Raw genomic sequence first — 144179 nt, 5'->3', positions numbered from 1 at the left:
TCCTGCAACTAACTCGTCCACTCCTGAATATATCACAGTTACTGGCACCTTTAATCTTACTAATGTACACAACCCAACCCACCTTGCTGGTAAAACATTCATCACTCTATCTCCTCCACACATCCAATAACTGTCTGCAATGGGAGAGGTCTGGTTACCGAAAAAAAATAATGTTGGTAAAGTCATGGTTACATTAGCACAATCCTGTTCTAAAGTCTCTGAAGGGTTTTCGAACCACACTGGTGATGTAATTGATGTATTGCTTACATGTGGAAACCAGGATAGTACCCATGTAACACTACACTTTACAGTGGTGTTCCCTACTTCAACACCACCTTGGTCCCTGAAGACTCCGCTCGCGAAGCACTCATACTTAGCTTCTTGGTCTATGTTGTAATTTGTCGGGGGGGTGTTGTCTTCAACCGTCTGTGTCTTAAAATCTGCACATTTTACGTCGTATTTATTGTCTCCAAACCTCAAATATGAATGTATTCTCTGAGAGCCATATAATAATCTACATCCAAGACCACACACAGGTTGGCGGAAGAACATTGGTGCATGTTTATTCTTATTAAACTGTCCTCTTTTACAGACTTGTCTCTGATACTCTGCACACTCTCTAGAGTTATATTTTTCTGGGATTACCGTAGGTCTCGCTCCGGGACTTTTAGAACACACTAAACAGTCGTTTGTCGTCAGGTCTTTGGCCGTAGCCCACACACTCTTGTACCAATAGTTCTGTGCGGCTCGGGCCTCCAGCTCATCTTTAATCTCTCTATATTCTTTTGGCCGTACCCACTTAGGTTTAAATGTCCTCGGACCTGCCACAGGAAATGCTCTTGGACCGGCCATAGGGGTGTCTCCACTACAGGTCACGTCCACAAATACCTCTAGCCCACCTTGAGGATCGTTACATTCTACTTTAATTTTAGTTGCATTGTCTGTTCTATGCATTCTCTGTTCTACTATTTTTGTGGTCTTGCTTAGCCCTGTGGTCACTTGTTTTGGTTGTACTGTGGTGGTTGTCTGGGTTGGTGTACTGCTTGTAATGCTTTTATGTGTGGTCGTGGTTCTGGCTGGTGTTGTAGTACTTTTAGTTGTAGTAATAGTCTTAGTTGATGTTGTAATACTTTTAGATGTAGTAGTAGTCTTAGTTGGTATTGTAATACTTTTAGTTGTAGTAGAAGTCTTAGTTGGTACTGTAATACTTTTAGTTGTAGTAATAATCGTACTCACAGGTGTAGTCACTTCTTCTTCAAGCGCGGCGACCACATCCCTCGCCAGCCCTTCACACAGCACGTCCATCGTCGGCTTTGCATACCTTGCACTCCATCGTACTTTCACGTCCATCTGACCATCTATTTCTGCAGCGCTAACACTATTCAGTTCATATGTTTTACCAATATTAATTGCTGCATTATCTACTTCCATGATCCATCCACACAACGCCTCTCGCACTACCGGCATGCATTTCACTGCCCCCTTGTCCCACACTGATATTCCTAACTTATCTGACATCCACCCACATATTACTTGCCTACTTCCATCTTTGAGGATTTCTGAAATCGTCACCTCTCTTCTTTCTACCAAACCTGCTCGTTCTTGTGCTGGGAGGTGTAATCTTAATCTCCCTCCTGTTACCACCTCTGTCCTAAGTCCTTCGTTCCCTTCTAACTTCTCTGGTACCTCTGGTCTTGTAACTTGTTCTGGAAGTATTTCTTTATCTTCCCAAATCCATGTTGTTTGGCTCTGTCTTTTCTTTTGCATTTTTATGCTTTCCTGCGTTAGACGCTCGAATGGGTTTGTGAATTTATTTCTATCTGACAATGCTGGCAGGTGGCACAGAGTGTTTAGTTCTGCATCATACTCATCTGTTTTAGACTGGTGGATCCCCGTCTGGGGCTGGATCGCCTTTTCCTCGTCTCCGACTCCTCCTTTCTGTGGACTCTCGCTTGTTGGTACCTGGCTTGGCACGGTTCTGCTCTCCACTGTCATCATACTCTGAACACACAGGAATGTCAGAGTCAGTTTTACCACATTTCTCATCTCCCACTTCTGCCGTTGGGTTCCCTTCATCCTTGATTCGCGTTTTTGTGCACACACTATTTCACACTTTTTCTGGCCACTGTTCTTTTCCCTTTTTCCTTCTTTTTATTTTTTATCACAGCTGCTGACACAGTCCAATGTTTCAAATTCTTGTTATATTATAGCCAATTCTAAAGAATTACAGCAGCTTTCCTGCAGGAACATACAAGACAGCCAGAAACCTCCCAGCTGACTCAGCCTGTTCAACTTGGAATGCACCTCAAAAACGCTACCCTGAGTCGAGGCTGAGCCTCAACAGGCATACAACTGTGCGAGATAGGATAAAAGTTCCTACCTTTTTGGCGACTTCTGCACAGCCCCTGCAATGGTGAGCTCAGCCGTCGTCCCAACGAGCAGGTCCAAACCGATCGAACGTCCGGGGTCACCAATTTATGGTAGAACAATGTATTATAAAAATAGAAAGGTCTACAAGAAGGAGTCAGCAGAGAGGTCTCACAGCAATCAAGGAGAATTTATTGAATCAAGGTTTGATACACTCATCACAGAGTTCCGAGATTCACCATACCAAAATTACAAGTGTCTCTTAACAGAACTTCCCGTCTTATAACAAAGCTGACAACACCTACACGCCCTGTCGGATCTTCCCAATACACACTCAGTACATTTACAATCAGTGGCGCCTACTTGGTGTCCAGACGTCATCATGCCCAAATACAGTTCAATTGTTTTCTAAACAGAATGTGTGATTATCAGGCCTCTGTCTCCAGAACACGGTGACCTCGGCCTGTTATTCACTTTCTCAATCACATTTTCTTCCACACTATTCCAATTCAGTGTGAGACAAGGGAAGCATCACATGCTTCAATATCTAAAAACACAGCTAACGCTACAAACTATCCAATTCAATTTTATTCATGGTATCTAATCATAACAGAAGTAGTCTCAGGACACTTTTCATAAAGAGCAGGTCAAAAACACACTATAAGATATCAAATACCGTCAGATATGCTTTAAGGAACAACTTCCGAATTCTAATCCTGCAATGTAAATGTTCATTTTCAGGATATTTTATCCAAAATTGATAGATAGCAATGTGTTTATATATACGCAATAACAGCAGTCTCTGATCTAGTAGTACATAACCTTGTTCACCAGTGACTTAGGGCGCACTCACACTGTCCTTCCACACCGCGCCTCGGGCTTTAGGGTACTTGTCCCCCCTCCCTCTCCCCCCGCGCCCCAGGCCCGTTTGTACTCACACTGCCTGGGCCTCGCGCAAATGTGTCTTGCTGCCTATACGTCATCATGCCGTAACACGTCACACGCATTGATCGCGTGTGTGTGGCTTTGTTTACAAATCTTTCCACAGACCTCAGAGTTTTTGTGCGTCTTGTCGACTGTTTTTGAATATTTTCATCCGACCAAATCTGCAGTAAACACTCCACCTCCGCATCACATCAACGTGAACCTTTCACCGCCATTGTTGTTGTGCATGGTCCGTCCTTCTATTTACTATGTCCGAACAGGCGGACATAACGCTACTGCCGTAGGGCTCGTGCTCGTGCACGTGCGCACGCTCGTGCTCGTACATGTGCAAACGGCTCCGCTAAAGCCCACCTCTGGCTCCGCTAAAGCCCACCACTGTCCACCGCAGTTATGTGCGGAACGGGTGCACTCACACTGCTTGAAGGTACTAGGCTTTAGCTGAAAAAACGGTTTTGGCCCCGGCCAGAAGGACAGTGTGAGTACACCCTCACACTGTCCTTCCGTACCGGGCCAAAACAGGTTTTACGGGTAAGGCCTAGTTCGTTTGACCAGTGTGAGTGCAACCGCCCTGCGCCTAGCTGCGGCCAGCTGGCCGTCCACGGCCCGTTTGAGAGAGGTGGGCTTTTGTAAAGCGTGTTTGCACATATACGAGCACGAGCGTGCGCACATGTACGAGCACAGCCTACAGCGGCTCTGACGTCATTTTATGTGTGCCTGTTCGGACATAGACAAAAAAAAAAGACGGACCATGCGGGGACATTTAACAACAACAACAATGGTGTGAAAGGTTCACGTTGGTGTGATGCGGAGGAGGAGTGTTTACTGCAGATTTGGGCGGATGAAAATATTCAAAAACAGTTGGACAAGACGAACAAAAACTCTGAGGTCTATGGAAAGATTTGTAAACAAAGCGACGTATCCCGATGACGTCAATCAATGCGTGTGACGTGTTACAGCGTGATGACGTATGGACAGGCAAGAAGCCAAATGCGAACAGCCCTTAGGGCGCACTCACACTGTCCTTCCGCACCGCGACCCGGGCTGTCCGCAGTTATGCGCGGAACGGGTGCACTTACACTGCTTATACGTACTAGGCTTTAGCTGAAAAAACGGTTTTGGCCCGGGACAGAAGGACAGTGTGTGTGCGCCCTAAGAGCGTACTCACACTGTCCTTCCGGACCGCGACCCGGACTTTAGGGTACTTGTCCCCCCTCCCTCTCCCCCCGCGCCCCAGCCCTGTTTGAACTCACACTGCCAGGGCCGGCCAATGCTTCTTGCTGTCCATACGCCATCACGCCGTAACACGTCACACGCATTGATCGCGTGTGTGTGGCTTTGTTTACAAATCTTTCCATAGACCTCAGAGTTTTTGTGCGTCTTGTCGACTGTTTTATGAATCTTTTCATCCGACCAAATCTGCAGTAAACACTCCACCTCCGCATCACACCAACGTGAACCTTTCACCGCCATTGTTGTTGTTGTTAAATGTCCGCGCATGGTCCGTCCTTCTATTAACATGTCCCAACAGGCGGACATAACGCTACTGCCGTAGGACTCGTGCTCGTGCTCGTACACGTGCGCACGCTCGTGCTCGTACATGTGCAAACGGCTCCGCTAAAGCCCACCTCTTTCAAGCGGGCCGTGGACAGTGTGAGTAGGCTGTAAGAGTGCGGAGCAGAGTAAAAGGAGGCCAAGTACAGGATTAGCAGCGTGGTGAGAGAGGCTAAACGACTGTACTCGGAGAAACTCCAACACCAGTTCTTGTCCAACAACTCTGCCTCTGTCTGGAGAGGGCTCAGGCAGATCACCAACTAAATGCCAAGAGCTCTGCTAACGATCGTCGCCTTGCCAACAACCTGAACAACTTCTACTGCCGCTTTGAAGATAATGAGGTCAGTCCTCACACATTCCCCCACCCCACTTCCCAGCAACACCATGCCCTTACTTTTACTTCCCCGACTACAACAGAGGTAGAACAGCTCCCATCATCACAGCTGCCCTCCACCTCCCCTCATCCACCATTAACATCTCTGTCTGTACTTGAGTGAGACGTAAGACGTTAGACTGAGACTTAGACTTCTCTTTATAGATCGATTTGGGATGACTCCCATGAGGAAATTGAGTTTCCAGCAGCTTACAAAAACACAAGAGAGGTATAAAAAGTACAGTATAGGATTACCAATAAACTCTTAGCTAAATGAATACAGAAAGTATAAAAAACAATAAACAGTAAGCAATAAACTCTTAGGAAAATGAAATAAGATAAGTTAAATGTAGAGGAAATGCACAAGATAAAATATGTACGACTGTATATGACAGAAATGAGCAGTAAGATTAAATGATTGCACTTAAGTGGTGGATAAAGTTGCCCAAAGATAAGAAGAAGCAGGCTTCCAGGAGCAGCCTTCCACTGAACAAGCTCCTCTGGTTGCTGATGACAGCGTGCAGGGGATGGCTGGCATTGTCCATAATGTCCAGCAGTTCGTCCAGTCCCCTTCTCTCTTCCACCATCACCAGCGAGTCCAGTTGCATGCCGACCACAGAGCCAGCCCGCCTGATCATTTTATCCAGTCCGGAGGTGTCCTTCTTGTATATGCTGCCACCCCCCAGCACACCACAGTGTAGAAGAGGACACTGGTAAACACAGACTAATAAAACATCCACAGCAGTTTGCTACAGATGTTGAAGGACCACAGTCTCCTCAGGATGTACAACCTGCTTTGTGTCTTCCTGTACAGGTGGCTGGTGTGTATTGTCCAGTCCGGTTTATTGTCCAGCCACAGCCTGAGTCCTCAGCCTCCACCTTAGCTTCCTCTAGTAGAGCTGGTCGTGGTCTTGGTCTGAACTTCCAAAAATAAATGATCAGCTCCTTCGTCTTCGAGGTGTAGGTGGTTAGTGTGGCACCAGGGAGCAGAGTCCCCCACCAGACTCCCTTGTTGTGGTGTCGGGGGGAGGTGTGTAGAAGGAGAAGGAGAGATGGCTGCAGGGTGGGGGTGGGGGGGGGGACAAGGGCTGGTTAAACCTGTTGAAGAAGTCATTAAGCTCGTTCACCCTATCCATCCCCCCCCCCCCCCCCCCCGTAGCTCAGGTCTTTGTCTTGTGACCTGTGATGGTCCTCACACCTTCCCAGACATCTCTCATGTTGTTCTCCTTTAGCTTCTCCTCCACCTTTCTCCAATAGCTCTCCTTAGCTTCCCTAACACAATGTTTCACCTCCTGCTGTGCTGCCTTCATGGCCTCCCTGTCCCTGCTTCTGAGGGCAGCCTTCTTCTTGCTGAGGACAGCCTTAACTTCCCACGTTACCCATGGTTTGTTATTAGGGTAACAGCGGACAGTGTTGACAGGGGAGACCACACCCTCTCTATGTCCTCGCCATGCGGGTTGATCAGCACATCCAAGACTGTTGTGTTGTAAAAGTCTCTCAGGGCACTTTCCATTTCCGGGGACCACCTCCTGATGGTGCGAGTTGTCACTGCGCTGTTTTTGGACCACAACCTGGTTCTACTGGGGTATACAGTGGCTGTAGGTGAACCAGGTTGTGATCAGACTTCCCTAGTGGGGGGAGGGGAGTCGCTCTGTGTGCATCCCTTACATTAGATTCAAGATTCAAGATTCAAGAACCTTTATTTATCCCGAGGGAAATTATTGTGCAACAGTTTCAATACAAAGGTGGGAAAGGATCATAGTGACAATAAGCTAACATAATCAAATAAAAATAAGCTAACGTAAAATAAATCAAACAATAACTAAGTGTGACAGAGTGCAACAGACATTGTGGTTAAGTGTAGGTATATACAATATACAACAATACGCACTGTGCAGTTTAGCAGCATATTGAAATAAAATAAGTACAAACTAAATAAGTGAGAAGGAGCGATAGGTGATAACAGTGATAAAAATGTTGCAGAATTTTTTACTTAAGTAAGTTACAGTAAACCAGACTGAAGTGTAGCAGCATTTCTTACTGAAGTAAATTACAGTAAAGTACAGTAAAGTGTAGCAGCAGTAAGTTACTGTACCACTAAATAAAGTGATGTAGTGGTGATTTAAAGTGACAGTGAAGTGTAGCAGCCTTTCTTACTGAAGTAAGTTACAGTAAAGTACAGTAAAATGTAGCAGCATTTCTTACTGAAGTAAGTGACAGTAGAACTGAATAAAGTGATGCAGTGATGATATAAAGTGACAAAGTGACAAGGTGACGGCCTTGATGGCCACTGGAAGAAAAGACTTCCTCCGACGTTCAGTGTTACACCGGGGGAGAATGAGTCTATGACTGAAGGTGCTTCTGCTAGATGTCAGCAGCTGGTGGAGAGGGTGAGAGTTGTTGTCCAGGATGCTGTGCAGTTTAGACAGCATCCTCCTCTCTGACACCACCACCAAAGAGTCCAGTTTGACTCCCAGGACGGAGCCAGCCTTCCTGATGATCTTACTGATTCTCTTGGCGTCTGCTGCCCTCAGTCTGCTGCCCCAGCACACAACAGCAAAGAAGATGGCACTGGCTACCACCGACTGGTAGAACATCCTCAATATGGTGTTACATACATTGAATGACCGGAGCCTCCTCAGGAAATAGAGACGACTCTGGCCCTTCTTGTAAACAGCCTCAGTGTTCTTGGACCAGTCCAGTTCTTTATCCAGGTATACTCCAAGGTATTTGTAATCCTGGACAACGTCCACAGTTACAGCGTTGATCGAGATGGGTGTGGGGGCAGATTTACTCCTGCGGAAATCCACCACTAGCTCCTTAGTCTTGGTGACGTTTAGAATCAGGTGATTAGCTGCACACCAGTCGACGAAGGAGTCCACAACGCCCCTGTACTCCTCCTCTTTCCCCTCACTGACACAGCCAACAATTGCCGAATCGTCAGCAAACAGACGGAGACGCAGTCAACAAAAATAGTCCCAAGAAATAGACAAACGGCCAAATACATGTAAGAACGTTCACAAACATAGTTGGCTAAGGTTAGCATGATGACTTACAGGAAATAAGCTTCAATAAAAAGGCAGTAAATAAGATAAAATAGCTAAAAAGTGCGGAAAAGAGATAGAGCAACTGTTTTGCTGTTCAGCAAAAACTTGTCCATGCATTTGTCTTCAGCAGGCTCAACTACTCCAACAGTGTCTTTACAGGTCTCCCTAAAAAGTGCATCAGACAGATGCAGTTAATTCAGAACGCTGCTGCTCGAGTCCTCACTAAGACCAAAAGAGTCCACAACGCCCCTGTACTCCTCCTTCCCTTCACTGACACAGCCAACAATTGTAGAATCGTCAGCAAACTTCTGCAGGTGGCAGGACTCAGAGAGGAGCTGAAAGTCTGAGGTGTACAGGGTGAACATTAAGGGGGGAAGAACAGTTCCCCGTGGAGCTCCAGTGCTGCTGACCACAGTGTCAGACACTCCGTCCTGCAGTCTGACATACTGTGGTCGACCCGTCAAGTAATCCGTAATCCAGGAAACTAGGGGAGGGTCCACCTGCATCCCCGTCAGCTTACGTCCCAGCAGAGCAGGCCGGATGGTATTGAACGCACTGGAGAAGTCTATGAACAAGATTCTCACTGTGGTTCCCGGTCTGTCCAGGTGGGCGCCGGCACGGTTGAGCAGGAAGATTATAGCATCCTCCACACCTAGTCTCGGCTGGTAGGCAAACTGTAGAGGGTCCAGTGATGAGCTGACCAGGGGCCGAAGAAGTGAAAGGACCAGCCTCTCCAGGGACTTCATCAGGTGCGACGTCAGCGCCACGGGCCTGTACTCTTCGGAGGTGCTGGGACGCACCTTCTTTGGTACTGGCACCAGGCAGGATGTCTTCCACAGCACAGGGACCTTCTCAAGACTCAGGTTAAGGTTGAAGATGTACTGCAGGACTCCACACAGCTGGGTCGCACATGCTTTGAGGACCCTCGGGCTGACACCGTTGGGACCTGTTGCCTTGCCTGGGCGGAGTCTGCACAGCTCCTTCCTCACCTGCTCTGCAGTGAAGGTCTGTCTGCTGTGTGCGTTGGTGGGGGTGGAGAGAGGTGATGGCGGGGGGGAGGGGACAGGTAGGGCAAAATCAGGAAGGAATTGAGGGGGGGGGGTGTCAGCAGGGCTGGAGGTTTGGAGGTTGATGGTTGTGGAGGAGCCGTTGGGGGGGGGGGGGGGGGGGGGGTCCAGAGCCCTTTCATCAAATCTGTTGAAGAACGGATTCAGCTCATTGGCACGTTCAGTACCACCTCCTACTGTCTGGCTACCAGATGGTTTGTAGCCAGCGATGCTCCTCATGCCGCGCCACACGTCCTTTAAATTGTTCTGCTGGAGTTCATGCTCCAGCTTCCTCCTGTAGGTGTCTTTGCCCTGTTGAATCCTCTCCTTAAGCTCCCTCTGGACCTGCCTCATCCGCTCTCTGTCCCCATCTCTGAAGGCCCTCTTCTTCGCATTCAGCAGGACCTTGATGTCTCTGGTGACCCACGGCTTGTTATTGGGGAAACAGCGTACAGTCACTGTAGGAACAACGCTGTCCACACAGAAATTGATGTACCCTGTTATGCAGTCCGTGAGATCATCAAGGTCCTCTCCATGTGAATCACAGAGCAAATCCCAGTCTGTAAGTTCAAAGCAGCCCTGTAAAGCTTCATCAGTCTCCTCACAGTCCTGGTGGTCACAGGAAGCCGCTGGACTTGAGGCTTATACAGGGGCTGCAGGTGGATGAGGTTGTGGTCTGATCTTCCAAGAGGCGAAAAGGCTGTAAGCCTCCTTAACATTAGCATACAGCAGGTCCAGTGTCTTCTTTTCCCTGGTGGGACAGTCCACAAACTGCTTGAAAGTGGGCAGTGTTGCAGCCAGAGTAATGTGGTAGAAGTCCCCAGATATTGCAACGGATGCGTCTGGGTGCCGTGTCTGAAGGCCCGCGACATAATATTATTATTATTTTTTTTTAATTAATTTATTTATTTTTACTTTATTTTTTTAAATTTTTTATTTATTTTATTTTCTTTCTTTCTTTTTTTTTTATTCATTTATTTTTATTTTTTATTCATTATTATTGACTTATTTATCCCTTTTATGATCACCACCGGTCTCACTATAGTGACTTTCTATGGTTATCACGGTTTCAATAATGGGAAATGAGGCCACAGGTCATTTAATATACAGCTGTAGAGGTTCAATAATGGTTGAAAAAGGTATCCAACATCGCGGGTAGCATGCAAATGCAGGTTTGCAGTAGTTCAGAGTTCTCTGGGGGGGATAGCCTACGTAAGGCTTATTTATATGTTAAATGTATTTGGTTTAATGTGGTATATTTTTTTATATGTGGTTTGTGCACCTACCCGTTTTCTTTTTTTTCCATCTAAATGGGCTGGACGCAGATATCTTTGAATGGAGTGGTTCCAATGACACAGAGTATTTCAATGACACAGATGTAATCCACATCTTAGTCCCAGGTAAAGATGACATGAATATTATAAGCTGGAATGTGAAGGGTTTGAATCAGGCAATCAAATGAAAAAGGGTTCTCTCTCAATTACAATATCTTGGGGTTGGTATTGCCTTTTTACAGGAAACCCACCTTCGAAATCTAGACCAGTCTAAAATTCACAAAGAATGGGTGGGGCAAATGTTTCATTCGCAATTTAATTGCAGAGGTAGAGGAGGAGCTATACTTATTCATAAAAAAAATTCCTTTCATTGTATCACATACTGTCTCGGACCCAAATGGCAGGTACGTGATGGTTGTGGGAGAGCTGTTTCAACTTCGCCTAGTACTGGTCAATATTTACGGCCCAAACTATGACGATGATGCTTTTTTAAAAAAAATGCTGAGTTCCATCCCTAATCTGGATAGTTATCACTTGGTTATGTCTGGGGATTACAATATGGTGATGGATCCTGTCTGGGATCGCTCTTCTCAGTCTGTACTAAGACCGTCTAAATCTGGTCAAACAATCCAGTCGTTCATAGACTTACATGAATTTATAGACCCATGGAGATTTAAAAATCCCACCAAAAGGGATTATTTGTTTTTCTCTAATGTACACAAATCATTTTCCAGGATACATTTTTTCTTGGTTGACCCCTATTTGCTTAATGTTATTACAGATTGTAAATATGATCCAATCCTTATTTCTGGTCACGCCCCGGTTAGTATTAAGGTAACTCTTCCGACTCCAAAGACAAAACGGACATGGCAGCTTGACACACTTCTGCTGGCGGACTTAGACTTTGTGAAGTTCTTCACAGAGCAAATAGATTTCTTCCTGCAGGTAAATAGGACTGATGGCATCTCAGCCTCTACACTCTGGGGAGGCACTTAAAGCGTATCTCAGGGGACTGATTATTTCTCGCTCAGCTTATATTAGGAAAATGAAGTATAAGAATATTGAGGAGCTATCCTCAGAAATTAAGGCTCTGGATGGACTCATATCTGGTTCTCCGACCCCTGATCTGATTAGGAAGAAAGTAAGCTTACAAACTGGAATTGATCTCTTAACTACCACCCAAGCGGAGAGGCTCATCTCTAAGTCCCATAGTAGATTCTATGAAGAGGGGGATAAACCTTCGTAACTACTAGCTAGTCAACTCCGTCAAAAAGCTGCGTCCCGTCTCATTTCGCAGATAACGTTACCTGATGGCTCCTCAACAGAAGATCACCAGGCTATTAACAACTGCTTTAAAGAGTTCTATTCTAACCTATACTCTTCAGATTCAACACCAGATCACAACAAATTTGACGCTTTTTTTTCTAATCTAAACATTCCTACAATTGACTCTGACTCTAAAGAACGACTGGGACAAAATCTGACGCTGGAGGAAATTACCAATGCAATAATGTCTCTTCAGAGTGGAAAAGCCTCCGGCCGGATGGGTTTCCCACCGGTTTTTATAAAAAATGTACGGATAAACTTGCCCCTCTTCTTCTCTCAGTCTATGCAGAAGCGCTGGAGAATAACATTCTTCCGCCTACCGCCAGGCATATATTGCACTATTGTTAAAAAAGAATAAGGACCCTCGATTGCTCATCCTACAGACCGATCAGCTTAACAAACTGCGACGGTAAGGTGTTCTCAAAGGCCATAGCACTCCGGCTCGAGAAAATTCTTCATCATATAATTTCGGGGGACCAGACTGGGTTTATCCAGGGCAGACAATCCTATTTTAACCTGATTATTTAATATCATCTATACCGAATCTAGCACTCCATCCCCAGAAGCAGTAATATCGCTTGATGTCGAAAAGGCATTTGATCGGGTGGAGTGGGATTATCTTTTTCATACACTTGGCAGGTTTGGTTTTGGCCCTAATTTCACTCACCTTATCAAACTAATTTACACTGATCCAACCGCCTCAGTTTATACCAATGGTATCTCATCTGAATATTTTCCTCTTCACAGAGGGACAAAACAAGGGGATCCAGTGAGTCCATTGCTTTTTGTTTTAGCTGTAGAGACACTTGCCATAGCTCTTAGGCAATACTAGTATACAAGGTATCTCACGTGGTGGCCTAACTCACACGTCTCACTTTACGCAGATGACTTGTTACTTTACGTCACCAACCCCATCACAACTATCCCTGAAATCCTTAGAATCTTGCAGGAATTTGGAAACATATCTGGGTATAAACTAAATCTCGATAAAAGCGAATATTTCCCCGTTAGTAGCAATGCAAGAGAATATCCCAATCTGCCATTTAAGTTGTCCGCTGAGTCCTTTACATATCTAGGTGTAAAAGTCACCAAATCCTATTACAGTCTATTTAAAAGCAACCTCACTCCTCTGTTGGAACAGTGCAAACGAGATATTAAAAGATGGTCTATTTTGCCACTAACCCTCATCGGGAGAACAAATTCTGTAAAGATGAATATTGTACCAAAGTTTCTATATTTATTTCAGGCGTTGCCTGTTTATATACCACAATCTTTTTTCAAGGCATTTAATCGAATGATTTCTTCCTTTATATGGAATAATAAGTCGGCTCACATAAGAAAAGAATTTATGGAGAGACCAAAGGGTGTAGGTGGGCTTTCACTGCCAAATTTGCGCACATATTACTGGGCTGCAAACCTTAATGCCATCTCTCTGTGGTTAAAAAAATGGAATGATAGGATCCCTGAATGGCTCCAGATTGAAAAGAATAGAAGTAGCCCACATTCACTCCCAGCTTTACTCTGTGCACCCCTACCATCACTAATTAATAATATTAAGAACAACATAATTGTAACTCAATCACTACATGTTGTGAGCCAGTTTAAGAAATGTCTGGGTTTTCAGAGTATTTCTTTTCACTCACCAATAATACACAATCATCTTTTTCAACCCTCCTAAATGGACAATGGCTTCAAAATTTGGTATAACAAGGGCATTCACAGTATTGAAGACCTGTATGTTAATAGTACTTTTGCTAGCTTTGAACAACTGTCCAGAAAATTCGGTCTGACCAATAATCATTTTTTGAGATACTTGCAAGTTAGAGATTTTACTCGGAAAAGGTTTGCTAGTTTTCCTGCACTCCGGTCTCCTTCCTGTTTGGACTCTCTATTAAGGGTCAATGTGCTGGACAAGAGCAGAATATCATTTATTTACTTCCATATCATGAATAGTTGCAACCTCTCTATTTCACACATTCGGGAACAGTGGGAAAATGACTTGGGGGCTCAACTGTCTGATGAGGAATGGGATATGGCTCTTACTAGAGTCCACTCTTCTTCTATATGCTCCAGACATTCTTTAATACAGTTCAAAGTGTTACACAGATTGCACTTTTCAAAAACTAAATTAGCAAGGATATTTCCAAACGTAGACCCATTATGCGATAGATGTAAACAGACTCCAGCTACTTCCTATCATATGTTCTGGTCTTGTCCTAAACTTGTTCCTTTCTGGTCATCCTTTGAAGTTATCTCTAAGGCTTATTACATCTCACCTTCTCCATTAGTTGCAGTTTTTGGTTGTTTTCCTGATACAGTGGGATCTGTGCCCCCTGCTAATTTACAGAGGGTCATTGCCTTTGCCTCCCTATTAGCTTGATGCCTGATCTTATTTAAATGGAAGGCTACTACTCCTCCATCACACCACCACTGGATTAGAGACCTTACGCAGAATGTTAAGTTGATCAGATGTACCCTCAACGGATCCATCAGCAGATTCTACAAAACCTGGGACCCTCTGATATCTTTTGTGAACGATTTGCCGGGTCTGGAACTGGACCTCTGACTGTTTATACCTGTCCATGGTCGATCCTGTAAAAAAGGGAAAGTTAGGTGCACCTTCCATCTTTTAAAAAAAAAATATATATATTTATTTTTATTTTTTCTCCTCTCAATTTAACTTTTTTTTACTATTATTCTTTATATTATTTATTTATTTATCTTATTTTATGTCCGTCTGTTGTCTGTGACAAGTCTGTCAGGTTATTTTTGGGTTCGATCTGTCTTTGTCCTTTTCTTGCTGGGATTGTTTTTGTATGGTTATTTGTAAAACAGAAAATATGACTGCTTTATATGATTGTATTATTTCTATATTACAAATAAAGTGTTAAAAAAAAAGAAAGTTAACAAACATAGTTGGCTAAGGTTAGCACGACGACTTACAGGAAAAAAGCACTAATAAAAAAGACATTAAATAAGATAAAATAGCTAAAAAGTGTGTAAAGGAGAGAGAGCAACTGTTGCTAGCTGCCTCTTGACACAGCGCCGGAACCGAAAGGAAGCATACAGGAGCTCGATTGTCCTGTTGTTTCAATTCAATTCTATTCAATTAAAGTTTATTTATAGTGCCAAATCATAACAAAAGTTATCTCAGGACACTTTACAGACTAGGTATAGACCACACTCTATGACTTATTTATGATTTACATAGACCCAACAATTCCCGTGTAGAGTACGGTGGAAACGAAAATCATCCCTATAACAGGCAGGAACGTGGAACAGACTCAGCTCTGTGGAGGACGGACATCTGTCTTGACTTATTGGGGAGGAAGAAAAGGAGAGAGAAAGAGAGAAAAGACGGACATATGGACAGAGAGAGACAAAGACAGACACAAAGACAGAGACAGAAACGTTTCCAGTAACTATAATAATATCTGTAATAATGTGAATATGACTTATATGTTATGGCAGTTAATACAGCAGAATAGTAGAAACAAGCACAGCTAAGGTGATAGATTATAATAGCAGCAGGAAGCGTCATGCAGGACCATGGCAGCAGGCATCACCACGATCAGCAAAGACCTGAGGGACAACAAAGCACAAACAACTCCGGGGAAGAAGTTGAATTGGTAACATGCATTGATGAGACATGAATGACACAGACATAGAGGAGAGAATCTCAGAGTATCAGGAAAAGTATTATCCCTTGACAGACTAGGCCTATAGCAGGATCATTAAGCAGAACAAAATCAGCTTAAAAATAACAACATTGTTGAGGCTTGTAAGCCCTAGCTGTAAGCTTTATCAAAAAGGAAAGTTTTAAGCTTACTCTTAAATATAGGGACAGCGTCTGCCTCCCGAATAACACTTAGGAGTCGGTCACATAGGAGAGGAGCTTGGTAGCTGAAGGCTCTGCTTCGCATTTGGAGACTCTGGGAGCGACAAGTAGCCCTGCATTCTCAGAGAGCAGCGATCTAGTCGGGTAATACGGTACTGTGAGCTCTTTAAAATACGATGGAGCCTGACCAATAAGAGCTTTGTAGGTAAGGAGAAGGATTTTAAATTCTATTTTAGATTTTACAGGTAGCCAGTGCAAAGAGGCTAATACAGGAGAAATATGTTCTCTTCGATTTGTTTTAGTTAGTACTCGAGCTGCAGAATTTTGGACAAACTGGAGACAACAGGAGACAAGAGAAACAGACTTATTGGAGCAGCCTGATAATAAGGAGTTACAGTAGTCCAGCCTAGAAATAACAAATGCATGGACTAGTTTTTCTGCATCTTTCTGAGAAACAATGTTCCTAATTTTCACAATATTACGCAGGTGAAAATATGCAGTCCTTGTTGTTAATTTTATGTGAGAATCGAAGGACATATCCTGGTCAAAAATAACAACCAGATTCCTTACTGTGGTGCTGGAGGACAACACAACATCATCCAGAGTAACAATATCTTTAGCTATTGAGATTCGGAGGCCTTTGGGGCCAAGTAAAATAACTTTATAACTGAGTTTAACATCAGAAAATTGCAGGTCATCCAGCTTTTTATTTGCTTAATGCACATTTGAAGTTTATCTAACTGTGGGTTTCTTCTGGTTTGATCGACAACTATAACTATGTATCATCAGCATAACAATGAAAATTTATGGAGTGCTTCCTTATAATATTTCCTAAGGGAAGCATATATAAGGTGAATAGATTCGGTCCAAGGACAGAACCCTGAGGGGCTCCTTGACTGACTTGCGTGCATTGAGGATTTGTCGTTAACATATACAAACTGAGATCGATCTGATAAATTAGACTTAAACCAGCTTCGTGTGGTTCCTTTAATTCCTATTAGATGCTCCAGTCCGTAGCAGGATGTGATGGTCAATAGTGTCGAATGCAGCACTAAGATCTAGTAGAACAAGTACAGAGACAATTCTTTTGTCTGAAGCTATAAGAAGGTCGTTAGTAAATTTTACCAGTGCTGTCTCAGTGCTATGATTCACTCTAAATCCTGACTGGAAGTCCTCAAATAACTCATTATAATTTAAAAAGTCACACAGCTGATTGGCGACTAATTTCTTGAGGATCTAAGAGAGAAAAGGACGGTTAGATATAGGTCTATAGTTGGCTAGTACCTCAGGATCAAGACTGGGCTTTTTAAGAATAGGTTTAATTACAGCTATTTTAAAAGACTGTGGTACATAACCTGCTGATAAAGACATGTTAATCATATCTAATACAGGAGTGCTAACTAAAGGTAACACTTCTTTAAGTAACCTAGGTGGAATAGAGTCTGGGAGACAAGTATAGGGCTTTGATGCTGAAATAGTAGAGGTTAATTTGTTAAGGTCAACTGTAGAAAAGCAGTCCAAGAATATATTAGGTCGTACAGTTGTTTCTAAGGTTCCTGGGTTTGAAGAAAAATTGGTTCCAAGCGAGTTGATTTTGTCTCTAATGGTTATAATTTTGTCATTACAGAAGGTCATGAAGTCGTTACTACTGAGGGTTATAGGAATACGTGGCTCAATAGAGCTGTGGCTCTCTGTCAGCCTGGCTACAGTGCTAAAAAGAAACTTGTTCTCCTCTATTAAAGATGAGTAATAGGCTGCTCTGGCATTACGGAGGGCCTTCCTATACAGTATGTTTTTGACTTTCGTGCCAAACTAAGCGAGATTCCTCCAATTTAGTAGAGTGCCATTTACTTTCCAATTTTCGCGATATTTGTTTTAATTAACGGGTTTGTGAGTTTTACCATGGAGCTAACTTCCTGTGTTTCACTTTCTTCTTTTTTTAGCGGAGCAACAGAGTCAAGTGTTGTTCGTAGTGAGCCTGCAACACTGTCAACAAGGTGATCAATGTCAGAGAGACAAACGTTAGTGCAGGAATCTGGAATATTAGGATAAGGCGTTAAATTAAATTTTAGATGGAATCGATTCCTTAAATCTATTTACAGCATTATCAGAATACATCTAGTGTAGAAACTTTTGCCCAGAGGTGAGTAGTCCTGTAATATAGATTCAAAAGTTATTAAATAATGGTCTGATAAAATAGGATTATGTGAAAAGACTATTAAGTCATTGATTTCCACACCATAAGCCAAAACAAGGTCGAGGGTGTGATTAAAACAGTCAGTAGGTTTATGTACACTAAAACCAATCGAATCTAATAGAAACTCTGAGAATTCAGATAGAAATTCAGAGTACGAACCAGGACCACGGTACACTATAACAAGTATAATTGGCTGCACTGTTTTTCAGGTTGAATGTGAAAGATAAAGAACTTTCAAATTAATTATAATTTAGTTTAGGTTTAGGATTTATTAATAGGCCTGAGTCATAAATAGCTGCAACGCCTCCTCCTCGGCCACTGCCTCGAGGAATATGAGTATTAATATGACTGGGAGGAGTGGATTAATTTAGGCAAACATATTATTCATGACACAGCCAGGTTTTCAGTCGGACAGAGAACATCAATATGGTTATCTGATATTAAATAAATATTAATAATACATTTATTAATACAGCTTTAGATGACAGAGATCTGATGTTTAAAAGTCCACATTTTATCTTCTGATTTTGTTGCATTATCCCAGATTTGGTGTTGATTTTTATCAAGTTTTTCTGTGTAGCTCCTCTTCTGTTCATATTTTATTTCATTAATGTAGATGATCGTGAGGCACACAGCGTTTGTATAGGATACTGAGCTGGAAATTGATCCACAGAGCACGCGGAGACGTGTGTAAGACTGCAGCTATGCTTGCTGTGCGTCTGTGGTAAGGGCAGCGCAGAGAGGTGTGTTAAGCTGTGACTCTGCATCCTGATCCCAACACTGGGTTTTTGTCAGGAGGTGGTGGTGGTGCAGGACTTGACAGTCAGGTCAATGTTTGCAGATGAAAGTCTTGACCCCTCCTGGTTAGGGTGCAGGCTGTCGTGTTTAAAAAGCCTGGGTCTGTTAAAAAAAGGCCGTGAAGTTGTCCACAAATGGAATACTTTTCCCCAGGCAGTATCCTTTAAGCCACAGGTGCAGCTGTCATGACGTCACCATGTTTGGGCGAGCGGACCCCAGCTCCTGGGGGGCCGGCTGTATGGACAGATCCGGGGTCGAGCTGGAGCGCGCACAGAGCGGGGGGAAATCCTGCAGGCTTAGGAAGTCAAACCGGTTATCCAGTGGTAGCCGAAGGAACCACTGACCAGGGTTCACTCGACTTGAGTGGAGTTGAGCTCACCAGACCCGGAGCCAGCGCTCCGTTCTCCTTGGTGGAGCACTGCCACTCCGCGTGGAGAAGGCAGGAGGTGGAGGATGCCGATGACTTGGGCTTGGCACCATGGTGGTGACTCGGTGAGTGCTGGTGCCGGAGATCCGGTGGTGATTGAGCCAGTCCATGGCAGGGTGGTGTTGTCGGCGGCCGTCATGGTATGGTCACCAGCGCCGGAAGCCCTAAGATGGGCGAGTAACATCGCCTGAGTTGAGGCGACGGTGGAAAATTCCAGGATTCTGTTCTTCTCCTTGAGGTCAGCCTTCAGGCCAGAGACGTTCTCCCTCAGTTTTGAGAGTCTGGGGAGACAGGACTCGCACACAGCCATCATATCGCAGCCTGTGCTTGGGATCCGTCACCCCGGGACACAGAACCGTCACAGGGAGGTGAGTTAAATTAAATTAAATTCCGGCCCTGGAGCCGAATGTCCAGGGAGATCCTTCTTAACTCCTAGGCAGGCAGCCCACTTCCCCAGTTGTTTTAGGATCCTGCTGAGTTGAAGAAATGTTTTAAAATTGGCGCCTCGCTAGTGCGATTCGGCGTCACAACTTCCGTGTTTTACCTCTCCGGTGTGATCAGAGGCAACCACAGGCCTGATAGTTAAATGCTTCGGCCGATCGTTTGAAGAAATAAATACAATAAAAGCTAGGCACGATTGATTCCAAATATCGAGCCGAAGTGGCGGAAAAACCCGGTGAAATAAAGGCGCACTGCGTATGCGTATGCATATGCGTAGATGACGTAGACAGTACAATGCAATGCAATACGATGCGATACATCCGTACGGTGGCCCTGAAGTGCAAATCACAATAGCAAATAGAAAAACGCAACAGCAAATCATAAAACAAAACGCCAAATAAGAAAACAAAACGCTAAATAAGAAAACAAAATGCAAAATAAGAAATCAAAACGCAAAATAAGAAAACAAATCGCAAAATACGAAAACAAAACAACAAATTGGAAAGTACTTCAACAAATCCTAAAACACAACAACATTAACTTCTACCGGGCAGGGTAGGTCTCTCTAATCAGAGGATGGACCCTCCTGATTGGACAGACGGACTGTATGTCTTTTAACAGGAAGGAGAGACGGAAAACCCGGAAAAGAGCCTATTTTCAAAACATGAGTATTTCAAGATATTTTCGCTATTATTAAGAATTATTTTTGATGCAGGACATCCGTACGGCGTGACAGATGATATGTTGTCAACCAACTAAAACATCAGGATGAGTATATCGGACTATGTGGGAAGTACTTCAGCAAAAACACTAGCTGCATGTTAAACGCAACCTTTGCTCAAATACCTGCCACAGTAGATAGCAGAGTAGCTGCCCTGGTCCACGCAGCTCTGTGAGGACGGCACGTCTCACCTCATCTAGATGTGAATAGTTTTTTTGCTTCTGTACAACCCTGCTGCTCTCAAACATCACTTACATTATTTAACGCCACACTACGTTTATGGGGCTTAACTGCAGGAGAGCGAGGACAGACAGAGAGAGAGAGGCTGACTGAGACAGAAGTCATTTATTATTATTTTACTTAGTTATCACTATTTTTAGACCAAGTGAATCTAACATAAACACTGATGCTGGGTGTTCAGCAGCTTTTAAAAAACCCAGAACTCATTGGTTTTGTAACATACCTGATGTTTCATATGTAAAATTGACTTCTCTCTTTGAACTTGCAAATACTACAACTAAATAGATAAATAGTAACATTAAAAAAGGTATCCTATAAATAAAACAGTAAATTTAAGGTCATTTTAAAACTGAATCTGGGTTATTTTCTGTAATTTTTTTAAGTGTGACATCATCACTATGTATATCTACCTTTTAAATGTTTCTATCATTAACTGTAGATATTGTGTCCATATAACCAGAAAAACTATTTACCAACATCCCAAAATATACAAACTATTAATGTATTTTTATATTCAGGAACTACAGTTAAAACAATAAGAAACATTCTGCAATACAAATGTAAAATAAGAGTTAACTGCACCAGCAAAACTTAAAACACAAGACTGGATCTTTTTAAAATATGAATGTGGATGTGCCAAAATGGTCAAAAGTTTTAAAAAAAGATATATCCATTTAAAACTAGAAAGCATTCATTAGATTTGTTCAATCCTTAATTAACTATTTTATTATTAGAAGAATGTTTTAATTGATCAAAATACGCAGACAATCATGAGATATATGCAATATTTTTTCTCAACTTAGTAAAATATGCAAACGTGAATAGTGACAAAGGTAAAAACAAGCATCTTGCAATGTTTAGAAAACTTTTTTATTCATATGAATTGTAGACTTTGATCTGACTTTTTCTTGACGAATAATAAACTTAACCAGTAAACCTTCACACTGATGTCCTGTGTTAAACTGCAAATGTTGTGTGAGAGACAGGCTGTACGACTGTCCCCGGTGATGTTTTGGCAGGATGTGGAAAGGGCAGGCAGCACGGCTCTCTGGTACAGCAGTCTTTGATGAGATGATGATGTGATGTAGTCTGTGACTCTGTTAGGGCCGATGTGAAGGCTGAGGAAGCAAACACATGCTTTTAGATCACATTCAGTTATTCAGCTTCTGCTTGATAGGGTGATCAGACGTCCGCATCACTGGTCCATCAACCTCTCAGCTGCCATCGTGGTTAAAAAGCAGAACTGCCAAGAGAAGCCTGGAGAAAAAGCAGATTATGCAGTTCACAATGTGAAAAAAATAAAATATACAAATAAAAGTATAAAATTGTAATAGTATACAAATAAAATCTAGTATTAGATTAACTTGTAACGTTAGGTTTGATAAAGTCTGATGGTAACTGCTAATGCAGACTAACAATACCGTTTGTGTTTCGGCTGCTTTACAGCAAGAGTACTAACCACACCTCGGTTCAAACGTGAATAGTGACAAAGGTAAAAAAAAACATCTTGCAATGTTTAGAAAACGTTTTTATTCATATGAATTGTAGACCACTTATGCTGGTTCATGTGGAAGCTGACAAACATTAGAAAATGAAACTTACGATGCACAGTTCATGTTTCCAGGAGTCTCCATGGCCATGACCATCCCTCCCACCAGGGGCGTCAGCTGCACCGGAGCCTGACAAAGCTGCTGCACTGAAGGAGGTGCACCGTGTGTCTGCCTCACATGTGTGTCGGTGTCGGCTTCAATATCTCACTCTGAAATCCGTCATATCACCAGGAAAATGAGAGAGCGCCCTAACGTTACACGGCCATGTACAGCTGCAGCTGGGTTTCCATCTCACCTTCCTGTTAAAAGACAGACCTGACATCGTTTCGGACCGGGGACCTGTCATGATTCCATCCTCGCAGCCCTTCTCTCTCCTTTTGTTTCTGTGTTTTGTCTCCTTCCGTCTGTGTTTCCCTGTATGTGTCTACCCTCTCTGTGTTTGTCTGTTGTGAGCTAACTGCCATAACATATAAGTCATATTCACATTACTATAGATATTGTTATAGTTACTGTTACGCTCTGGTTGCTGTTTGTCTCTCTTCTTTCTCTGTCTTTTCTCTCTTTCTCTCTCCCTTTCTTCCTCCCCAACCGGTCAAGACAGATGGCCGTCCTCCACAGAGCTGGGTCTGTCTGACGTTCCTGCCTGTTATAGGGAAGGTTTTCGTTGCCACCGTTCTCTACGGGGAGGAATTGTTGGGTCTATGAAAATCATAAATAAATCAGAGAGTGTGTTCTATACCTACTCTGTAAATTGACTGAGATAACTTTTTTATGATTTGGCACTATAAATAAAATTGAATTGACTAGATAATTTATGACAGGGGAATATGTTTGAAAGATGCTTTTTTAAAGTGTGTGAAAGTATGGATCTTATTATTATTATTATTATTATTATTATTATTATTATTATTATCATTTCTGTGTCTGGTATGTTATGAATGTATGTCTAATAAAGAAAATTAAGTAAAGAAAGTTTGAAAAGAGTCCGGGAAATCTTGGTTTCTGTAAATAAACTTGTGGATAAACAAACATATCTGATAGGTATTCAGTTTGAGGATTGATAAAATAGAAACATTAATAAATAGTGGTGATGATGGAGCATGTCTGTTTGAGTGTGAGATGAATTTAGCCAGTTAGTGTCTGGCGCTGTAGGAGACGTCTACCTCTACGGTTTTTAGCTCTTTTACCTTATTTTAACCTCTTTCTTTCTACTTTGTTACTCTTCTTGTAAAGAGAATGTGTGTTTTATATACGTATATCCTATGGATTTTTCTAACTTTAAAATGCAACCAAGAGCCAGTTTTCTCAATTACTCAAGAGGCGAACTGCTGACTCTGCACAAAAAGGGACAAGCTGGGATACGACACCCTGTCCCGGCGGAGCTGAGGAGGAGATCCAGGGGCTGCAAGGCCGGGGCGAAGATAAAGGCCGAACGAGCGGAGAATTGGAGGCGCTATGAGCCATCAATTCCCTCCGGACAGCTAGGGAATCGGCACTTTGGCTTCAGAATCGGGCCCTTCCCTTTAACATCCGTCAGTGGGAAAGCTAGAGTTTGGAAGGAGAGGAAAGGTCATAGGTCGGCCGTTCAGTGCCATCGGGCCTCAGTTTTTAGATCCCTTTTTTGTTATAACTTAGAAATGCTTTGAGCCAGGGGTTTGAAACTTCAGTATTTCTATCAAGACCCCAGCCTTACAGAGTTTCAGACTCGTGCCAAACCCCAGTGTCAAAGGTCAGCCTCATGAAGAATGGGGAACTTTCGACATGACAAAAGTAACCGAAAATGAAAAGGGTCAAACGAGGTCAAACAAGGACAGGGATGCTGTTTTGTGGAATTTCTGCCTGATTTTTGACTATGTCGTGTCCCACAGAGGCTTTTGCTAGGATTTTTTGGTTCCGTTACGATAGGAACCCCGCAGAGTTGTTAGCTTTGCTGAGGGTCTACAGAGTTGGGACTCTGGGAGCATAATAAGAGTCTTAGGTAATGTCTGTAGGCCAAGTTCCATGCCAACTGCGAGCACTCAAAAGCAGGAAAAAGCAAATGTTCAAAGCCCAACCCATCGGAAAGTACGAGTCTGAGCGCAGCGGGACTGATGTCGATCCGCTCGTCTCTGACTTGACTTTGGGGCACCATGACTGATGTGAACCAAATTGCCCACGATTGACTGAAAGTCATTTTGGGCTACCTGAGTCATACCTGAGCAACCAGCGCATCTACTGTGAGAGCAGCTTGTTCATCTTTACGGAGACATGGCTAAACAACCTCGTACCAGATTTAATGCCTTGAGAGCCGACAGAGACACAAAAGCGGGCGGAAAAAGCAAAGGTGGGGGACTCATCATGAATGTGAACAACTGCTGGTGTAACCCAGGACATATCACGGTAAAGAAAGTCTCAATGTTGCCGGGACCTAGAGCTGCTAGCTGTTAGCCTACAGCCATAGTATCTGCAGAGGGAGTTCAGTCACGTGATCACGTCTGTGTTTACATCCCTCCCTGCCAGAGCGGACACAGCCACTGCCTGTGACAAGATCCACTCAGTCACTGCACAGCACCCTGAGGCATTTATGATCATCTCTGGGGACTTTCATCATGCAACTTTGGATTCTACCTTTGCTGTTTTTCACCAGGTTTTAGACTGTCCCAGGACAAGGAAACAACAGGACAATTGATCTCCTGTATGCAAATGTAAGGGATGCATACAGAGCAACTCCCCTCCCCCCACTGGGGAAGTCTGATCACAACCTGGTTCAGCAACAGCCACTGCATACCCCCCCCCCCCCACCCAGATCCATAAACAGCCGGTGACAACTCGCACCATCTGGGATGTGCTGATCAACCCGCAAGGTGAGGACATAGAAGGGATGACACATTGTCTGACGGAGTACCTGAACTTCTGTCTTTAATAGTTATAATTTTGTCATTAAAGAAGGTCATGAAGTCATTACTACTCAGGTTTATAGGAATACATGGCTCAATAGAGCTGTGGCTCTCTGTCAGCCTGGCTACAGTGCTGAAAAGAAATCTAGGATTGTTCTTATTCTCCTATATTTAATATGAGTAATAGGCTGCTCTGGCGTTACGGAGGGCCTTCCTATATATTTTCAGACTTTCTTGCCAAACTAAGCAAGATTTGTCCAATTTAGTGGAATGCCATTTACTTTCCACTTTTTGCGAAAATGATTTTAATTCACAGGTTTGTTTGCAAGTTATACCATGGAGCTAACTTTCTGTTTCATTATCTTCTTTTTTAAAGGAGCAACAGAGTCGAGTGTTGTTCGTAGTGATCCTGCAACACTGTCAACAAGGTGATCAATTTCAGAGAAACGGACGTTAGTTACCATCCAGAGTAGAAACTTTTGCCCAGAGGTGAGTAGTCCTGTAAAACGAATTCAAAAGTTATTAAATAATGGTTATATCTCCTACAATGATTACTTCATCAGATTTAAGGACCAAATTTGACGGAAACACTGAGAATTCAGATAGAAATTCAGAGTACGGACCAGGAGCACGGTACACTATAACAAATATAATTGGCTGCACGGTTTTTCAGGTTGAATTTGTAAGACTAAGAACAAGACTTTCAAATGAATTATAATTTAGTTTAGGTTTAGGGTTGATTAATAGGCCTGAGTCATAAATAGCTGCAGCGCCTCCTCCTCGGCCACTGCCTCGAGGAATATGAGAAAAAAAAATCAACATGCATAGCTACCACGAACGTGACAATATGGAGGGCTCTGAAAGAACAGGCTCGCCTGCGATGACATCTTACCACCAAAGAAGCAGCTAAACAAGGTATCTCAAATCTTATGGATTATGACTTTAACTGAAATTATTTCTATTATTCATATCATTCTAGTATATTAGCTGCCATGACTTGTTGGTCATATTCATTTAATTACAAGAGATATTATTACAGTAATTCTTATTTCTGTGTTTGCTTGTCTCCCTGGGTCTGTCTGTCTTTTTCTTCTCTCTTTCTCTCTCCTTCCTCCCCAACCGGTCAAGACAGATGTCTCAATTCTATGTTCCTACCTGTTAAAAGGAAGGTTTTCATTGCCACTGTGTGCACAATATTGCTGGATAAATACTGTATATTGTGACTTGCTGCTGCTCTTGGAGGAATTATTGGGTCCCTGTAAATCATGAAAAAGTCATAGAGTGTGGTCTTGACCAGTATATAACGTCCAATTGGTGCTGATTTGGATTTAGGTCAGGGAAACAAGAACACTCAAGGCACTTTACAACTACTTGCCCCATTCACACTGATGACAGAGGCTACCTGCCCATCATCTAATCTAATCATTCAAACCACATTTACACAGGCAGCACAGGTTAGGTTCACAGTCATTCGTGCTTCCTAAACGAACGGATTGATATCCCTGAAGTTAAACTGACTTATTGTGTCATTGGCTACTGTGGCCATGAAGTGTTCCCTTCATTTTTGGGGCAGCAACTGATTGGCTACTGACTGACGTGCGTGTGTTGGCGTCACCCTGACGGTGGGAGGAGAAGCTCATCGGAGCGCAGAGGAGAAGCTCACCGGAGCGCAGCGGACATGCTGCTACACAGATGGTTAGTGCTGGTGTGGGTAACCTGTTCACCATGAGCCACTGGCACCGCGCACTCAACTGCCTCTCCATCATACTGCTGGTGCTGCCACACGGTCCGAGGCGCATTGCGGATCTCGCGGTGGCAGCGGAATACTCCTCCAAAACCGACTTGGACTACGAGTTCGGGGACTACCGGGGGAAGTGGTGCATCGATGACCATGGGTTTGTTTACGGAATCGGAGAGGTTTATTCCCCGAGCCCAACTGCTTGTCCGTGCACGTGCACCGTGGACGGTCCGGTGTGCCTCCAAACAAAGTGTCCACGCCTCCACCCCTGGTGCACGCGGATCCGATACAAGGCATGCTGCCCGGTGTGCGTAGCTATGACCAGGGTCTGTGTCTACGGGGGGAAAACGTACAGGCTCCTTGAGGAGTTCAGGGTGAGAGATCCAAACTACTTACTTCAGTAGAATTTCAGGATTTTTCAATTATGATATAGTACATTGTTCTTAAAGTATCAAAAATAGGTATATTCCTATTCAAAATGGCTAAATTGAAAGTATGGCAACTCTTCCTGATTCATTGCCATATAAGAGGCATCTGAATAATGGAAATTTTGAGCTACATTTTAACATCTGTAGGCTATACTCTTGGGTGCAGATCCTGGGGGGGGCGGCAGTGACGTGCAGTCAGGGGAGGCAGGTGAGGCTGTCATCATGAGAGGAAAAAGAAACGAAATAATAAAATAACTATATAAATAAATAAGTATTAATATTTGTCCTCTGGACTATGATTTTGGTGTGGTTCTTAATGTATTTTGACAATTTTTAGTAGTAAAAATCGCAGAAAATTCTGTATTTCCTGCTTAAATAAATGGAGTCTCTTCGGAGACGAGAGGTGAGGCATGGACAGCCGAGCCCCCCTCCAGATTGCGCAATCACTCACAAACTGGATTGAGCGCGTGCAGAGGGCGCGTGCTTGTTCCCATTTCTGTGTATGTTTCCAATATGATGGTTGAGGACACTTTTATGTATTAATAGTATACGTCTTCTTTTCCATGGTGTTCAGTAATGTATTTTACGTATGTGTGTAATATTTACATCTTATTGATATGACATAAATCCACAGGGAAAATGCTTGCCTTGAGGCAGGCAGTACCTCTCCCTCAAGGAAGGTGGCGATAGTGAGCAGCCAGATAGCCAGCCAGGTCACGTGAACTCTAACCCGTGTGCAAAAAGTAAACACAAGAAGTGTGCTGTGAGACGCTGTAAAGCTTAGCGACAAGCTGTCATTTCTCGCCCTGAAAATGGAGGATTTGATTTCTAAACTAAGACATTTTTCAAAGCTGGACTTTCAGTCAAAGCAAGAAGTCATTTACAAGTAAAGGTAAGATATAGTGCAATATACAGTGGCACTGGTGTTTTAAAATGGTTTTCAGCATCCTATTCGCTCCTATTCTCACATCCTATCCAATTGGCATCCTACTGTATGTTTGTAAATCTGACTTGTGAGTCACTGCCCCCCCCCCCCCCCCCCCGAAACTGCCCTTACCATTTATAAAGCATTTTCTCATCCCCTATTTCACCTAAATTACAAAGGCATTGATTTACAATGACATTTTTCCTCTGATCAAAGTAGCTGAGATTTAGAAGATCCATAAAATTATCTGTGATAAACAGATATCAGCCACTTCACCCAAACTAAGGCCTCCTCCTTACACCATTTGATTTTCACGAGGTTAGGGGAAGAGTTTTAAATGGAAAATGCCACAGATCATGTTGAATCAAAACTTGGGGTATATGGTTTTAGAAGAGATATATAGTTTTAAGGTGGTTGAATCAGTTTATCATTAATGATAACAAATTTTAAGTTGAACCTAAAAACTATCTCCTGAGAAAATATACTGTATATTCAATGTATTAATAGTGTCTGTTTATAGACATCATTTTCATTTTCTGATAGGCCTGAAATATAGGCCTATGTGGCTTCACTGGCTTGCCACAGCCTGTGAAGAATAAAATGTTATAGAGGCCATAATGGAATTCTGTTGTTCATCGACAACCAAACAGACACGTTGCTCATCTGCATATAAGGGCGCACTCACACTGTCCTTCTGTACCGGGCCAAAGCCAGTTTTCAGCTAAAGCCTTGTGCGTTTGAGCAGCGTGAGTGCACCCGCTCCGCGCATAACTGCGGACAGCGGGCCGCCCACGGCCCGCCTGAGAGAGGTGGGCTTTTGTAGAGCCCGTTTGCACATGTACGAGCATGAGCGCGCGCGCACGTGTACGAGCACGAGCACGATGCCTACGGCGGTTCTGACTTCATTTATGTGCTCCTGTTCGGACATAGAATTTAGAAGGACGGACCATGCGCAGACATTTAACAACAACAACAACAATGGCGGCGAAAGGTTCACGTTGGTGTGATGCAGAGGTGGAGTGTTTACTGCAGATTTGGTCGGATGAAAATATTCAAAAACAGTCGGACAAGACGCACAAAAACTCAGAGGTCTATGGAAAGATTTGTAAACAAAGAGACGCATGGCGATGACGTCAATCAATGCGTGTGACGTGTTACGGCGTGATGACGTATGGACAGCGAGAAGCATTTGCGTGAGGCCCAGGCAGTGTGAGTACAAACGGGCCTGGGGCGCGGGGGGAGAGGGAGGGGGAACAAGTACCCTAAAGCCCAGGGCGCGGTGCGGAAGGACAGTGTGAGTGCGCCCTAGGTTGACCTGTCTTCACCACAGCCAAACTAAACTGGATATAATATGTAGCATACTCATTTTGACCAGAAGACTTTTTAAACTTTTGGTACATCCTGCTGCTATTGGAATATTATTCTACAGATTGTTTAGCCTCAAGCATTTAAAACATGCTAACGTGACTGGGGGAAGACGTCAGAGCAACAACTCAGCTCAAGAATATAGACAATGAAGAGGTGTCTGTCACGAACAGTAACACAGTGACTTATTTTTTTTTTTAAAGGGACCATGTGCAATTAAAAACATAAATTTGACCATTTGATGCATTTCCTTAGGCTAATTTGCATCTGCAGTCCCTAGGTACAAACAAATACAGCACAGATAAAAACATCAGACATCACTCAACAAGTAAGAACAGGTAACATGTAATAATATATCACACATATACGCACACACACACAGACACACACACACAAACGCACAAACACGCACACTACATGGTCAGAGGGTGTGGCAGCATGCGCAGCACACAGCAGTACACCCACACATTTACACGCCATGACAGCCCCATGGGTACATAAAAAGTAATGACAGTCACTAAAAGGTTAATTGTGTTATGAAAGTTGAAGTGTTTTTTTTATATTGGCTTTAAACTACCAAGTAAGTCACAGTTTTTATGTTGTCTGGAATAGTGTTCCATTGTGTGACAGCTTTAACAGAGAAGGCTGCCTGTCCATATGCTGAATAGTGAAGGGTACAGTGCAGCTATGTACAGAAGCTGTTCTTGTGGATCTTACAGAGCCTTTTATGATTTTGTAAACTGTACATACATTTTCAAATATTCTGAAATTTTCAACGAATAGTAGATTGTGCTTGTATAATATGTCACAGTGGTGGTACCTAAGTGACTTAGAGTTACTTTAATCTGAATGCTGATTTGGAAATAATAACGAGTTAGACTATCCTACTGGTTACTGAAAAAAAGGAGTCAGATTAGAGTAGCGTTACTGAGTAGGCTAACGTGTTAGTGGCTTCACTGGTCATCACTAAACGGACAGACTGGCACAAGTTTGTGATGAATAGTTTATAATAAGAAAGAAAAAAGTGCAGGCACTGAAGTGGGTTTGAAAAAGTTAAATAACATTTATTTTAGTGGGTACAATTTTTTTTAAAACACCAATGCGTGTCAGCTTGCGCCTTCCTCAGGGTGTATGAAGACAAGAGATACATCCAAGCAATTATAGTAAAATCAAGTCCAGCTGTGAATCCTTAGATCTGTGCAGTGCTCCTCCGGGCCTGCAGGAGGACCCGGCATGAGCAGTCTAGAAGCACCATTAGGGTCCTGAAGAAATTCCTCCTCTGAAATAATCTGAGCCAATACACAGACTATTTGACCATTAACAAGATAAAAATATAACAACCTAACATAAACCATGGATTCTTGTGTTACAGCGTTTAGAATAAGTTTCTGGTGGTTTTATTTACTGACAAGTTAACTATATCTAAGGAGCTAAAGCAGGGGTGGGCAAACTTTTTGGCTCAGGGGCCACATTGACTTTTAAAATTTGATGGACCGGGCCAGCACCAGATGCATATCAAACAAAGACATAAAAAGGCATTGCAGTATTAACACTTACATTGAGTTTTAGTGGGAACAGTGTTGTTGATCAAACTTTTTTGGTAGTGCATCGAAGTCCGGTGTTAGTTTTGTTGTGGCAATTCTCAGAACATATCTGAGGTGTTCATCACTCAGCTGGGATCTGTCTGGAGCTTTGTTGGTGTTCATCACACTAAAAGTCTGTTCACAAACATATGTAGAGCCAAACAACACCAGCATCCTCTCTGCCATCTTCTGAATGTTCTGAAGAGTTGAATTTCTCCTTTAAGACACTGTCACATTGGAGATCAATCAGTTCCAACTGCATCTCCTCTGGCGCTGTTTTGGGGTTTTGTGTGAAGGGACATGACACTAGTTGAAGTGACCTGTCAATTTTTCCAAAATCAGAGAACTGACAGAAGAATTCTCCGTGCAGGTTGTCCAGTGATTTCCTGTATTTTTTCACATGTCGAGGTGCCTCTTTTAGAGTAGTCAATGTGGGGAAATGAGCGAATGACATGTTGCCATTTGCTTTGAGAATAAAGCTAGCTTGGTTTTGAATGCTCTGACATTTGTGTACATATCATGCACAAACAGGTCTTTCCCTTGTAGCTTCATGTTCAGCTCATTCATGTGTGTCAGTGTTCACAGTAAAAGCTAAATCACAAAGCCAATCTATGTCACTTAGTTCAGGAAAATCGTCAGCTTTCTCAATTAGCTCAAAAAATAATCTCTTGTTTGAGCTACCACACTCGTTTACATACTTTCTCCAAACTTAACCAATGGACATTGGAGTGGTAAAGTAGGTCCTGGTTAGCTAAGTCTTAGTCAATTAGCTCAAGGACACAAAATACCTGCTGTCTCTACCATACACTCTTTAAGAAACTGCCCTTCGGAGAAAGGTTTGCTGGTCTTTGCTAATTTAAATGCCAGCAAATAACTTGCCTTCTTGTTTGATTCTTGGGTAGTAGTTTGTCGGATAAAGGTGTTTTGCTGAGCAAGCAAATTAGCTGCCAACCTCTGAGCAGTAGCTGTCCGTTTTTGTGTTGTTGTTGTTTGCATAATTAGCATGCATGGTAGTAGTGACAGCTGATGTTGTATTCCTTTAAAACCACAACGGTTTCTTGGAAAAAAGGACACACAGCCTTACACCAGACTTCTGTGAAAAAGTAATTAGTTACCCATTCCTTATTAAACACTTGGCACTCACTGTTGACTTTTCTTTCCTTGGCCAACTCATTGCTGCAGATGGGTTCAGAGCAGCGTAATTCACAATTCCTCAGTATTGAAAGTAATGATCTGTATGGACAACGTGAGGACCTGGCTTATCAATCACTGTATCACTGCGCGTTGGCACCATCTGTTGGGGCACCTGGCATTACAGGACAAGGTCAAATGAATGCAGACATAATTATGATATGATTTGATGTCGACATTTCTGTACCAATCTTTGGCGGGCCAGCTTAAAAGGACAAACAAGCCTGATTTGGACCGCGGGCCGGGGTTTGCCCACTAAAATGTCATAATAATAAAACTGTGTGCCATAAAGTAGTACTAAACAGTTGTTAGTTGCATTGCTGCTAATAGTGTTAGCAATAGCTGTGGTTGACAAACAAACAGATCTGTTTTCTCACATGCATTGTAGATAATAAATTCACATATAAATTAAAGGTTAAATAAGATGATATACAGTAACACTTACAAGAAAACCTTTGGTTTGCCTATCCAATTATATTTCTGCTGTGTGTACTACAGCTGGCTGAATGGATGCATAATTTCAATTAAAGAATCGCATACCTGTAGCTGCCTCTCATGAAAATTAATATTCTACCGCGCAGCTATTCCACCAATATAAATTGCACCACTTGTTCTGGCTGGCTTTAGCCTGTGTGAGTAGTAGGGTGTGCAACTATACGTGTTGTTTGGTCAACATGTACATTTTTTCCTATTTTCGAATCTTTTACTCAGGGTCGAAACCAGGGACGTCTGGTCACCCAAATATAACAGTGAAGTAAACAGTGATATGCGCTGTTGGCTGTTTAGTAGGGCTGTGACTTTTGCCCAAAATTCGTATTCCAAGTTTGTTTGTTTATTAATATTAATATTCAAATATATTTGAATATTTATTAATAATATTTTGACCAGTAAATGCCTTCAATAAGACTATATTGTTAACAAATTAAGTTGTATATGTTCTTCTGTCCACCAGAGTGTGGTGTATCAATGACAGGTAATGATGTTTTCAGATGAGAAACATACTGTCACAACTGTTTTTGATTAAAATTCCAGGCCTCTTAAGTGTCACGCATGGAGTGTGACAGTCACTTAACTGCTGTTAGAGAATGTTTCCCAGATAATTAGCGTCAGATTTTCAATGCTGAGTGAAACACCCCCAATCCCGGTCGTTCCTGACTGATGCTAACATCACCCGCAGGAGCAATAATAGCCTTGCTAATGAGCTCGCAATTCACAACTTTACCAGGCGTGAAAAAGCCTTGGCATCTGAAAAACATATTTACAAAAAATAATGTCCATAACGGGTTCGAAAATCAAGGGCTGTCTAATATTCGTTTGAATATCATTATTTTTTTAATGTTCAAATTATTTTTGAATATAGAAGTTCAGAGTCAAAGCCTTACTGTTTACGACAAATAAACAAGAAAGGTAAGAACAGTAAATGATTCCATGTGCAGTACTTTTTAATGATATGGCGAGCATCTACGAAGTTCGGAAACTGCTCAGAGCCAGCTGACATGAAGTTTAACACTTTTAAATTCAATCAAATTTTATTTATAGTGCCAAATCATAACAAAAGTTATCTCAGGATACTTTACAGAGTAGGTATAGACCACACTCTATGACTTATTTATGATTTACATCCAACAATTCCCCTGTAGAGTATGGTGGCGACGTTAACATATTACATATTACAAATAGTGATAATAGTAGCAGGAAGCATTTTGCAGGACCACGGCAGCAGGCACCACCACAATCAGCAGAGACCTACAAGCAACAAAGCAAAAACAACTCTGGGGAAGAAGTTGAATTAGTAACATGCATTTATGAGACATGAATGATTCAGAGAGAGAGGAGAGAAGCTCAGAGTATCAGTAACAGGATTATCCCCCAGCAGACTAGGTTTATAGCAGCATAATTAAGCTTAACAAAATAAGCTTAGATCAGCTTAGTACATTCAGGTTCTAAGATAAATTGAATGCCAATAACAATATAGCTAAGGGCTCGTAAGCCCTAGCTTTACGCTTTATCAAGGAGGAAAGTTTTAAGTGTACTATGGGGACGGTGTCTGCCTCCCGGATAGCACATGGGAGTCAGTTCCAGAGGAAGGGAGCTTGGTAGCTGAAGGTTCTGCCTCCCATTCTACTTTTGGAGACTCTAGGATAGACAAGTAGCCCTGCATTCTCAAGGCGCAGTGATCTAGTCGGTTAATACGGTGCTATGAGCTCTTAAAGATACGACGGAGCTTGACCAAAAGAGCTTAGTAGGTAAGGAAAAGGATTTTAAAGTATTTATCTATTCTAGATTTCACAGGTAGCCAGTGCAAATAAGCTAATACCATGGGCTAATACAGGAGAAATATGTTCTCTTCGCTTTGTTTTAGTTGTACATGAGCTGCAGCATTTTGGACCAACAGGAAACTCTTTACAGACTACTTGAGCAGCCAATAAGGAGTTGTTATAGTCCAGCCTAGAAGTAACAGATGCATGGATTAGTTTTTCTGCATCTTTCTGACACACAATGTTCCTAATTTTCGCAATATTACGCAGGTGAAAATATGCAGTCCTTGTCGTTATTTTTACCGGAGAATCAACCAGCACTCAGATTCCTAACTGTGGTGCTGGAGGACAACACAACATCATCCAGAGTAACAATATCTTTAGATATTGAGTTTTGGTGGTCTTCAGGGCCAAGCACAATAAGTTCAGTTTTATCTGAGTTTAACATCAGAAACTTGCAGGTCATCCAGTTTTTCATTTCCTTAATGCACATTTGAAGTTTATCTAACTGATCGGTTTCTTCTGGTTTGATCAACAAATTTAACTGTGTATCATCAGCATAACAATGAAAATGTATGGAGTGCTTCCTTAAAATATTTTATAAGGGAAGCATATATAAGGTGAATAGAATCAGTCCAAGGACAGAACCCTGTGGGTCTCCGTGACTAACTTTAGTGTGCATGGAGTACTTGTCATTAACATGTACAAAAGCAGTCCAAATGTACGTCAGGTCGTAAAGTTATTTCTATGGTTCCTAGGTTTGATGAAAAATGAGTGACCCAGCAAGTTGATTTAGTCTCTAATGGTTATACATTTGTCATTAAAGAAGGTCATGAAGTCGGTACTACTGAGGGTTTTAGGAATAAATGGCTCAATAGAGCTGTGGCTCTCCATTAGCCTGGCTACAGTGCTGAAAAGAAATCTAGGATTCTTCTTATTCTCCTCTACTAAAGATGAGTAATAGGCTGCTCTGGCATTATGGAGGGCCTTCCTATCTGTTTTTAGACTTTCTTGCCAAACTAAGAGAGATTCCTCCGATTTAGTGGAACGCCACTTACTTTCCAATTTTCGCAACATTTGTTTTGTCTGTTTTATTATCTTATTTTTTTAAAGGAGCAACAGAGTCGAGTGTTGTTCGTAGTGAGCCTGCAACACTCTCAACAAGGTGATCAATTTCAGAGAAACTAACGTTAGTACAGGAATCTGTAATATTAGGATCGCGGGGGGCTGGAGCCGATCCCAGCTGACATCGGCTAAGGCATTAAATTAAATGCCAATGGGATCGCTTCCTTAAATTTAATTACAGCATTATCAGATAAACATCTAGTGTAGAAACTTATGCCCAGAAGTGAGCAGTCCTGTAATATAAATTCAAAAGTTATTAGATAATTGTCTGCCAAAATAGGATTCTGTGTAAAGACTATTAAGTCTTAAATTACCACACCATAAGCCAAAACAAGGTTGAGGATGTGATTAAAACAGTAAGTAGGTTTATGTACAATGTACAAGCACCGGAAATTATGCAGTATGTCACTGTAACATGTCAGCACGTCCGCAAACCTCAAAACATGAAAAAGCCCAGTCCACCACATTTGTTTGCATTTGTCTCACTCTGCAGTGTAAAACTCTTACCTGCAGAGAAGTGATGAAGTATTAACTTTTCATGAACACACCAAATAAAATAAATGAAATAATCAAACTGTCTCGTGTCGAAAATGTATTTGATTAGTCGACGTCTGGTTTTCAATTTTCAAAATAAAGTGTTACACAACCAGGTCCATATACAGGATGAATATGGAAATAAGATCAATTGCATAATATTCACAGAGCCTTTCACTGTGGAATTTTTGAATAAAACGGATTTCAGCATATACTGTACACTAAACTATTACTTTATATATGAAGTTGTACTCCATAAAATTTGAGATGCGTTGTTTCCAGCAGCCTATCTGCCTTTAAGATGTAATTGCAGGCAGCCTGTTCTTTCAGAGCCTCCATCTTGTCACGTTTACAGTCACTATAGCTGTGTTTGAAATCGTTCCCTATCACAGAAGTAGCGTATCACAGAAGTAGGGCACTATATAGTGTGCACGCCATTTTGTAGTGGTTTTTGAATTCTCCATAGTCCACTATAAAATACCCACAACACACAAGTCATTTGAGTGTACATACGCTATACTCTACATTGTTCTTCCGCATACCACAATGCAATGAGGTCGCGTTTTACCGGAGAAGAAGAAGAAGCAGAGGAAGAGGTGCTAACGGTAGCCAGGTATCTGAGAGCTAACTGCAGTTACCAACAACCATTACTCATGAGCTGGCTACTGTTACTCGCTTGTGAATTAAATTAGCCGTGGGCCGCCAAGTCCAGTTGCTTTTGACTGAAATTGCTTTGAGGATACAAAAAAAATGCAAAAAAAGAAAAAACGCAATTAATCGCAATTTATTTTTGCACAGTGCGGAACGTTGCTCATTGCACAAGTTCCTGCCCGGCCTGTAATACTGACGCACAGGATGCAACACGAGAGAAATGAAACCCATGAGAAGCGAGATGAGCTGTTGCTGTGTTCAGTGGGCGGGTATTTGAGTTCTAAAGCCCAGTTCAGACCAAAGATTCGCAACGCAACTGTTTTCGAACGTCCCAGGTGAGAGTTGCAGCGGTGTAAATTGACCTTTCGCGTTGTGAATCTAGCCGGCTGATGTCGACGCCAGCAATTCAACTTGTCAAATCGTCAGCGGCTGATTTAGAACGAAACACACGTCACATGTTTCAACAGTCAATCAAATCTTAGCAAAGTCCGCTGGTCAAGTCACTTAGACTCAACGAGCGTGTGTGGAAGAGATAAAAAGAGAGAGACAGAGAGTGAGAGAGAGGGTCGAGCGAGCAATACAATGAATAAGGAGAGCGAGCACATTAATCCAGAAAAAAGCAGTGAATCAGGAAAATAAAATGGTATTTTCTGTTTAATCTCTATAGAAATGCAGCTGTAGAAAGTATCTCACTGTTTCTGTCCTCATTTTTATTTTATAATGCTACAAATTATATCCAGCTACGAAAAAGGCCTGAAAAGTCCAGTGATTTTAATCTACACATTCCTCCTCAGACTCAATGTCCAGAGACTTTTTAAACCTTTTAAACTGCCTTGATTTTAAGCAACATGTCATGCAGCTGACCCACAGCAGAGGGCGCACCTTGGACCTGGTTATATCTTTTGGCCTGTCCATTGGGACCTGGCTGTATCTGACCACTTTTGTGTGTTTTTTACCAGTTTTAATCAGCGGGAGGTCCCTGTGAGAATAGTGAGGAAGTGCTACCTAACTTCTGAAGTGGCTGCGATTTTATCAAGATCTTACAGTGCACTCCTGACCAGCACCCTGCAATTTTATCACTGACAACCTGAACAATAAAATAAAAAAAACACTGGACTCAGTGGCACCACTTTTTAATAAACCAATTAAAACGAGACCTAAGGAAGTTAAAAAACTCAAAAGGGAGCTCAGGATTTTACGTCAAAACCTCATAAGTTACAATAACGCAGTCAAACAAGCAAGAATCTTCCACTTCCGAAAAATAATCAATTACCATAAACATAACTACCCCAGATTCCTATTTACCACAATTGATCTTTTAACTAACACAAATTTAGAAAAATCCTCCAAATCACCAGATAAGCCCGTTTGGGAGGACTTTGCAGACCACTTTAGAAGAAAAATCAATGACATCAGATCCAGTTTTTTATCCCAACAGCTTTTAACACCTGTATCATTGCTTTTACCCGAGGAAACACTGGAGAGTTTAGCCCTGGTTGATGCCTGGACACTTGGTCGAGTTTTCTCCAAGGTAAAGCCCACAACCTGCCTTTTAGATACAATTCCCACCATTTTTTGGATTATTTGTTGTATCTGGTGAATTGCTCTCTTCAGACGGGTGTCTTCCCCACCTCCTTTAAAACGGCGGTGCTGAAGCTCCCTCTGAAGAAGTGTGATTTAGACCCCGATGTTTTAAATTCCGACCTGTATTCAACTTACCATTTTTAAGTAAGATTTTAGAAAAAAAAAGTTTTTAATCAGGTAAACGATTTTTTAAAACTCAAATCATATTTTTGAGACCCATCAGTCTGGTTTTAGGAGGAATCACAGTACAGAGAACATACTTTAAATGACATCAGGTGTAATCTAGATAATCATAAACTTACAGTCTTAGTACTGCTGGATCTAACTGCCGCCTTCGATACAGTAGAGTAGACCATCACATTTTGTTAAATAGACTGAGGAACCTCGTCGGCCTCTCTGGTTCTGTTGTTAACTGGTTCACATTCTGCCTTACTGATCGAAGTTTCTTTGTAAGTATGGATACTTGTTCCTCAGGAACCCATAAGATAAGTGTGGGGTTCCCAAGGGTCAATTTTAGGTCCAACTCTTTTTAATCTTTATATGCTTCCCCTTGGAAGTCATAGTTATGCTGACGATATGCAACTGTACGTCGCTGTGTCTCCTGATGACACAGGGCCAATTGATGCCCTTTTTAACTGCATTGTAGATATTACTACAGAACTCAGCCGCACGCATGCTGATGAGGACCAGAGGGCGGGAGCACATTACACCAGTTTTAAAATCACTGCATTGGCTCCCTGTGCACTTCAGGATCGATTTTAAGGTTCTTTTATTAGTTTTTAAATGTCTTAATGGTCTCGGGCCTTCTTATTTATCTGCAATACTTTTACCCTATCGACCCTTGTGGACCCTGAGGTCCTCCAGTACTGGCCTTTCAACCCTACCACAAGTAAGAACCAAAACACATGGGGAGGCGGCATTCAGTTATTATTGCCCCAGACTGTGGAACAGCCTGCCACAGAACCTCAGGGCTGCAGGGAATGTTGATGTCTTTAATCAGGCTTTTAACTGACCTGTTTGATTTTTTCCAATTCCTTTTATGCTTCTTATATTTTTTATTATTTTTAGCTTCTATTCCTTTTATCTTATTTTACTGTTTTGACTGTTTTTATTACCTCGTTTCTATTCTTTTTATCTTGTTTTACTGTTTTGACTGTTTTTATTCCTTCATAATTTTTATTCTTTTTATCTTATTTTGCTGTTTTGACTGTTTTTATTCCCTCATAGTTTCTATCCCTTTTATCTTATTTTACTATTTTGACTGTTTTTACTCCCTCAATTTTTAGCTTCTATACCTTTTATCTTATTTTACTCTTTTACCAGTGTTTCCTCCCAGGGACAAACCACACCGGGAGTTGTTTCTGGTCCACCGATGGGGGTGCTGTCCTGTGGACGGCCCTGGCCCTGGTGGCTTGTTCCTGCTGTCTGCCTGGGCTGGGGGTGTCCCTTGGGCGGCGCCCCCTGCAGCCATGGACCATGATTCCTCTTGTTGTGCGCGGCCCCCAAAGGTAGAGTCTTCCTCACGTCAGATCTCGGTGCCTAGCCATGTCTCCTCAGCAACCGCTAGTGTATGTGTGGGGGTGTGTGTATGTCTTTGTGTATCTCTGTGTGTATATTTTTGGGGGTGGGAGGTTTAGGATTTCATGGTGTTTCTTTGTTGTCCATGTTTTGTTTTGTTTTTTGTTTTGCTTTAATTTTCTGTAAGGCACTTTGTGCTACTGACAAAGTATGAAAAGTGCCATTCCTGTAAATAAAGATTGATTCGATTTGATTTGATTAATGTCTAAGAAACCCACTACAGTTACCGAACTTTGGAAGAGGCTGCAAGAAGAATGGACCAAGATCAAACCACAGCAGTGTGAGAAATTAGTGATGTCCTGTGGGCGCAGATGTGCTGAAGTCATTCAAAGCAATTCAATTCAATTTTCAATAACACTTTTATAGTGCCAAATCATAACAAAATGTATCTCAGAACACTTTATAGAGTAGGTAAAGACCACACTCACTAACATAGACCAAACAATTCCCCCGTAGAGTACAGTGGCAACGAAAACCTTCCCTTTAACAGGCAGGAACGTCGGTCAGACCCAGCTCTGTGGAGGACGGCCATCTGTCTTGACCGCATGGGGAGGAGGAAATGGAGAGAGAAAGAGAAAATACGGACAGACGGACAGAGAGAGACCAGGACAAACACGAAGACAGAGAGACAGACACACTTCCAGAGATGCAAGCAACCAAAGAGTAACAGTAACTATAATAATATCTATAGTAATGTGAATATGACTTATATGTTATGGCAGGTAATATAGCAGAATAGTAGAAACAAGCACAGCTAAGGTGATACAATATGACGATGAGAATAATTATGGTGGCAAACATGATCAATGATGAGTAGTGGCAATAGCAGCTACGATACACCGAGACATACCACTGATGGTGTTTTTATGGCTCCAAATTTTAAAGTTTATCAGACTAGTGATAGTATGTATGACTAATAGTTATAGTAGTAGTAGAAACGTCATGCAGGACCACGGCTGCAGGCACCACCACGATCAGCAGAGGCGAGTAGTCCTGTAATATGAATTCAAAAGTTATTAAATATTGGTCTGATAAAACAGGATTCTGTGGAAAGCAAGAGCCTCCTACTAATTTTTTAATCCTATAGCCCAAAGAAAACATTGTTTAATATCTTCTCTTCTGACACAAGTTACTGGTTACTGTTCTCTAATTATGCTCACTGTTTTTTTTCACAAAATAAAGGTTTTTGTTAAAGTGCCTTGGTTATTCAAAAGAAACATGCTAGTACAGCAGTGGTAGAGACCCAGCTGATATTCTACCAAATTATGAACAATAAGAAATAATGTTTCAGAATAAATCGAGTATTCATACTAATTTAATGTCGGAGTTTCTGGGTTTGGCTGAGATGGAGTAGACCACGTGGTGAGTCTCGCTCCCACAATAATTTCACGTTTCAGGACCCCGAAAGTTATTCGTCTTGTCTTGTCTGATAGATACACCACCGAAATAGGTCGATGTATGTGACCAGACAGACTGTAAAAGACCAGGGGGCAAAGGTTAGCACCGCAGACGAGGCAGTTGGCAAGATTAGCATGGCTATTGCTAACCTCTGGGAAGAGCACCGTCGTCCCTATCCGCCGAATTCAAAGGCAAGGCAAGTTTATTTGTACAGCACAATTCAACAAGGTAATTTGAAGTGCTTTACATAAAACATTAAAACCATTGAGAAAAACAAACGCATAAAACATAAAAGATTTAAAACACATGAAAGGTCATTTAAAACATAGAAGATGGTTACAGTTACAGAAGTTACACTGCAGTTTACTGAAAAGCAGCGGCAAACAGAACAGTCTTTAGTCTTGATTTAAAAGAACTCAGAGTTGCAGCAAACTGAACACTGCCTCTCCATGTTTAGTTCTGACTCTGGGGACACAGAGCACACCTGTCCCAGTGGATCCGGGAGGTATGGATGGTTTGTAGCTGAGCAGAAAATCTGAAATGTATTTTGGACCTAAACCATTCAGTGCTTTGTTTACCAGCAGAAGTATTTGGAAATCAATTATTTGACAGATGGGAAGCCAGTGTAAAGACCTGAGGAGTGGGGTGATATGATCTACTTAGTGAGGACTCGAGCAGCAGTCTGATCGACTTTTTAGGGACACCTGTAAAGACACTGTTAAAGTAGTCGAGCCTGCTGAAGATAAATGCTTGGACAAGTCCTGCTGACACATAAGTCCTTTAATCCTTGATATATTCTTAAGGTGATAGTAGGCTGACTTTGTAATTGTTTTAATGTGGCTGTTGAAGTTTAGGTTTTTAGCATTACCGTTTGAAGCTGGGTGCTAAAACAATAATTTCATTTTTTTCTCTGTTTAATTGGAGAAAATTCTGCTCCACTCAATTGTTGATTTGCTTGATGCATCTGCTTATTGCTTGTATTGGACTATAGTCGCCTGTTGATATAGTTATGTAGATTTGTGTGCCATCTGCATAGCTGTAGTAACATATGTGGTTGTTTTTCATGACCTGAGCCAGTGGCAGCATGTAGATATTAAACAGAAGAGGCCCCAGAATGGATCCTTGAGGAACTCCACATGTAATTTTTGCCCACTCAGATGTGTAATTACCTATAGACAAAAAGTAGTCCCTTTCCTTCAAGTAGGATTTAAACAATTTTAATACTGTGCCAGAAAGTCCCGTCCAGTTTTCCAGACGGTCTAGTAGTATGTTGTGATCGTCTGTGTCGAATGCAGCCCTGAGATCCAGTAATACTAAGACTCTCCGTCCAACTCAAAGCCTCTATTTCAACACTCAAAGCAAAGCTGAACCACGTCCACGCCACAGTGTCCGAGCACGCTCAGCAGATAGACTCCCTCGAGGTACATGCAAATCTACAAGACAAGTGTAGTGGAAATTTTTTTAGACTGGCCGGGTTTACTGTTTTCACTGGTTCTTTTGCTACACAACGAGAAATCTTCTTCTTTGTAAAAGAACTTATTGAGACCTTGATGCAAGCACAAGCCTTTATTTACTGGGTATACTGCAGGGTGTCATCCACTAACATGTGCACAGGCAATGTTTGGTTATGGCGCACAGAATACAATAAAACGGCGTTTTTATAGGATTCTAATACATTGGTGTCTATGTGGAGTACACTTCAGGTGATCATGCACCCAACATAACACCTTAAAGAGGAACTAAGCTAGCAGACCTCTAGCTGAACAGGCCGCCTCTGCATGTGCTTTCTCAGAAGATGTGCCTGGTATTGGAAAGTGCAAAAAGAGTTCATAACAGTCACAGTTTCATAAGTACAAGTCAAAAGGTCGTGCTACATGCACATTTGTTCCACAGGATGTTGCACAGACATAGTCTTAAGCAAACATGGTTATTAGTTATTTTACCTTCAACAAGCATCACATCTAGTAATAATTTTACCATTACACGAGCGTCTGCTAACACCGGAGGCTCCTGTGCCACACTAGCAGAGAACAACGCTAAGCTGCTGGCTAAAGTTAGCGACCTGGAATCTAGGAGCTGGCGCCATAACATCAGAGTCTACCTGAGTCTATCGGCCTACCTGAATCAGTGGAGGGGCATAAAGTGAATATTCAGAAAAGTTAGTTATTTTTTTGTCAACAACAAGCAGCAACGACAGCGAGATCACTCCCACAATCCATATTCCCCTTTAAAACAGCTGACAAGGGGATCAAGTATTTGGGGGTGTTTATCAGCTCTTTCAGGGACCTTTTTCAAAATAACCTCCAGCGGCTATAACATAAATGCAAGTTAGACAAGTTAGGGCCTCCCCCAGTCATTTTACCAAAGTTTCTGTATCTTTTTCAACACTTCCCAATTTGTCTTAATAAATCACTTTTTACTAATCTAGGCCAACAACTTAACGCTTTTATTTGGCAGAATAAACCAGCCCGTATCAAAAAACATATTCTTCAACTCCCTAAATCTGAAGGGGGACTAGCACTCCCTAATTTCCGCTGCTACTTCTGGGCCTGCAACATTAATAAACTTTTATATTGGCTCTGCGGTGGAGTTGCAGACGTCTGCTCGCCCTGGGCTCTGTCGTGGAAATTTTCTGCTCTTGATGAAGAATGAAATAATGAATTCGTGTCGGCCGACAAAGTTTTATTTTCTTTGCAAAGAAAAGGTCAATCGACATGCGCGCGGTTCGAATGAGGAAAGACAAGTGAGCAAAAGAAACGTTGAACATTTATACCTGACGAAAGCCCACCCCTGTGAATGTGTATTACATCCTTTGTCTTACTGTGGGGTTGACCAGCCCAGACATCCTGCCGTATAATTAACAGGTCTGATCAACACAGTTTCAGAATACACAAGGGTTGAATACATCATGAGACAGTGAGCAGTTGACTGTCTCTGAAACGTGAAATGCAATTACAAGGTCTAGACTTTAAAATACACAAATGAGTGAATAATAAAAAGAGGGATCTGATATCTTGGGGGGGGGACACCTTCTGTTCTGTCTGTCTGAAAGGCTTCTCAAGGAAGAAGGAATATTCAAATTTACCATTACATTTCCCCCTTTTGATTATTCATTAATCACAAATGAAGAGAATAAAACATAAACAAGAAATAAGAATAATAACATTTGCAAAATCAAAATAGATTAAATGAAATAATGATAAAGAAGTAAACCAAAAACAAAAATCAATAATAAAGATAATAATAATAATAATAATAATAAAAAGAAAGAAAGATAAAACATACTTTTTTTTTTTTTTTTTTTTTTTTTACAAGATGTCTTCATCAAAGTCAGAGTCTGAGCTGGGGTAGTGATGGGAATCAGGGACGTAGAATGAGGTTGAATTTTGATGGTCATTGTTGACATTCACATGAACATATGTAGAGGATTGGATCACCTTTTTGGTGAGTATGTTAGACAACCACTTCAACATGCAGGGAATTACGGTGCAGAGCAAAAAGAGAATAACTACAACTGGGGTAATTATTGTTAAAAACCATGATGCCCATCCTTGGCCCCAAAGTTGTAACCAGGAAAACCATGAGTCATTCACAACTTGTGGGGGTTGAATGGCATCTTGCATGTGCTTGATGATGTCCGTGATGTTCTCGTATTCATCAGGGACATAAAAACATCAAGAAACATTGAGCATTTTGCAAGTACCTCCTTTTTCAGCTAGTATGATATCAAGGGCAAGTCTGTGTTGAATAACTGCTGTTCTGATCGCAGACATTTCGGTATTTACTAGAGTAAAGGCTGCTTCGGTGTGGTTTGCTAAGGAGAGAACAGACCAGGCTATTCCATTAATTTTGTTCAGTGCTGCAGTTGTTCCACCTCCTAAAAATAGAGACCAGCCAATATTAGCGCCTGGGGAAGTCCAGGGATCCGCCAACACATAACCATCAAATTTGGTAGGGAAACCAATAGTATCTTGGTGAGTTTGAGAATGTATGGTAGATTGAATATTAATGGTAGGAGGTTTTTTATATAAGATTTCTGTGGAAGTTGTAACTACTGATGGGTGGCAACAACCAGACCACTGAGTTGGCAAATTGTGAAAAGCTTTCCTGCCGCAAGACCACATTATTCCCGGTTGGGATGAAAGTTGTTTAAATGGACAGGTAAATTTTGTTAGAGTGTTATTAGGCCATCTATAAGAACAATTATTTGATGCTGTAGTGTTTACAAATATTTTTGTTTGACAACTTGACTGACCTAGATAAGGGCCGGATGGTGATGCTGAACAAACGCAAGTCTCTGCATGTTGTAGAGGAACTTCAAATGCCATGTTAGTGGGAGTTGAATGTGAATCAGTACAGGTAATATTGGGGTGTGGAGTAATTGAAACATTACTCCTGATTTTTTTGACCAGCAATTAATAACGTCATCATTCCCAGAGGGACAGTGCACTTACCATGCTCTTCTTTGCCCCAGGATTCTTTCATGTGACCTTGTAACACAACATTTGCTGTAAGGGGTTTTGCCTGCCATCTGGCTGCTAGAGCCTGACAAACCCAACAGTCACCAGGAATTTTCAACTCTTTTTTGTGTAATAGAGCTAGGGCACATGCGCTGTTGCCGGCACATTGTCTGAGGGCTTGTTGCACTGTGTCATCTTTGGAGTCAGTGGTGCTTAGATTGTCCGGATGATAATTGTCTTTCTCAGAGGTCGGTGGAATGGTCTTAACATCTGACAGTAAGTTAGGTGAGGTGTCATATGAGTGTGGTGGCTCATTGACTATAACTCTGAGTTGTTTATACATATCAGTGTTTGGATATTCAATTCCACACCAATATGTACCTGCATCAGTGGTTCTGACATCAGAGATGGTGATTTGGACTCCGTTGGAGCGTGGTATTTTTGTCATCGTGAAGCGGGGGTCTCCGTTTGGAGCAAGGTTGTCATTGGTGGCAGTTACCACCAGATGCCAATCACGCGGGCTGCAAGGGTCTTTGCATAGACATTTGTCATAATTGGCATAATATGCATGAACTTGTCCTGATCGCCAAATTTCAGGATAAACAGTGCAAGTGAATGTTGCATTTTGTCCTTTGGTCAGAGTGACAGTCTTGTCGGGTTTGTAGGTGTAAGCTTCTGTCAGCATCGCTGACCATGAAAGGAACAGGATCAGGTGGTGCATGATGCAGTTGAAAGAAAATGTCTGTGCCTCTAATGGGTGTTTGTTGAATTCACAGAGTTATCCCTCGTGTTGTCCTCTCGTTGTTCGTTCTCGCGCTGTCCGGGTTGACAGCTGAGTCCCTCTGTTGGTTCGGGAACCTTCCTGCAGTGGCTGGTGTGTATCCACGTTGTTCTTTCAGCAATCTTCACAGCGGTGTGTGTTGTCAGGAGTACTTGGAATGGACCTCGCCAGCGTTTGGAATTCCAATTTTTCCTTCTCAGGTCCTTTATCACCACCCAGTCACCCGGCTGGAAGTCATGGAGCGATGTGGAAGCTGGCGGTGGAAGGGCTGACTTCACCTGTGTTATGTGTTGCACAAATCATACATGATGACAAAACTTCTGCACATAAGCTGAAAACCAATAGCGGGTTATGGCATCCAACATTCCCCCTTTTGACACATGGTCCAATCCATGTGTCAACTTTGCAAAGTGAGGAAAGAAATGTTTAGGTAGACATAGTTTGTTATCAGGCCCTTGCCACACTGCGTCTTTCTGTGTGGCACCGCATCGTTTCCAAAGCGTCTTTTCCTATGGTGTGGCAAAGGTCAGTAATGCTTCGAGGGAGCTGGGTATGGAGGCTGGAGTTGAAACAAACAAAGAATTAAGGATAATGGGTTGGAGTGCTGCTCTTTTTGCAGCAGTATCAGCTCTTGCGTTTCCTAGGGAGATGGGGTCAGAGTTGTTAGTATGAGCAAGACATTTACAAACAGCAATTGAGGTTGGGAGCAAAATGGCATCTAGAAGAGCTGCAACTTTGTCATGATTGAGAATGGGTTTTCCGTCAGATTTTAAGAATTGTCTGTGTTTCCACAGAGTGCCGAAATCGTGTACAACACCAAATGCATATCTGGAGTCAGTGTAAATAGTTACGGCTTTGTTTCTTGCCAGTTTGCATGCCTCTGTCAATGCTATCAGTTCTGCTGCTTGTGCAGAGTATTGGGAAGGGAGTGAGTCTGAGACAAGAGTTTCATGGTTAGTGACAACAGCAAATCCCACTCTGTTGTGACCGGTTTGGGGGTCACGTGAGGCAGATCCATCTACAAAAAGAACCAAATCAGGGTTAGTTAATGGGGTTTCTTGTAGATCTGGTCTTGGAGAGCAGACCTGTTGGAGGACAGCAACACAATTATGTTCCTGTCCGTCGTCAGGCGTAGGGAGGAGAGTGGCAGGGTTTAAAACATTGCATCTTTTGACTGTGATGTTAGACATTCTAAAAGCACAGTGTTATATCTGAGCCATCTTGCTGTGGAGAGGTGAGAAGTTTTTTGTTCAAGTAAAATCATGGACACAGCATGTGGGACCAGGAGGGTTACATCAGAGTAACCCACAATGTCTCTGGAGGCCATAACTGCTTTTTCTGCTGCAGCAACAGCTTTGAGACATCTTGGGAGGCCTGCAGCCACAGAATCCAGTTTGGAAGAAAAATAGGCTACGGGACGTAGTTTATTTCCGTGATCCTGTAACAAAACAGAAGTCATGTATCCATTTTTCTCATCTACTGTTTGAGTAAATGACCTGGTGGGGTTAGGTAGTCCCAAAGTTGGAGTGGTCTGTAAGGCAAGTTTTAGTTTGGTGAAAGATTGTTCTGCTTCAGGAGTCCATGTGATCTTACCTTGTGATTGCAAACTATTGCCATGAATGAGGGAGGCGAGTGGAGCCTCAAGAATGGCATAGTTTAAAATGAACTGTCGACAATAAGAGCACGTTCCAAGAAATGACATCATTTGTTTTTTTGTGAGAGGTCTTGGAAGATTCTGAATTGATTCTACTCTTTTTGGTGACAGAGTTTTTCCCTCAGAAGTGATGACATGACCTAAGAAAAGAACTTGTTCCTGGACAAATTGTAATTTCGACAAGCTGGCTTTGTGACCACTTTTAGCCAAATGTTTTAAGAGTTTGACTGTGTTGGCTTCGCATTGTTCCTTGGTTTGACTGTGTTGGCTTCGCATTGTTCCTTGGTTTGACTGCAGATCAAAAGGTCGTCAACATACTGTAGTAAAGCACTACCTGGAGAGAGAAGAAGAGATTCAAGACTTTGTTTGAGAGCTTCATTGTAGATGGTGGGACTCTCACAATATCCTTGACACAAGCGAGTGAAAGTGTAGCCTCTTCCATTGAAGTTGAAAGCAAACCAAAATTGACTTTCTGGATGGACTGGAACACTGAAGAAAGCATTAGAAAGATCCACCACTGAAAAGAATTTCGCAGCTGGGGGAACTTGAGACAAGATGGTGTAAGGATTTGGAACATTTGGAGCTCTGGGTCGGACTGCTGCATTAACTGCTTGCAGATCTTGAACAAAACGCCATTCTGTTGGTTGATTTTTATCTCTGATTTTATTCACAGGGAACAAAGGGGTGCGCACTGGAGAGTCATCACAGGGGATAATTACTCCTGCTGCTTTAAGAGACTCGAAAACTGGCGTTATGCCATCGATGGCTTCTTGTTTGAGTGGATATTGTGGCTTGCAAGGTCTAAAGTCAGATTTTGGAGTTATGACAACAGGTTCACAGTTTTTGATGAGGCCAACATCATACTTATTAATAGCCCACAGTGTCTTAGGGACTTCCTGTAGGGCGGTGATAGCTTGCAGCTTATTTTCAGACAAAAAAAGAAAAAGATTTAGAAGTGCTTTCGGGTACCAGCTGGATTGTTTTCGTAGTGTGCACAACAGATGTTAAACCTTTACAATAACACTGCAGTGTTGGTGAAAAAAAATAAAATAAAATAAAAATTAAAAAACAAAAAATAAATAAAAATAAAATAAAAATAAAAAATTTGATCGATCACATGTCTTTTGCCAACCGGCTGCGCGCTGACATGATTTTATGAATGGGCCCAAATCTTCCCAGTTATCTGATGTGTGTTTTGCAAGTGTTATGTGTGGGACAGAATCAGTTATGGTGTACATGTTTGATTGAGCTGATGTGAGAGAGATTGATATAGCACATCTGTGTTGTGTCCAATATATGTGTGATAGTTTAAGCTTGTCAAATCTCTCTCTCATCCAGCTTTCCTCAAATGGCTCATCAGGTTCTGGTGACACATGAGATGTACATGAGATGTACAATACAGATCCTCTGGTGTCATGAAATCAGTTGCAGTTGTGACTAGTTCAGAAGAGACTGTTAGTTCCTGTAATTTCCATTGATATACATAGAGTAAATTTAAATTTGGGTGAACAAAGGAGTGTGAAAGACTTGGTTCCAAATCGAATGGTCTGAACTTTCAAACCCTCTGATTGTTTGACCTGATGAACCAACAGAGTATACATGTTTTCCCCTCAGTCCTGGTTTTGTAGTGAGTTCTAGAGCTCTTATCACAGAATATGTGGCTCTTGAATCAACTAAGAATACAACATCTTGTTCAGCAATAGTCAATGTATGTTTGGGAAAACTTTTGAAATGATCAGATGTGTATTGAACATATGTTAAAGCAATTGTGTCAGAGCTCTCAATGGATTGTGTGTCAACATGTTTGTGTGAGTGTTGTGCAGTACCTCCTTCTGGTTTTACATGTTGGTTGGGCTTGTCAGCAGGAGTCCATCCCTCTCCGACAGCCCTCGACCACCCTCAGTCTTGGTGTGAGACATTCACGTCTCCAATGTCCAGATTGGCCACAGCGGTAACAGATGTCATCAGGACGTCTTCTTGCAGATCTGTTAGCATTGTTTTTCCAGTTGTTGTCTTGGCTGTGTATTCTTTGTCTGTGTTCACGGTGTGGCTGTCTGTAGTCTCGGGCTGTGTTATACATGGTCATGCTGCCATGTGAAGTTCTTATTGAGATGTTTCTTCTTTTGTTTGTCCGAAGAATCTTTTGTTTGAACAGACGCATCTGGATGGGCTGCTCCCAAACTTGTTTGTTGTGTCATGCTGAAGGGATCTGTTCTTCTTCTCTCGTCAGCTGTTGTAGCGTTGTATGGTGGTGGAGCTGAAGGGTGGTTCGGTGGCTGCAGTAGAGTTATGGGTCCGGCTTCAAAGCCGCCAACTGTGGAAACAAAAAGGAAGAAACCTGCGGGTCTGATGTTCTTTTTGTGTTTAAATCTTGTTTTTCATTTGTTTCACTTATTTCGTTTGAAAAAGGAAATTGTTTCTGCATTATTCTCCTATTTCTTGCTTTTGCTTCCGCTTTCCAAATCTGTAAACATTCCCTTTGATTTTCCATAGTTTCCAATTTTTTTACAGATAATTTCTTTTACCTTCTCATGTTTAGTTCTTTTTTCTTTAGTTTTTCCTCTAATAGTAATATAGTTTTTAAACTGAGAGATCCCCCTATTGGGAATCCAAGCTCAGCTGTCCAGACATTTAAATATTTTAGAGTTTTATCCCCATATTTCTTTCTCATTACATCCACAATTGCCCCTCCGGAGGTCCTGCCTCAACAGAGCCTTTACTCCCCATTCCAGCTGCGGAGGTCGTGCACGACAACTTACAATACAGACGTCTCTGCAAGGACCACTTCGTTTTCTTATACCAATATAATAAAATATCTATATAACCCGCACAAGTGATGCAAGCGTAACCCAAAGTATTTAAACTTTGATCCCTGAGTCAGAGACTCAGTAGCAATTGTGGATAAAACGAAAAATAGAAATATTATGTAAAATTAAATCCCAAATTTTAAAAGACAAGAAGTTAGAATTTCAATATTTCAATGCTCACCAGATAAATTTCGCTGACTTATTGTTCGCAGGATTCCAGCAGGAACAATCTGGGGCGTCTGCGGTCAGTCCTCCCTCAGAAGAGATTTTGAGGTTAGAGGCTGAAAAGCTTTTCTTTTCCAGGATGGCCTATCCCTGTCCGCATTCTGTCCCAGACGATCACCTGAGGAATCCCACTTCTGACACCAAAATTGTCGTGGAAATTTTCTGCTCTTGATGAAGAATGAAATAATGAATTCGTGTCGGCCGACAAAGTTTTATTTTCTTTGCAAAGAAAAGGTCAATCGACATGCGCGCGGTTCGAATGAGGAAAGACAAGTGAGCAAAAGAAACGTTGAACATTTATACCTGACGAAAGCCCACCCCTGTGAATGTGTATTACATCCTTTGTCTTACTGTGGGGTTGACCAGCCCAGACATCCTGCCGTATAATTAACAGGTCTGATCAACACAGTTTCAGAATACACAAGGGTTGAATACATCATGAGACAGTGAGCAGTTGACTGTCTCTGAAACGTGAAATGCAATTACAAGGTCTAGACTTTAAAATACACAAATGAGTGAATAATAAAAAGAGGGATCTGATATCTTGGGGGGGGACACCTTCTGTTCTGTCTGTCTGAAAGGCTTCTCAAGGAAGAAGGAATATTCAAATTTACCATTACAGCTCATACTGAGATAACATCTGATGAGTTATACAGTCTATGGTAGAGATGGCAATGGAAGAAACGAGATGAAAACATTTTGGGAATGAATCACAGCACTCAATCAAATTATCTGCAGAACTTTTACAGTATACTTACACATAGTCTTAATTTCATAGTGGACATGTTATGTGTTATGACCATAAACCAGGGCTGCCCAACTCGGCTCCTGGAGGGCCACTGTCCAGCATGTTTTAGGTGTCTCTCTGCTCCAACACACCTGAATCTAATGATGTGCTCGTTATCAAGCAGCTGAAGTGCGTCACAGGTTTTAAAATCATTAGAGTCAAAGAAGTGTGTTAGAGCAGGGAGAAGCCTAAAACATGCAGGACAGTGGCCCTTCATGAGCAGGATTGGGCAGCCCTGCCATAGACTGTATAAAAAAAGAAAGTGGACAGACGTGCTTCCGTGTCTGGGTTTGCGCCTTAACCGTTCATACAGTTTATGGTCTTAATCTCTTGTTTCAAGTCTTCTTCAATACAGTATGCCGTTCATTTAGTAAATTATGATCCCATTTAAAGTAAAAATAGATCATAAAGCAGCGGATGCTTTAGGGCGGGGCTGCACAACCACCTGTCAATCAGGATGTCTGTGCACAGAGCCGCAGGTCGGGGTCAAACCTGTGCTGCCGAGGAGAAGAGTTTCAGCCTATGTACACGGGTGTCTGCTTTGACCCCTGGGCCGCCGTCAGTTATTGTTGCAATGGCTGTCTGTGAATATTTTCGTGAAATGCTTTATTTTCATTTAAACACTTTAGCTTTATTGCTGAAATAACAAAAGTAGGCTCCAGTGGGCTCTACTACGCATACAAGTACAAGTGCTAGCAAAAAATAATACAAACAAGAATAACAATAATGGAGAACAATAATCTTTATCTATATTGCCGTTTTCATTACCGTAATTTCCGGAATATAAGCCGCTACTTTTTTCCCTCGTTCTGGTCCCTGCGGCTTATACAACGGTGCGGCTTTTCTACGGCTTACGGTAACCAGGGGCGCGCACTACCGAGGATGCGCGAGACCGAGGCAGACATCTGGCGCCAGGTAACGAGAGCAAAACAAAGAGTAGGAGAGCGTCAGCGACAGTTTGCGCGAAGGAAGTGTTCATGCAAACACCCTCAATATGGAAAACAAACAGAGAAGTGCATATGATGCTGCTTTTAAGTTAAAGGCAATCGATCTGGCTGTCAAAGAAGGAAAAAGAGCTGCTGCACGTACCCTTGACATCAATGAATGGCTGGTTACTTTGATAACGTAAACGGCCGCGGGACTGCACTTTTACTTATTACTCTATTACTTCTTTTGTATGTTCTGTTGGACTTTTGCACTGCAGCCATAACATATAGTCTCCCAGGGACCTGGGCCTAATTGACCTGGGCCTAAGGCACACTGTGTCTGTAACTGGCAACTATCAGCAAAAACACAACTTCCCGGAGGACATCGTGAGACCACCGGGATCTCCGTGGATGGCCATCCCGCCCAGGAACCGCAGGAGGCGGCGGAGAGAGAGGAAGCAGAAGCGAGGATGCCGGTCGGGCCCAGATGCTAGGCTACGTAAACAACCGCACAGGCCAGCATTATCAAGCCTCTTCATCTCAAACGCCAGATCCATCACCCATAAAATAGACGAACTGGAGCTACAGATGGCAACAACCAGTTTTGTGCGAAACTGCAGCGTTATTGTCATCACCGAGACGTGGCTTCACCCGCTGATTCCCGATGCTGCAGTTGAGCTAGCGGACCGCGCGCTACACCGGCAGGACAGAAACGGAGACTCGGGTAAGAGCAGAGGAGGGGGGCTTTGCGTTTACGTACATAACGAGTGGTGCTGTGACAGCAGAATCATTGACACACACTGTTCTCCTGATATAGAGGTTCTGGCAGTCTCGTGCAGACCTTTTTATCTACCGAGGGAGTTCACTGTAGCCATTGTGATAGCTGTTTACATCCCACCGGATGCTAACGTTAGCACGGCCCTCAGCCTCCTGCTTGCTACCATAAACAAACAGCAGCTTGCCCACCCGGATGGGGTCTTTACCGTTGCCGGTGACTTCAATCAAGCGTGTTTAAGGACTGTGCTCCCAAAATTCGTACAATACGTGAATTTTGCCACCAGAGGGGAAAATACTTTGGACTATGTTTACTCTAACATCAAACATGCCTACAGAGCGACACCCCTCCCCCACCTTGCTGGTTCTGACCATCTCAGCATGTCCCTCACCCCCACCTACACCACCCTGCTGAGGAATACAAAGCCACTAACAAAGACAATAAAAACGTGGCCTGAGGGAGCCCTCTCTCAGCTGCAGGACTGTTTCTCAAGGACAGTATGGGATTTATTTTTTAGCCATAACCTCCAGGAGCACACTGACACTGTGCTCTCCTACATCAAGAACTGTGTCGACAACGTCACCGTCGAAAAAAGGGTCAGGGTCTTTCCGAACAGGAAGCCCTGGATGAACAGTGAAGTCCAGTCCCTCCTTAAAAACCGCAACACCGCCTTCAAGTCAGGGGACAGGGCCCTGTACAGTGCGGCCAGGTCAGACCTGAAAAGAGGCATCAGGGAGGCCAAGGCGGCTTTTAAGAGGAAGATTGAAGACCACTTCGCTGTGAATGACCCCAGAAAGATGTGGCAGGGAATAAATCACATAACAAACTACAGAAGCAACAACCAGGGGACTGCTAGGACTGACGCCTCGCTGGCAGAGGAGCTCAATCTCTTCTTTGCCCGCTTCGAGACAGACAGGTCCTCAGCAGCCACACCACTCCCCCCTCCCTCCAGCACCGCCACACTGTCATTTCAGGAACATGAAGTGGGACGAGTGCTGAGGACAGTGAGCCCCAGGAAGGCGGCCGGCCCCGACGGAGTACCTGGAAAGGTGCTCAGAGCGTGCGCTGACCAACTGACTGGAGTCTTCACAAGGATTTTTAACCAGTCCCTGGCACAGGCCACCATACCACCCTGCCTCAAAGCCTCCACAATCATCCCCGTCCCCAAGAAGACAGCAGTGGACAGCCCCAATGACTACAGACCCATTTCACTCACGCCTGTAGTCATGAAGTGCTTTGAAAGACTGGTCTCTCAGCACATCAGGGCCTGTCTGCCTCCCACTCTGGATCCCCATCAGTTTGCCTACAGGGCAAACAGATCCACCACAGCACTCCACACCGCGCTGAGCCACCTGGAGCACAGGGGAAGCTATGTGAGGATGCTCTTCCTGGACTTTAGCTCAGCATTCAACCACATCATTCCAGAGATCCTGGTGCAGAAACTTTCTCACCTGGGCCTCTCCACCCCCATCTGCCACTGGATTAAAGACTTCCTGACAAACAGACCACAGTCTGTCAGACTTGGCCCTCACATCTCCACCGCGATCACTCTCAGCACAGGCTCTCCACAGGGATGCGTATTGAGTCCCCTTCTATTCACCCTATACACACACGACTGCTCCCCGACCCATCTCTCAAACACCTTCATCAAGTTTGCAGACGACACCACAGTGGTCGGACTCATCTCAGGGGGAGACGAGTCCGACTACAGGGACGAGGTGAACAGACTGACGACGTGGTGTTCAGGTAACAACCTCCAACTGAACACCACAAAAACAAAAGAACTGGTACTGGACTTCAGAAAGGGCAGAGCAAACCCAGCCCCCCTTTACATCCACGGGGACTGTGTGGAAAGGGTCCACTCCATCAGGTTCCTCGGTGTGCAGATGGCCGATGACCTCTCCTGGACTGCAAACACCACGGCGGTGGTTAAGAAAGCCCAGCAGCGTCTCCACTTCCTGAGGGTGCTCAGGAGAAATAACCTGGAGGAGAAGCTGCTGGTGATGTTCTACAGAGCCGCCATAGAGAGCATCCTGACGTACTGCATTACAGCGTGGTACGCAGGGTGCTCAGCCGCAGACAGGAAGGTGCTGCACAGCCCAGAAAATCACTGGGTGCCCTCTGCCCAGCCTGGAGGACATTGCCAGCTCTCGCTACCTCAGCAGAGCTGAAAACATCATCAAGGACTCCTTTCACCCCAGCAACCACCTGTTTGACCTGTTACCCTCAGGCCGACGCTACAGGTCACCAAAATCACGGACAAACAGACTCAGAGATAGCTTCTTTTCTAGAGCTATCACTGCAGTCAATAACAAAAATAAAACAACAAAACAAACTACCTCAAATGTAACAAATATTGATCACATTGATCAGATTTAAAATTTAGAATCTAAATAACTTAACAAAGCCACTTTAAACTCTTGTGCAATAATAACATGCTCCACCCTAAATATACATATTTTATTTTACTATAGTGTCTGTTCTCCACCCATCTGTTTATACTGTTCCCATCTGTTTATACTGTTCCCACCTGTTTATACCGTTCACATTATTATATTGTTTATACTATATTGTGTGTTTATTGCTTATATTATACTTTGCTATTGTTTTATTATATATTATTTTTCTAAAAATGTACCAAGGGGGAGTAGCACTCCAATTTCGTTTTATGCAAATGCAATGACAATAAAGGCTATTCTATTCTATTCTATTTTATTACTGCCGTGTTACAGGTGAGCACTTTGTATTACTTTGCACCGTTGTATTATTTGTACTCTGCACGAATGCTGTTCGCCATGTCAAAGATGTGAAAGTTTGATTGAATGATTGAAAGATTTATTGTTAATAAATGGGACGCTTTGCGTTCCCAAACAGTCATCTCTGTTCCGTCAATCCCCTCCGTGGTAGCAGGAACCCCTATATACTACGGTAATTACACATCAAAACGCCTGCGGCTTATATATGGAGCAATCTGTATTTTCCCCTAAATTTAGCTGGTGCGGCTTATGGTCAGGTGCGCCTTATAGTCCGGAAATCACGGTATACTCCATTTTCTAACCAACAGCGTTGTAGTGTTCTCGTGCAGGGTGTTGCAACGCTGACTTAACACCAAGTTAAACCACAGCCAATAAGACAGAGTCGTAGTAGTTTGACCGTTTACTGTCACACTTCCTCATTAACATGCGGTGAAAACTGCAAATAAACAATACAAAAATAATCAACATATGTACACATATTACATAACACATTACACTGTACATAGTTACAATCAAACCTTGCTGTATAGCACTGAGGTTATCTGTTAGCATGGCTTTAACTTGTGCAACTCATAAAAAAATGTAAATGAAATCCTACATGAATAAATGTACGGCGTTGCCTCTCTTATGCTTTATATATGGACCCAGAAGGATTAGCCTGTATAGACAACATCCATATAGGCTTTTTGGTGGCGCTGTAGAGACTTTAACATAGCAACGCGATGTCCGCGGTAGCGAGCATTAAACCGGAAGTAGGAAGTAATACCGTAAGTGACCGAACCGGAAGTGATGACGCGGTGTATAAAAAATATTCATTCAGCAAACTGGTTTAACTGTATTTCTTAACAGAAACAGGCATTAATTAACCCTTTAAATAATAAACAACAATGTTAATGACTTAAGGTCAACACACTCCCAGTCTGACCTATGTGAGGTCATTTTTATGAACCTGCGGGAGACCAGAACATTAATTTTTTATTAGTCTTTAGGTAGAAGCAAAACAACTTTTCCATCCTTTCCAGGGAATGTAGCCACAATCCTGGCCATGGGCCAACAGTTGCGGGCAGTCTGCTTGTCCCTTAGCAGAACTAGATCTCCAATTTCAAGGTTTCTGCGAGGCACTGTCCACTTCTGTCTGTGTTGTAAGGAAGGTAAGTATTCACGGCTCCAGCATGTCCAGAACTGGTTTGCAAGAGCCTCAACCTGTCTCCATTGTTTTGTGTACAGGTCGTTGTCTAAGAAGTCTCCGGGTGGAGGGGGAACTCCTGTCTTCTGTGTAAGGAGCATCGATGGCGACAATATGAAAGGTTTTTCTGGGTCCGCAGACACTGGTAGGAGTGGTTGTGCATTCATAATGGCTGTGACCTCTGCCATAAGTGTGCAAAGCACTTCATGGGTTAAGCGAGTGTTTTGCTGAAAAAACATTGAATCTAGGATTCTTCTGGCGATGCCAATCATGCGCTCCCAAGAGCCTCCCATGTGGGAGGCATGTGGTGGGTTGAATTCCCAGCTACATCCCTGCTCGCTGAGATTACTCTGCACTGATTTATTCATCCCAAGCCCCTTGCACGCACCAACAAAGATGGTACCACAATCAGATCTGAGCTGTTTTGCTGGGCCTCTGAGCACAAAGAAGCGCATGAGGGCGTTTATGCAGCTTGATGTGTCCATGGACTCAATAACCTCAATATGCACAGCTCTTGAACTCATACAACTGAACATAATGGCCCACCGCTTGCTTTCTGCTTGTCCTCCTCTGGTGTGTCTGGTTGTGATGGACCAGGGGCCAAACACATCAAGCCCCACATAAGTAAAAGGAGGGCAGGTTTTGAGGCGTTCAGGAGGCAAGTCTGCCATGCATCATTCTTCCAGCTTTCCAGGCAGTTTGCGGCAAGTTATACACTTGTGGATTACAGACTTGATTAGCATCTTGCCTCCCAAGATCCAGAGTCCTGCTGCTCTGAGTGCTCCTTCTGTCTGGTGAGGGCCTTGGTGTTTCACCTGCTCATGGTGATGTCTTGTAAGTAGTAGGGAGATGTGACTATCTTTTGGCAGAATTATTGGGAACTTTTCTGCAGTTGCAAGGTCAGAGTTTTTCAGTCTGCCTCCGATGCAAATGAGATTGTCCATCAAGGCAAAGGGCTGTTTTAGGTTATTGCCTTGTTGACTTGGAGAGCTGACAGTTCCTTTGCAAAAGCTGCCCTTTGTGTTGCTTTAAGGATGAAATTCTTTGCTTGGGCCATTTCCTTCGGAGTACGAGGTAAGTTACATCTGTGCCAGCCTTGGCATTTGCTGTCCTTGTTGGTTTGATTGTAGGATCTTGCCATGTGGACAAGGAATGCGACTCCTCTTGCCGGGGAGGTTCATTCAGGTAAGTAGCACACGTTTGTACTTGTGGTCGGATTTCACAGTCTTTTTCAGGTTTGATTAGCTCAAATGTGTGACTTTTTTCTGTTCTTCCTGGTGATGTTTGATGAAGATAGGAGGGTCCTGTGAACTAGTACGTCTGCACCAGGAGAGATGGAGGTAGGGATCTTGATGCATGGTCTGCAGGGTTTTCCTCTGTGCGTACGTAGTTCCACTGTTCTGGCTCTGAGGACTGACGGATATGCTGAACTCTATTGTGAACATATGTGTAAAATCGTTTGGACTCATTACAGATGTAGCCGAGCACTACTTTGCTGTCCGTGTAGAATCTGGTGGCATCTAACTCCAGGTCTAACTCATCCTTTATAAGATCTGCCATCTCTACGGCTAAAACTGCAGCACACAGCTCGAGTTTTGGGATAGTAGGCTCTGACAGGGGGGCTAACTTAGCCTTGCCCATAACAAAACCTTCTTCAGCTGGCCCATCTTCTTGAACTGCTTTCAGGTACACAACAGCAGCGATGGCTTTGGTTGATGCATCTGAGACAGTTCCTTGTGTGCTGCTTTAGTGAGTGAGGTTGTTGTGTTTGTGCGTGGTACATGGAGCTGTTTTAGGTCTTGAAGTGAATCTCTCCAGGCTTCCCATCTGCCTTTTTTGTCTTCCGGCAGGGGTCTATCCCAGTCCAAACGTTCTGAGGTATGTTCCCCAAGAAGGGCTCTTCCCTGGATTTTGACAGGTGCCAGCAGACCAAGAGGGTCAAACACGCTGTTGAAAGTGGAGAGGACTCCACGGCGTGTGAATGGTTTGTTCGTTGTCGACACAGAGTAGGTAAATGTGTCCGTTGTGATCTCCCAGAGTAGTCCTAAGCTCCGTTGTGTAGGTGTTTCTCCGCTCAGATCTAGGTCTTTTACGACAGGTGCACAATCGTCAGGTGGGAAGGCTTCTATGACTGCCTGATAGTTTGACACAAACTTATATAAGCAGAGGTTTGATTCCGCGAGTGAGGACTGTGTTCGTTGCAGCAGGAAAATTGCCTCGTCTTTAGATGGTAAGGATATCAAGCCATCATCAACATAGAAGTGTCTTTCCACAAACTTGACAGTATCAGGCCCATGCTCCTGTCCACCTTCTTCGATGGCTCTTCGCAGTCCATAGATGGCCACAGCTGGCGAAGGCCCATTGCCAAAGACGTGGACATTCAGTTGATAGTCAATGATTTCTTTGTGGATGTCATTGTCCTTGTGCCATAAGAAACGGAGGAAGTTGCGGTGTTTTAACTTAGCAACGCGATGTCCGCGGTAGCGAGCACTAAACTGGAAGTAGGAAGTAATACCGGAAGTGACCAAACCGGAAGTGCGATGTATAGAAAATATTCATTCAGCAAACAAACTGGTTTAACTGTATTTCTTAACAGAAACAGGCATTAATTAACCCTTTAAATAATAAACAACAATGTTAATGACTTAAGGTCAACACAAGGGTGCTTTACAAAAGGAAAATAAAAATGACAGTTTTAAGCTATGATATTGATATTAATATACATATATGATATTTCATGGAGACTTTCATGAAAACTAGTTTATACTGTAACAAGTAACTTGCCCGACACTGCTTCCCCGAGCTTGTTAATTCTTTTGTTCAGACTGATGGGCCATTTATCATCGTGACGTTTTTGTCAACAACTCAGACACATCTACAGTAGAATATCACCAGCATTACTCTAACAGCAGATCTTAATAAAGCAAAAAATCTCCGGTTCTGTGGCTTCACGTTGTCAGGGTAGATAGACTGGTTCAATTACGGACCTATAGTATTAAATGGGAAAAGAAAGAAGAAGAAAACAAAAAGTAAAACATTTATTATTTCACTATTTTTGCTATTTAAACCGAGATTACACATTGTGCTTTCTGCACAGTCACAGTGTTTTAAGCCTAAAAAGGCAGATGTTTTATTCTGAGCTGATCAGCGACTTAATTCTGTGTAAATATGGTTGTATGTGTATCCATGGCACTGTGTACATTAAATTAGCCGTGACTCTTTTTTGGGTTTTGTCTTTGTTAAAGTCTCAGGACTTTGACCCTCTCTCACTGTGTTTTTACTTCATCACACTTCACTGGAACATTTTGGCCGCTGGAAATAACCTAATGTTACAGCGTTCAGTTGCAATTTGCTAACAGAGCTACAGTAGCGTTACAGGGTGTGTGTCACTGCAGGTGAACGGAGCCGGCAACCGGAGCACGCCGCTCACCCCACGACTAAAGTATACTGTCTGACTCGAGTCAGCTAGTTGAAAATTATCAGTTTCCCTCTTCAGGGAATTCCGAGATAGAGAATAATAATCTTTATTTATATTGCCGTTTTCATTATATTCCACATTATTTATATTGCCGTTTTCATTATATTCCATATTCCATTATATTCAAAGCAACAGCGTGCTTCACAAGAGAAAAATTAAAATATGAGTTTAAAACTATGATATAAGTATATGAGAACTTCATTCATGTAGAATAAGTAGACTCGCTTAGAGCAAGTAACTTGCCCGACACTGCTCCCCAGAGTTTCTTGTTCCTTTTGTTCGTGCTACAACCCCCACACACCTACAGTAGACTATCACCACTATCAATTTAACAGCAGATCCCAATACATTTATAATATATAAATTTACAATATAATTATGAAAATTAAATTTGTACTATTTAAAGACTACTCAGCAAATAAACATAGATATACGTTTGCATCTGGAAATATACTATATTGTATAAAGAAACACAGCTGAGCAAATGCATTTAAATATACTCCGTGCCACAATAAGCCTGTGAATATTCTCATTTGTCCAGGTCATCGTTATCCTCAAAGCAATTTCAGTCAAAAGCGACTGGACTTGGTTATTTGTCTAGGAAGACGTTTCACCTCTCATCCAAGAGGCTTCATCAGTTCATGTACGCATCTGACCAGGCTGGGACTGGTCTAACTAACTGGGGTGGAGATCCCGGTATTTAATCTCTCTCAAGGGCGATAATGTCACTGGGACCCTTTGTGCTCCACGTGCCAAAGACCATCGTTAGAGTGGCAGTCGTTGGTGGGAAGTTGGTTTCGAATTTGTCGGAGAATTTGTCGGACAGAGATCTTACCCACCCAGAGAAGGAGGTCTTAGCCAAGGGCTTGAACTTTGCCATGACACCAAAAGAGGTACCCATTGTGGGCGTTAAAAGTGTCTGCAGCGTTGTCCCATGCTAAGGTCCCCCCATCCAACCTCACCATTGAGGAGAGAAAAGCAGTAACAGAACTGAGCAAAGACCACAGCATCACAATCCTTCCAGCAGACAAGGGTAGATGCACAGTTGTTCTCGATACAACTGACTACCAGGCAAAGATCTCTGCACTACTAAGTGACTCTAACACTTATGAAACTCTGAAACGAGACCCTACGAGCGGTTATAAAAAGAAGGAGTCATTGGCAAATCACAATATTACAGGCTTTACCCCCAGGACTCAACCCCCTGCTTATATGGACTCCAAAAAATCCATAAGGAAGGGGCCCCGCTCAGGCCCATTGTCAGCAGCATAAACGCTGTCACTTATAACATTGCCAAGCATGTTGCCAATATTCTGGCACCACTGGTGCCCCACGCCACATCCAAAACTCCATAGACTTTGTGAACAAAGTCCGAGACCTAAAAATGGATCCAGATGAAACCATGGTATCCTGCGACGTGACTCCCTTGTTCACCTGTATTCCATCCTTGGAGGCCTTGGCCACATTAAGAGAGTGGCTCACGCAGGACAACTCCTTAAACAACCGAACAAATCTCAAACCAGACCACATTTACCAACTTCTGGATTTGTGCCTGAACACCACATATTTCCAGTTTAATGGCACTTTTTACAGACAGAAACACGGCTGTGCCATGGGTTCACCAGTATCCCCTATTGTGGCAAATCTACACATTGAGGAGGTAGAGGACAAGGCTTTGAACTCATTCAAAGGAGTAACCCCGAGTCATTGGTTCAGATATGTGGACGACACATGGGTTAAAATCAAATCCAAAGAAGTGCAAACTTTTACTGAACATATAAACTCTGTGGACAGAAACATCAAGTTCACCAGGGAAGAAGTCAAGGACAATAGTTTGCCTTTTTTAGACTGTGACGTCCATATGGAGAATGACAGGAGCCTCCTCATTGGGGTATACAGAAGACCCACTCACACAGATCAATATCTACTGTTTGACTCTCACCACCCCCTGGAATACAAGCTTGGAGTTATCAGAAGACTGCAGCATGGAGTTGATAATGTACCCACCAGCTCACAGGCCCAAAGGGAAGAACGCAAGCACCGGAGAGGCGCCCTCACAACTTGTGGCTACCCAAGCTGGACCTTTGTGAAAACAGCAGCTGCTTCCAGAAAGAAAACCAAAGTGGTTGAGAAAGAAAAAGAAAACAAGAGAAACAACACAGTCATTCCATATGTGGCTGTGGTATCAGAGAAACTCAGGAGGGTCTTCAACAAATACTGCATCCCTGTGTATTTCAAACCCAGTAACACACTCCGACATAGACTTGTACATCCCAAGAGAAGAACACCACACACCCACAAAAGCAATCTGGTTTATGCTGTCCAATGCATCAAGGAATGCAAAGATCTCTACATTGGAGAAACAAAACAACCACTGCATAAACGCATGGCCCAACACAGTAGAGCTAACTCCTCAGGCCTGGACTCCGCTGTCCACTTACATCTCAAGGAGAAAGCCCACTCCTTTGATGACAACAATGTCCAAATCTTGGAAAGAGAGGACAGATGGTTTGAAAGAGGAGTAAAAAAGCCATCTATGCAAAAGTAGAGAAACCCTCCCTAAACAGAGGTCTGAGATACCACTAATCTCCAATTTACAATGCAGCCCTTTCATCCCTTCCCAGGAGATTCAACAATCTAACCTCAAAGAACAACTGTTCACAAATGGCCTCCTGTGACTCCAACGACTGTCGTCAAGACTCAATAGAGCACTAACAAAGTCGAAACCAACATCCCACCAACGACTGCCACTCTAATGACAGTCGTTGGCACTTGGAGCACAAAGGGCCCCAGTGACATCATTGCCCTTGTGAGAGGTTGAATACTGGGATCTCCACACGAATATAATATATAAATAACCAAGTCCAGTTGCTTTTGACTGAAATTGCTTTGAGGATCTGTGCCACAATAACGCTAGCTAAAGTGCCAATATCGGTGGACAAACAGATTGATTTAAAACACATGTAAACAATGATGAAATTCAGGGCGGTCACTTCTCATCTTACCGCTGATTTGGCTCCAAAGCGGAGAACCGGCTGAATAAATAAGATGAATATCAGTCCACCAGTCAACATCAAGTCCTGTGAGTTTCATTCACCAGAAACATGGTCCGGTTATCTCATAATTCGGTTATTGTTTTCAGCCTCTTTGCTGTAACTTTCAGCATCACGTTACTTCTTCTGCTTATTTCCTGTGGAGTCAACATGCAGAAATACAGAAGTAGACAGTGCTACTATTTCATTGCAACCCACTTTGTGGTCTGAGGGTGTATTGTCCTTCATTCCTGTCAGCAGATTTCAAGCTTACTGCTGCCCCCTAACATCTACAGTTATAAAGTGCAGTCGGATGAAAAGGAGAAAAATCTGTGGACATTACTGAGGTTCAGTGGAGGGACATTCTAAAACTGGATCACTCATCCTCGATTTGTGCCAGGCACGGCCTATTACAGTGGAAGGTTTCACCAACGCTAAATTGGCTAAGATATACCCTTCTCACAGTGATGCTTATTACCGTTGTAAGCAGTCCCCAGCAGTTCACGCACACGTGTTCTGGACGTGCCCGAAGCTTGTTGAATTTTGGTCCGATATATTTCACACCATCAGCTAATCATTCAGTATCATCTGATCTGAGGCCGTATGTTGGCAGAGCTGTCACCATCTGGTGATGAGTTGGGTCAGAGGATGGGGGAAGATTCTGTGGCCTCAAGGTCTTAGGTGCCCTTGAACACCGTGGTGGACACCGGTGGTCAGCGAAGCTGTCCGACTAAAGAAGACTCCGGAGGCAGTTACAAGGTACCGACGGGCCAGAAGGGCTGCAGCCTCTGCCATGTCAGAGGCAAAGCAGTGGGTGTGGGAGAAGTTTGGAGAAGTCATGGAGAAGGACTTTCGGGCGGCACCAAGGTGCTTCTGGAAAACCATTCGACACCTCAGGAGGGGGAAACAGGGAGCCGTCCAAGCTGTTTACAGTAAGGACGGTACGCTGGTAAACCCCGGCTAATGAGGTAAGCGGGCGGTGGAAGGAGCACTTTGAGGAACTTCTTAATCCAACTAACTTTTGTAGAGGCAGAGCTGGAGGCTGATGGGGAATCATTGTCAATATCTCTGGCAGAAGTCACTGAGGTACACTCAGAAAAGTTTGACCATTGTCTACTTAAAAAAAAATTAAGGCAGCAAAGTGACAATTAATATAATTTAATAGATTTTAATTACTTCAAAATGATTAAAAACTATTGATTTAATTAATTAAATTTGAAACAAAATTATTAAATGCACAATAATGAAATCATTGGTTAAGATATTTTGGATTTACTAAAAACTCGGTATAGATTAAACTTGTCAGTAAACTTGTTAGATATGTAGGTACTTTGGGTTTAATTGGATCAATAGTGTGACTATCAAATGAAATATTTGATAAGGAAATTTAATAAAGAAAAATTACTAAAAATTAATAACTTCAATTTATTAAAAACTTCACACGGAGAACCAATCAAATGTAGGGCCTTGACTCACGTTCAGATCATGAGATTGAGTATTCTCAATAAACTTATCGTTAATCAAGGAAATATTAGTTATCACCAATAATTATCAAAGATAATAATAAAAATGACTCTAGTTAAACCAGAGTTCCTCGGGGCACCACCGTCATAGACGGAGTGATAACTAATATTAAAGTCTCATAAAATATATTAAACTACTAATTAAGGGTTAAACACCAATAAATATAATAGTTTAATTAGTTGAAGGATTTAAAACTTATTTTCTTAGTAGAAGCTGGCTCATTCATCTTTGTGTAATATTAAATAATCAGACATATGGTAAACACAAACATTTATTAACAAATTAATAAATGCAACAAACAAAACACAATAAACTAACTAAAGCTAACAGCAAACGTATGTGTGTGTGTGTGTGCGTGTGTGTGTGTGTGAGAGAGAGAGAGACAAAATGAAGAGGTAGGGGCTCGGACCCCTGCAGAGAAGGTGTGAACATTCTCTTTGTTACACAAAGGCCGGAAGCCTGATCTCTCAGTTCTTATGACAAAGTTACAATGGTATCTAGCCGTTCATACAGTCCTATAACATGTAGTAATGCCCAGTTGGTGATTAGTTACCAGTCCATGAGATGGGAGATGTTTTGCGTTGCTTGATGCCAGTGGCTGGGTGAAGAAAGGAAGCTCCGTGGTAGTTCTTGTCTGATTGTGGCTCTTAGGCAAAAGAGGAAACAGATCGCTCTGTGCTGTGCTCAGTTGAGGATAACCGGTTGGTTAACCTTCGTGGTGATCCTACGCCATAGGCCAGGTCCAGGGCCGAGGATCCGCAGGATCGCATAGAGTTGGAGAAGAGCAGGAGGAAGAGAGTGGGAGGAAGATCCGGTAGAAAGAGCGGGAGGTAGAGAGCAAGAGATTGTGTGCTTCACTTTATATAGGCCCGGATGATGTCATTGCCCGGGGGTCAATTCAGCCAATGAACAGTTTGGGTGCCTTGGAGAATTCACACCTGGGTGTGACCTGTTGTGGGGGAGAAGGCATGGCAGCTAGGCTTTTTGGGCCTAGTCTTTGTTTCAGCAGGCTGTGGGCCTACTTTTAATCAAACTGACAGTTCGAGTTAATCCAGAAAATGAACAATCATCTTTGGATGCCGGTTGCACCTACATATCCCCCCGATGTCCTTCAGACTGCACCCGATGCGCGGTTTTAAGGGCATCTTTCACAGTCCATAGATGTACAGAGTTCATTTGTCAGTTCATTTAGTGTTTGCAACGTTTTGGGCAGTTATTTCACCAACTGGGAATTGGCTAAACACTACTAATATCTCGACTAGGCAAGAACAAAAGTTACAAAATCTAAACATGACAATGGCACTATACGAAATACATAATAAACATTGTTTCTCAGCTACTCTTCAGGTTAGTGAGAACAGAAGTGTTAGTTATGTAAATGACTTAGGGTGAGATACAGATGAGATGCAGCTGTCAGTTGCATGAGGACAGTTGTATGATTGGTGTGTCAATCATGAGATGTGTCCTAAACTAGTGTTTACCAGTGAGCTTATTACAAAATACAAGGAGCTGATCCAAAAGTATTTGCAAAGTTTGTACAAGGTGTTAAGTCCAATTACAATTTGGGTCTTATTGAGTTTGCTGCGGCTGCTAACAAATCAAAGTTTACCAATTTAACTGTAAGAAAAGTAAGGCTGCCGAGTGTGCATTAATCTTACTATCAGTACAGACGGACTGTTACCTACAAAACCGAGAGGAGCGGACTCTGGAGCTCTGTTGTTTGAAGTTCTTCGTAACTCGTGGCTCAGGGCTGTAACGCTGCCTGTAGCCGTGGTCAGAAAGACACTCAGAGGCGCTGTCACTGTCGGATTCGGAGCTGCGGTCAGAGATGCTATGGTCATCATCTGAGCAGTGGTTTGGCAGGTCATTATGCTGGGCCAGGATCTCAGAATATGGCCTTCTACAGCTCCTGCTCTGGGCATGACTATCCCGTGGCAGCTGGCGGACATGGCGTTTACGCTCTGCGTCCCTATGCTGTGTTTTGTCCCCCCCTTTCGATCTTTTCTGAGGATGGGGTTCTGAGACAGAAGGTCTGTTTGACCTCACAGTGTTTGAGCTGCTGGAAGCAGATGTTGTTTCCCTTGCTTTGCAATTGACAACAGTTTCCCAAGCCACCTGTGCTATTTTCCTAACCTCGTTAAGAGAGAGGTTATCTTTTCTTGTCTCAAGAATAACGTGTGTACGTATACAAGGATGAAGATTCTGCAAGTACAGGGACTTGAAGGTTGGGTTCTCTTCTAAGCCTGGTGCATTCTTTCCTTGAAAGTATACGTGTCTCAAACATCTATATTAGTCTCTGGGACTCTCTTGACGGGAATGTTTAATTTGACTAGCTGCAACCAAAGAAGCGATTTCATCTGCAGTAGAAGCAAATTCTTCTGTCAGTGCATGACGGAGCTCATTGTTGTCATTTCTGACTCTGGCAGGTTGAGACTGTATAACTTTGCGGACAGCTTTTGAGCTGGTTTTCCACACAAGTTTAACTTTCTCTCTCTGTGTTGCATTAGGCAGGTCAATTAGATTTTGATCTAATTCCCTAAAATGGTCCTTAATTTTATGATCGCAGTTGTCTGGATCAAACACGTCCATATCTTTAGCTAGAAGCTCAAGCTCTTCAAGGCGGGGACATTGTGAGGTCACCGTTTGTGAAGGCAAGACTATGCTAGCTCTGTCATCACTCTCAAAGTGATGCAGTGAGGCGGTAGAGCAGTACTGAACTTCCTTGGTCTGCTCTGGAGAGGGCGTTAATCTCTCATTGAAGGAGGAATTTGAATTTGAAAAGCCAGAATCAACAAGGCTGAACGACTTTGGTGGGGCAAGAGTTTCTGATCTGAGCCCTAACAATTCCTTTTTGTGGGAGAAGAGCTGTGACTCTGCTGAGTGCAAATCTTCTAAATAACACAGGACTTTGTGATTTGCTATCTGAACTTCACTAATGAGATTAGCATTTTGAGCTTTAAGGGATTCTATCTCCTTTTCTAATGCTGTTTTGCTCTGACAGACAATGTTAATTTGCCGGTGAAAGTTCAGGAGGAAACATCTCAACACTGACCCTTAAGATGTGTAGCTGAGAAGTGATTCTATTTCTTTACTGCACTCACTTAAGTTCAATGTGTTAATGAACTCAGGGTAGCCAGGTTTTAGGCTCTGTGCTAGGGAAGAAATGAAATTCTCTACACATGGGTTCTCCATTGTGTTAAAATGGAAGGTGAGATTAAAACTTGTTGTCTAGTACAACAATGCAATTGTTTTGGCCCTGGTGTTGCTGGGCAGACACCTTGTGATGTAAATTGGGTAGTACACTAGCCTAAAACAACAGTTCCTCTGATCTACACTATGTGGGTAGCTTGCTTCCTGCACAGGGAGGGGCAACTACAGCAACATGTGATTCTGGGACCAGAATTTACACTAACTGAGATGCAGGGCAGTCAGTCAGGGAATAATATCTGTAAAGTACTACTCAAGCTGAGACACGTGGAAAAAACAGCTGGGTATGTAACTTTATTTCACAGGGCTGGTAGCACACTGTGGCTCTATCTATCTCCACTCAGGTTGAAATGCAAGGCAGTTCCAACAGTTCAAGCTCTCGGGTTCATAGGGCCGGGGGCACGCAATGAGTTAAGGGGAAGGAGCACTTTATTTAGCAACAACTTATGACAAGACTCATTTGATTGCATTGAATATGTGATATTCAAATGCTAAACCAAACTTCAATAGCTAGCAGCAATAGCAAAATCTTAAGGGTAACTATCAGGCTTACAGTGGTTATCAATATTCTCAAATCGCTTTAGCTAAATTTGGAATTAATCAAATAACACCACTTTGTACTTGTTTGTATGTACAGCTGGATGTCTACTCCTGTGGAAGACAAATGGGGTTCAATGGAATGACCTCGGAAAATTTTGGATGAAAAATCCAAAAATTGTAAAATGTCCAAAAATATGCGTATATTAATATCACACAATTATGAATTATTGCCAAGCCAACATAACTAAGCCTCACACGGGACACCAATGTAGGTACTTTGGGTTTAATTGGATCAATAGTGTGACTATCAAATGAAATATTTGATAAGGAAATTTAATAAAGAAAAATTACTAAAAATTAATAACTTCAATTTATTAAAAACTTCACACGGAGAACCAATCAAATGTAGGGCCTTGACTCACGTTCAGATCATGAGATTGAGTATTCTCAATAAACTTATCGTTAATCAAGGAAATATTAGTTATCACCAATAATTATCAAAGATAATAATAAAAATGACTCTAGTTAAACCAGATTTCCTCAGGGCACCACCGTCATAGACGGAGTGATAACTAATATTAAAGTCTCATAAAATATATTAAACTACTAATTAAGGGTTAAACACCGATAAATATAATAGTTTAATTAGTTGAAGGATTTAAAAGTTCTTTGCTTAGTAGAAGCTGGCTCATTCATCTTTGTGTAATATTAAATAATCAGACATATGGTAAACACAAACATTTATTAACAAATTAATAAATGCAACAAACAAAACACAATAAACTAACTAAAGCTAACAGCAAACGTATGTGTGTGTGTGTGTGCGTGTGTGTGTGTGTGAGAGAGAGAGAGACAAAATGAAGAGGTGGGGGCTCGGACCCCTGCAGAGAAGGTGTGAACATTCTCTTTGTTACACAAAGGCCGGAAGCCTGATCTCTCAGTTCTTATGACAAAGTTACAATGGTATCTAGCCGTTCATACAGTCCTATAACATGTAGTAATGCCCAGTTGGTGATTAGTTACCAGTCCATGAGATGGGAGCTGTTTTGCGTTGCTTGATGCCAGTGGCTGGGTGAAGAAAGGAAGCTCCGTGGTAGTTCTTGTCTGATTGTGGCTCTTAGGCAAAAGAGGAAACAGATCGCTCTGTGCTGTGCTCAGTTGAGGATAACCGGTTGGTTAACCTTCGTGGTGATCCTACGCCATAGGCCAGGTCCAGGGCCGAGGATCCGCAGGATCGCATAGAGTTGGAGAAGAGCAAGAGGAAGAGAGTGGGAGGAAGATCCGGTAGAAAGAGCGGGAGGAAGAGAGCAAGAGATTGTGTGCTTCACTTTATATAGTGCCTGAACAGATTTTCTGTCTGGTTCTGAAGCACATTTGGTACTGGACTCTTTCCACGACTTTAGACTGAAACTTCATTTTTTATTGTTAATATCAGTGTTAGACGGTTCGGACTACATTTGTCCAACTGAAATGCTTTTGATTGACAAAGAATGTAAATATGTCCGCTATAACCTTATATATGTTTATGTCTGTTGACTGAATAATGGATATGTATACGCGCCGCCATTAAAAAGGACTGTATTTTATCTCTTGTGATGTCATTGCCCGGGGGTCAATTCAGCCAATGAACAGTTTGGGTGCCTTGGAGAATTCACACCTGGGTGTGACCTGTTGTGGGGGAGAAGGCATGGCAGCTAGGCTTTTTGGGCCTAGTCTTTGTTTCAGCAGGCTGTGGGCCTACTTTTAATCAAACTGACAGTTCGAGTTAATCCAGAAAATAAACAATCATCTTTGGATGCAGGTTGCACCTACAGATAACTCACGGTAACTCAAAACAATGTTACAGTGTTGTAAATCAAGCCTCTTACCTTGAGAAAATGGCAGTGGACGACGGCTGCGGCAGACATCAAGATGCAGACATCAAGATCAATGTGGCGCGAATTGGGCGGAAGTATACAGCGATTAAAACCAAAGAATTCACATTGAGTAAAATGTATTAATATAATTAAATTATACATAAAGCTGATATTATTCAAACATTAATGAGTAAAATGCAATTGATATATAATTCAAATTTGATTAAATCCACATAATAATATACCAAACTGCACATAGTCATTTTTTTTTCTTTCTTTCATGTAAAGGTTGCTAATATTTATTTTATAAATATTAATTAAGCCCAGTCACACTTTTTTGAGTTTAGTCAAACAACTCCACAGTGGCAAAGCCCCAGGGATTGATGAGATTCGTCCTGAAATGCTGAAGGATTTGGGTGTGGAGGGACTGTTCTCTTTGACACGCCTCTTCAACATTGTGTGGAAGTCTGGGTCAGTGCCAAGGGAGTGGCAGACCCGGGTGGTGGTTACCCTGTTTAAAAAGGGGGACCAGAGGGTGTATGCCAATTACAGGGGTTTCACACTTCTCAGCCTCCCTGGTAAAGTCTACTTCAAGGTGCTGGAAAGGAGGGTTCGTCCTATGGTCGAACCTCAGATTGAAGAGGATTAATGCGGATTCCGTCCTGGACGTGGAACAACGGACCAGCTCTTCACTCTCGCAAGGATCCTGGAGGGGGCCTGGGAGTATGCCCATCCAGTCTACATGTGCTTTGTGGATCTGGAGAAGGCATGTGACCGGGTCCCCCGGTAGATACTGTAGGAGGTGCTGCGGGAGTACGGCGTGAGGGGGTCACTTCTGTGGGCCATCCAATCTCTTAGTTTATAAATTTTAACATTTGTAGCTATAAAAACACCATCAGTGATATGCCTCCCTGTATCGTAGCTGCTATTGCCACTACTCATCATTGATACCATAATTACTATCATTTTCATAATCTAACACCTTAGCTGTGCTTGTTTCGACTATGCTGCTGTATTAACTGCCATAACATATAAGTCATATTCACATTACTATAGCTATTATTATAGTAACTGTTACGCTTTGGTTGCTTGCATCTCTGGAAGTGTGTCTGGCTGTCTCTCTCTGTCCATCTGTGCGTCTTTTCTATCTTTCTCTCTCCTTTTCTTTCTCCCTGACTGGTCAAGACAGATCTTGCCTATGGAGGAATTGTTGGGTCCATGTCAATCATAAATAAGTCATAGAGTGTGGTCTTTACCTACTCTGTAAAGTGTCCTGAGATAACTTTTGTTAGGATTTGACACTATAAATAAAATTGAATTGAATTGAATTGTACACCCAAAGCGAGAACTGTGTCCGGATCCTCGGCAGTAAGTCTGATTCGTTCCCGGTGGGGGTTGCCCCCCCCCCCCCTGGCGACTGGAACTAGTCCTTACCCCAAGTGGAGGAATTCAAGTACCTCGGGATCTTGTTCACGAGTGAGGGGACAATGCTGCGTGAGTTTGGCTGGAGAATCGGAGCAGAAGGGGCAGTATTGCAGTCGCTCTACCGCACCGTTGTGACAAAAAGAGAGCTGAGCCGGAAGGCAAAGCTCTTGATCTACCGGTCTTTGTTCCTACCCTCACCTATGGTCATAAAAGCTGGGTCATGACCGAAAGAACAAGGTTGCGGGTACAAGCGGCCAAAATGGGTTTTCTCGGGAGGGTGGCCGGAGTCTCCTTTAGAGATAGGGTGAGAAGTTCAGCTCTCCGTGAGGAACTAGTAGTAGAGCCGCTGCTCCTTTGCGTTGAAAGGAGCCAGTTGAGGTGGTTCAGGCATCTAGTAAGGATGCCCCGGGGAAGAGGCAGGACTAGATGGATAGATTATATTTCCACACTGGCTTGGGAACGCCTCGGATCCAGCTCTAACCCTGCTCGCCAGATGTAACATTCTTTTTAAATGGAAACCTGTTTCTCCGACGACTCACAATAGTTGGATACCTGAAATTTTACAATGTCAAAGGTTAGAGAAGTTAAGGTTTTCACAGAGTGGATCTTTGACAGCATTCCACACAACTTGAGACTCACTGCTGGCTCTTATTAGTAATAGTCTCACTGTTATTCCTGATGATTCTGAGGACACTTGCTAGTACTTGGAAGGAGAGAGCCCCCCCCCCCCCTTATTAATTTAATATCTCTCTCTTTTCTTCTTTTCTTTTTCATGTATTACGTTATTTTTTACTCTATTTGTTTCATTGTACCTTACTTATCTACTTATGTTTTATGTTATTCAATTATTTAGTTGGTTACTGTGACTATGTCTGACATGGGTTTTTAGGAGGGATAGTGTGATTTATGTTGGGGTTCTTTGTTTTTGTTCCTGTTTTTCACTTTAAGGCAGATGCGTTGATGCACTTTACAACTTAAAATAAAGTTAATGTCATTGTGTTTTCTGTTCTGTTTTCCAATTTGCTGTTCTGAAAAAGAATGAGCCTGAATTCAGACATGACCGTTCCATTTAATTGCATATCACTTTTTCTGACTACAAGTGAATGCAGCATAACTCAAGATGAAGAGCTCCAGCCGGGTAGATAGGACCTTAACAGACAATTAACTAGATGAAAATGTTATACTTTTAAATTACAATAGTTGGTTAATAATATATTCAGATTGTGTTAGAACACATACATGTGTTACCTGAATTAGTGTGTATGTGTGTGTCTGTGTGCTTGTGTGTGTGCTTGTGTGTATGTGGGTATTCTAACAGTCAATTTTAAATTAAGCTTTACTGCCTCATTCATCGGTATGGAAGTCATACATACATACATTTAATTTCCTCCGTTTTCCTGTGATAACAAGATCATTTTGATCCATTTTTTTTCAATGAAACGTGATTGGCCTGAGATTTTCATCACACGTGACATGTCATGCCTAGTAAAAACTTCTCATATCTTGAAGAACACTATGGAACACTACCAGATGACTTCAGTTGGTTATTTACTGTTATGAACTAAAAAGTAACCCCCCCCCCCCCCCGCACAAAAAAAAACAAACAAACAAACTATGTAGTTAATGAGGGACATCTGGGGCCTGTTTCACAAAGCAGGTTTAGTGCAAACTGATAACCCTGAAATGGGGGAAACTCTGAGTTTTCCGTTTCACAAAGGGAGGTAACTCAAACCAGAGACAGAGGGGTAACTCTAGCCTGTTTCACAAAGAGAGGTAATTTAACCTCTCGGTCAGTTAACATGGTAACATGCTCTCTGAACCTAACCTGGTCGGGACCAGGTTTTTCTCAGAAAACCTTGAGTTTCTCTCTGTCTCCGCCCTCTTTCAGCCACACACGGTGTTTGATTTTCTCATTCATTCAGTCAGCACGCGAGTTTTGGCGTAGTATAGTTCCGTCAGTTTTTTCAGAAAATCATTGCAAAAATCAGACATTATGAATTATATTAGGTGGCGACTATTTCACTACCATGGCGTGTCCTTTTGATAATGATCCCGTGGATGAAGGTGCAGAATTAGTGCGCAGAGAATTAAATATTTGTCGGGAGATGATTATCAAACTATTGATTATAGATGTTCTTGCATTTCCAGGCAATTCTCTTTTTGAGCGGTACCGTTTCATATCACAGCAGATATTCTGTGTTGCGCTCCGTTTTTTTGCAAACGGGAGTTTTTGTATACAACGTATAAAAATCATTCAGTAGGCCTACATTAGAAGTTATATTAGGTGGTGAATATTTACACTACCATGGCATGTCCTTTTGATAACGACCCCGTGGATGAAGGTTTCGCATTTCGCAAAGAGAATTAAATATTCGTTGGGAGATGATTATCAGACCTCCTTAAGACGTCCTTAATATACTGCAGCCATAATTACAACATGAATGAAATGGATCTTTTGAGCAAGTTGAATGTATTTGACTTAGCGTTTCCTTAATATAATCCCAGCTTTTCTTGCAATTCATGGGTTCGAAAGTGTGGGCTTTTAGTTGGGTCACCGGTATATAAACTCCTCCTATATAGCCTTCTGATCCAGAATATCACCTATAATGCGAGGGGGCTGAATACGCACAGCACCCTTTCATGTCACAGTCCATCTCATCCCTCCTTACATTTCCAACATTAACAACCAGTAATGCTCTCATATCACAGCAGATGTTGTGTGTTGCGCTGCGTTTTTTTTGCAAATAGGAGTTTTTTATTCAACATTTATATGTTGAATAAAAAACAACCACTTACGGTAATATTTACTTTACCATGTAAAGCATGCTCAAAATGAGGCGTCACCATGAGATTTTGCCGATGTTTTACCTGTTTGAATACCTGTATGTTTTTATGTTTCATCTTAAGCTACTGCCAAGTGCGCTTCTCCCCCGCGGGGTTGCACTTAAATGAAATAAACTAATAGGCTCCCACTCAAGCAGTTCCCCCTGTGATATTACTGTGATTACAACAGGACTACATTTAAACTTACGCACTGACCCGAGCCGCAATGTACTCTCGCACCGTCTCCCTCTCTTTTGCTGCTGCAGCGGTGTAAACCTGCTCAAACTCCCGTATGAGCGCATTAATATTTCCAATTCCAGTGGTTGCGTAGCCCTTTGCTTCCCCGTTGCCATGGTGACTCGTCGAATCAGGGCTCCATTGATGCTGTCTTTTTTTACTTGTGGTGCACGCGCTTAACTCCAGGTCAAACTACTCTGAGTTGATCAACCCAGCGCAAATCTGCTGTTCTGGAACCGAAAACTCAGAGTTTCCTATCTCAGAGTAGATCAACTCAGAGTTCAGGGTTAGACTCAGAGTTTTTTTAACCTGCTTTGTGAAACGGACCCCAGGCTCACTCACTCCTCTGATAAAGCTGAAGCCTTGCTAATCGTCTTCTTAGATGATACACACCAATATGAACATTATCTGTAATAGAAAGGCAAGTTATTTCAGCCTGTCAGGCCTTGATAAAAGAGATATATCCTCTGACATTGCTACACTGAATGATGTTTCCTGCAATAATTTGATAGACTAGACCAGGGGTGTCAAACTGATCCAGTAAAGGGCCGCTGTGGCTGCAGGTTTTTATTCCAACCAAGCAAAAACACACCTGCTCCAACAAATCAACTGTGTGAAGGCAGTTCAGTTGATTGAGTAAGTAGAGTCAGGTTTGTTCTTGCTTCCTTTACTGGATCAGTTTGACACGTGGACTAGACTGTCATTTTGTTTTCTCCAGATCTTAAATTAATTACAACGGAGGAAAACTATTTCGTTTTCATGAGAAAACAGAGGAAATAAAATGTATGTAATGTATGACCCTTTAGGGCTTCCATACCTCACATAATTAAGAGATTTTTTTCATGTTGGCCACGCCTACGGGTATACTGAAGGTGACCCATTTCAACATAACAGAACAGAGATCTTAAGTCTTTTCACAAATTTTTCCAAGAAGACTACAGGAACAACTTCGTTGTTCAAAAGTTGCTCAGTTTAAAGGCAAGTCATTAAACTATTAATTTCAATTTCAATTAACTGTTTTAAAACAAAAATATTAGTTTGCTAGTATGGTATTCAATGGGTTTCATTGCAATCTCAATAAAAACATGATGGAGCAATATGAGCAGTGATAGTAAAAGAGCACTGTAATATTGCACTCATATTTGCCTAGAGTTGGGGTGGGCGATATGGAAATGATATCACATTTCCTTTTTTACAGTAAAATCCCAATTTTATCAGGTTTTTTACATTGATTTTGAAGGTTACTGAACAGTGCATCTAAAGTATTTCCCTATGTAAAAATACTATAGCCCTAAAAGAAAAAATATAAAAGAGCATTTAGGCCAGGAGAGTACAAGCGGCCGAAATGGGTTTTCTCAGGAGGGTGGCTGGAGTCTCCCTTAGAGATAGGGTGAGAAGTTCAGCCATCCGTGAGGAACTCGGAGTAGAGCCGCTGCTCCTTAGCGTTGAAAGGAGCCAGTTGAGGTGGTTCGGGCATCTAGTAAGGATGCCCCCTGGGCGCCTAGGGAGGTGTTCCAGGCACGTCCAGCTGGGAGGAGGCCTCGGGGAAGACCCAGGACTAGGTGGAGAGATTATATCTCCACACTGGCCTGGGAACGCCTCGGGATCCCCCAGTTAGAGCTGGTTAATGTGGCCCGGGAAAGGGAAGTTTGGGTTCCCCTGCTAAAGCTGCTGCCCCCGCAACCCGACCCCGGATAAGCAGATGAAGATGAAAGATGAAAGAAGATTTAGGCCAAAGAACCTTTCTGAACAGATTTGAATCAGTCTGCCAAGTACAGTGGACATTTAACAAACAGCATCCTAAAGCTACCTGTTGCCTCCGCTGGCTGCGGTGTGGCTGGACTCCTCACCATTTCACTCTCAGCAGACTATTTAGGATGCTGTTTATTTAGGTGGTTGAAAAGGTTTGTTGTGTTACTTCTGCATCTTTGGGCAGAAGGCAGACTGTGACAGTGCTCACTCCTTGTTAAACACATTAGGAGTCCGCTGGTGCACGGGACATTTGTCTGTTTTTTGGGCACATATTTTACAGCTTGTTCAACACATTCTGTGAATAAGTGTGTACAGAGTGTTGATGGGACAAAATAGTCTGACACTGGCGTGCTGTTAGGACACTGTGTAATGCTTCTGTTTTGTTTACATTTTCAATCATGACTTCCTGCTACTCTCGGAATCAAACATAACAGAGAATGAGAAATCCTTGTCACTGCTTGTATTTCACTATGATTGGTTAATCGGCGTGTTTGAGGCGGACTAGCCAATAGTGGGATGTGGCTGAAGATAAAGAAGCCTGATGCATCTGTGCGAAAGCATAGAACAGCAGTGGATAGAATGTCTAGTAATGTATACACCAAAATTACTCTATCTGAACATTATTCTCATCAATAAAAACTGTGGACTCAAAGTGGGTTTACAACATAAAATCTATAATTATGTGTGTATTGGACCTGAACCAGAACATTTTCATGTCCACACCACAACTATAAAGCTGTAGTCTGGACCACTCCATCCATCTGCATTACCACTATTTTAGAGCTACATTTTTAAAATAAATCATGGTCCTTTGTGTGGACGGTCCTTTTCTTGTTGTTAAGCAATGAATAATTGTTACTTGCAATATGCACAAGATTGATATGGCATGGTTACAGAATAATTCAACTGTAGTATACCTACTTTCATGTACAAATGAAGTGTTTAAGGGACACCATTCGGCCATCTGCTGTATTATATGCAGCCAAGGGGTATGCATCTTTCATTTCCGAATGCTGAAGTATTTTCAATCTCCCCTGTCTACTTTGAAGCTTTGAAGTGGGTGCTCATGGTACCACCCACTTAGCAACTTCAGAACAAAGACAGGACTTTCATGCACAATGATTATTTGAAGTATTTCTCCAAAGTCAGGCAATCCTCCTGTCCAAAGGGCAACAACATTCCAACATTATAGTCCGTGCATAAAATGGTGACCTTGTTTGTCATGCTCACAACCTCTGCCCCAGGGAACTTCCTTGCAAATGACTCCTTAATACTGTCTTTTAGAATGTCGACTGCCACTTGAGTCATTCTGGACACTGACAGTGTTGAACTGCGATTGTTAGAATCATGGATGTGATATGCAATCATTGATTGGTGTTTTCTTGCCATTGTCATGAGAATGTTTCTGAAAGACCCGGTCTGCCTCACAGTCCTATTAAAGAATCTGTGTTTGGCTTCGAAACGCATTGTCCAGAGAGTCACAAGTGGTCCAAAAGCAGTTGTAAGCCATGGATAATGTTCAAGGAAGTGGTGTTTCGGTTTCAATTTCTGCTCTGGGAACACATTTAAATACCTGTAACTGTGTTCACTGATCTTGCTTACCATGTATCCTAATGTGTCATCTGTGTGGACAGGAGACATGACAGGCTCAACAACATCTTTCAGGGTCATCAAAACCTCCCATGCTGTGTCATCTTCTGGTACTTTGTCACCAATCATAAAAGGCAGGATCCTCAACAAGCACCAGTATTCATGTGCGTTGCCTCCTACACTTTTACGTGATGCAAAAGTCGGGGGAATAGCTTGTGGACAGTTGGTTTTGTCTTTCCATTTGTAAGGAAATCGATGTTTTCTCTTAGGAATGATCCATCATGCAATGATTTGTATCCAGAAGAAACATCAGATGGTCTTCTGTTCTGTAATACTGTGTCTTGATTGTGTCTGTTGTTCACAAGTTGAGTCAATAATGGGAGAATTGGTACATACTGGAAGGTTTTTTTGTCGCTACTATCAAGTATGTACCCGTGTTGTAATCTATTGTGTTTCAATAGGTCCAGTCGTTTTGATGTGGTGAAGTTACATACTTTGCAGAGCCAGTTTTATTTGAATTAAGGTATCAACAAAATTTTCAGTTGGTTCAGTTAACTCAACTCTTAAAGTGCATGCATTTTCTTTTCTTCTGAAAACCGGCATTCACAAAAGTTGCAAACAGACATGTCCCACACCTGCTGGTAGTCTATGGAGAGGACTGGCAGGCGAAGATCTGGCAATCCCGGAACTGGTACCGACAGATGCCGTGGACACTGGTGAACGAGTCAATATTCCGGTCGAAGAACACAGAAGAGAGGGCCTGAGGGGAGGGGGAGAAAAATAGAAGGACAAAAAATGCTGAATAATTTCCATATCTGGTGTCCTACAATTTTACTTGCCATTTTTTGACTCCAACACATTTTTAACTCTTTATCTAGCTCTAGTAAATATAAAAAAAATTCCTATGTTTCCCATTTAGCAGTGTCACATTTTATACTGTCGATACAATGGTATCTGTTTTTTTTCCCTCAGCACACCAGCATTTTAAATTAAACTACAATGAGGTAAAATATTTTACTTTTACATCCAGATTTGAACAATGTAGTATTGTATAGCTTTTGGGAGATCTGCCATAAGCTACAATTTCTACACTTTATAAAAGACAGTGGATATCATTTTTTAAATCAAATGTACAGGATAAAAGAAAAAGAAATTAAAATTAGCTTCATATAGTCTGGCAGAGAAAAGCGGAATTTAAATAATTTCTAGTCCACAGGGGGCATTAATCCTGGACATATATGTTGCTCCAAAACCATGCTGTTAAACATGTTTAAAAAGCACCAAAAAGAGACATCCTAAGAACTCATGCTTAATAGAGTGTCCCTGGCAAGCGCCAGTAGAAAGTATGCAACTTAAGTTCACGTATGTGGCTTTTCACAGTGTACAGCGGGGAACGAGCCAACGCTATGCCGCAGACAGTTTTTGATTTCCGTTGAGCTCTCGGGCAGACAGCCCTGGGCAGCGCAGAGCCTCTCGGCGCATAAACGCAGCGGGTCACAACGGATTCTGTTCCGATCCAATGTGCGTTGATTTGTCAACAGAGAGAGAGGAGAGGGGGTAAATGGAGAGAGACTAGAGGGAAATAACAGCAACAAACAGGGTCTGTTGCGTGTGCTGCTAAGACAGGCTGCAATGAACTAAGTTAGACACCATTAAATACTCCGCACCAAATAATCACAAACAGTCTATGTTCACTTCGTCTTGTAAAACACACTAAGCAGTGTGCACACAATTCCCCTGCAACTCCCACTTACTCCCTCTTTTACACTGAAATGCTGATAACATTATTTCTCTTCGTCATTAAAACAGAAATGACGGCAACAGTCGCCCTTCAGACGCCGGCGCTGACCGGGTTGGTTAGCTTAGAACAGTTAATAGTCGATCCCATCAGTTATCTGCTGAATTAGAAGAAGAAGAAGAATTCCTTTATTAGTCCCGCGAATGGGGAATTTCAATTTTCACTCTATTATTTTTCATTTTACACACACACAGGCCCGAAATACACACATGCACAGACAGGACCTATATACATGCAACCAATGGAGAGATGTTAGAGCGAGGGGGCTGCCAGTGACCGGCGCCCCGAGCAGTTGGGGGTTCGGTGCCTTGCTCAACAGCACCTCGGCAGTGCCCAGGAGATGAACTGGCACCTCTCCAGCCACCAGTCCAAACTCCATTCATGGTCCACACAGGGACTCGAACCAGCAACCCTCCGGTTCCTAGCTCAGTCCATAGGTGACTGGGCTAGGAACCGGACATTTACATTCCTGATATAAAACACAGCAACACGTTAAACAGGAATGTTCGCTTACCTTACAAATCCAGCAGCTCCACAATAGACTACAGGAAGCAAATGACCGCCAAAGTCCCGCTGCCGTTAGCGCATGACCTGGCGCATGCGCACATTGCAGTGCAGGGCTAAACATCTTTGGGTACATTTTATGATATTTTTTTAGATTGTAATTGTTACTGTTAAAAAATAGGTAGTGTAGGTAGAATGTACCCATTATTATTTATTTCACTTGCTGACTAATATATGAGAGTACATTTTAAACAATATTCATGGATTGTATTTACCACCCTCCAAAATGCTTCTTTCCAGTGTAGGTCTAGTCTGCCGAGGGATAATACTTTTCCAGATACTCTGAGCTTCTCTCCTCTCTGTCTGTATCATTCATGCCTCATCAGTGCATGTTACTAATTCAACTTCTTCCCTGGAGTTGTTTGTGCTTCGTCGTCTTGCAGGTCTCTGCTGCCATGGTCCTGCATGACGCTTCCTGCTACTATTATAATCTATAACCTTAGCTGTGCTTGTTTCTACTATTCTGCTGTATTAACTGCCATAACATATGTCATATTCACATTACTATAGATATTATTATAGTTACTGGAAGTGTTTCTGTCTCTGTCTTTGTGTCTGTCTTTGTCTCTCTCGGTCCAGCTGTCCGTCTTTTCTCTCTTTCTCTCTCCTTTTCTTCCTCCCCAATCGGTCAAGATAGATGTCCGTCCTCCACAGAGCTGGGTCTGTCTGACATTCCTGCCTGTAATAGGGAAGGTTTTCGCTGCCACCGTACTCTACGGGTGAATTGTTGGGTCCATGTAAATCATAAATACGTCATAGTGTTAGTTAGTTAGAGTGTGGTCTTTATTTTGTTTGTAAAGTGTCCTGAGATAACTTATGTTATGATTTGGCACTATAAATACAATTTAATTGATTGAATTAACTGTGGCCAGAGCTTCCATGGTTGGAATACATGTGAACAAGGAAGTCAAGTCATAGGATACCATGGGTTCATCTGGATCCATCTTTAAGTCTCGGACCTTGTTCACAAAGTCTATGAAGTTTTAGATGTGGTGTGGGGTGTTGCCCACCAGTGGTGCCAGGATATTGGCTATGTGCTTAGCAATAGTGTAGGTGACCGAATTTATGCTGCTGACAATGGTCCTGAGTGGGGCCCCTTCTTTATGGATTTTTGGGAGTCCATAAGCAGGGAGTTGAGTCCTGGGGATAGAGACTGTAATATTGTGATTCGTCAATGACCCCCTCTTCTACTCAGTGACTCTAACACTTATGAAACTCAGAAACCAGACCCTACCAGTTGTTACATAAAGAAGGTTATAGAGTGTCTACAGCAACTACAAACAGAAGGGGTCATTGACAAAACAAGAACAACAGTGATGAGATGCGGTATCTCTCTAGGCAGATGGTATGGATGGAGTCCAGCAGTTCAACATTCGGGCTGCAGAGCTGTTTTTTAAAGGTGATATGACCAGGATTACACCATCCGCTGTTTACTAGAACAGCAAGCCCCGCTCCCTACCTCCTTTACCGCTCTCGGTGTAATCCGGTCAGCCTGAATAGTGTGGAAGCCATCCACAGAGACGTTCTGGTCCGTGATGTTCCTGTGCAGCCATGTCTCCGTAAAACACATCAGACTGCACTCACGGTACTCTGGGTGGCTCCACGTTAGAACCGTCAGTTGATCCATTTTGTTGTACAGAGACCGTACATTGCCCATAACAACATAGGGGGGACACGGCTTAAATCTTCTCCTCTCTATAAGCCCTCCCTGTCTCGACCCTCCTCTATTGCCCCGACGTTGCTTCCCACCTCTGCGTCCCCGGTATGTTTTTCTCCAGAGTTCGGTTGGAATCTCGGCTAGTCTGGCTGCTATGCCAGCCGGCATTAGCGCGATTCTCCGGAGTAAGCAAAAAGACAGCGTGTCCCGGTCGATCCGCCATTGATAAATACAGCACAAAAAGAAACAAGATAACTAGTGACAGTAACCTCATTGAGGGCAGAACTTCACATAAGTTAGGGTGAAGAAACAAAACGAACAAAAGTAGAATAGAAGTTAAGAAAGTTAAATAAAGCAAACTCAAACACTGGAGCAGTTACCTGCAGCATGCAACTTCCGTGCATACGTACTACATGGACCATTTGGTACTTGCCAGTGCCTGGTTTTAAGACATGCAAAATTGGTGTGTTCCAGTATGACTGTGATGGTTCTAACACTCCCACTTCTTTCAAATCCACGATAGTTTTCCTTATTTCCTCCTCCGCCAGATATTTGTGTGGATACTGGGGTTGCCAAATTGGGGGTCCTGAGGTTAGTTCAAATGTCACAGGAGGTAATGACGGGCAGTAACCCACATCAGTAGGACCCTGTGACCAGAGTGACTCTGGTAACTTATCTAACAGAGGGACACTAGACGGATCGAACTGCTATTTGCACTTCACTGCACTACCTCACTTTAATGAACAATACCACTCTATCTCAATTCAACAAATGTCATTGCACTAATTATTTTTATTATGTTGTATATATATATGCCGATTGCACTGGGTCTGAGAGGACTGTAATTTCATTTTTTGCATTTTGTATGTCATGCATATTGCAATTTTTGACAATAAAACTGACTTGACTTGACTTGACTTGGATGGTCTGTTTTTTCACACCCATGTTCACAGGAAACCTTCTCATGTGAGGGTATCACAGTGTTTGTGACGTCAACTGGAATACGGTAGATTGAGCGAGTTGATGGTGAAAACTGCAAATGAGGCATCTGTGAGAAAGAGCCCCCCCCCCCCCCCTAAAAAAAATGTCCGCAACCAATCTACGTTTGTAACCAATTACAGAATCAACTTCTTAGCCCGAACGAGCCCCCAAATGTTGAGGCGAGACTTCAGCCTCCCCGAGTCTGTTGATAAGAAGAGATTCAACCAAGTCGGAAATTCAAAAATTCTCAGTACATCTTTCCAGTTCGCTGGTACTCAGGGCTCCTGCATCCCTCTTGAGTATGTCCACGTATGTAAGTGTGGGACGTCCTCTTGACCGGCGCCCGCGTGTCGGTTCCCACAGCACCAGCTTGCTGGCTGACAGTTCTGGGTGTCTTTGGCAGTGCCCTGCAAGTCTCATTCTCCTTACAGCAATCTTTTCACTCACCCTTGGTATTCCCTCATACAGGATCATGTTGGTTACATGTGCATTCTTGCTGATGTTAAGCATTGCACACAACATCCTGGTGTAGCACCCGTCCAGGGACTTCTCTAGGGTTGGTTTAAGGGTCCAGCATTCACTGCCATAGAGGAGAACGGACTCTATTGTCGCGCAGAAGAAGCTGAGTTTGATTTGGCGGAGGAGAGTGGAGTTCCATACACTGGTCATCCCGTTCAGGGCCCTCCACGCAAGTGCCTTCCTTACTTTTAGATCTTGCTCAGTTGAGTTGACCCATGAGCCCAGGTACTTGAAGTCATGAACTTCTTTCAGCACAGTGCCTCCTGCTGTAGACAGAGGTTGATGTTCTGGTGGAATGTTATAGGTGATGACCTCAGTTTTCTTGGCGTTCAACCTGAGGCCAACCTTGGCACACTCTAGCTCTACCCAGTTTAGTAGTTCCTGTGTCTGTTCCACGTTGTCGGAGAGCAAACTGATGTCATCTGCATAGTCACCTCCTTGGTGTTAGCGTGAAGCCAAGTTCCTGCTCTCGCCCACTGATTGCCTTCCTGAGCGCATGATCAAGGACTATGGTGAAGAGAAAAGGGGCTAGTGTATCCCCTTGCATAACCCCAGCAACGATGTCAAACTCCTCACTGCTGCCATCTGGGGTCACCACCTTGGCCCTTGTTCCTGCGTACATGGTCTCTATTGCTCAGAGTAGGTTGTGACACTTTGTAACTGAGTAACATACTGAATCTAAGTGAATATATATCAACGTCCTGGAAGACATAATTTGAGAAAGTTACTTGAGTAAACTAGAGTTTACGTGTTTTGTAAATGTGTCCCCCACTGCAGAGAGAAATCTATTGTTTTAAGTGTTTAAGGGAGGGGCCAAATAGGCATCTATGGACAGAATAAAATTGTATTGTTAATTAGCCTGTCTGGCATTTTCCATTCACCTTTCGTTTTCACACAGGTCCTGAGGTCATGGTCCTGTTTCAGAAACCAGGATTAGTAAAAACTTGAGTTTGTTACTGACAAAGACTAAGAAGCAGCAAATTTTCATTAGGCCAATTGTTTTACACAATGAATTTTTCACTCTTTGCTAATTTGCAGCTATTTGCTGAAATCATTTAAATTGTTTTTTTTTTACTCATTATGAACACACAGCACATCATTTTGACAGAAAAACACACATTTTGTAGAACTTTTTGCAAATGTATTAAAAAACTAAAACTGAAATATGACATGGCCATAAGTATTCAGAGCCTCTAATCAGTATTGAGTAGAAGCACCCTTTTGAGCTACTACAGTCTTTTTGGGAATGATGCAAGAAGTTTTCCACACCTGGATTTGGGGATCCTCTGCCATTCCTCCTGCAGATCCTCTCCAGTCCTGGGCCATTCAAGGACAGTCACAGAGTTGTTCCCAAGCCACTCCTTTGTCATTGTAGCTGTGTGCTTAGGTTCATTGTCTTATATCCAACCTCAGTTGAACCAGTAGTCCTGTCCCTGCAGCTGAAAAACAGCCCTACGCATGATTTTGCCAACCCCATGCTTCACTGTTTAGATTGTACTGGGTAGGTTTTCTCTACATACTGTTTAGAATGAAGGCCAAGAAGTTCAATCTTGGTCTCATCAGACCACAGAATCTTATTTCTCATAATTTGGGAGTCCTTCATGTGTTTTTTGGCAAACTCTATGCACTGAGGAGAGGCTTCCGTCGGGCCACTCTGCCATAAAGCCCTGACTGGTGGAGGGCTGCAGTGATGGTTGACTTTCTAGAACATTCTCTCCACTGCATCTCTGGAGCTCAGCCACAGGGATCTTTGGGTTATTCTTTACCTCTCTCACCAAGGCTCTACTCCCAAGATTCATCAGTTTGGCCGGACGGCCAGCTCTAGGAAGAGTTCTGGTCGTCCAAAACTTATTCCATGTAAGGAATATGGAGGCCACTGTGCTCTTAAGAACCTTAAGGCAAACTCATCTATGACGTCTGAGGCGTCTCTTGTTGATGTGTTGCGCAAACTGGTATATAGATCCTTTTATTCTTAGCTAATTCATTCTAACATTAGCAAACCTTATTGGCTCAACTTACTTTAGGTGATACTTGAATTATTATAAACAGCACTGTCATGTTTTTTTTCCTTAGTAACCCTGGTTTATAATTAATAACAACTATAATAGCCCTGGGTGAAGCAATGTGAGAAATAACCAAAGATTGACCTACCTTATTTATCTATGATGTAAATCCTTGATTAACATAACAGTCAAGCTGAGAATGAGTGTTGGGGGGTTTGTGGATAGGAGTCACAGGGGGTTTGCAAATGGTGACATTTGGGGTGTCGTAAAACACTGATAACATCCACTGGGGTCATAAACATTGGGTAGTGTGTTTTTGTGACTTTGATGTCCTTGTGTTTGTAAGGTGCTTTGATGTGAGTGTATATCTGCTGAAGAAATTTGGAGACAGGCAGAGATGGTTTGAGACTCGGCAGTTGCGGTAGCTTCTCTCCTGTATGCATGCAGTATTTAGTAAAGACATGATTTGAGAAACACTGAGCACTCCAGAGAATTTCTTTCACAGCAACGAGGACGGGAGATGTAATAGAAGGTAGAAGGCCTCCCCCCAAGTGCCTCATCCATTAAGGGGTACCACTTCCAGGACGCCGCAGTGTCCTCCCCAGACTCTTTCCCCGAGCCAGTAGGTGGCTTCTTGAGTTCCTTAACATGATGGAGGCATGGACTTATCATACTGATATAAAATGGTCAATTAATACTGTAGTTCAAGCATTGTGGGGGGGGGGGGGCAAAGTCCAGAGTTTGCGGGGGCAGAGGGGAGGGAGAGGGGGGAGGGTGTTGAGCTTCCTTACAGCCTGGTGGATGAAGCTGTTTTCCAGTCTGGTTGTACTGGCTTGGAGGCTCCTGTACCTCCTCCCAGATGGCAGGAGGCTGAAGAGGTTGTGTGAGGGGTGGCTGGGGTCAGCCACAATGCTGGTTGCTTTGCAGGTGAGGCAGGTTCCATAAATGTCTTCCATGACTTCCAAAATAATCAGCAAAACAGCATAAAAGTGGCCGAACACACAGATAACAGTTTGAGGCTGTGTATAGCAGCATGACCAGTAGTAGTAGTAGTAGTAGTAGTAGTCGTCAGGATTCTTCTACGTAGACAAATCCTGGAAATTCAGAGAAAGACCCTAGTGTTCAGAGCAGAGCATTATACATTATGGCACATTATATTATATAACTACATTCATAGGTCAGAAAAGACGGAAAAGCATAATAGGTCCTCTTTTTTTTTATAATAATAATATTCTTGATATAGGTTACATCGTACACTCCCATCAACAAATTAAATGTTTTTATTATCTCACTGCCTCCTCCATATCTCCACCCTTCAACAATTCCAGAAATATCTTCCAAATGTCATAAAAGTCAGAAGCTTTCTTTCTAACAATATAGGTCAGTTTCTCAAGAGCCAAGCTCGATGTTAAGTTAGTCAACCAGTGGTTAAAAGAGGGGCAACCAACATTCTTCCAATATAATGCAATACAGTGTTTGGCCTGCAGTAAACAAAGGTCAACCATTTTTCTTTCTTTGCAAGATAAAAAACAGTCCTCTGGATAAATGCCGAAAATACATAACTAAGGGCACAGAGGTAGAGGGTAAGTTGTGATTTGAGAGATATATTATAACACTGAGCTCCTAAATTTTTGAATCTCTTCACATTTCCATAAACAGTGAAATAATGTGCCTTGGTGACTGTTACACTTATAACATAGATCAAGTACATTAGAATCAAATATATGTAATTGTACAGGGGAGATATATGTTCGCATTATCCAATTAAATTGTATCATTCTCAGTGTTGATGGTCTGGGTATGTGTTTTTTTTAAATATTTTACTCCATTCACCGAGTGAAACATCTTCTTGTAAGTCACGTATCCACTCCCGTCGTCTTATGGTTTTCAACCAGCATACTATAAAACCGGGAGACCAGCCTCTTCCTAAAGCAGCTTTTTGTGACATGTGTTTCTAAAGTGGATAATGGAGGTTGTTGCACTGAGTTGTTTAAGTGTGCCAGAATAAAACTTTGAAGTTGTAAGTACTTAAAGAAGTGTGTCTGCGGTATATCAAACTTTGCCCTTAACTCAGTGAATGACAATAGAGTATAATCCTCATATACATCTTGCATTTCTACTATGCCCTTGTTCAGCCATGTTTTAAAACCCATGTCATTCTTTGCCGGGGCAAGTGATCATTACCCCAGATAGGGGCGAGACAGGATGACCCTGGAGAGTCACCCAACAATTTTTGTATTACATGCCAAACAACAATAGTGTTTTTTTACAAACGGAGTAGTAGTATCTTTCTTTAATGGATGCTGAATATAGATAGCTCTTCAATGACAAACCTTTTGAGGACCGTTTTTTAATTTCTAACCAGGGCATGAAAGCATCTTTAGAAAACCAAAACATTGTGGCCCTCAACTGACTGGCTTCCTATTGTTCCAGATGAAATTGGAAAAGAAGCGTTCTGGTCTTGGGGGGAAAAAAAGAGGAGGGGCTTATGGAATAGATTGAAAGATAAATAAAAAATGTAGTTAGTATAGTCATCTTTACTATGTTTATTCTTCCCAGTAAAGAAAGAGGTAGTGTCATCCATCTTGTGATCTCTTCTGTCACCTCATGCATCATGGGCTCATAGTTGGCTGAGCTAAAATTACTTATCTTTGGGGTTATTTTGATGCCCAAGCGCCTAAATCCGTCTGTGGCATTCACAAAACGATGAGATACTGATGGTTTTCCCTCTCATTTCCATTTAAAAATATAATAGATGACTTTTCTTTGTTTATTAAACCCAGAGATACTCCCAAATTGATTAAACAACTCTAAGAGAGATGGTATCGATTCTGCAAGTTGTGATAAGAACACAATAGTATCATCAGCGTACATTGCTGTATTGTGTTCCAAGTCCCCAATCTTAATACCATGAATTAAGGGGTATGATCTGATCGCTATTGCTAATGGTTCCATGGCTATTAAAAAAAGAAGAGGTGAAATTGGTGACCCTTGCCTCGTTCCTCGAAATAACTCAAAAGGCTGAGAGGTGAGATTATTAGTAGATACCACTGCAGAAGAATCAACAAATAAAATTTCAATCCATCTACGAAAGTAATCACCGAATCCAAACCGTCTAAGCAACTCGAGTAGATAGGGCCATTGACCCTGACTCGGTCGAATGCCTTTTCGGCGTAGAGTGATAGTAATGCAGTGTCAAGGGACTCCTCAGATTCATGATTTATGTTAAGAACTCTTCTCACATTGTGGGACCCCTGCCGCTTTTGCACAAAACCATTTGGTCTTCATGTATAATGGCTGGTATAATCTTCTCAAGTCTCATGGCTAGGACCTTAGCTATAATCTGAATTTAAAAGTGATATGGTTCTATAAAAACCACGTTTGGTTGACACTTTGCCTGGTTTTAAGATAAGAACGATCAGAGCACTGCGCAACGAAACAGGGAGGCAACCTGTTTTATAGGATTCTATAAAAACATGTAATAATGGGGCTATTAATTTTGCTTTATATAATTTGTAAATGTCTATCGGAAGCCCATCGGGACCCGAAGCTTTACCTCCTCTTATGCTTGTAATGGCATTAGAGATGTCATTCAAATTTAATTCTCTCTCCAGTTCTGTTTTTGTGCCCTCGGAAATACAGGGAATGATCAATCCATCCAGGAAATTGTTATGGTTTACCAGGTCACGCGGGCTGTCCGCATTATAAAGAGTTTTTATAATATGAAACAAAGGTGGTATTCATTTCTGTGGGATCTGTTTGTTTCTAATTATATTGATGGCTCTGTCGGATTCAAGTGTCTTTATCTGCCATGCTAGCAGTTTACACGGCTTTTCGCCCTGATTATAAAAAGTTTGTTTCAGTCTTATTATACCATCTTCAGCCTTAAGCATGGAGAGCTCCTCTTATCTTGCTTTAAGGGTTAGTAATTCCTGTTTTTTGTGTGTCAAAACATCTATGCTAACCTCTTTCTCTAATTCTCTAATTTTAGAGTCTAATTCATTCATAGTCTGTTTGAATTTATTAAATTTAGACCTGGTGAAGTTTATCATTTGTCCTCTAATATATACTCTAAAAGCTTCCCATCTAATGGCTGCAGTTGTTTCGTATTTATAGAGAAGTAGAGATCAATATGTTCTCCTACAAATTTTATAAAGTCAGAATCCTGTAACCATTTAAGATGTAATCGCCAATTGGAAGATTGTCTATAGAATATTTCGACGTCGTAAAATAGTGAGGTTGGGGCATGATCAGATAAAACAATACTGTCATATACACAGTATTAGCAGAGATGAGGAGATTTAAAAATAATCTATTCAGGAGTGGGTTTTAAATACTGCTGAGTAGCATGAGAAGTCCCTTTTATTGGGATTTTGAGTCCTCCAAGGATCACAAAGATTCAAGTCCTTCATATATTGTTGAATTTTCTTTCATGTTTGGAAATGGGATGTATCTATTCCTGCTGTTGAGATCAACCTGCAGTTACCTCCCCGGGTCCGTTGATCGGAGGATAGAAGGAGAGATCTTGAGACGATGGCTTGAGATCACACCAATATGTTTATTGGAGCACTTTGCAAAGCGGAGACAAGTTCTGATACAACTCAAACCAGGTCGTACATCAGACAAGTCTGTTGTGGTCTAGGGGTAGCGGCTTTAAATACCCTTCTGTCGATGGTAACGCCTTAAAGTTAAAAAAAGGCGGCAATGGGCGTTAATCTGCCTGGCAACACATTATAACACTAAAAGCTGAGTGAAGGAAATTAGTGCATGCCCCTATATGGCTATCTAGAGAGAACAGATGTGTCTGTGTTTGCACCACACGAAATTGTTAGTTAATGAGTATGTGTGTGTGCGCCTAAAATGAGGAAATGAGCATTCCTCTGTTCTATAGGATCATAACGAGGTGATGTGTGCGAGAGCACGAGATCTCTATCTTCCTCTCTTTTCTGGGGGTGGCAGTAGCTCAGTCCATAGGTGACTTGGCTGGGAACCGTAGGGTTGCTGGTTCAAGTCCCCGTGTGGACCATGTATGGAGCGTGGACTGGTGGCTGGAGAGGTGCCAGTTCATCTCCTGGGCACTGCCGAGGTGCTGTTGAGCAAGGCACTGAACCCCCAACTGCTTGGGGCGCTGGTCACTGGCAGCCCCCTCGCTCTAACATCTCTCCTTAATTGCATGTATAGGCCCTGTTTGTGCATGTGTGTATTTCGGGTCTGTGTGTGTAACATGTATAATAATAAGAGTGAAAAAATTCAATTTCCCCGTGCGGGATAAATAAAGTAATTCTTCTTCTTCTGTGATGCAAGTTATTATCTGCTCAACCAGCCAGGACTAGTACCCCACTGTGCACCAACTTCAGTTTAGCCATTTCAAAAGCCACACTGCCGAGCAATCCAGCTTTGGGTCAAGTTTACCATCCCTCTAACATTCCATGAAGTAAATTTAAATTTCTTATTTGCAGTCTAATCCTAATCCTAAACACCAGATTGTGCAGCATAGTATCATCTTTCAGTTGGTGGTAAACCCGATGAGTATTTCTATGGGACATTTTGGGAGTGCACCAGTACAATACCACATGAAGTTAAAAAAAAATGCAAACAAAACAAAACAGGAGCCGCCAACCCGAACAGAACAGCTCCTTGCCTTGCCCCCCCCCCCCCCCCGAAAATAAAAGTCCACTCAAAATGAGCACCATCTCTGTATGAAGAGTAAAATAAAAGGGCATTTACATCTGAGGAGATTGAAGGAATAACAAAAAATGTCCCAGCAGAAAGAGAAAAAAATAAGCATAACTATTTCACTTGTGTGTTACTGACCCATAAAGCCAGCAATATCAAATTCTAGCCGTTATAGGTGGATAATAAAGAATTCCGCCATTCATTTTAGTTAATCTGTGAGTCCCCTGTGTTCTGTAACCCTTGAATGAATTTTTCTGCTTCTGCTGGGGTGTCAAACTTACGTGTTTGTCCATCAGTCGACACTCGTAGCTTAGCTGGGTATATTATTCCATTCTGAATGTTCATCGCTCTCAGCTGTTGTTTTACCCGGTCAAACCTCCTCCTGCTTCGGTGGAGCTCCGTCAACAAATCCGGGAAGAACATGATCTCTTGACCGGCGTAAATAACTTTGCCTTTTGCCCTGGAAGCTTGCATCACTCTGCCTTTATCCTTGAAGTTTAAGAACTTCACGATGATGACTCTCGGTGTGGTCGAATGATTCGGTTGCGCCCGGCCGGGCAGCCTGTGTGCTCTTTCAATGAGAGGCGGACCTGGGAACGATGCCGGTCCCAGCACCTCGGGGAGCCACTTCTCCAAGAAAGCCACCGCAGTGGAAGTTTATTTGTGAGGAGAGTCACTTGTTTAGCTAGCACCTCAGTCTTGCCTTTCTTGGAGTTAACTGTGTCTTCTACGGTGCTAATGCGCACTTCTGCTTCATCCATGCGTTCAGAAAAATCCTGCATGTCTCTCTAAACATCTTGAATCGCTTTGAGGACCACATCAAACTTTGTGGAAAAGTAATTTTTGATCCCGTCGAGTATCTGATTGACATCCGTGTTTTGGGCCGATCTAGTGACCACGTCGTCCCCACGATGCACGGGGCTAGCATCACGCTCTGAGTTAGCTAGACTGTTAGCATCCGAGACGTCGTCTTCTTCACTCTGAGAAGTGTGTGCTTTGGATATGGTCTTCCTTGGCATAATCGCGGGTATGCAGTATGAAAGTCGCCACAAATGAAAGTTACCACTGTTTGTGCAAATAAAGGAAAATTTACAGGATTTTACTAGAATATCGCCAGGAGCCCACAAAAAGATGTGTGCTCAGTTCAGCACCATAACAACGCCCCCCTCAATAGGTCCTCTATAAGGACAACACTCGGTAATACAAGGAAATAATAAATAACATTTGCATTCATCAAATGTATTGTTAAAATTACATTATGAAGCTTAATAATACTAATAATATTATTTACTACTATATATAGTATTATAATAATATAATATATTAATACTTTTTGTGCGCATGCGAAAACTTCTGTGAAGTTCTGCCCTTTACAATGAGGTTACTTTCGCTAGTTTTTGCGTTTCTTTTCGTGTTCTTTTTATCAATTCCGCTTCCAGCTGATCACGCTAATGCCCGCTGGCACAGTGACCAGCATTGTGGAGGAGGGTCGAGACGGGACGGGCTTATGGAGAGGAAAAGATATAATCCTTGTCTCCCCTCTGTTGTTATGGGAAATGTACGATCTCTGTACAACAAAATGGATGAACTGACAGCTCTTATGCGGAGCCACCCGGAGTACCGTGACTGCAGTCTGATGGATGGCTTCCACACCATTCGGGCTGACCAATACTGCACCGAGAGCGGCAAAAGGAAAAGAGGCGGGGCTTGCCTTTCTAGTAAACAGCAGATGGTGTAATCCTGGTCATATCACCATTAAAGAATAGCTCTGTAGCCCTGACGTTGAACTGCTGGCCATTGGAATTCGTCCATACCGTCTACCTAGAGACTTCCCGCATATGATCACCATTGTTCTGTACATCCCTCCCTCTGCAAACCCGACATCTGCCTGCAGCATCATACACACCACCATCTCTAGACCCCAGACTCAACACCCCCAGTGCCTTCATCATCATGTCGGGAGAGTTAAACCACGTCACCTTGAATAGAGTTCTGCCAACCTTCCAACAGTACATGAGCTGTCTTACCAGAGAGGAGAGGCCTCTGGACCTGATGTATGCTAAGGATGCATACATCTCCTCTTCTCTCAGGTGTGGGAAATAACCAGGGTTTTCCTTCTTTCCTTGTAAGTGTTTCTTAGTCTATGATGTAAATCCTTGATTTCTGTATGTTGATTAACACAACAGTCGAGCTGTGGATAGGTGCTGGAGAAGGCTCTATGATGTAAATCCTTGGTTTCTGTATGTTGATTCACACAACAGTCGAGCTGTGGATAGGTGCTGGAGAAGGCTCTATGATGTAAATCCTTGGTTTCTGTATGTTGATTAACACAACAGTCGAGCTGTGGATAAGTGCTTGGGGATTGCGGAGAGGAGTCACATGGGGGGTGCAAATGGTGACATTTGGTGGTCGTGAAACATTGATAACATCTCTGGGGTCATAAACATTGGGTAGTGTGTTTTGTTGTTTTTGTCACTTCGATGTCCTTGTGTTTGTAAGGTGCTGTGATGTGACTGTATAAATGCTGAAGCCATTTGGAGAGAGGGAGAGAACATTTCAGACTAGGTTCGGTAGCGTCTCTCCTGTATGCATACAGCTTAGTAAAGACATGATTTGAGAAACACTGAGGACTCCAGAGAATTTCTTTCACATGTGCCTCTGGTGAAGAGGAAGCCTACGACCACAAGGACTGTGAGGAGGTGGTCTGAGGAGGCTCTGTAGGGCTGCTTTGAATTGACTAACTGGCCTGCACTTTGTGAGCCGCACGGGGAGGACAGTTATGGGATCACTGAGTGCATCACTGACTACATCTATTTTTGTGTGGACTGCAATGTCCCAGCTCGGTCTGTAACCTGCTTCGCCAATGCCCCCCTGCTGGTGACAGGAAGTCACATTTTTTTTACATCTCTTTATACTTTAACGAACTTGTCATAGAGATTTAAAATGATCAATTTATAAAATAATTCAGTACCATCTTAAGACATGTCTGATCAAACGATACTGAAAATTTTGAGTTTTCACTGCACCCTGTGGGCGTGGCGTGGCACCAACACCAGCCCTACCGCCAAACAAGAGGAAGTTGTTGAAACCTGACCATACATTTGTTGTGTTCTCCAAAGAATTAAGGAAAACCACCACAGAGATTATTAATGCAAATAAACACAATGTGGTGCACTCCCCAAATCTCCTTTCACCCTCTGGAGGTGGTGCCAAATTGCTCCGGTTTTACCTTTTACTTGAAACGGATGAGAAGTGCACTCTGTCACTTCCCATGGTCCTGTCCACCTTGGTTCAGCCCACTTTCTCTAACCCATACCCACTCCCCTACTTTTACCGGAGTTTCCCCTTTCTCTGCGTCTTTTGGATCTGTGTAGACAAAACTTTGACTTTGAAGTCAGTCAGTGTTTTGCAAGTGTCCGTCAGTCTCTATTTGCCATAGATCCAGCATCAGACCAAAACCTGGCTCTCTTGGAGCCCCAGGCATGGGGCAACCAGTCAACAGTTCATGAGGGGTGAGATGTCTATTTGGTGAAAATCTCATGGACATTAGTGCTAGGGGTAATGCATCCACCCAATTCAACTTAGTACCCCAACACACTTTTGCTATTTTCCTCTTCAATGTCTGATTGGCTCTCTCTACCAATACATGTGAAGCTGGGTGATTCACTCAAACACACACAACACAAACCAAACTTATGAGTTATACCTAAGACCTGCTCTACCTTAGCTAACTCTTTGTTACTGAAATGTGTTCCATTATCTGACCTTATCACTCTGGGAACACCATATCTTGGGATTAGCTCATTCTTCTACCATTTTATGACTATGTCAGCAGTTTCACTCTTGCAAGGAATAGCCTCAACCCATCCCGTAAATGTAATCTGTAATTACTAACATGTATCTATACCCCTTAACCCAGTGATCTACTCCCATATCAGTAAAATCTATAGTGATTTCTTAGAAAGAGGCATTTGGGACAGGGTATCTTCCCATAGGGCATTTAAATGGCTTCTTACTGTTGTGTAAGTTACATGTTTCACAACTGTGCACAAAGTTTTCTGTCATTTCTTTCATGTATGGGTGCCACCATAATGCCTCCATGTTTCTTTGTGTCTATTTTTTGCTGATATGTGTAGGGCCATAAGCTTGTTTTAGGAGCATTTGAAAAAGTTTTGCAGGGGTCACAAGAGGTCTGTCATGTGCTCTCCATAGTCCTTCTTTCTTTGTTGCATCCCCTCTCATCCATTGACTGTGTTCGTAGACGCCTGCTTCCTCCTGTATGCGTTTAATATCATCTTCAGTCATCTCAGGTTGTCTCTCAGCCTGTGTGACTATCATTTGATTCACATAGCCTCCAGCTTTCTTGGATGCCTGATCAGCTGCATCATTCCACTTAGCCACCTAGGAATCGTGTTTTTGGTGTCCATTGCACTTTATTACTGCTACTTGGGCTGGTAGTTGGACAGCTTCTAGCAAGTCTGTGAGTGCTTCTGCATGTTTGACTGAAGTATGTGCCGTAGTCAAGAATCCTTTTCTCAGCCATTGAGGTCCATATAGGCATTTACTCTCTTTCCATCTGCATATTTTTATGCTTTAGTGCCACAGTTGCCATTTTCTTTTCTTCTTGTTCGACCACCGCAAAAGATGCTACATTTCCTTTCTCTCCCTTGTAACAGTGTTCATCTGTGTACAATATCATTTCTGGGTCTTCCAGTGGTTCAGCTTCCAAATCATGCCTGAGTTTCCAGGCAGTGTGCTGGTGAGGTCACTCATATATGTAATCTGAGGTTGTTATAATTCAAGATTCAAGATTCAAGAAGCTTTATTTATCCCTAGGGATATTATTGTGCAACAGTTTCAATACAAAGGTGGGAAAGGATCAGAGTGACAATAAGCTAACATAATCAATCAAAATAAAGCTAACATAAAATGAATCAAACAATAACTAAGTGTGACAGAGTGCAACAGACATTGTGGTTAAGCGTAGGTATATACAATATACAACAATACGCACTGTGCAGTTTAGCAGCATATTGAAATAAAATAAGTACAAACTTAATAAGTGATAAGGAGCGATAAGTGAAACAGTGTTAAAAGTGTAGCAGCATTTCCTACAGAACTATGTTACAGTAAAGTACAGTGTTTAGCAGTGTAGCAGCCTTTCTTACTAGAGTAAGTTAAGTCAAGTTACAGTATATTGCTGATATTTTGAGCTTTCTGACTGGCAACAATGTGAAGGCTCTTGATCCAAGGAATGCTACCACACCATGCTCTGTGTTTATCTGCAGAGGATGGCACATCACCATGTGTGCTGTTTTATCTATGGCTTTCCAGAGTGCTGCATGCCAGATATCTTGTGCATCCAACTTGTCCTAGTTCAATGTTGTCAAGTTTTGAAATGAGGAACATTAACAGCCTTCTCGTGAATGTGGTCCTGTTTCAGAAACATCCAGATGAAAGGGCAGTTTGTAGTCAGGCGTAGCAAGGTTGGTGGCCTGTGTGCCATTGCTAGTTTCGTATGAGTGAAGGCCTCCTCTGTCCAATCCAAGTGGGAAGTTAGATTTCTGTTTCCTGCTGCAGCCACAATGTCGCTGAGTGGTTGGGTAAGGTTGACATAGTCAGGTACATGATTCCTACTGTACCCAGTGAGGCCAAGGAAGGAGAGCATACTTTGGTTTGCCATGGGTCAAGATGGATGAACGCTGTGAACTGGTCAAGGTTTGGCAGTCAGCTGATATCATGCGACCCGGAAAGATCACCGTTCGTCTGCAGACTTGAGTTTTCTCCCTTTTGAACTTGTAACCGCATGCAGTGTATCGAGCCATTGTTTGGTAGATTCCAAACAGGAGGCAGAAGTGGATGCGACCAAAAGCAGACCATCAACATATTGGAGCAAAACAGTTCCCTCAGGTAGTTGCAATTTTTAAAAAATCTTGCTTCAGAACTTTATTGAAAAGTCCTGGGCTGTCTCGAAATCCTTGAGGGAGTCTGTTATATGTGTATCTTTGGCTGTCATAGGTGAAGGTCAAGATATCCTGTGACTGTGGGGTCAGTGGTAGACAGGAGAAAGCATTTGCCAGGTCAATAACTGTGAAATACTTGTGGTTGGGATTCAAGTTTTGCAAGGCCAAATATGGGTCGGGCACGGTATAAGTGACTGGAACTGTTGCATTGTTAATGGCTCTGAGATCATGAACCATCCACCACCCTCCTTGTGCTGCCTTTGGGACTGGCAGCAGAGGCGTGTTCCACTGTGAATAAGTGGTTAAACGTAAAACTCCTGCTTCCAACAACCCATTTACAGTTTCTCGTCTGTCTGTTCTGTCCTTAGTCTTGGGTCTCCAGATAGGTATATAGTTATCCCTAACTTGGACTGTGACAGGGTTGTGGCATACACAGCCAACATCATAAGGGCCTGTTGTCCATAATTTCTTTGGAACTGAAGCTAACATGCGATCAGCATCAGGATGGTCTGTATGTTCTCTTCCATGATCCCTGTCCAAGTCCTGTGCTTCCAGTAAGGCCTAAGCCAAACATTTCGAACTATTGGGTCGATACACCACATCTTCTCTCCAGGTGAGTAAAACACAGGGTGAGGCTGTCGGCTGCCATGGTAATTGTAGAGCTTTCTTCACCATCTACAATTACTGCTCTGGCCTCAAAGCCCACTCCCAATGCTAGTGTAATGTATGGGGCAGCTTCTTCAGATAGAATATACCACTGTTGCTGGTCTGGTGTCAGGTTACAATGTGCAGCCAAGCCATCTTTTCCTACATAAATATGTGAGACATGGAGTGTTTCCATTTTTCCTTCCTTTTCCTCCATCCAGCTATCTTGATAGGCTTCATCAGGGGCACAATTGTAGTTGTAGGTGCAGTGGAGGAGGTCTCTGGGTGGGACATAGGGGTAGAGAGTGTAGATCCATGGTTTCCAGTCCATATATCTCCTCTGCCCATTGGAATTCCATGCGTAAGCTGGCATCTGGGTTGGGAAAGGAGAGGCAGGTGGACTTTCTCCTCCGTCTATTAAATGAGTTTCCACGCAGTTCCATATAGGCCTTGATGGTGCCAAGGGTGGGGGACAAGATCTGGCCCAGTGGTCATAAGCCCCACAGTTGAAATGTGCTTGCTGGGAGGAAAAACTCCTCCTCTTCCTCTGTTATTATTCATGGGACCCCTCTGGTAGATCCTGTAAGCTTGCTGTTGGTACTGGGGTGGAGGTCTGAGTGACACTTAGGCTGACCAATAAGGGCCCGGTGCAAGACCTGCTACTGCAGCCCCTCCTTATTGCTAGAGTGCATGTTGAACAGCTTCTCCTATCTGAGTCTGAAGGCTTCCTTGTTCCAAGAAAGCTCAACCCTCCAAATGCCAGCCCATCTGTTTGTAAACTTGACTCTTCTCCTTTTTTTTGTTCATTCTGTTTCTTGTTTGGTGACCTGGTCTTTCAGAAGGCGCCTGGTGAGATTAGCCATGTCCTCCTTTTCCTGCTTGTGTTTATCCTGGTATCTGATGTACCAGTGGACCACAGTTTAGTCCCACTGGAGCAGGTCCATTGTATCTAGCCCAGGGACATCTTCTAGAGTTTTTTGGAGTGGCTTTGGGAGGCCCCTTATCACCTGGTCTCTCCATAACATTTGTGTGTTATCACTCCTGTCATGTCTACTCCTTCCATAGTTCAGCTGCTCGGCTTAAATACCCATGAAGCATCTCACTTTCAACCTTCTCCAGACCATCAAGAGCCTTAAGATTAGGTCTTGTTGGCCAATTATGTTTGATGCAGCCCGCGGCTTAGGAGCCTTCACACCTCATTAACAGAGCCTGGATGTGCGCCAAACAGAGTGGCTTTCCTGCAGAGTGTCGCTCCAATATCCGAATCAATGGATCTGCCCCTTGGGACAAGGGTGGCAACTTGGCCTCCAATGAATCAATGTCTCTATGTTGGAATGGTACATACTGTATACTTGAACTCCTGAGGAAGTCATCCTCAAAGGGTAATTGCCAGTGCTGGAGTGTCAGTTTTTTGCCTCCAAGTGAGTATTTCTGTGTTTTTGTCAATATTCTGGGATTGTAAATTGTGAAATGTATTTGTTTGTCTTTCTTTGCTTTTGTTGTGTTGAGATAGTTGGGCTTTCTGGGCGAAATCCACAACTTTCTCCATGATAGAAAGAGGTAAGATTGATGTCAGTTTCTGTAGTGAGAGGTCCACTTTCTCTTTTAGCCCTTCGATAGTGAAATTGACCTGTCTTATTCACTCACTGAGGAGTAGGTTTTGAGCCTTTGCTATGATTTTCTCCACTCTATGCCCTCTCATAGTGGAATTAAAGCATAGGCTAGTTGGTGTAAGCCTTTGTTGTTCACAAATGGCCTCCCGTGACTCCAACTACTGTCGTTAAGACCCAAAAGAGCACTAACAAAGTCGAAACCTACGTCCCACCAATGACTTTCACTCTAACGATGCATAAAGGGTTCCAGTGACATCATCAGCCTTGTGAAAAGGTTAAATACCTGGATCTCCACACCAGATAGTTAGACGAGTCCCAGCCTGGTCCTTCATATCTTAGTACATATCATAGTACTGTACCCGACTAGATCACTGCGCTCTGAGAATGCAGCACTACTTGTCGTTCCTAAAGTCTCCAAAAGTCGAATGGGAGGCAGAGCCTTCAGCTACCAAGCTCCTCCCCTGTGGCACTAACTCCCAAGTGTTGTTTGGGAGGCAGACACCGTCCCCATATTTAACCCTCTGAGGGCAAAGGCTATTTTCTGGATTTTGCATACTTTTGTAAATTCCACTTTTAAGGGTACTTGCATACCCTTAGAAGACAACACTGGACTCAGTGGCTTCACTTTTTATTAAAACAATTAAACCGCTTTGTATGTGACTGGGCAACATCAGACCCTTTTTTAAGAAAAATGTCCGATGCTCCTCGCTGTTCACAGAAAGGTTCCTATGTTCCCCGGTCTGTTATCTTTTCCACAATCAGTGCTAAATTCCCAGCCAAATAGGCCTTTGTAGACCCTGACACCACCCCCTAACCCTAGGCATTGGGAGCATAGCTATTAGGCGTGTTTACATTAGCCCTGTAGAATGGCCTCCAGGAAAGTCCTCTCAAATGGCCTTTCACTCGACGTGTTTCCATAACAAAAAAGAGGCCAGAGTGGGATAGACGAGACGTGACGTATCACTCTGAATGGGTTTCGTTCACCGGTGATCAGCTGATCAGTTATACAGCGGCGCATTCTTCCTCAAGAGAAATACAGAATAGTTCTCGTTTGATTTAAGATGGCCCGTATTATTCACAACCTCAACTTGTACAAGTAACATGGAAGAAAACACTCCACCTTAAATATTCAAGGCGCTGTTAAAGTGTTTGTTGAGAGGCAGGGTGTCACCCCGCTGCAGTACGGTGTGTGTGTGTGTGTCTTCTACACCACTGGATAAAAGTGTCTACTCTACCTCACCGTGTTGTTGTTGTAGTGTCTGTTCTACCACACGTCACATCCCGCTGAGAGCTACATCCAATCATTAACCGGGTATATCTCAGGGGAGAAAAGAGGCCCGATATGGCCTCTTTCTACTCAGTCAAATGGCCTCCTGAGCGACTCACATGCAAATTAGGGGCGTTTTTGGGGAGATAGACCCGCATCATTCAGGGTAGTTGACCATAGTGGAAACGCACCTATTGACTGAGTTTCATGTAACCGATGGTGTATTCGAGTCCACTAACAGTAGAGACAAATCTGTCCTTGTGTGTGTTTGATGACATTGACTGACTCTGTGTGACATTCCAGTGGAATTGAGCCTCGTGGTCAAATTTTTTTTACTGTAATAGCACCAAATAGTCACAATTAATGAGACTACTGACACAGGCCACGTATGAAAACGTTAATTCAATTCTGGTGGAAATTCTACTTCTATGAGTCTACCATGATGTTGAAATAAATCATTCTCAAGAATTGAGAGTCTTTTTTAGTTTAATTCTTGCAAGAAGGAATAACACAATGGCAAGTGACCTTCGAAGAAAAGGAAATTGTTCGTTAGCTTGTATAATGTGAAAAGGCCATTTGAATGAGTCTAAAGGTCAACCATTATAAGTTTTCTAGCAGACACAGAATGGCCAAAACCAGACAGAGCACATTTGTTTTATTAGAATCAGCAGTTCAACTATTTATATATATATATATATATATATATATATATATATATATATATATATATATATGACTACAAATTGTGTTTTACCATTACAAATGACATTCAAATTGTTTGCGTGTTCCAGTTGTCAAGGTGTGAGAGATGTCGCTGCGAGGCCAACAGAGAGGTGTACTGCCGCATTTCGGACTGCCCCGCCCCTCACTGCGTCAACCCCACCTACGAACCCAACCACTGCTGCCCCATCTGTAAGAATGGTAAGAAGCAGTCACTGTCAGTTCAACAATTTGCTCTATGAGTATCTGAAATTAATTTCAGGATGTCCCTTAAATCGGTATGTATGATCCATGTAGTGTGATGGTCACCCACAGTTTCCACAGGCACACAAGCAATAAAAACTAGCAGGTTTTGGGATGAAGTTACAAAACTAAGGAACTCTTTCCAATTTTTGACACTCAACAAGCCTTTCTCAATAGCTTTTTTGATGTCAACTTGTCTTGTAATCTGATTGGAAGATTCCCATAAGCTATGTTTACATCCACTTATTGATCAAATTACCCTAAAGGTTGAATATGTAGAATCTTTACTAAAAGCCACATTTAAAAAAAATAAAAAAATTACACCCACGGGGCGTTTTGAGGGGTACAGAATGAAAGTTGAAAGCTTTTCCATAAAAAACATTTTATTTAGTCTAAATTAATATTTAAATTATTTTTGATGAGTTTGACAATGACTTTCTTTCACATTCTGTTTCCATTGTAGCAGCCAATGGCTTTGGGCATTGCGGGTTACCAGGGTTGTCTGTTGTTTGGAGCAGCTACTGTAGGGTGGCACTGGGTGAAAAAAAACCCACACACCACTGCCTGACAGCTATTTTTGTGCAAACCTGAGTCTCTCCATCACTCCATCTGCCTTCATCCTCACTGTCACTGCTGTGGAAGCTGCTGGTCTGCTCATGCTGATCAGGCTACAGAAACAAGGAATCATTTAGAGTTGAGAGCTAGCTAGCTAATGGATTATACACCACTTCTAGTTGAAGACTGGCTAATAGGGGTCGGCGATATGGCAAAAAATAACAGATCACGATTCTTTTACAGTAATAACACAATCACAATTTTTCATGTTTATTCTACGTGGATTTTTAAATATTTATATTCTGAACAGTGCAACCAAAGTTTTTCCCTGTGTAAAATCGTAGCCCTAAAAGAGAATATATATATATATATATAACAGAGCATTTAGGCCAAAGAATCTTTCTAAATAGATTTGAATCAGTTTGTGAAATTTGGCTGGCATAGCGGCCATTCCAGCGAATATTCCAACCGAACTCTGGAGAAAAACACATCAGGGACGCAGAGGTGGGAAGCAATGTCAGGGCCATAGAGGAGGGTCAAGAAAGGACGGGCTTATGGAGAGGAGAAGATTTAAGCCTTTGAATGCTTTGGGGAGAAGATCTAAGCCATGTCTCCCCTCTGTTGTTATGGGCAATGTAAGGTTTCTGTATGACAAAATGAATGAACTGACGGAGCTAACATAGAGCCATCCGGAATACCGTGAGTGCAGTCTGATGTGTTTCACGGAGACATGGCTGCACAGGGACATTACGGACCAGAACATCTCTTTTGTTTTGCTTGCCGTTCTAGTAAACAGCGGATGGTGTAATCCGGGTCATATCCCCGTTAAAGAACAGCTCTGTAGCCCGAATGTTGAACTGCTGGCCCTCTGACTCCGTCGATACCGTCTGCCTAGAGCAGGGCTATTCAATTGGCCCTTTAAGTATAAGTCTGTGTGAAAATGACCGCTGTCCTCTCATGTATCCATCTTAGCGCGTCAAATGTGGGAGATTTGCTCCACCCGCTCCCTGTAGGTGCGCGATCACAACGCTCCCGCTACGTTCTTCTTCGTGGTTTTCTCAATCCTCTTGGCAGCAGCTCGCTAAGCTCCACTCTGTTGTTGCTCTCAATCGTTTCAGTCTGGTTAAAGCCGTGGTTAAATCATTACCGAAATGTTTCTTTCTACTCTGAAAAAAAGAAAAGTTGTCAAAAATAAATGTCAGTTCACCAGAGAATGGACAGAGAAGTTTTTGTTTCTGTCACTGGGAAGCCTGTGTTTACTCTGCAGCCATATTGGTGTGGAAAGATTATAAAAGAAGAAAAATTCTGCTACTCTGCATTTATGTTACGTTAATTTTTTTGTCGGCCCAGTTTTTGATGAATAAACTCATTTTTCATATTTATTTGTCAGCCTGGTAAAGTAACTAGTAACTGAAGTAATCAGATAAATGTAGTGCAGTAAAAAGTAGATCATTTCCTCTGATTTGTAGTGGAGTAGAAGTATAAAGTAACATGTAAATAAAATACTGAAGTAAAGGAGAAGAGCCTCAAACTAGTACTTTAGTCAGCCTGTGAATGTTCTCATTCGTCCAGGTCATCGTTATCCTCAAAGCAATTTCAGTCAAAAACAACTGGACTGGTTGTTTGTCTAGGAAGACGTTTCACCTCTCATCCAAGAGGCTTCATCAGTTCATGTACGCATCTGACCAGGCTGGGACTGGTCCAACTAACTGGTGTGAGATCCAGGTATTTAACCTAGTTGGACCAGTCCCAGCCTGGTCAGATGCGTACATGAACTGATGAAGCCTCTTGGATGAGAGGTGAAACGTCTTCCTAGACAAACAACCAGTCCAGTTGTTTTTGACTGAAATTGCTTTGAGGATAGTACTTTAGTCCAATAACTGAGTGAAAACCTCTGGTTAACAGGTTTGTTCATTTAACAAGGATTGTTTTTTGACAAGCTTGTTGCACTTTGAGGCCTTTACTATTTACATTGATAAAATAAAGACAATATATGCACTCCTATGTAGCTGCATTGTTTTACAATATCAATTAATGTGATGCTCATGTTTTTCCGGCCCCTCATTTTGGATCCTTTTCATCAACTGGCCCCAATTCCAAATTAATTGAATAGCCCTGACCTAGAGAGATCCCACGTCATCACTGTTGTTCTGTACATCCCTCCCTCTGCAAACCCAACATGTACCTGCAGTATCATACACACCACCATCTCTAGACCCCAGACTCAACTCCCCAGTGCCCTCGTCATTATGTCGGGAGACTTTAACCACGTCACCTTGGATAGAGTTCTGCCAACCTACCAACAGTACGTGAGATGTCCTACCAGAGAGGAGAGGACTATGGACCTGATGTATGCTAACATTAAGGAGCAGGTCAGATCATAACCTGGTTCACCTCAAACCCTGCTATGTGACTCTGGTAAAGAGGAAGCTTACAACAACAAGGACTGTGAGGAGGTGGTCTGAGGAAGCTTATGAGACACTGCAGGGCTGCTTTGAAGTGACTGACTGGCCTGCACTTTGTGAGCCGCACGGGGAGGACATCAATGGGCTCACTGAGTGCATCACAGACTACATAAAGTTTTGCGTGGACTGCAATGTCCCAGCTGCCAGACCGTAACCTGCTACGCCAACAATAAACCCTGAATCACCAAAGACATTAAGGCCATCCTAAATAAAAAGAAGAAAACATTCAGAGATGGCAACCGTGAAGAAGTGAGGAGAGTGCAAGGGGTTCACAGACTTAAAATCAGGGAGGCTAAAGACAATGATAGGAGAAAGCTGGAGAACAAACGGCAGCATAACAACATGAGGAACATTTGGAGTGGCATGGGAACCATCACCGGTTTCCAGAAGACTGGTAGCACAGGGTTGGAGGACCATGTGGACCAGGCCAATGAACTGAACCTATTTTTCAATAGGTTTGATAAGGCAGGCCATCCCCCACATGACTCTGCTGCTGGCTGCCCTTCAATGACTGCCACTTTACCTCCCCCTACTCCTCCTCCTTACAGACACCTTACCTTCCCCTCACCACCTAACGTCACACCTACCTATTCCACCCCTCCCTCTGCTCTACACCATGTCCTCCACAACTTTACAACCTAAGCCCTCCCCCAACGGACATCTCTACAGTGCCAAGACAGTTGACAAGACACCACTCTGGCAAAGCTGCAGGCCTTGATGGCGTATTTTCCAGGGTGCTTAAAGTCTGTGCCCCCCAGCTGTGTGGAGTACTGAGTCAAGTCTTAAGCCTGAGCCTGCACCTCCAGAGGGTCTCTGTGCTGTGGAAGACGCCCTGCCTTGTGCCTGACAGACCAGAGTTCCTGCCGTCTCACATCATGTAGACCAGGGGTGTCAAAATGATCCAGTAAAGGGCTGCTGTGGCTGCAGGTTTTCATTCCAACCAAGCAAAAACACACCTGAGTCATACAATCCCCTGAATTGTCTTCACACACTTTATTTGTTGGATCAGGTGTGTTTTTGCTTGGTTGGAATGAAAACCTGCAGCCACAGCAGCCCTTTACTGGATCATTTTGACACCCCTGATGTAGACCATGGAGAGACTCATCCTGGAGCAGCTAAGGCCTATGGTCAGGCCCTTCACTGATCCACTACAGTTCGCTTACCAGCCCCGCCTGGGAGTTGAGGACTGCATCACCTATCTGGACAAGCCTGCGAGCATTGTGAGAGTCATGTTCTTTGACTTCCCTATTGCATTCAACACCATCCGTCGGGCTCTACTGGGCGAGTAGATGGCTGACCCCCATCGTGTCCTGGATTGTGGATTACCTGATGGACAGACCACAGTATGCACGCCTACAGAACGGTGTGTCTGGCAGGGTGGTCAGCAACACTGGGGCCCCACAGGGGACTGTCCCCTCTCCTCTCAACTATTGCACCTTGTCGCTCTTTTAGGCTGTGGGTGAGGGGTCAGCTTTAAATAACCAGATCAAGCGACAAAGGCTATTTTCACCTGAGTGTAAACACATTTTATATATATGTTTTCATGGCTGTCAGGGTGATTCAGAGGGAGCTGCAACTTCCCCTCAATTTGGTATGCCAAGCCCAGAATTTCTCATCGGGTGTCAAAAACCGAAACAGCAAACACCCGTAGCGATCCAGGCAACCCTGGGTCATATAGTTGAGAGCCTCATGGTCCTCCGGTCGCAACTCACATAATTCCAGGTCCGGATGGCTCTGGCGAAATGGAGAGTATGGTGAACAGTTGGCAAAAGCTGCTGCTGTGGGTGGTGATGACATGGAAGGTGTTGAGCAGAGCCTCAGGGTTGCTTCCAGTCTATGTGGCATGCTGCAATTGAAGTCCTGCAGCATTTCCAACTGCAGTCTTTGCATTCTGTCTCTGGACCAACAGTCTGTCTCTTCGTAGTCAGTCTTTAGACTTTTTCCTTGTGTCTCTGGTATTCCTTGCTGAGTCTCAAGGTGTCCTCCTGGTGTCTCTGGCATAGTCTGGAAACCTGCTCTTCCAAGTTGGTCACCTTAGACTTAGAATGTGGAAAACTCAGCCTCAAATTGTTTTTTCTCTGCTGCTACAAGCTCCATGGTTCTGCACTCCTGGGCGGGAGTACGACAGTAGCAAGTGTTGTAGGAGTAGTAGGAGTAGGATATTGCACCTTTCTAGTCTTTTGACTACTTAAGGCACTTTACACTACATGTCACATTCACCCATTGATACAGACATTCACACAGATGGCAGTGGACATCTACATACCATCTAATCTAACCATTCAAACCACTTTCACACACCCATGCGCAGCATGGGGAGCAGTTCAGGGTTCAGCGTCTTGCCCAAAGACACTCCAACATGCGGACCAGAGGAGCCGGGGATCGAACCTCTGATCTCTTGAATGGAGAAGGACCCTCTTAGCCATAGCCTAAAATAAAGATAGCTAACCAGTCAATCATAAGTTCAAAACGAAAATTCTCTACTCATATTTAAAATGATTGAATACAGAAGCAGAAATAGGGATAACAATTATTGGTATCTTACCGCTTTTTTGGCCACAAAGTGATTCTATGGAGGTGCAGTGCGTTTCGTCGGCATTGCACCACAGAGAGCACACTTCTTAGCCTACTTGATCTTGGAGGTGAGGCTATGCCAGCCTGCAGTATAACTTGGACATTGTGGGGGCGCAAAATACATCCCAAACGTATTTATACCCACTACTGAGCTTATGGAAGAAAGGCTGGCTAATGGCAGACATCACCAAATATCTTAAAGACATGAAAGTCACAGCTTCAATGAGGACTGTCCGGCGTCACTGCAGACAACCCTTCTCACTGAGAGGAACCGATAGCCATATAAACTGACAAGGTAAAATTACAGTACAAGCAGAGCTTGCATTTTAACTTTTCTCCATGATATGCCTACAAATAAACAACAAACTGTTCCTATCCAGTCAGGTACTGGAGACAATAGACTCTCAGCAAATAAGGTGAGCCTGCTCCATCAAACGAGGCACAACATGAAGATTGGTGTGGGCACAGTGAGGTGGGCGCTGAAGAAACTTGACTGAAAATATGCCAAGACCAGGTAAAGATCACAAACACACACGTATTTGTAGGCTATGTATGTATTCATTTTATCTGGCCCTGATTATTGTATTGTCGTAATAGGCCTATGCCTGTATAGCATTTTTGAATTCTGGTTACGGAAACTTTCCAATGAACCGTGTTAAGAACTGAGAACTGCGTCTGAAGCAAGCCAAGGAATGGCAAGCTGCTGGCGAAAAGTTTGACGACATTCACAGATGACAGTGGCATTGGAGCAGTTTTCACTTTGGTACTACAGCCGGCATCCAAAAACCTTGTGTCAAGCATCCCATAAAGCTCTGTGTGTGTTTATGGGGTGTAGAGGTTAGATCAAGCCCAGAAAATCAAGGCCGACCCTACCCGAGCCTGTGCATGTTCGGTCCGAGCAACAGTAATTATGAGCCCGAGCCGGATTTCCATCTGGCAATAAATGGATTTGAATGAATACATCTGACGAATAAAATTCAGCGTTGTTTGAACTACAGAATGAAATTATTCAGAATGGAATTGATCACAAAAGAATCTGAATGAAGAAACGTGAACCACAGTTAATGCCCTGGACAAAGCCGACACATATGTTGTCACTGTCCACGATTTGTTTGAAATGGTTCCATACCTCACGCTTTTCTCCAGTCTTGATCAAAGTTCATTCTCCTGTTTTTACTTGATCCTTTACATCTCCAAGCTCCATGATGCATTTTAGCTGCACAGCAGCAGGCCCGTTGGGATGTGGGCAAGTGCGAGGCACTGGGCGCTGCAACATATGGCGTCCTTCTTTTCTTTTCTTTTTTACTTTGTACACATTTGTAACTTAGGCCTACTCTACTAAATATTTATAGGCCTATAATATTTCTGTTGTATGAGCAGCCTAATCATTCATGCTGTTATTTCACCCGTAGGTACTATGGATCGCCACTTTTACCAGGAGGAGATCATCCAAAAACTACCTGGGCCCTATCTCAGAGAGCACTTTGTGCCAACTCACCGTTTCTTCCAAGGTATGCTCTTGTTGTGAACTGTAAATCTGGACTCAAGGCAACAATGAATTGATTATTACATGATTTCTTCGTTCTCTTAGACAATGATTCCAAACACACTGCGGGTGTGAACCCCTCCCAAGTGAGTAAAACATTTCAATAAATCCCATTATCCCAGCTGAGAACAAATAAAAATACACATCCTGATTTTATTCCGTGTCAAGGAACAAATGTTTGACTCTCCCATTTAATACTGTAGGTCGCCTCATCTGAACCCCATTGAGCTGGTGTGGCATGCATTGAAGGACTTTCTCCAACGTGAAGCCAATCCACAAAACAGGGAGGAGCTCATTCAGGCAATACAGGATTTTTGGAGTACCAAAATGACCACGGACGCCTGCAACTAGTGATGTCCAAATGAAGCTTCATGAAGCATTAGTTGTAATTGTTGAGTCCACTAAATGGAGCTCTTGGTTTAAAGGGCTCAATGAATGGTGATTCAATGTGTTTTCAACCCTTTGTTGAACAGAGAGCATCAACTCGTGGACTAGTGACTTTTAGAGACACTATAATTAACTTAAGTCCCCTCTAGTTAGCAGCTAATTACTAGTGTCTACAGCTTTTATTGTCCATGTCCAAGTGAATAAAGCACATGGCTATTTATGCACGTCCTTTATGCATGGTCCTTTTGGTGCATTCAAGATTAATTGAATTTTCAGTTCCCAGAGGTTGTAATAAACAGTGTATTCCAACAACTATCACTACTGTTGATGTTAGGAGCAGCTAGTACTGTATGCCATATTGTGAGGTAGAGATTACAGGGTTTCTCAGACTGAGGGCCTGTGAATTCAGACATAAATAATTACCAAAGCCAGTCAGCAGGACAGGAAGTACAGTTCATATGATGCCATGTGTGAGTTCGATAGAAAACTGCTGACACAAGGGAATTTGGTAGCAGCACATACACACACTTAAGCTCATGCCCTCTGTGTGTGTGATGCCAATAATTAGAAGACTGTCATTATGACAGTGTTCACCCTGCAGCTCTCAAAAATAGAAGCGGTTACATCACCTCAAACGCTGCATCGTAGAACCATCCCTGTAATGTCATACATGTTTTCACATATTCTTGTAATATGTGCTGCTTTTTGTGGAAAGTCTAAGCAGCTACACAATCTGAAGCCCTTTCTCATTTATTCTTTATGAGAAAACAAAAGAACATGCTATCTGCTTCCCAGTTGCAGTTTCTATTTTTACTGTTCTTCTGCTGGACAGACAGTGGGACAGATGGTTTGGTTTATTACGTCTTTTTTTTTTGTTTCTTCCCCCACTGATCTTTATCGAGCGCAGTTGGATATGGCAACACAAGAACTGTTCTTCCTGATCTCCTGCTGACTGCTGTTGGCAATCGTTTCACGAGTAGCAGCCAAATAAAGGAACCCCCATCTGTGATTGAAAGATGCAATGATATCAGAGGCAGGCTAAACATTTTCTTGAATGGTTTTCGGTATGTCCTGCCCAAAAAAAACAGTAACTGCTTTACTGAAAATACCATATTATAAATTCTGCGTTCATGCTCTGTATGCTCTGTATTGTATTGCATTGTATTGTACTGGCTACATCATCTATGCATACGCACACGCATGCACAGCCTCGCTTGATTTCACTGGATTTCCCGCCACTTCGGCTCCGGATAATATTGTTTTTAACATAGTTTCTATATTTGGAATCACTCGCGCCCAGCTTTTTTTGTATTTATTTCTTCAAACCATGGACCGAAGCTTCGGGCCTGTTGTCTCCTCTGATTACACCAGAGAAGTAAAACACGGAAGTCGTGACGCTAAATCTTACTAGCGAGGTGCCAATTTTTAAAAAACTTCTTCATCTCAGTGGGATTTAAAAGCAACTGGTGAAGTGGGCTGCCTGCCCAAGAGTGAGGAAGGTCTCCCTGGACATTCCGATCCAGGACCGGAACTAAACTCACCTCCCTGTGGTGGTTCTGTGTCCCAGGGTGATGGATCCCCAGCACAGGCTGCGTTATGATGGCCGTGTGCGAGTCCTGTCACCCCACGCTCTCAAAACTGAGGGAGAAGTGCAGGAACTGCAGGATTTCCCTCCGCCAGGTGTGCGCTCCAGCTCGTCCCCGGGATCCGTCCATACAGCTCTTGCCGTACCAGGAGCTGGGGTCCGCTCGCCCAACCCGATCCTTCCCCTCTCTCTCGGTTCGGAACAGCCGCTGGCCAGCGCACCTCTAGGCAGCCCGTGGAACAGCACATTCCCTCCGTGCTGGTTGTAGGGACCTCGATGGTCAGGCACGCGAGGGTACGTGACGGCCAGACCTTTTGCCGCCCTGGAGCCCGCGTCAGGGTGGTTGAGTCCTCCGCCCTCCAGCTGTATTCACAACACAGCTCGGCCTCCACGCTGGTCCTGCAGGGCGATACCAACGATTTGAAGAACCGCCAGTTCAAGGTCCTCAAGCAAGCCTGCTAGACACGGTGAAGCGTCTGATTATTTTCCGGCCCGCTTCCACCGCCGCATTTTGGTGACGTCATGTAAAGTCGCCTCCGCCAGCTGCACCTGTGGCTTAAAGGGTACTGCCTGGGGAAAAATATTCCATTCGTGGACAACTTTACGGCTTTCTTAAACAGACAGAGAATTTTTAAACACAACGGCCTGCACCCTAACCAGGAGGGGTCAAGACTTTTATCTGTCAACATTGACATTGACGGTACTGCACAACCACCACCACCTCCTGACAACAACCCAGTGGGATAAGGAAGCAGAGTCACAATTTAATACACCTCTCTGCGCTTCCCTTACCACAGACAAACAGGAAGCAGAGTTGCAGTCTTAGAATCCGCGCTCCCTGTGGATCACTTTCCAGCTCAGTATCCGATACAAACGCTGTGTGCCTCACGGTCATCTAAATTAATTAAATCAAAAATTAACAGAAGAGGAGCTATACAGAAAAACTTGATACAAATCAACACCAAATCTGTGATAATGCAACAAAATTGTAAAATAAAATGTGGACTTTTAAACATCTCTGCCATCTAAAGCTGTATTAGTAAATGATCTGATATCAGATAATCATATTGATTTACTCTGTCTGACTGAAACCTGGCTGTGTCATGAAGAATATGTTAGCCTAAATGAATCCACTCCCAGTCATATTAATACTCATATTCCGCGAGGCAGTGGCCGAGAAGGAGGCGTTGCAGCTATTTATGACTCGGGCCTATTAATCAACCCTAAACCTAAACTAAATTCATGCAGCCAATTATACTTGTTATAGTACACCGTGCTCCTGGTTTGTACTCTGAATTTCTATCTGAATTCTCAGGGTTTCTGTCAAATTTAGTCCTTAAATCTAATAAGGTAATCATTGTAGGAGATTTTAATATTCACGTAGATGTTGATAATAATAGCCTTAATATTGTGTTTATCTCTCTATTTGATTCGATTGGTTTTAGTCAGATTGTACATAAAACTACTCACTGTTTTAATCACACCCTCGATCTAGTTTTGGCTTATGGTGTGGAAATCAATGACATAATAGTCTTTCCACAGAACCCTATTTTATCAGACCATTATTTAATAACTTTTGAATTCGTATTACAGGACTACTCACCTCTGGGCAAAAGTTTCTACACTAGATGTTTATCGGATAGTGCTGTAACTAAATTTAAGGAAGCGATTCCGTCTGCATTCAATTTAATGCCTTGTCCTAATATTCCAGATTCCTGTACTAACGTTAATTTCTCTGAAATTTATCACCTTGTTGACAGTGTTGCAGGCTCACTACAAACAACACTCGACTCTGTTGCTCCTTTAAAAAAAAGAAGATAATGAAACAGAGGAAGTTAGCTCCATGGTATAACTCACAAACCCGTGAATTAAAACAAATATTTCAAAAATTGGAAAGTAAATGGCGTTCCACTAAATCGGAGAAATCTCGGTTAGTTTGGCAAGAAAGTCTAAAAATATATAGGAAGGCCCTCCTTAATGCCAGAGCAGCCCAACTCATCTTTAATAGAGGAGAAAAAGAACAATCCTAGATTTCTTTTCAGCACTGTAGCCAGGCTGATGGAGACAGCTCTTTTGATCCATGTATTCCTATAACCCGCTTGGCACCAATTTTTCAAACCAAGGAATCTTATAAACAACTTTGCGACCTGATATATTCTTGGACTGCTTTTCTACAGTTGACCTTAACAAATTAACCTCAACTATTTCCATATCAAAGCCTTCTACTTGTCTCCTAGACTCTATTCCAACCAGTTTACTTAAAGAAGTGTTACCTTTAGTTAGCACTCCTGTATTAGATATGATTACCGTAATTTCCGGACTATAAGCCGCTACTTTTTTCCCTCGTTCTGGTCCCTGAGGCTTATACAACGGTGCGGCTTTTCTACGGCTTACGGTAACCAGGGGCGCGCACTACCGCGGACGAGACCGAGGCAGACATCTGGCGCCAGGTAACGAGAGCAAAACAAAGAGTAGGAGAGCTTCAGCGACAGTTTGCGCGAAGGAAGTGTTCATGCAAACACCCTCAACATGGAAAACAAACGGAGAAGTGCATATGATGCTGCTTTTAAGTTAAAGGCAATCGATCTGGCTGTCAAAGAAGGAAATAGAGCTGCTGCACGTACCCTTGACATCAATGAATGGCTGGTTATTTTGATAACGTAAACGGCCGCGGGACTGCACTTTTACTGCCGTGTTACAGGCGAGCACTTTGTATTACTTTGCACCGTTGTATTATTTGTACTCTGCACGAATGCTGTTCGCCATGTCAAAGATGTGAAAGTTTGATTGAATGATTGAAAGATTTATTGTTAATAAATGGGACGCTTTGCGTTCCCAAACAGTCATCTCTGTCCCGACAATCCCCTCCGTGGTAGCAGGAACCCCAATATACTACGGTAATTACACATCAAAACGCCTGCGGTTTATAGTCGGGTGCGGCTTTTATATGGAGCAATCTGTATTTTCCCCTAAATTTGGCTGGTGAGGCTTATAGTCAGGTGCGCTTTATAGTCCGGAAATTACGGTAATATTTCTTTATCAGCAGGTTATGTAAGACAGTCTTTTAAGGTAGCTGTAATGAAACATCTTCTTAAAAAGCCCAGTCTTGATCCTGAGGTACTAGCCAACTATAGAACTATATCTCCTTTTCTCTCTAAGAGAGAGAGAAATTAGTCGCCAATCAGCTGTGTGACTTTTTACATAATAATGAGTTATTTGAGGACATCCAGTCGGGATTCAGAATAAATAATAGCACTGAGACAGCACTGGTAAAAATTACTAACGACCTTCTAATAGCTTCAGGCAAAGGACTTGTCTCTGTACTGGTTTTACTAGATCTTAGTGCAGCCTTCGACACTATTGACCATCGCATCCTGCTACAGAGACTGGCATATCTGATTGGCATTAAAGGAGCCGCATTAAGCTGGTTTAAGTGTTATTTATCAGATAGATCTCCCTAAAGCAATTTCAGTCAAAAGCAACTGAACTTGGTTATTTGTCTAGGAAGATTTTTCACCTCTCATCCAAGAGGCTTCATCAGTTCATGTACGCATCTGACCAGGCTGGGACTGGACCAGGACCAGGCTGGGACTAGTGTGGAGATCCAGGTATTCAACCTTTCATAAGGCCGATGATGTCACTGGAACCCTTTGTGCTCCAAATGCCAATGACCGTCTTTCGAGTGACAGTCGTTGGTGGGAAGTAGGTTTCGACTTTGTTAGTGCTCTATTGAGTCTTAACGACAGTCTTTGGAGTGACAGGAGGCCCTTTGTAAACAGTTGTTCTAGATTAGATTGTTGAATCTCCTGGGAAGGGATGAACGGGCTGCATTGTAAATTGGAGATAAGTGGTGTCTCAGACCTCCTCCTCTGTTTAGCGATGGTTTCTCTACTTTTACTCCTCTTTCAAACCATCTGTCCAGGATGTGGACATTGTTTTCATCAAAGGAGTGGGCTTTCTCCTTGAGATGCAAGTGGACAGTGGAGTTCAGGCCTGAGGCGTAAGCTCTCCTGTGTTGGTCCATGCGTTTATGCAGTGGTTGTTTTGTTTCTCCAATGTAGAGATCTTTGCATTCCTCGTTGCATTGGACAGCAAAAATCAGATTGCTTTTTTTGGTGTGTGGTGTTCTGTCCTTGGGATGTACTAGTCTCTGTCTGGGTGTGTTACTGGGTTTGAAATACACAGGGATGCAGTGTTTGTTTAATATCCTCCTGAGTTCCTCTGATACACCAGCGACATATGGAATGACTATGTTGTTTCTCTAGTTTTCTTTTTCTTTTTCAACCACTTTGGTTTTCTTTCTGGAAGCAGCTGCTTTCACAAAGGTCCAGCTGGGGTAGCCACAAGTTGTGAGGGCTCCTCTCAGGTGCTTGCGTTCTTCCCCTGTGGCCTGTGAGCTGGTCGGTACGTTATGTTGTGGAAATGGATTCTTCAATAAAGATCAACAAACAGGATCAGCTTTTTCTCCGTGGTTTATTTTGCCAAAGCATTTTCTTCTGCAGACAAAAATACGTTCATCCCCACATCCTCACAAGTTAGAGTCTAGCAGGGAATGACGATTTGCCAATTCTCGCACAGTCTTTTAGTTAGAGGGACAGGACGCCAATAGCCTTGGTTGGGTGACGTCTTTAGACCAAACAAAAACATGCCTTAGACATTACAATTCTGAACATTCTGAACCTCTCATCACAAGGTGAGACAGAGGAGACACTGAAGTGTGTCTGACCTTACAAAACTATGATTATGAATTACAAATATCCAAAATTCCCACAACAGTTATCAGCTCTATGTTGCAGTGTTCTGAAGACTCCAAGCTTGTGTTCCAGGGGGTGGTGGGAGTCAAAAAGTAGATACTGATCTGTGTTAGTGGGTTTTTTGGTATACCCCAATGTGAAGGCTCAACATGGACGTCACAGTCTAAGAAAGGCAAACTATTGTTCTTGACTTCTTCTCATGTGAACATGATGTTTCTGTCAACTGAGTTTATATGTTTGGTAAAAGTTATCACCTCTCTGGATTTGATTTTAACCCATGTGTCGTCCACATATCCGAACCAATGGCTCAGGGTTACTCCTTTGAAGGAGTTCAAAGCCTTGTCCTCTAGCTCCTCCATGTATAGATTTGCCACAATAGGGGATACTGGTGAACCCATGGCACAGCCATGTTTTTGTCTGTAAAAAGTGCCCGTAAACTGGAAATATGTGGTGTTCAGGCACAAATCCAGAAATTGGCAAATGTGGTCTGGTTTGAGATTTGTTCGGTTGCGTAAGAAGTTGTCCTGTGTGAGCCCGCTCTCTTACTGTGGTGAAGGCCTCCATGGTTGGAATACAGGTAAACAAGGAAGTCACGTCGTCGAATATCATGGTTTCATCTGGATCCATTTTCAGGTCTCGGACTTTGTTCACAAAGTCTATGGAGTTTTGGAGGTTGTGTGGGGCGTTGCACCCAAGTGTTGCCAGGATATTGGCTACGTGCTTGGCAATGTTGTAAGTGACTGAGTTTATGCTGCTGACAATGGGCCTGAACAGGGCCCCTTCTTTATGGATTTTTGGGAGTCCATATAAGCAGGGGGTTGAGTCCCTGGGATAGAGCCTGTAATATTGTGATTTGTCAATGACCCCTTCTTTTTGTAGTTGCTGTAGACATCATCAGCTTCATGAAAGGTTAAATACCTGGATCTCCACATCAGATAGTTGGACCAGTCCCAGCCTGGTCAGATGCGTACATGAACTGATGAAGCCTCTTGGATGAGAGGTGAAACGTGTTCCTAGACAGATAACCAAGTCCAGTGTCTTTTGACTGAAATTGCTTTAGGGATAACGATGACCTGGACAAATGAGAATATTCACAGGCAGATAGATCTCAGTTTGTACATGTCAACGACAAATCCTCCATACATACTAAAGTCAGTCACGGAGTCCCACAGGGTTCTGTACTTGTACCGATTCTATTCACCTTGTATATGCTTCCCCTAAGGAAATATTACAAGGAAGCTCTCCATAAATTTTCATTGTTATGCTGATGATACACAATTATCTAACTGATCGGTTTCTTCTGGTTTAATCGACAAATATATGCTTTAACTGTGTATTAAGGAAATAAAAAGCTGGATGACCTGCAATTTTCTGATGTTAAACTCAGATAAAACTGAAGTCAATAGCTAAAGATAGTTACTCTGGACGATGTTGTGTTGTCCTCCAGCACCACGGTAAGGAATCTGAGTGTTATTTTTGACCAGGATATGTCCTTCGATTCTCACATAAAACTAGCGACAAGGACTGCACATTTTCACCTGCGTTATATTGCGAAATTTAGGAACATTGTGTCTCAGAAAGATGCAGAAAAACTAGTCCATGCATTTGTTACTTCTAGGCTGGACTACTGCAACTCCTTATCAGGCCGCTCCAAAAAGTCTTAGTCTCCAGTTGGTCCAAAATGCTGCAGCTCGAGTACTAACTAAAACAAATTGGAGAGTACATATTTTTCCTGTATTAGCTTCTTTTCAGTGGCTACCTGTAAAATCTAGAATAGAATTTAAAATCCTTCTCCTTACCTACAAAGCTCTTATTGGTCAGGCTCCGTCGTATCTTGAAGAGCTCATAGTACCGAAGGAATTGTTTCAGGGGACCGTTACATTTGTCCTTATATAAGTCAGTAACTATTATTTTTCCTAGAATCATATTACCAAATTCTATTATCATACACATATCAATGAGGCTATTTCATAATGAACTTACCACAGTTGAAGACTTTGTTCTGCATCAGATCATCATTGAGGAAGGAGGGAGACTTTTCCCCCCAAACTTTGCAGTCTCAAGCTTTTTTTTGAAGTTTCATTCACTGCAGAATCCAGCTGTAGACACTATTTGGTCTCAACCAACTCCAGAGAAAATATAAGCTACTTGATGCTTTCATAATACCAAAAAAGGGTATAGCACCATTTCCTAACAAGACACATTGTAAAGCTTTACTTCTTGGGATGAAAAAAAAAAAAAAGTTAAAATACTGTAAGAGCAAACTGGCCTTTTATTGTCTTTCCTTGTCTCTAGGTCCCAACTGCTTTGCTGGGAACAGGGTGATCCCAGCAGGGGAGCGTGTGAATATTGACGAGCAGACAATATGCTACTGCACCTACAGGGATGGGATGTGGCACACCCATCCCCAGGCCACCTGTGAACACCACCACAAGGACAGCTCCAAAGCCAGTGCCCACACCGATTCCCCCGGGAAAAAAGAGGCCAGAGGAAGAGGGGGGAGGCCGTTTCTTCCAAGACTGGGTGTGATACCATGAAGTGGAGTGTTAAACAATTTTCTGTCTCACATTTTTGTCTTTCTAACCATTTACATTAGATCAGCTTTAGTTAGATTCTTTCAGTTAATGATTCATCTAGATGACAAACCACCAGCCAGCGCAAACACGTGCATAGGACCCCATCATCTTCAGTGAAAACCTGTCCAGTGTATTGCATTCCAGAGAAGGGAGTCAGTCAGCCTAAATAAAAATCCCCCAGTAATCTGCCTTCTGTATTCTGAATGTGTTCCTCAAGCCTAAATATGCATCTCACCTGTCTGCAGCCAGTTACTGTGAGAGAACTGTAAGGTTTTAAAATAAAGCTTACAAACAATCAAAGCTTATCACACGTTTTGTTAGGTTTCAATACACCCTCTAATGGTATGTCTAAGGAAGGGCATTTACAAGATGCAATAAAGTATCATAGTTGCATTTTTACATTCCAATACCCAACAAGACACCTGTCCAAATATAATTAGCCTACTTATTGGATCTAGCTTCCACAACAGTATCACACAATACAGAACATTAAGAGCAGTTCACATTTCAACTTGTTAATTTCCATTCCCTTTAAAATATGTTTGCCACTACATAAAGTGTAAATGAAAACACCAAGACATGGGGGGTGGATTTACCAACAGTTTATTGAAAATGAACAGAGGTGCAGAGTCCAGGTCAGGCTATGCTGCCAGCGTTTGAGGCAATCCTGGGCCAAAGATCAGCGCACTCTTTGGCCACTGGGCCTGTGATGGCTGAACCTGGAGACAGAAGTTATTTTATTTCAAACACTTCATTTAAGAACATACTTCGGGGGGTAAGGTCATTTCAAGTAACATACTGACTGCGGATTACTGACTGCATTTGATGCTTTACCCCAGAAACAAAAAAAATAACCAAGACAAATTAATAGAAAAAAAAAAACCCAGATGCAACTCTAAAAACTCAACATACACTTTGAAACTCGCCTACAAATAAAAAGTACTGCAGGATTGTACATTTTATTAGTTATTGAGGGGGTGAAAATGATCCGAAACTTTTCCACAACCTATTTCACTGTTACCCAACTTGTATCCCTGAAACCTAAATTACTGAAAAAATGTACAATAGTGGTTAATAAGTTACTGGCTTCAAGGATTATCTGCATCTGCGTTTTATTTGACTTATCACCGCTAAAATTTATTTATGGCTGAACAATTCCTTGAGTAACGATTAAAAATCCTCAAGGCAAAAAGGCTTCGAATCGATGCTGCGTTTGACCTTAACTATATACTGTACATTTAACACAGAAGATGAGCTAGGTGGCAGCAATGAGCAAAACATTTCGAACTGCTGTAAAATGAAAGACAACGGACCAACACTGACGATGTAAAACCACCGCCATGAAAAGCAAAACTGAGCAGGAGTTTAGTTCCATTTCAAGCTCAAACTTAAGAAAAATTCTGGGCAGTGTGTGCATCGTAAAGTTTACTTAACGCAACACAAAAGCACAATGTCAACATCTCAACCATGAGCACCCAGCTAGGGCCACTGTGAACACGACACAAGGCAACGCTGTGACCCGAAACTTACGAAAATTCCTCAGGTTTGAACAAATGACTCAGACTCTAAACATGGCAGAGAATGAGCCATAGGCCTACATGTTTGAGCAAGCTTCAGACAGGAGCCTCTTTGATTGCAGACTTAGTGTGGCAGGTGCACTGCGTGGAGTGGAAAGGCTCTTGAAGCAAATTTAAATGCATTAGCAAACATCCCTAAATTTGATTGTTCATTATTTAGCCAGATGACCAGAAAAAAATAAAAAAACATCGTCCTCCCCTTATCTAAAATGCCCCATGAGATCCATCCAGCTGGTCTCAATTCTGAACTTGAGCTCATTACACACAAATACATGATATCCCCCCCGTTTCTTTTGTAAATGGCCTTGATGTCAAGACAACTGAACCATGAGCACGACAGGCCACAAAAGACATGTCTGATTTTAGGCATCCAGACAAACTGACCTTTCATTTCTCCTTTGTTGTTTACTATGACACCTGCATTGTCTTCAAAGTAGAGAAACACTCCATCTTTTCGCCGATACGACTTCCGCTGCCGTATAACCACCGCAGGATGCACTGTGGACACAGGGAATGTGGTTAATTGAAGTTAATACAAAGCTACAGAACACACCTGTGGAGACCAATATCAAATGTGTAATTATCTAGGCCTTGTTTTTTAATTAACTTCTCAACGGCAATTGCAATGGCTGTAAGGAGCAAAATAAAAGGGTATTTTATAGCTAGCTTTTTGTTTTAAGCCATGATGAGTTTGAACCCTGTGTCACTTGTCCACAAGCACACACAAATATTTTAGAGCGTGATCACACTGTCCTTTTTTGCCGTGGCCAACACAGGTTTTTCAGCTAAAGTCTAGTACCTTTAAGTAGTGTGAGCACACCCGCTCCGCGCTCAACTGGGGCCAGCTGGGCCGCCACGGCCCGCTTGAAAGAGGTGGGCTTTAGCGGAGCCGTTTGCACATGTACGAGCATGAGCGTGCGCACGTGTACGAGCACGAGCCCTACGGCAGTAGCGTTATGTCCACCTGTTCGGACATGTAAATAGAAGGACGGACCATGCGCGGACATTTAACAACAACAACAACAATGGTGGTGAAAGGTTCACGTTGTGTTTACTGCAGATTTGGTCGGATGAAAATATTCAAAAACAGTCAACAAGACGCACAAAAACTCAGAGGTCTAAGGAAAGATTTGTAAACAAAGCCACACACACACGCGATCAATGCGTGTGACGTGTTACGGCTTGAAGGCGTATGGACAGCAAGAAGCATTGGCCGAGGCCCAGGTAGTGTGAGTACAAACCGGGCTGGGGCGCGGGGGGGAGAGGAGGGGGGGACAAGTACCCTAAAGTCCGGGTCGTGGTCCGGGAGGACAGTGTGATCACGCCCTTAGTGGTCCATGAAGAGTCAACCTGCCTCAACCTCTTAACCCTACTACTACAGTAACATGCACACAGACTAGTTGTTTCAACTCACCCTTCTTCCTGAGCTCTGGCTTGCCTTTCTTGACTGTGGCCATGACCATGTCACCAACTCCTGCAGCAGGCAGACGGTTCAGACGCCCCTTGATGCCCTTCACAGAGATGATGTACAGGTTCTTAGCACCTGAAGATCGGAGGGACAACACAAACATGAAAAAGGGGACAATATGGGGGACGGGACATTTCTACACATTGAAGCCTTCATGTGTTTTAGCTGACAGTCACATTGTCTCATCACTGATTGAGATCAGTCAGCCACAGTGGTGCTGCCATCTCACCCACAGTGATGAGGTCGATATTACCTTCAACGACAACTCACCCAGCCACTGAGCAGACAAAGCAAGTGCTTTTAGAAGGTGAGCACTAAATGAAGTTGGCCAAAAATACACACTTATGGCGTGCAATGAATGAAAACAATGCTCCTTTCTCACATGCACTGCAAAACTATCCAGATATCAGCTAGCATGTCTGTATATGAAAATGAAATTAAGTTTACCCTCCCAGCTCCCCAATACAAAGACTGGCAAATTACAACATCTTAGACAAAAACATTAACATAGAAAATAATGGTCAAATAAAAATAGTTGCAGCTCTATCAACCCCATAATTAGCATGCAGACTTAAGTAATTGTGATCTTATCCGACTCACAGCAAGAAAGGTAAAGGCATTATTTCTTATTTCAAAATATTTCTACCACCATTGAGAATCTACCCGCCATTGCTTTCATGTTGCCTTTTTAGAGTAGGCAACATTAAACTTTTCATGCCCAATTCAGTCTACAAATAATCCAAAAAGTTCTAGGAGATAAAGACTTAGCCATTTATCTTTGAAGTACAGTTAAATGAGTACAAGCATTTCACATGATGCTTTCATTAAACTTGAGTTCACACTTCACAATATTTCTGGATAAATACTGAAAATAGATATTATAATAGATGGTGGGACTTGCTGCTGCTTATGGGGGAATTGTTTGGTCTCTGTAAATAATAAGTCAGTGTGGTCTTGACCTACTCTATATGAAAAGTGTCTTGAGATAACTTTTATATCACCAACAAACATTATTTTAGCCATGACAACAGAGGTTAGTTGAAGCATACCTGTGTTGTCAGCACAGTTGATGACTGCTCCCACTGGGAGTCCCAGTGAGATGCGGAACTTGGCTCCAGATGAACCACCACGTCCTGTAAGCAGACAGATACACAACATTTAAATAATAGTTTCCATAGGTGTCACTTTCAAGACAAGGAATGTACTAGTTATATCAGAAAGGTAGACAAGCGTATGCAAATTAAAGTGTGATCACCACATGTACTATGCAGTTTAACCCTCTCTGATCACATCAACGTTTCACTACATTATCATGCACTGTTAAGCATGTTATCCCAAAACATGGAAGGCCCAAACACCTAGAGGTGAAGTGCAACATTTAAGATCGCAATAAAAGGAAACCCATAATCTCCATAAACTCATCTTTCCATAAGCTAGGAAAACATTTCTCAGCCCATAAGAAACTGAAACTAAGAACTGTCAAATCTGAAGATGCATTGTTTTCCCTGCGACAATGTCAATAACTACTTCTAGTATAGTTGTTTCCTAAACCACTACAACAACTTATTAAGGTATGACGGCCTGTCTGTTAATAAAATATTAGTTTAGAGAACTGAATGCGGTTCAGCTACAAGAAGTTGACAGATTTATGCTGGCATTCCTCAAAAATAAGACTCGTTACATCAAAAGGCAACAAATCACTTGAAAACTGAATAACGTTACACGAGAAACATCTGTTTGACGAATAGACTATAAACTTCGACTGCCAAATATTCACAAATGAATCTGCTCATAGCGGCTCAAATTAAAGTCTGACCCCGCTATCCACGATTCATACAAACCTGTATGCTTGGTAGAATATTAGCACAACTTATCGCTTCACTCACGAGACAAATAAATGGCAACCTAATGGACGCAATATAGAGGAAGAAAAAAACAGACATTTCAACAGTACAAATCGCCGTTCTCGTTGGAGTTCATTTGAGGGTGTGACCCATCACGATTTAACCCGATTAAAGTTTACAGCAAAGATTCATTTGATTTTTCTGCCCCTACTCTTACTTGCTTCATGTCTATAGCGCTGACAGAGAAAATGGCTTCCGCCAAAGAACCAGCGAATATGCTATTGTTTAAACACTAGTTTGCGTAAATATAAAATAATCACATAGATGTGTTGCATTCCCCACCCTAACACACACAAGCAAAATTAAACATGCAAGAGAAGAGTAAAAACAGCGGATGACTGTGGCTTTTACAACGTGGATTTCGTACCTCTCTTAGACATGGCTGCAGTAGGGAAAGAGGAAGATGGAGAAAGGAATTGTGGGTTATAAAGTTGAGCGGAACTTCATCCGGGTCACGGCGACGTGCTGCATTCAAAGACTGTCAGAAACATAGATACAATGCCGTATTAAAAAAAAATAGCAAAATGGTAGAAATAGGCTAACGTTTTAATGGAAACATATAGAAAACACTGTTTAACACTGCTAAAATCTTCTCTCCTGAAACAGTGGTTTCTGCCATAGACATATAGAGACGCCGCATCGACTGGACGTGCCTTAAGCGCCGCCATCTTGGAACAGGACTAGCAGAGTCAGCGGTGCATCAACATGCAAAGGAAAGAGGTACTAGAGGTTTCGTTTGCCCACCAGGCGGCGCTAAGCAGTTGTGGATGGGTGCGTTCTGGGGCGGTCACACACATGGATTTTGGAGCGAATCGGACAAAGCATGAAGAAGATATAAGTTGATAGTTCATCCACCAGGGGGCAGTCACCACATGTGTTCTGGTGTGTTCAGGGGCGGTCCCTCATCACACGTGAAGTTTGGAGTGAATCAAACTATGTCAATGTAAAATATGGTATGTATCGTGACTATCAAAAACCAAATTAGTCACTGAGAGGGAAACACAGGGTTCTGTCCGACGCGCTTTATCCAAAAAGGAAATGTGAAGCTGTCACTGCAGTTTGTGGGTGTTTATTTATCCTGTCAATGAAAAGTACTTTTGTACATACAGTTTGAGGATGGACTTGCAGAAATTGACTATATGATGGTAACATAAATGATATGTTGGTAGCCATGGATGCCAAGAAATATTGCGCAGCTCTTTTTATCGATCTTTCAAAGGCATTTGAAACAGTCGATCACAGGATTTTGAGTCAGCGACTGACCACCATTGGACTGTCAGACCATGCAGTTGGCTGGTTTTCTAACTACCTTTCCTACCGTAAACAGTGTTTGCAGTCTGATGGCCTTTACTCCGAGTTCCTAAACACTGTAAACGGTGTGCCGCAGGGTTCTGTCTTAGGACCAACTCTCTTTACCATCTATATAAATGAGGTGGGACAAAATATTAATGCATCTGTACATCTTTATGCTGACGACACCGTTGTCTATTGTTGTGCATCTTCTGTTGAACCGGTGTTCACTGACTCGCAGTCTGCTTTTGACACCATTCAGGCACAATTATTCCATCTAAGGCTAGTTCTAAATGCAGGTAAAACCAAGTTGTTGTTCTTTTCTTAAAAAAGAAAGGTGCCTGCTGTTCTACCCAGAATTATGTCTGCTCAGGGTATCCCCATTGAGTCTGTGGCCACTTACAAATATCTAGGCATCACAGTGGATGATAGCCTTTCTTTTAAATGTCATGTTGACCAGTTACTGAAGAAATTGTGGTTAAAGCTGGGGGTTTTCTTCAGAATTAGAGCCTGTTTCTCTTTTAAAGCCAGGAAACGTATTGTTGCGGCCACTTTCTTGCCACTCCTGGATTATGGGGATGTTGTATATATAAATGCCTCTGCTCACTCCCTGCAACTACTGGATGCCGCATATCACGGGGCCTTGAGATTCATAACTGGCTGTAAACCCCTCACACATCACTGTACATTGTACTCTCTCACAAACTGGTCTTCACTCTCCATGCGCAGAACCACTCACTGGTATTTATTTGTCTATAAATCCATTATCGGACTGCTCCCATCTTATTTGTCAATGTATCTTGTACGGAAACAGTCCCATCGCAGCCTCCGGTCCCTGGACTACATCTCGTTTGCGGTCCCGTCAGTCCGTACTGAGCTTGGCAAGAAGGCTTTTTCCTACGCTCCAGCAGAGCGTTACCACTGTGGGGTGCTTCTAACTGAAGTGGGATATTAATACATCTGGCAAATCAGGGTGGAGCCCTCATTGTGTCCAGCAAGTTTGAAGTTGATCGGATCATGTATGTGGTCGTGAGAGCCACTTGTATGTAGATGGTAAGCAACAAAAGTTTGTTGAGCACTAGCAGCTACGCCCTTTGACCTACAGACGTGCAGAGCACAACTGTAGCTCAGCTCGGTCTGTAGATGACCTGGAGCAAATTTGAAGTTGAGCGGGTGAAGCTGTGGGAGTTCATTTTAAGCAGAATAAATTTAAAAATAAAATGGCCGACTTCCTGTTGGGTTGAGGTCATGATGGCATGAGATTTTTTTGCATATGTGGGTATGATACATATGTGTACCGATTTGCATGTGCGTGGGACAAAGTTAGTATAATTTCCAGTGGGGATTTTGAAAGTTTGTTGGGTGGCGCTATTTTGCGTCAATGTGCAGGACCCGGCTGGAAGGACATGCTAAGTTAAACAACTTTTCCAGTTTGGGAAAGGGGCAAAATTGGGAAATGAAGAGTGAGGAATAATACTACTAATAATAATAATTAATATTATTACAATAATAATAATAATAATAATAATAGTAACTATAAAAATCGTGTATGCTCCCCAATTTACGGTCGCCCATGTCTTGAAGGTGTACAGACCAATTTTAAAGTCCTTCTGTTGAAATCTCTAGGAGTTTGTTAAAGTACAGAGCGAATAAAATAATTTATTATAATTAATAAATAATAAATGTTAAAATCAGACTTCCTGTTTTGTTTAGGGTATACCTCCAAGAGGATAATTTGTGTGTCTCTGCATTCTTCACATGCCTACCAATTTTCATAAATGTAGGTGAAAGCGCATTGAGGGGCTCGACTTTGGCAATATTCAAGGGGGTGCTATCAAGTTAATTTGCCACGCCCAAGACTGAGACCAATAAAATATCAAATTTTTCACCACTTCGGATCAGTGTGCAAAGTTTTTTTAAAAAGTTAGACATGTTTAGGCCCTCAAAAATGTGATAGAAAAAGGAGAAAAAAAGGAAAATTAATAAAGAATAAAAAAAACAATTGTCATTTAAATTACAATAGGGTCTTTGCCGCCTTCGTCCGTGCTCGGGCCCTAATAATAATAAACGACACAATTTCAATAGGTCTTTCGCTGGGCGACCTGCAGTTGCCGCTCAGGCCCTAATAATAATACTGTAATGATAATAATAGCAATAATAATTATATATAATGCAATATAATATAATATAATATAATATAATAAAAACAGACTCACCACTTGTAGAAAATAGACAATGGTAACGTTTGAAGATAACCTCAGACCCCTGGGGAAGATGAAGTGAGCTGAAGCCTGACTCTAATCTCTAACCTGTGCGGTTCTACTGTTGTTTGACTGTTTCTCTCTTCATTTAATCACCAAAATAACAACAGTCTGCTTCTGTTTAACCATCAGCCTTATTTAATTTGAATGTATGCACATTTGTTGTTGTTCATTATAAACGTTCAATCTAACAGTCTGACACAGCGCTGTGAAAGTGAAACAGTTCTAAAGTAATTAAAAAATAATTTAAATAATTTCCCCCCTGGGATTATTAAAGTATTTCTGATTCTGAATATAGTACCATCATCAATCAAAGATACAAACAAAACCCATTTATGTTATAACAATAAAATACTTTTAATAAGATGCCCCTATCAGAAATCACATCACTCAGTAACTCTTTGTCTGACACGGATGAACGTGCAGCACTGGACTCACATGCACCAGCTGCTGTCTGTCAGGAGGGTTTATTATTTCTACACATTCAGTGCAATTAAAAAGAAAAAATAGTTAAAGAATGTACTGGGAAACTGTATTTTTTAATCCACCTTTATTGTTAGGAGGGGAGCACTATGTCCCGGGCATGGGGAAAACGCGACAGGCCCGCATACACATGTGTCTATGGATGCACTGTAGGATCGGGTGGCCCTGTTCCAAGATGGCCGACCTGCAGACACGCAGCTCTAGTGGACGGCAGTAGTTAATGCCGTGTCTATGTCCATAGACATATATACATAGACGCCACATTGACTGTGGAGGGACAGGGACTTGGAACAGGGCTAGCAAAGGCAGCGGTGCATCAACATACAAAGGAAAGGGGTCTATGCCTATGTTCCCACAGCCCTATGTTCCCATAGCCCTATGTTCCCACAGCCTTATGTTCCCATAGCCCTATGTTCCCACAGCCTTATGTTCCCACAGCCCTATGTTCTCACAGCCTTATGTTCCCATAGCCCTATGTTCCCATAGCCCTATGTTCCCCACAGTCTTATGTTCCCACGGCCTCATGTTCCCATAGCCCTATGTTCCCACAGCCTTATGTTCCCACAGCCCTATGTTCCCACAGTCTTATGTTCCCACAGCCTTATGTTCCCACAGCCCTATGTTCCAACAGTCTTATGTTCCCACAGTCTTATGTTCCCACAGCCTTATGTTCCCATAGCCCTATGTTTCCACAGCCTTATGTTCCCATAGTCCTATGTTCCTAAAGCCTTATGTTCCCATAGCCCTTTGTTCCTACAGCCTTATGTTCCCACATTTGAGATTTATCACACGGCGTGATGGATTGGGCATGCTTTTTAACCCTAACACTAACACATATTATAAAACACTAACACACTCACTACAGAAGGAGACACAGACACTAGTTAGGAACATTACAGATGAATTATACCGCAAAAAATACATAAATGCAAAACCGAAATAGTACTTGGACGGCCCGCATGAACCCAGGCCACGTCTCTTTTACCTCCTGCCCAAAATCTAAAAGTCTCCTGAGACGTGGACAGTCCCCTTTGTGGTTCCGATCTGAAGACCTATGTTAGTGACTGTGGCTCAGAAATCTACAATATTAAAGAATACGTAGACCATTTCATGAACCCATTTTCCAAACTTCACCCCAGCTACATAAAGGAAACATATGACTTTGGGTACGTACACACGATCAAAAACAACCTTTTTTTTCTCCATTGTTCTTAAAAAGTTTCAAGAAATATCTGCGTCCACAAGAAACCAGCGAAACCGGCTAAAAATTGTATAATACACATGCCAGGCCTGGATGTGGTGCTGTAACTGCCACAGAAATACACCAACAAAGAAGAAGAAGAGAGGGAGAGCCGCTGTTGTGTATAATCATAATACAAACACTGGAGACTTTCTTGCCAAATCTGGCGACTTCCCAAATTCTCATCCATCCTATAGAGAAATCTGTGGACTGTATCTGGTGTTATTGGAGACTTTTGTGGTGTTTTGGACTCTGATGCACAAATCGATCTGTAGTTAGTATCCTCAACGAGCAGCTGGTGCTGCTGTGAGCTCCTTCCCCGTGCCAAAACACTCACACTGTCTCGCTACTTTTTGCAACCTTTTTGGCAACTTATTTTATAAAAAACAATTTAGCGACTTATTCAAAGCATCAGGGAAAAGGCCTAATTCATTCCCATGCATGTCGCTCAGATTGTGCGGGTGTGCAATGGCTCGTAAGTACTCACCTTCCTATGCAGACATGTACCTTGCCCCAGGAGACAGCCCTCAGTGCAACACCCATCAACTCTGCTTTACTTCCGGTACCTGGACGACATCTTCGGCCTCTGGGACAAAATTGAACAGGACTTCCACACCTTTGTCAACATCTTGAACTCCCACCACCCCTAAATTAAACTCAAACATAACCTACAACACTCTGCAGTGGAGTTCCTCGACACTCTGGTCTTGTTTTAACTCCAGCGACCAGTCTAAGACACTGTGCATTGAGACCCAGGGGTTACTTGAAGCACTTCATTAGAAGTATTAAAGCGGAGGTCAACAGTAGCATCAGCCTATACCAAAACAAGATCCTTGCCCCCAGGCCGTCCAACTCCATCTTCGTCCCCCTGGTCAACACACTCACAAGGTTTAAAACTGCTCCTGTCAAGGATCAAGAGCAATATCAAGGGGTCGAGAGAGGACTTTGATGCCTTGAGGAGCTGCCGCCTGATCTCTGCCTACAGGAGAAACAAGAACCTCACAGACATTTTAGTCCACACGAAAATGAATCAGGACACCCGACCTTGTGAGGCGCTTCGAGCAGGGGCAATTAGCTTTATCTGTATCCCCCTCATTTTGAACCCTGTTGTGGAAATGGATTTCTTCAATAAAGATCAACAAACAGGATCAGCTTTTCTTCTGTGGTTTATTTTGACAAAGTACCCCTGCTTCCTCACAAAGCTCAGAGTTTAGCAGAAATGGCCCCGAGCCCACTGGTGCTCAGCCTATTAGAGGAAGAGACACCCCATCCAGACAGACAGGGTCACAAGGTGATAGATAAAACGAACTAAGCCTTGGTTGGGTGACGTCTTTAGACCAAACAAAACATGCCTTAGACATTACAATCCCCCTCTGAACTTCTCTCATCACAAGGTCTCTAAAAACAGGGTCCACATAGGCCATTTCTTGAGTTAACTGCAAGAAACAGGATGTACAGGAGCACAGATATGCCATTATACTGTCATGAGGCAGTTATTTACGTTATCCATTAAGCACAAACAAGCTATGTACTAGTCATATGATAAGGTTAAACAGAGGAGACTCTGAACTGCGTCTGACCTGACAAAACTATGATTATGAATTACAAATATCCAAAATTCCACAACAACCCTAATGCCGATGTTGTAGTCAACCAAGGGTAGACCCTGCAGCCCACAACCATTAATGCAGTCTATGCAGTAAGGTGCAAGAGATGCCACAAATCTACGTTGGGGATACTTGGAATGAACTGTACATTAGAATAACACCAACACCAAAACATTATCAACAGGGGTGATGGCATCACAGTTTTATATGCAGATTTTCATCTCCATGGCCTGCAAAATTTACAGAGCATGGGTCTGGAGAGTAACATGACTGGACCACTGCTCAACGACCGGCAGCCGAGAGGAAATGGATTCATTCTTCTAAACGAGAAATATTAAGATAAATCCATTTCAATTCTTTAACTTTTAATAGGGTACTTATTAGATGTACTCACCTCCCTTCCTTCCCAATCCTCTCTCCACAGGTTTAGGAGGGCCCTCCTCTGCTTTCTCATGAATTTTAACCCTTTTTTCCACTTCCACTCCTTTCATTGCAAAGGAGCAGCGGCTCTACTCCAAGTTCCTCACAGATGGCTGAACTTCTCACCCTATCTCTAAGGGAGACTCCAGCCCCCCTCCTGAGAAAAACAATTTCACTTGTACCCGCAACCTCGTTCTTTCCCTCATGACCCAGCTTTCATGACCATAGGTGAGGATAGGAACGAAGATTGTCCGGTAGATCGAGAGCTTTTCCTTCCGGCTCAGCTCTCTTTTCAACACGGTGTGGTAGAGCGTCTGCAATACCGCCCCCGCTGCTCCAATTATGCAGCCACACTCACGCTCCATCGTCCCCTCACACGTGAACAAGATCCTGAGGTACTTGATCACCTTCACTTGGGGAAAGGACTCATTCCCTACCCAGGGTAAGAAATCCACCGGTTTCCTGCTGAGAGTCATGGCCGTTTCACGCTCGGCTGCGAACCGATCCAGTGAGTGCTGAAGGTCACAGACCGAGGACGCCATCAGGACCACGTCATCTGCCCCTACCCACCACGAATACGCCTCGATATCCTGTCCATGAAAATCAAAAACAGGATTGGTGACAAAGCGCACCCCTACACTCACTTTGAGTGTATAGAGATTGGATGGCCCTCAGTAGTGACCCCCTCACCCCATACTCCCGCAGCACCTCCCACAGTATCTCCCGGGGGACCCGGTCATATGCCTTCTCCAGAGAGCACAAAGCACATGTGCCGGTATCAGACCGGATGGGCATACTCCCAGGCCCCCCTCCAGGATCCTTGTGAGAGTGAAAAGCTGGTCAGTTGTTTCACGTCCAGGACGGAATCCGCATTGATCCTCTTCAATCTGAGGTTTGACTATAAGACGAACCCTCCTTTCCAGCAGCTTGGAGTAGACTTTAGCAGGGAGGTTGAGTACGGTGATACCCCTGTAATTGGCACACACTCTCTGGTCCCCCTTTTTGAACAGGAGAACCACCACCTCGGTCTGCCACTCCCTTGGCACTGTCCCAGACTTCCATGCAATTTTGAAGAGATGTGTCAACCAAGTGGACCACCTCCAGAGTCTTCCCAGATAACATACTACGGAATGACTGCTTCTTCAGTCGGCCAGCTTCCCTCCTCACCTGTGTCCACCACAGTGTTCAAGGGTTACCACCCCTTAAGGCACCTAAGACTTTGAGGCCACAGCTCACCGACGCAGCTTCAGCAATGGAAGCTTTGAACATTGAATTTAAAATAACCAAGGCACTTCAACAAAAAACTTTCTTTTGTGAAGAAAGCCGTCAGCAAAATTAGAGGACACTTTCAGAAACCTCCCAGGTATTGGTATTAATCTGGCACCTGGTGACAGGCTGCTCTAAGGTCACTGAAACCCTGAGACAGCAGGTTGTCCAGATGAAGCCCAAAGGGATGACCCTCTCAGCCATCAGAGAGAGGTTGGGCATTCTATGTCTGTGATTTCAAGAATATTGATACTCAGTGGGGAATCAGTTCAACACTGCAGCTGGAATTGCTTGCCAGTTCAGTGCTGAACAGGGCAAGGATCTGTCTCACAACACAGTATGTCGTTGTTTAAGACTATTTGGACTGAAAGCCCACTCTGCAGTGACCAAACCTCTCTTCGGCAGAAAGAATAAAAAGGCTAGACTTGCCTTTGCTGAGGAGCATGTTGTGTGGAAAGAGGAGAACTGGTCCAGAGTGCACTTCAGTAATTTCAATTTATTTCGGTCTGATGGGAAACATTATGTTCGGCATAGGACTGGGGAAAGACTGAAGCCAAAGTGTGTAAAGAAGTCAGTTAAATTTGGAGAAGCAAGTTTCATGTTTTGGGGGATGTTTTCTGCAGCAGGAGTTGGGCCTCTTGTACAGCTACATGGCATGGCGAAAGCAAATGTTTATGTGAACCTCCTGCAGCAACATACTTTCACTGCAATTGTCTCCCAATCAGCTGCAATTTTCATGCAAGACAATGCCCCCTGTCACACTGCAAAAACAGGTTAGGCAGTTCCTTGAAGCTAAGAAATTTGAAACAATGAAATAACCAGCCCAGATTCATACATAAAGTGCCTATAGAAAGTCATTGTACCCTTTTGAAATAGTAACTTGTTCTGTTTTACAGCCTGAAATGATAATTCATAAAAATATATATATTTCCAGTGTGATTTACACATTTTGCCTTACAACATTCAAGTGTAATTTTTTTCAAAATTAATAAAAAATGAAAAACTAGAAAAGCAGTGCTGGAAACGTGACGAGTCCCTTTAGGATAACCCTTATAAACATTCTCAGGTTTAACCAATCACCTTTCAGATTCCAAACCAAGTTAATTTGCCTCCACCTGGCATCAACTGTGGTGACTTTGATTACCTCAGAATAAAATCTGTTCCTTGAGGATTCCACTCCTAGTAGTGCATAACACAAAGAATTCACCATGGTTGGAAAGATGCTTTCAAAAGAGCTCCGGGATATAGTTGTGGATAGGCACAAGTTAGGAGAAGGATATAAAAAGATTTCAAAGGCTTTAACTATCCCTCTGAGTACCGTTCAGAGTTTTGTTCAGAAGTGGAAGGCATATGGCACCACCCAGACCATGCCTATATCGGGCAGACCCTCCAAACAGGATGGCCGAGTCAGGAAAAGATTGATCAGGGAAGCTACCAAGAGGCCCATGTTGCCCTTGAAGGAGTAAACAAGTCTTAATGGTATAGGTTGGTCCATTTGTGCATGTGACAACAATTTCACAAGTTCTACATGTATGGCAGGGTGGCAAGAAAAAAGCCTCTTCTGACAAAATGTTACACTGAGTACCAAAAAACATTCTGATTCTGATGCCATGTGGCAAAAGGGTATATTGTCAGATGAGACCAAAATGGAATTTTTTGGGCTGAACTCCAAGCGCTATATTTGGCAGAAACCAGACACAGCACACCGCCCAAAACACACCATACCTACAGTGAAGCATGGTGGTGGCAGTATTATGTTGTGGACTTGTTTTTCTTCAGCTGGCATAAAAGTTTTCGTACTGCTGCCATGAGGTGTATTTTGAAAAAACAACAACAATGTCACGGTCTCCATGTACAAGCACTCGGTTTCACTCAAGTTCTCACATCGACCTGTTTTAAATGCAACATCGAGCTGACACGGTATGCTGGACTATGAAACCTCAAACGTCTACGGACAGTGCGCACAGGTCAGCGTTGCTCAAAGTATGTATCACAGTATGGGTACAGTGTGCCCGACTCTACAGTACGCCCTGCCAATGCATTAACTGGGAGCCGCTCCCAGTTAAGAATTGGTCTGTGCGTAGCTGGCTGTGAGTCAGGTGTTCATGGACCGTCTGCAAATTGCAACATGAAAAGCAAAATCTAATTCATGCAAAACGTACATTTTATGCATGGTAGAGTCAGAAACATAATGTTATCTATATATATTGATTACTGTTGTCTATACTACCAATTTGAAGAACTGTTTTCGCTTACTCTTGTTAAATTTATTATGAACTCTTTTCAATAACTTTCCCTTTGTAAACATTAGTGTAACAATAATATCACACCATGTACGCCAGCAGTTACCCCGGTCTAACCAGCAGGTCATGTTAGTTATGTACTTTTATAGAAAGTAGAACTTTCTATTGTTTGATGAAATTGTCCCCATGGCACAATGTATAGTGAGTCACTGCTTCATGTCATTATAGACCTTTTTAATGGAATTCCATTACTAGGCAACAGCCTCGGTCCTTGTTAACTTCCTGTCAGCTGATGTCACATTCATTGCAACAGCAAATAAACTAGGACACATTTAGAATGTTTATGTTTACATTTTGAAAAGGTCTATATTTATGTTTTTCTTTTAGACTTGAACAGGGGGCTGTTTCACAAAGCAGGTTTAGTGAAAACTCTGAGTCTGTTAACCCTGAAATGAGGGAAACTCTGACTTTTCCGTTTCACAAAGAGAGGTAACTTGAACCAGAGAGAGAGGGGTAACTCTTGCCTGTTTCACAAAGAGAGGTAACTTAAACCTCTCGGTCAGTACCATGGTAACATGCTCTCTGAAACTAACCTGGTCAGGACCAGGTTTTTCTCAGAACACCTTGAGTTTCTCTCTGTCTCCGCCCTCTTTCAGCCACACACGGTGTTTGATTTCCTCATTCATTCAGTCAGCGGGCGAGTTTTGGCGTAGTATAGTTCCGTCTGTTTTTTCAGAAAATCACTGCAAACATCAGTCTTATTAGGTGGCGACTATTTCACTACCATGGCATGTCCTTTTGATAACGATCCCGTGGATGAAGGTGTAGCATTACTGCGCAGAGAATTAAATATTCGTCGGGAGATGGTTATCAAACTATTGATTATAGATGTTCTTGCATTTCCAGGCAAATCTCTTTTTGAGCGGTACCGTTTCATATCACAGCAGATATTCTGTGTTGCGCTGCGTTTTTTTGCAAACAAGAGTTTTTTTTATACAACGTATAAAAATCAGTCAGTAGGCCTGCATTAGAAGTTATATTAGGTGGTGAATATTTCCACTACCATGGCATATCCTTTTGATAATGATCCTGTGGATGAAGGTGCAGCATTACCGCACAGAGAATTAAATATTCGTCGGGAGATGATTATTAGTCCTTAATATACTGCAGCCATAATTACAAAATGAATGAAATGGATCTTTTAAACAAGTTGAATGTATTTGACTCAGCGTTTCATAAATATAATCCGAGCTTTTCTTGAAATTCATAGGTTCAAAAGTGTGTGCTTTTAATGTGGTTACCTTTATATAAACTACTCCTATAGGTCCAAACAACAGCTTTCTGATCCAGACTATCACCTATAATGCGAAGGGGTGAATTTCACGGCAGGGGTGCTGAATATGCACAACACCGTTTCACGTCACAGTCCATCTCATCCGTCCTTACATTTCCAACATTAACAACCAGTCATGCTCTCATATCCCAGCAGATATTGTGTGTTATAAACATATAAAACAGCCACTTACGGTAATATTTACTTGACAATGTAAAACATGCTCAAAATGAGGCGTCACCATGAGATTGTGCCGTTGTTTGAACAATGTTTTTATGTTCCATCTTAAGCTGCTGCCAAGTGCGCTTCTCCCCCGTGGGAATGCACCTAAATTAAATAAACTAATAGACTACCACTCAAGCAGTTTTCCCTGTGATATTACTGTGATTGCAAAGGACTACATTTAAACTTACGCATTGACTCGAGCAGAGTGTTCTCCCGCGCCGTCTCCCTCTCTTTTGCTGCTGCAGCGGTGTTACACTTTCGGCGAAAAACATGCTCAAACTCCCATATGAGCGCATTAATATTTCCAATTCCAGTGGTAGCGTAGCCCTCCTCTTCCCCGTTGCCATGGTGACTCGTCAAATCAGGGCTCCATTGATGCTGTCTTTTTATACTTGTGATGCACGCGCTTAACTCCAGGTTAAACTACTCCGAGTTGATCAAACAAACTCAAATCAGCTGTTCTGGAACCGAAAACTCAGAGTTTCCTATCTCAGAGTAGATCAACTCAGAGTTCAGGGTTAGACTCAGAGTTTGTTGAACCTGCTTTGTGAAACTGACCTCTGGTCATACAGATAATACTACAAAATAATGTACACATGATTTGTAATTGATTAGTTAGTTTAAACTAGATTCAAAAAAGCGTATAGATAACATTTTTTCTTTTTTTTAACAGAACATAGGAGCTTCTGAGTGCTAACTTGGACTCCACGGCTGATACAAGGTAAGCAACAACATGAGATGGATGTGTAAGATATGTAGCTTTGAGTCAGAGAAGAGGTTGGGATTGTTAAATATGTGTGTGTGTGATTGGTCTCACTCTGGAGCAGGTGTGCTGCTGATTGAATCATTGGCTGATTGCTCGAACTTGATTCGAACAACTGGGGAGCTGATAGGTTCAAATACCAGTTAATATAATACATCCCGCGGATGCTCCTGAACGCATCATCAGTGATGTAACCAGGGGTCATCGGGTGTTTCGGGTCTTTCAACATCATACACCCTCGCCCAGGCGACCCAGCCGTGGTTGATCAGACCCGACTTGCGTTCAGGTAGCTTTTACTACTCCCCATGGATCTCCTCTCCTAATCCAGAGCCATCTGGATGCTTTTTCTGCTGCCTCTGTGATGTTCTTAATGGCTCTTCTCCTCCCTAGTCCAGTGATGCCCAGTACACTCAAGGCTTTGTAGAGAGATCTCCCCACAAAACCCCTGCATCCAACTTCAATGGGCATACACCTTGCCTTCCAGCCCTGCTTGCGGCAGTCGATGACCAGTTCTTCATACTTGGTCCTCTTTCTCTCGTGGGCTTCCTCCAGACGGTCCTCCCACGGCACTGTCAGCTCCAACAAGATGATGTTTTTGGTCTCCTCTGAGACCAGAAGGATGTCTGGCCTCAGAGTTGTTGCGACGATGTGGGGTGGGAACTTCAGCTGTTTTTCCAGGTCCACAGAAAGCTGCCAGTCCTGTGCAGTTGCCAGGATTCCTGATGGACTCCTGACACATGTAGTTCTTGGCAGCTGTTCTCCAGCCTTCACGAAGGTGATCGTCTGGTTGGTAGGGCGCGATCGTCTACAGCTGCTGATCCCCATGCTAATGGCTTCTGCGATGGGCTTCAGAACCTGGTCGTGGCGCCATGTGTACCGGCCCTGCCCAAGAGCTTTTGGCCAGCAGCTCAGGATGTGCTCCATTTCAATTCAATTCAATTCAAAAAACTTTATTTGTCCCCGGGGGGCAATTCAGGGCACACAGAGCAGCAAATAACGACAGTGCAATTATACAAAAACATTTTAACCTAACACAAGAATAAAGTGTAAAAGAAGAGTAAGTGTCAGGATGTTAGTGTGTTAGTACAGGTAGAACAAGTGTCAGGATGTTAGTGTGTTAGTACAGGTTAGATATAGAGAACATCGTCGGCGTGAGATGTGGAAAGACAGACATGTGTGTATCAGATGTAAGCAGACATGTGAACGGTATGAACAGAACTGTAGTGCAGAAAAGACATACAGTAAGTGGACAGTGATCGGATTCAGATGAGGTCAGACATGATACATGTGTGTAATGAGCAGACTTAACAGAACTATAGTGCAGTAATAGAGTATAAATATAATATATAACTATAAGCTAGATAATAAAGTGATAGTGGTGCATGGCAGGAAAACATCAGTCTGAGTATATGCTAGGTCTGTGTAACAGATGAATACTGAAGAATAAAGTGACCATAGTGCTGTGATGGATACAATATAAGACCTGATAGACAGAATAAAGTGGAGTAGTGCATTAATACCATAAATTAACATAACTAACAGAATCAAGTGGACCAGTAAGAACATAGTAACAGAATAAGTCCGGTGTGAACATAATAACAGAATAAATAAGTAAGTGGAGTAGTGCAACAGACCGGAGTAACATTGTAAACAGAGTAAATAAGTGGCGTAGTGCAACAGACCGGAGTAACATTATAAACAGAATAAATAAGTGGCGTAGTGCAACAGACCAGTAACATTATAAACCGAGTGAACAGAAGTGGAATTGTGCATCAAACCAGTAGTTCACAGCTTTGAGGACAGGAGTGGAGGTAGATAGCCAGTTCACGTGTCCGGTAAGTGTCCAGGGGGGGGGGGGGTGTCCAGGGGGTGAAGGTGTCAGGGGTGGGAAGGAGGGAGGGTGATGGTGATGGTGTCCTGGGAGGGTGTCTGGAGAGGGGAGGAGAAGGGGTGGAGGAAGGGGTGTCCGGGGGGGAGAGGGGGGTGAGGTGTCCAGGGAGGGTGTCTGGAGTGGGGGGGGGGGGGGGGGGGGGTGATGGTGTCCGGGGGGTGGGGGGGGTGAAGTGTCCAGGGGAGGGTGTCAAGAGTGGGGAGGGGGATGGTCAGCGGGGTCAGGAGTTGAGGAGCTGGACAGCCCTGGGGATGAAGGTTGCTCTTCTCCTCTGTGTCCTGCAGCAGGGACAGCGAAGACGGCGTCCTGAGGGGAGCCACTCAAACGCTGAGAAGAGAGCGTGAGAGGGGTCCTGTATGATCCGACCAGCTTACCTGAGTGTCTGCTGCTCGTGGATGGTCAACAGAGTTCTAACAGGAAGTCCAATGATCTTAGAGCAGACCGTGGCTACACTCTGCAGGCGGTTTCTGTTCTGGAGGCTGGTGGAGTAGAACCGGCATGTGATGGAGAACGTGATGATGCTCTCGATGAAGGAGTAGTAAAAGGTCAGGAGGATGTTCTTGCTGACTCCAAAGGAATTGAGCTTCCTAAGGAGGTATTTCCGCTGCTGACATTTCCTGAGAATCTCCTTTGTGTTGGAGGAGAATTTCAGCAGGCTGTCGAAGATGGTGCCTAGGTACCTGTACTCCTCAACTGCTTCAACAGGCTTCCCTCGGATCACGGTGTTTGCTGATGCAGCCAGTTCCCTCTGCTTGTTGGAGAAGGTCACCACCATGTCTTTGGTTTTGTTGACATTCAGCTCCAGGCAGGAGCTGTCACACCACTCCACAAACTCCTGAAGAGCTGGTCCGTGGTGCAGAGATGGGCCTGATAGCAGAGACAGGAGGACGGTGTCGTCAGCGTACTTCACCAGATGACAGTTAGGCTGTGTGGTTCTGCAGTCATCGGTGTAGATGATGAAGAGCAGAGGTGAGAGCACACAGCCCTGAGGGGAGCCGGATGAGGTGTGTTGGAGGTCGGAGAAGGTGCTGTTGACCAGGACTCTCTGTGAACGGTTGGTCAGGAAGTCCAGTATCCACAGGATTAGCAGTTGGTCCAAATGAAAGAGGTCTGAGAGTTTGTCAGCCAGGATGTGGGGCTGCATGGTGTTAAATGCAGAGGAGAAGTCTGCAAACAGGAGTCTGGCTGCGGTGTTGGGCGCTCCAGGTGTTTGTGAACAGTGTCTATTATGAATGTTTTTGCATCATCGACGCCCCTGCCAGCTCGATAAGCGAATTGGAGCGGGTCCATCTGGGAGTGGGTTTCCCTGATGATGTGTTGTTTTATAATCCTCTCCATGGCCTTCATCACAAGAGAGGTGAGGGCCACCGGCCGGGGGTCATTCAGACATTTGACGGCGCTCTTCTTGGGGATGGGGATAACTGTAGAGTGTTTCCATGGGCCAGGTGAGCTGTTCTCCCTTGTCTTCCTGAGGGCTTTCACCACGTCCTCTTCACTGAAGGTGAAGGCTGCTGAGTCACTGGGCTTGAGCTTGGACATCGCTTCTTCCAGCTGGGTGGTGTTGTCCTGCTCGAACCTTGTGTAGAAAGAGTTAGGGTCATTGGGGAGAGATGAAGAGCTGCTGCCTGAAACCTGGATGGTTTTTGTGTTGCTGGCAGCAGTGTTCACAGCAGCCATGTTCTTAAGTCCCTGCCAGGCTGAGCGGAGGTTACCCTGCGTGAAGCACTCCTCCACTTTGTTCTTGTACTCCAGCTTGGCAGTTTTTATGGCATGCTTGACCTCACTGTTGACCTCCTTTTTCTCCATTTCAGAGCCGGTGAAGAAGACCCCTTTCTTCTTGTTGAGGATCTCCTTGAGCTCTTTGGTGATCCAGGGTTTGTTGTTGGGGTAGATAGTGACCATTTTGGAGGGGATGATGTTGTCCACACAGAAGGAAATGTACGATGACACAGTGTCCAGATGTTCATTAATGTCATCAGAGGGGGCCAGGAGGTTGTCCCAGTCAGTGGATTCAAAGCATCCTTGGACTGTGATGATGCTTTCGTTGGTCCACTGCTTGATGTTCTTGATAACTTTCTTCACCCTTCCCATGACAGAGATGTAAGCCGGAGCAAGCAGGATGGCATGGTGATCAGCAGAGCCCAGAGGGGGGAGGGCGACGGATCTGTATGCGTCGGGTACTGAACCATGGCACTTGTCCAGTGTCTTCTCCTGGCGTGTGTGGCATGTGATATACTGTTGATAACCTTTTAATGATTTGTCCAGGGAGCAGTGGTTGAAATCACCCAAGATGAATTTGGGAGAGTCCGGTGAAATGTGGTCCAGTTTGTTTAAAGAGTCTGTGATGTGTTCAGTGGCTGTGACTGCGTTGGCTCTGGGGTGGATGTAAACCAGGATGACAAAGAGCTGAGGAAACTCTCTGGGTAGGTAGAAAGGGCGAAGGGAGACAGCCAGAAGCTCAATGTCCGGGGTGCACAGTTTCTCCCTCACGACGATCGTTGAGCACCAGCGTGTGTTTACATACAGACACACGCCGCCGCCATGTTGTTTACCGTGAGCTCACTGTCTCGATCAAGTCTTAGAGGGGGGCCGAAGCCATCAACATGCAGGGCATGGTCATCGTCGTTCTTATTTAACCACGTCTCAGTGAAAGCAAGAACCGAGGCAGTCCTGTACTCATGCATGTGGTTAACGTTAGCTTGTAGCTCGTCCGTTTTGTTCCGGAGGGATCTAACATTAGCTAGGACGATAGATGGAAGCGGCCGTTGTTTACAAGTCTCCCGTTTGAGCCTGGCCCTGATTCCGCTCTTTCTCTTCCCCCTTCTGGTTACCTTATTGTTCTTGTGTGTGGACTTGTCATGGCTGGTTGAGTTACTCCGCAGTAATTCCTTCGGTAGCGAGTCTACGGCGAAGGCGTGTAGAGGATGGAGTCCGAGCTGTAGTAGGGTCTCTCTGGAGTACGTGTTCCGCTGGTCGTTGTTTCTGCTCGCCATCACAAACTCCAGGAGAAGCCACACGTGAAGAATGGCCATGAAAAACACGGGTATATCCATGCTGAGTGAAGAGTTAAAGTCCCGGGTGAAAAGGAAAGAAAAACAGGAGAATAACTTCCGCATTGTCCGGCAGTCACGGGGTTAACAGGAAGGTAAACAAAGAGAGCGTCACGAGGGGACGGCAGGGAAAAAAAGTCCGCTACGTCTTTGTAACGTAGTTAAAAAGTTAGAAAACACACTCGGCGTGTGTGGCATGCAGAGGGTAAACTAAAAAGTAACAATATATATACATAAAATAAGTAGAAAAACGTAATAAATGCTAAATAACGCTAAAAGTTGCTCTGTGCTCCGTCCGGTCAACCACACGAGCAGCGACCCGGAACCCCCTGGCTGGGCATTGTGGGCAATTCGGAGATTCCACTTTGCCCCAGATGGAGAGGTTCGATGGGCTTGGCAGGACGTCGTACACTGCTTGGACAAGGAACTTTATCCGCTGTGGTTCAGCCTTCCAGAGATCAGTCCACGTGACTTTTCGGTCCATGGTCTGCTCCCATCTTGTCCAAGCTCCTTGTTGCCCCAGGGCGACAGCTCTGCTGGTTCTCTGCTCCTCAACCGCTGCCCTCACTTCCTCCTGGACCAGACGGCGCCTGTCCTTTCCCTTGGCCTTCTCGTAGTGTGGAGTTGGGAAGCTCCCAAGACCAGCTCTCCCCCGGGTTACTGCTCCCACCATGGCTCTATGGCAGATACCAGCACGACCAACAAATTGCAGAGCCGTTAAGTTGGAATATGTGTGTTCTGAGTTAATATCTAGTATTGTGTAACTTTAGTGTGTTGTTAGTGATTTGTATTGTGCATCACTGTAAATAGGGCACTAACTACCAAAGCAGTTAAGTAGGAGGGAGAAGCCATTTTTGTTTATGAACTGCATCTTTTCTCCTGTTTTGAGTTAGGAGGTTAGGTAAGCAGCCTTTCATTTGTTTACACTTATTTTTCTACTTAGGTAAGAGTAGAGCTTACTAGAAGTTATGTTTGTTGTTTGCTCACCTCTGAAGCAAATAAACTGCTAATTTAATTGTGAACTAAAACGTGAAGCTGGCCTTTCTTGGGAGAGGGGGGGCACGGCACATTGTGTTGCGTCTAGGTTCCCCTTGACCAGGGATGTACCAGCAACTTCAGTACAAATATTTATTCCACCTTTGCTACACATAGTGTGGAAGTAAGAGAAATGAGCTGCTCTCTTCATGTGGCTTTTGAAATGGCTAAACTGAAGTTGGTACAGAGTGGGGTCATGAACCCCTGGAATGAGACTAGTCCTTGCTGATTGAGCAGATAATAAACTTGCATCACAGAGCCTAGAATGTGCAAGGTAAGAGATCTCGTGCCCATTCACCCATCACCTCGTAAAGATTCTAACAAACAGAGGAAATGCTCATTTCCTCATTTTAGGCACACACACACATATTCCTTAACTAACAAGTTCGTGTGTTGCAAACACAGACACATCTGTCTCTCTAGATAGCCATATAGGGACATGCACTAAATTCCTTCTCTCAGCATTTAGTGTTATAAGATGTTGCTAGGCAGATTAACCTCTGTTGCCACCTTTTTTACCTTGGGGGCGTTACCATCAGCCCACCAGTGTATTTAAAGCCGCTACTCTTAGACCACAACAGACTTGTCTGATGTATGACCTGGTTTGAGTTGTATCAGAACTTGTCTCCGCTTTGCAAAGTGCGCCAATAAAGATATTGGTGTGATCTCAAGCCATCGTCTCTAGATCTGTTCTTCTATCCTCCGATCAACGGACCCGGGGAGGCAACTGCAGGTTGATCTCAACAATTTGGGGGCTCGTCCGGGATCGGAAGGAGAAGAAGGTAAATTCGACCCAAAAAGGTTTCTTCACGGGGAACAGCGTTAGACACAATCCG

The 144179-nt window shown here is 43.0% G+C and overlaps 2 protein-coding genes across 2 annotated transcripts; one reads left to right on the top strand and one right to left on the bottom strand.

Moving 5' to 3' along the window:
- Nucleotides 1-26709: 26709 nt before the first annotated feature.
- LOC310960180 (von Willebrand factor C domain-containing protein 2-like) lies at nt 26710-119248 on the top strand (the record flags this gene model as incomplete). Its single annotated transcript, XM_083931803.1, has 3 exons — nt 26710-27129; nt 102674-102803; nt 119007-119248. The coding sequence occupies 3 exons, from the start codon at nt 26710-26712 to the stop codon at nt 119246-119248; spliced, it is 792 nt and encodes a 263-aa protein (XP_083787929.1).
- A 625-nt stretch (nt 119249-119873) lies between these two features.
- On the bottom strand, nt 119874-124637 carry rpl23 (ribosomal protein L23). The gene is made up of 5 exons (XM_083930932.1): nt 124604-124637; nt 123382-123465; nt 122279-122407; nt 121249-121362; nt 119874-120006 (listed from the first exon to the last, which is right to left on the bottom strand). The coding sequence occupies exons 1-5, from the start codon at nt 124614-124616 to the stop codon at nt 119924-119926; spliced, it is 423 nt and encodes a 140-aa protein (XP_083787058.1). The 5' UTR covers nt 124617-124637; the 3' UTR covers nt 119874-119923.
- Nucleotides 124638-144179: the final 19542 nt, after the last annotated feature.

This window comes from Echiichthys vipera (assembly GCF_963691815.1).
Source record: "Echiichthys vipera genome assembly, chromosome: 17".
NCBI classification, from domain to species: Eukaryota; Metazoa; Chordata; class Actinopteri; order Perciformes; family Trachinidae; genus Echiichthys; species Echiichthys vipera.
The sequence above is the reverse complement of the archived record's forward strand: the minus strand, read 5'-3'. Positions and strand labels throughout refer to the sequence as shown.

Coding starts and splice junctions, on each gene's coding strand:
- rpl23 (XM_083930932.1), bottom strand. Junction 122,408..123,381: donor CAACTGTGCTGACAACACAG/GTATGCTTCAAC, acceptor TCCGATCTTCAG/GTGCTAAGAACCTGTACATC. Junction 120,007..121,248: donor CAACAAAGGAGAAATGAAAG/GTCAGTTTGTCT, acceptor TTCTGTCTCCAG/GTTCAGCCATCACAGGCCCA.